Genomic DNA, 107,974 nt, shown 5'->3' with positions numbered 1-107,974 from the left:
GTATACTATAAACAGCAACTCCTTAATTCAATTCTCACGGATTTACCTTTTCCTTTTCCTCCTTTTGCAAATTGCGAAGATTTTCAGGTCAATGCGGATGAGTATCGGAGCTGCGGCGGAGGGAATTCATCTTCATATAATGAAGTTGCAGATTAATTATTCAGTGTAATTTTTCTATAGCTGTTGATTATTATTGGTAGAATAAGGCGTATGTAAATTGAAGTGTTACGCTATAGCTAAATTATTTGCCAAAAATAATATAATCACCAATAATTGTAAGACGTAGCTTTAATTTTGCAAAAAAGTAATGGTACTTTTCATCGTCATCAGCAATTCCAACTGTAATTACAATGACTATTTTCGTTGCGATGAAGATCTGTCATTTGTAGCTTTGTTTTTTCGAGTAATGTCATCTCTCTCTATTTGGGTGGATGATTCGTTTGTATTATCGTTTGCATGTGCTAAAGGGCTAAAAGTAGTAAAGTGATTCCAACTTATTTTTTGCTTTCAAGTTAGACAACCTAATATATTCATTTGTAGTATCTTGCAAAAAAAAAAATTATAGTTAGAGATTTAATACAATCATTAATGATTATAAAATAACATGCTCCACTATTCTATTTCAAAATTAATTTAAGAGAACGAATTGAGCAAACACTGCAATGCTCAACATTGATTCATCTTACTAACGAACTCTCCTCGAGGTCAATTCCAAATTGCAACATATAACTAAGAGCATCCGCAACGGTGCTCGCTGGGACGGACGGCGTCCGTGCCGCTGGCGCGGCTCACCGCTTGCACGGCGCTGCTCGATGCATCGAGCTCGTCCGTGCCGCTAAGCATGCGACGTGGCGCGTTTCTATTCGCCAACGGATTTTCCGTTGGAATTTTTTTAAAAAAAATTGAAAATAATACCTAAAATTAAAAAAAAATCATATTCCCAAAAATATAGCCGTTTTTACTGCTTTTTTAGATTTTTTTTTAATTTTTTTAAAACCCCAAAATCATCTTTAAATACACACATTTATCATCCATTTTTCACATTAAATTTATCTCTCATTCATCCTTTTTCATACAACTCATCTACATCTTCCTCTCTCACTCAAACTCTCTCTAAAAATGGATTTCACCGATATCATGGCTGAAGCGGAGCGCGAAAAACAAGAATACTATGAACAATATCGTGCCGCCTATGAAGCCTATGTCGTCGATATCATGTACACGTGTATTATCTTGCACAACATGATTATAGCTGACGAAGGACCAAGGGCAGCTAACTTTTACGACAAGGATGAAGCCGGAAGCCCAACCGCGAGGTCTCCCCCACGCCGAGGTGTGCATACGACAGTGGGCGAGAGGATCGAAACAAGACTCAAAATGCGCGATACCAGAACCCACACTGAGCTACAAGAAGGCCTAATCAAACACATTTGGGCGAAATTCGGCCACGAGTAGTGTGTTTTTTAATATTATAAATTTAATTATGTAATTTCTATTTTTTAGGATTTTAATTATGTAATTTTTAATTTTTTAGTAATTTGTAATGGTATCAGATATTTTTAATGCATTTTAATATTGTGGAAATGTTTTTAGTAATTGAAGTATTTAAATTAAATAATTGAATGGTGGGACCGTTGACCATGTCCTTGCGAAAGAGCATGGATGTGAGTGTTGTGCTATTGGGGAAGAGCAGGGAGTAAAAAACTAATAAAAGTGGGTCCGGACCCATATCCGTGCTCTTGCCAAAGAGTACGGATGTGGATGCTCTAATCCTAGAGGTCTCCAAACCGAACCGAACCGGCCCGGAACCGGCCCGAAACCGTCACCGGCAGTTCTGAACCGGAACCGGAACCGTCGGCGGCGGTTCGAACCGGGACCGGAACCGCCTGAACCGCTGGGCCGGTTCAGGTTTGCAGAATTTGAAGAACCGTAACCGGCGGTTCCGAACCGCTGGTCTCGCCGGAACCGCCGGTTCGGCGGTTCCCGACACCTCCCGACACCTTTTCAGGCCTACTTCCTAGCCTTTTCAGAAACCGCTCCCACGGCCGCCGGTTTGGTCAGAAACTATTGACGGAAACCGTCGGTTTCGGCCGAAAAAACCGGCGGTTCCAACGGCTTTTTTAAAAATTTGAATTTTGAATTTGACGAAAAACCGCCGGTTCCAACCGAAAACCGACGGTTTCGGCGGTTCGGCCGTTTTTTTTCAAAAATTAATTTTTTTTAATCACAATTTTCCCCTATAAATACCCCCCTCCTTTTCATTTCTACTCACCACATTCTTGTGTTAATAAGAATTTCTCTCTCAATCTCAATTTCTCTATTCTACATCCTCATTCTCTCAAGTTGTTTACGTTATTTGCGCTCATACTTTACTCTCACGTTGTTCACGTTATCATCTTCACACAATCACACTACTCTCTATTCTTCACTTTCAATTTCCATAAATATTTATATCATGTCTTCATCTCGTCGTGGTGGTGATCGGGGCAAGGGAATTGCCCAAGATCAAAGTCAAAGTGATACTCGTCGTCGACGTGCCCCTTCTAGAGCACAAGTTGCGGAGGAGGTGGGAAGGCTAGCCGCTCTTCGAGCTCAAGTAAGTTATAATATGTTTTAATTTTTTGTTAATTCATTTTTATTAAATTCATAATTTCATTTTTCAACATCTATGTGTCTATGTGTTTTATTTTTGTGTTAGTATTTTTACTTAGTTGTATAATTTTCGTAGGAGGAAGAAGATCGAAATGCATCCTTGTTACTTGCCCTCGCCGACGACGACCAACAAGGGGGGCATTCACATTCGGCTTCGTGTTTCGAGTACGACGTGAATCTATCGTCGGACGAAGGCGATGATGGATTGCATCAATTCCCCCCTTGTAGCACCGGCGAAGTTGGCGACAATGATGAGGAGGAGGCCGATCCTCCTCCTTCCGCAGGACGACAAAAGAAAAAGATGCCTCCCAAGTTGAAATCCGAGATTTTCACCAAACATTTCAAGAAGGCCCCGGTGGTAATTTCAAATCCTAATGATCCGACCACTACCGTGGAGACAAGTGAGTTCAAAGCATATTGCAACTATTGCGATAAAGTATATCCATTTGTTATCGGTGGGGGATATGGTACTCTCCATCGCCATTTGAAGTCAAAACACCCCGTGGAATATGGGCATACTAAGTCCCAAAGCCAAATAAACTTCCCCGCCGGCTCATCGTCTCAAACAGGTACGCCGCTATTTAAATATGATCCAAAAAATGTTACCGATGCTATGGTAAGATGGGCGGCAATGAAACATTTGCCGTTCAATTTTTTTAATGACAAAAAATATGAAGTTACTATGCAAACCGCTTTTAATGTTGCTACAAAGAGAATTCCCCCTTCTACTGCTCAAAGATCTAACAACCGTCAGTTTTTTGACGAAAAACGAGAGGTTGGAAAATTCCTCTCCACCTTGGGGCACAAAGTTAATATTTGCTCCGATGTGTGGACGGATTCTTTCCAACGAAATTCTTACATGGGAATTTCATGTCATTTTATCGACAATAGTTGGTCTTTAAATAAACGTTTAATTGGTTTTAGACAATTTCCTTCCCCACACACCGCACAAGCAATTGCATCTTTAATTATTCAAGTTTTGAATGAGTATGAGTTATGCAACAAGATATTTTCGGTTGGTTTTGCTAACGCAACCGCTAACACCGCAAGTATATCCGATTTAATTGCGACTTGCTCCCCGGTGATAAGTGGTAAGTATTTTCACCAACGATGTATTTGTCATATTTTGAACTTATGTGTACAAGATGCTTTGTCTTTATGGCGAAGACATATTCAACCTATTACTACAGCTGTATCCTTGATCCACTGGAAGCCTCAAATTGGCAAGGTGTGGAAGAAGTATTGCCACTCGAATAAAATAAGGTACACAACTTTTACTTTAGACGTGTCTACTAGATGGAACTCCACATATGATATGTTGCAATCTACATTGGAGCATATAGAATATTTAGTTGATTTTTATAGAACTTACCCTGTTGATGATTTATATCTAACATCTTCTTGTTGGGATCAAAGCATGAGTTTGTTTAAGTTATTCAAAGGTTTTCGAAATGCCACTATTGAGTTATCGGGTGTGTATTATTGCACATCCGTTCGTGTTTTAGAACATTGCATGATCATATCACTTGGTTTTAAAACTGCAATGAAAAATTCCACAAACAATCTTGAGTTAATGTGTGTTTTATATTATATGGTTGAAAAATGGCTCAAGTATTTCAACGAGATCCCCACGGTTTTTTTGCTTGCCAAAGTTTTGGATCCAAAGTGGAAACTAGTTGGTACTTTCAAAATTTTAGAATTTTATTACAACAATTTGGCTTCTATTGATCTTGAACCACTCCGAGCTTTGCAAACTGACGAGGACAACGACAACTACATAAACCTAGCCCAAACATTCCAAATAAACATCCCCCACCTCCCAAGCCTCCAAAGAAGTTTTGAGTTCGACTTGCGGGCTCTCTTTCACGATTACGAAGCCAAGTACAACCGTACCCACCAAGTGAGACCTAGACCCCCCGTCAAACACATAACTTTGGCTTCTTCCAAGTTGATGACCCCGACGCCCAATCCCAATTGGCGGACCTATACGGCTTCAGCAGCGGAGGAAGGACGGCAAATTCGACAAGTGAGTTAGACTTATATTTTGACTCACACTTTTCATTCAATGAGGAAGAAGGAGGTCTCGTTCCCCAACAAATCGACGTCCTAGATTGGTGGGGATCACACGAGAAAGATTTTCCCATCCTTGCATCAATGGCCAAGGAGATCTTTTCGGTTCCGGCTTCCACTGTCGCCGTCGAGTCCGCCTTTAGTGTTGGAGGCAACGTCTTGGACGATAGAAGAAGTAGACTCACCGGGCAAAACATGGAAGCCACCATGTTACTTGATGATTGGTGCTCCGCCGAAATTAGAGACCAAGAACCGGATTGGAACAATCAAGTAGTACAACCCGACCAAGACTACTTCCCCGACGAAGAAGAGTAGGCGCGCCGCCAATTCCTCCGATCAAGCCAAATAGGTAAGCAAGGTAAGAGAACTACGTGGACTTTGATTCCAAAATGCAATTGAGCATTGAGGATATGTAGGCATCTCAACTTAAGTTGAGCTCGAGTCCTTTTCCTTTATTTTTTTTTCTCCCCTTTGTTTCGAATATGTAATTTGTAAATTGTAATCAAGACTTTAGGTCTTTTGTAATTTAGAATTTTTAAGTTGTAATTTGTAAATTTTAAGTTGTAATTTGTAATTTTAAAGTTGTGATTTGTAAATTTTAAGTTGTAATTTGTAATTTTAAAGTTGTAATTTGTAATTTTTGAAATTGTAATGTGTATCAATAAAATTGCATTTGTACATCGTTTTATTCTAATTTTATTTATGCAAATATATTTACATTTTTTACTTGAATTTCAAATTTACAATTTAAAAAAAAAATCGAACCGCCGAACCGGACTAACCGGCGGGAAACCGGATTTGCACGGCGGTTCCGGCGGTTCACGGTTCACGAACCGGAACTGCCGAACCTTGACCGGGCCGATTCAGGTTCATCAAATTCAGTTGACATAAAAACGGGACAAACATTTGATAGACATCCATTAAATCGCTGTCAATTGGACTTTAATTTAATCATACGTATCATATGCAAAGTCGTTTCCATATATACATTTCATAATTCATATGTACCTATTTTATACAAATGTTTAGAATTGTTCACCAATTTATGTGTATTAAAAAACTTTCTCATTCTACGAGCTAATACTATAATAGCGGGACATAAATATTAAGAAAAGTCACATGTCACAATATATGTTTTCCTTTTAGACTATTACTACTACATATCAATATTATATTTGGCAGGATATACTTAATTATCTATAACTGGTAGTATTAGGTATAGATATGATATATCAAATTTGTAAGAGGCTAATAAAGGGTGTGAAAATTGCCATTTCCCACCTCCAAATATTATGAATATATAATGGGCTGTTGAGTATGATCCATTTCTGATTTATTTAGGCTATAGTTAAAGTCCAATGAAAATGGATCGAGCTGTGAAAATCGACCTAATAAAACCCGATAGTCATTGCGCTTGACAATTTTTTCTTTATTTGTTTATAATTTATTCATAACTGAAATCAATGCAAAGTTTATAATTTGTTTTTAATATCTACTTGTTTGATTGGAGGTGAAAGAGCACACATATTTTTATGTTTATTTTGATAGTAATTATAGAATAAGTTTTCAAATACATAAAGTTATTGGTTCCATTGCTAAGCTACTATTCCTTAGGTGCGCGGAACATCTTTTAAATAATTCTTAAATAGGATAAAATCATAACATAAGTATCAAATAATTTTAGAATATTTGATAGTAATTGCAACACCTCTCCTCGAATCTGTTAGTCTGGCATAAGATTTTGTTTTTACTCATAGACAGCATCAACTGAGTCAAGTTGAGCAATTGAATCAAATGTGTAGTAGTATTAATAATGCAAATGGGATGGATAGTGGAGAATTGTTTTTAGAATAAATAATGTTAGAATACCAATTTTTTATTGTATTTTGAAACATGTTAGCAACTAAAGTTCTATCTTCACAAAATCCAACCTTATAAAAAGTGTGATTAATGTTCCAATTAACATAATTTTACCCAGAGAAGCTTTTTTTTACTAGTAGCATATGTACATGTTAGGAAGAAAATTAAACCTGCAAATTTTGTTGGGCTCCTTTGAAGTTTTAATTTCTAAATTCAGTCTTCAATAGCGCAAAATCGCCTCTACGGTTATTTTTTAGTTTCTCATTAAGTGCAAATTCATCTTAATAAAAGAAACTATAATAAGATTTTTTAAAATTACAACAACTTAGTATTTTTTTTATAGTGTATCATGTTTTATAAAAGAACAATTTATTATTATTATTATTATTATTATATTAATATATCATACGGTGATATGGAATGCTCCAAAAAAGAGTGGAATGTTTATGAACGTAATAACCATTTTCCATTCAATTTAAAGTATAAATAAAGGGTAGGACAATCGTGTCTAAATTTAAAATGGGCTATTTGAAAAAAGTGAATTGAATTCAATATCTACGATCAAAATAATTGCACTAATTTCATAATTAAGAAAAGCAAGAAAATAAGAATAAATTGACTTTGATGTACAGATGTAAAATACTATAATTAAAAAAAAGTAAAAATGAAAAAGAATCCATCTTACATGCCGATTTTATATAATAGCCCCACACTTTCCCTACATTTCTTCGGTGACGCGCTCTCTCCCTCTCTCTCTCTACTCCCATCCACACTGATTTTGTAGAATCGCCTTACAGAAAAAAGCTTCGTGAGGAGAAGAGATGGCGGTTCAGCTCACCGACGAACAGATCTCCGAATTCAAGGAAGCCTTCTCTCTATTCGACAAGGATGGAGACGGTCAGTGCTCTAAATTCCATATCCTGATTTGCATTTTGATCCCTATTTCTTAATTTTATATGATTGCTGTGTTTCTGTTGTCGATCTGTTTCTGCGAAGTAGATCTATTTACTTGTTGAATGCTGTTAATTTCTCGGCGTATTTAGGTTTTTCGTCATCGCTTTATTTGTGAATGTTGCTGTGATCTGAGTGAGAAACATAGATCGCTATTTTTTCTTGCCGTGGTTCATCGTGGTTTACGGTCTATTGGTCTGTTATCTCCGTCATTGGTGGAGTTGCGTGTTTGTAATTTGTGTTGATTTGATATTTATGATAAGGAATTGGATTTTCCATGAACCTAGGGTTTTTTCTCTCTCGCTCTGTTTGTTGGAGATTTTATAGATTATTAGCGACGATTAGCTCAATAATTTATGCATTGTTTGTCTTCATTTATATCTTTCCTCATTTTAATGATGACCTTAACCGCTGTTTTTTTGCATTAAATCAAGCAAATCTAGTTGTGTTCTGCGCTAATTTGAGCTGAATTTTTAGTTGTGTTGTGTGGCGATATTCATGTCATTTATGGTACACAAATTTGGTAGCATTTTCAGATTGGATCGTTTGTTGCGGTTGTGTTAGGTGGAGAATCGGTCTGGCATTTCTTCCTGAGACCAATTTGGAAAGAAATAAAAATCCCCCGTCACAATTTTTATCTTACAAATGCTTTGTGCTACACACTAGCGTCATACTCTTATAAGATATCCATTGTCTTTTCCTGTTGTTGTTTAAAATGTAAAAAATTAAAATGAGAACGCTTTATAGTTATCAAATTTGTAGCATACATATACTTGGATCATACTAAAGATTTATTCGGCTAAGTTTAGAAAAGTTATTATCTTTGCCACACTTACATGTAGTCATGTACAGCTGCTGCTGTAATGCAATTTGTGACTTGCTACTTTCTTACACACTATGTTTCTGGAAAAAATGATTTATAGGTTGCATCACCACGAAGGAGTTGGGGACTGTGATGCGTTCTTTGGGACAGAACCCGACGGAGGCTGAGCTCCAGGATATGATCAACGAGGTTGATGCTGATGGTAATGGGACGATTGACTTCCCAGAGTTCCTCAACCTGATGGCTCGCAAGATGAAGGACACCGATTCTGAGGAGGAACTCAAGGAAGCTTTCAGGGTTTTTGACAAGGACCAGAATGGATTCATATCCGCAGCTGAGCTCCGCCACGTGATGACAAATCTCGGGGAGAAGCTAACTGACGAGGAAGTTGATGAGATGATCCGTGAGGCCGACGTGGATGGCGATGGCCAGATCAACTACGAGGAGTTCGTCAAGGTCATGATGGCCAAGTGAGGAAGGAACCAACTCCCATGTTGAATTTTTTAAGTATTTAAGATAGATCAAAAAATGAAACAGAGCGGATTAAGTTTGATGAGATATCTGTTTCTGCTAGATGTGCTTTTGACATTATTAGCTTTACCTGTTTGCATTGTTTCAAAGTGCTGTTTTTCAGTATATGCTTGTTTTTGGTGTCCCAGATTTTAGTATTTTGGGTTGTTAGTCTTTGCTTCTATTTCCCTTCAGTATTGTTTCTACAACATTTGGAGAACATTGTGCTTTGATTTTTAATCATCAGTTAAGATTTTTTTGATATTCCAATTTGTTAAGTATTTTCATTCTTTCTTTACTTCCATTCAACACTCCACGATTGAGACATTGTACGAGTGTTTGGTTTTATTTGTTGTCTTGTTAATCTTGAAATTTCTATAGGTTAGAGTAATTGTTTAGGTGTGATACCTATTTCTGTTTTTTCACACAATTATCAAATTTTGTCGAATTAATTCACAAATAAATGACTAGTTGATGTAGATGTTCAATATGAGTACACGATTGTTTAAGCTATACCAAACTTTTGCTTCAGTATTGGTTTGGAAAATTCAGGATAGTTGAAGATTCATAGAATTCATGTGCAAACTAGAATTTTGTGAAAATTTGTGTACCACGACTATACCATACCCTACCTTCAAATTTTGTTCATTTATCAATAAGAAAAATTAAAGGAGTTGTGTATAAGAAAAGATAAAGATAACAAAATGAGAATATAGTAGAAATCTATATTGTACAATAATTAACAAATATCTTCAAAACATATTCCGTGCTCTATATACAGTTAATTGCAATAAAATACTTGGAATAGGAACAAGATTTCAAATAATAAGACCATTGCAATAAGATTAGCAATTCTACAAACAAGATTATGTAGTTCCAATGCTCCCATGCAAATGCACATAATTCTAACACACAACAAATTACAAGTTACAAAAGTTTACAAATTTAAGGCGACTATGCTAATTACTAAACCATTATTATACTGAAACAACACTATAGAAACCGAAAACAGCTTAATTATCTACTCTCCAAAGTTGAAATCTCATCACTCTTTAATGAATATTAAATTAAGATGCCTAACACTCAACAATCCGTTGCAACTTTTTGGTTAGTAACATCAGCTTAAATTATGATTCCCTTCTTCATTGAAATATCACAATCTTGTAACAAATCCAGCTTTAGATTACAAAAAATCACAAAATAGATCTCACATGCTAGTCAATCCAGCCTCACTCAAATTGGCATTTTCACAAAAAAATTGATATAAGAAAAACAATGGAGCTTGAAATTCTTGGGAAGGAACTCGCTCCGAAGGGATGCCAGTCCACTCCGAAACTGCCCAGGTGGTCCAAAACGGGCAGAAGGACAAGGGCGGTGCGGGCTCACCACGACGAATTAGCGACTGAGAATCTCCCACCAAAGAAGAGAAAGTTGGAATCAAGTAGTGAAAGAAATGGGAAAATTTTGAGTTACAAGATGTCCACAAAGCACCATAGATGCAACATATGCAAGAGGTCTTTTAGTAGCTACCAAGCATTGGGTGGCCACAAGGCCCATCACAACAAGGCGGTGGCGGCGGCTGGGGGCAGAGGAGACGATGGAGTTCTGGAAGAAGCGGTGGCCGTGTGCGGCGGAGCAGTGCACCGGTGCATGTTTTGCTACAAAGAGTTCTCAAAAGGGCAGGCTCTTGGTGGGCATAGGCGGCATTGCCAAGGCCCCATTGTTAATGAAAATGAAGCTAAGGTGTTTAGTTTTGATCTCAATGAACTCCCACCTGAATGAAAGGTAAATTTATCAATCTATCCTGATTAAATCTAAATTGTGATTAATAAATTCTAAATGGAGATTGATGAATCTCAACTGGACTGGATGATGCATTGTACAAATTTTATGGAGTACTATAAAGATTGGTTTCGATGTATTGTCATATAAGTTGGACCATGTGATGTAAGTTAGAGAGCTCATACTTGTGTTTGACTCAAAAATTATTACTCCTATTTATCGTATTTTTTAAAAAAATTTATACATATACAAATTGTGATTGTGTATTTCTAAAGTTGTTCCTAAATTTCTATATGAATTACTCTTCAAGTTGAGAAATTTAGTTTGAACACTCGGATCTAAGTTGAAGCTTATAAGATTTTGGATGAGACTTACCCTTTTTATTGTCACAGCCGATAATTATATGTGACCACACTCATCTTTTCAACTATAGAATCAATGTAGTTCTAATTGTAACTTTAGTAGAGAATAATGACTTGACACCAAAAATTCACAGTAGCATTCTAGCAAAATTCTGATACCAATCCCACTTCCAAGTTTTAACAAATACATTCAACTCCCCCATGGCCACATCAATTAATGCATAATATAAAAGCATAATAATTCATGGAGGAAAAGAAGCAAAAATCTTTTTTTTAGATGGATAATTGAGTGACCAAAATCTACGTCAAAAGAGAGAAGAATGAGAATGTACTCTCCTAATATGCTTACTGATACACAATAATACTTTTACAGCAGCAGATCCCAAAATCAGACACTTAATAACATCATAAATTTTCTGTACTTTTTGTGTGGGACTGACTCAACATACTCGGTTCCCAACAGTTTGATACAGTGACTTCAGCTGTGTGTTCCATTTGTCAATTGCAGTGTACTTTTTCATTCCTTTTGACCTGCAACCATAACATATTGTCTTGATTTTATACATATGCTTTGGAGTCTGTGGATGATGAAATCGGTAAGTATTAGTATTAAGGTTGAGGTCAATTTTGAAGCTCAACCTGTCACCACGCTCCAACAGCCGATTCACTTGATCAATGTGCCCAGTAATCCGATTATCCAAAATGAGTGACACCAACAACTCTTCAACGTCCTTCTCTGGGACATTGAGCTCCTGCGTTGTTAATTTAAACGGTGGTTGGTAACAAAAAAAGGAAAAATTCAACTTGTGCCTATGAGAATCAGCTTCGCAAGAAATGTCTTGCTGCTCTCAGAAATAGCATACCAAATGGATTTTACTGTCTGTACCTTTCCCTATTATTTATAAATTCTATCAATGATGTGGAAACAAACCAAGCAAAATAGTATAGAGAGAGCCAGGGGGGAAAGGGTTCCTAGCTAAGCACATGAGACTTGTTTTTACCTTTGATATGAAGGGGATCCGAATCCGTGTGTAAGGCTTGATGAGTTTGAGCAGCACTTGAGTTCTCACATTCTTTAAGAGATCTTCAATGTAATTGCGAATAAACAGATCATCCATAATTGTCCTCCTGTTACTCTGCAACATTTCCAACAAATTATTACAGGGTTACACGCACAAGTTTATGAAGGGTCAAAACTGTTCAGAGCAATAACATGTTTTGGCAAAAGCATACCTTCAAAATTTTTTCAAACTCCAAAATCTCATTCCTTTGGTATGCTGCGATTAGGTTTGTCATTGCTAGAATCTCAGGATCATTTTTGTATCTGCTTAGCAAATGAGGCAAGTAGACAACTAAGTTTAGATTCAAAATATATGCTTGAATAACACTGAGATGCTAAAATTCACCAAACAACTTACGGCTTTGCCTCTTGACCGTCAAATGGATTGACTTCTGATTCCATCAGCATATTTGCCAGAACCAAGTACCTGACATGTAGCGATTGAATTCAATGGGCATTCTAAAATTTAATCAGGAAGGATATTCATGTTTTGCAATTTCAAAAAATACATCAACTGCATGACCCAAAGTCAATTAAATTAAATTAGGTCCAACCATTAATCTATGACATATCCAGCTAGAAGATAACTTGAGCATGCTAACTATCAAGATATACTGTACCAACCAGCCTATATACGCATGCTAACTATCAAGATATATCGTACCAACCAGCCTATATACGCATGCTATCATAGTTCACAATAGTTTCCACTTGAATTGGCATAGAGTTGCTGAAATAGCTCACCAGCCATTCTAATAACAACTCGGGGTGACAGCTTCTTGTACAGAACGTTCTCCAATCTTTTATGCTTAAAAACATAACAGCACATATAACTGACTTCAAAATAGAAAGCTTACATGTCAATTAGATAGGCAATCATTCGAGACAAAATACATAGAAATGTAAGTATACATTTGTGAAGACAATTCATCCACACACAACACAAACAACATAGACGCACATCTAACATAGCATTTAAACTGGAATCTGCATATTAGATATGCTGAAGAGGGCCAAGAGGTAAATAACAGTCAGTTTTAGATTATTTTCAACCAGATAGGTATTCTCAGAGTAACATGAATACAGTAAAGGAAAAAAATCAGTAGTATCATCCCTATCCCCTCCATCCCCGAAAGTGGTAAATGAAATAATTAAGTCAAGGCATACTTTAGGCATTGGATGCGCCTTTGATTCCCAGCTTCATCATAGTTTTTGAAAGCTTCAAAGAAATCAGTGGCTGCATCTGGCCATTGTCGCTCTGCCATATGCATTTTCCCACCACATTCACGAATAATACCCATGATTCTTGGATGAGGGATTGCAGATTTGACAGATAGTGCTTTTTGGTATAATTCCTGGAATAAATTCAGAGCAATATTTAAACAAGAAGGTCAAAATATTATATCATCATTCATCAGCATAACTTTTTTTAATCACAAAGTAGAAATATGCTACAGCACCTTCAGTTTTTTGTTGTTTTTAGTTTCAGTGTACATTTGGATTTCAATCGCATACACTTCCAACAATTGTGTGCCTTTCTTTTGATCATCAGTACCATCTTCTTTTTTACAAGATTTATGAAGCTCCTTCAAAATCTGAAAAAGAATTCTGAAATTTGAATAAAAATATTCTGAATCAAATTTATTAATTTGCAACCTTCAGAAATACCTTACTCATCCGCCCATATTCGCCAATATCAAACCATATTTTGCACAACTTTAGATTTGTCTTGAACCATAGCCTCTGTAGCAAATAAATAATAACATGAGAATTTTCCACTAATGAAAAAAAAAATCAAATTAATTAAATAATTAAAACTTAATTTAGACCAAAACAACTCTTCACCTCATTCTTTGCCTCTTCAAGGGCCTTCAGGGTGGTTTGGTAAAACTCTTGCAGCAGATTGAAGTTCTGACCGGCAGATCCAGAGATAAAATCCATGATATTGTTTATGCATTTTTCACTGTAATTTCGAGTGACTGCAGACTTGATGTAAGTTAACATGTCCCTGTAGGCATCCATCATTTCCTTGTACCTCCCAAGTTTATAGTAAAGCTTAACAGTTTGTTTCAAAGCTTTAAATCCCCTGAACATAAACAAGAAACCAACAGTCAAAGACTGCAAACCATTCAAGATGCATGGTGTCAGCAAGTATCGCATCTACCCGACCAGGTGCATGTAGCACCTATTATTTTGAATAATTTAACATCGCTTCAGGTAAGGAACTTCAAACTGTTCAAATTGAGAAAACTAGACTGTTATTCTTTTTAGCTCCCGTCATCCACAAAACAGTATGATCTGTACTCAAGTTTTAAGTACCTACTGCTGATAAAATTTTCCTCCCACAACAATGCTTGTTAGCAGAAAAACTTAAGGAACAAACAGACTCTGAAATTTTAGCAGGAAAATGAAGACACAGTTTTCTTCTCACAGGTGATAAAACAAAAGAAATAAACCAGATGGCTTGTGAATAGAGCTGTCTCCATAAAGATCGACATGAGCCCTCAAAACAGGAACGCTCATGATTAGAAGATGATTTCCGTAATGGCCGTTTAAACTCAGATAATGAATCAACATAAGAAATTAACTAATACTAAAACACATCCGAATTAATCAGAAAATTGGAAAAGAGAAAAAAAGATCTAAAAACACACTCCACAAAGATCTTTCACTTTCACTGTTACATACATATATCCATATGATATGACCATATTCTGAAACTTGAAAACCTTTATCAAAGCTAAATAAAGCAATGGATGAGACTTGAGGGAACATGCTGGTTTCCTTTATCAGCTTAAAAAACAGAGAGCATAAAAAAACTAAACGCCACACTATTAGCTGCAAGATAAATAAGAAACAAGTGATCAATTACCATTCAGCCTTTTCTGGTTCCATACGCACCACTTCTGCAAAACCTTCAAGCGCCCCTTCAGGGTCTGTTTCTACTAACCCTATACGAAAACAAAAACAGTCGCGCCAACATTAACAAATAGCAAAGCTAACAGCAACAGTGTATAAAAGCTAATGAATTTCACTCAGAAATAGCATAGCCAAGTCATTAACCCATTCATATTCCCAAATTCAAATAATGACTTGTACGCAAATATAGGGTATACAGAAATTGGCGAAACAAGTAATCAAAATGGTAAAAGAGGGTTAAATTCAGAAACCTAATTGTACCTTTAGAGTTGTAATACTGATTTTCGATATCAACATCCTGTTCCTCCGGCTCCTCGTCGGAGTACTCAAACCCATAATCCTCCATATCAGCATCTGCACCATATTATTATACGATTAAAACAAATGGCGTGATTGAGTAAAGAAAAGATCAAAACCTAGACTTTTCGCATTACCTGAACCCATCGCGATTTAGTATCCTTTTCAACTGAAGATTTCGTGTAAACCCACAGTGTGTAGAGGATTTCCAGTGGAGAGAGAGAGAGAGAGAGAGAGAGCTCAGTTTGATTGAATTGGGATTTTGAGATTATTAAAAATTGCTCTAATTGGGCTTTAGATCTTCAATTAATTCACGTACTGGGCCAAGCATTTTCAATCAAATTTGATATGCAGAATTTTAGTGGATGAATTTGGAGCTTTCAATTTACTACTACTATTATAGAACTGTGGGCCCATTATTCTCGAAAATAAATCTAATTGCAAGGGGATGGGTGAGTCAATTTAGAGCATCTCCAGTGGGCGGATGCCCCATTAGGACATCCACTAGGACATCCCAAAAACACCTCCTGCCACGTCACTAGGACTTCCCATCCCACTGCCACGTCACTAGGACATCCCCTGCACAATCCGCTCTTCCCATCGCCCTTCCCACTAGGACATCCCGCAATAAAAAAAATCATACATTTACAAATAAAACAATTTACATTTACGGAAATAAAATTTGACCGAGAATACGAATGAAATAAAATTCAACAAGCCGTATATATAGAGTTTTTAAAAAAAAAAAATTTAAAAACGGGACGTCCGACTGGACGCCACAATGGCGGACGTCCGCCCGCCCGTCGCGCCGACGTCCGAGGACACCCGACGTCCTCACGGGACGTCCGTATCCGACCTTCGACGCTCCAATGGCGGACGTCCCTAACGCCCTTCCGCACGTCCGACCCGACGTCCTACCGGAAGGCCGCCACTGGAGATGCTAGGGTAATGATGGATTATTCACTGATTTTTTTAATATAATCAATTATAGTTTTCATTTATCCATGATAACTCAGAATTTCTGATTATTGGATAGAGGAGACCGCTGAGTTTCTTCACTTCTCTTTTTTTTTTGTCTCAAACATTTACTTTTTTGTTTTTGTTTTTGTTTTTAATAGCATTGTAGTAGTATATCAAAAGCTGAAAGATAAACTATAAATTACACGTAATATATTTCAATATTACACATAGCATCCACTAAAGTTTGATAAGATCACAAAAGTCTTCACGCAAATCTCAAGGCATTTCAGTTAAATTAATAAATATACTGAGCTCACATATTTTTTTAAACCCATCTTGTAATTAAATAATAAGTGAGTATATTATATCGATGCAGGGTTATATTTCTAATATGCTTTATTTCTTGTCGTTTTACTTAATAAAGGTTGGCCAATGGAAGACGTTTCATGTTGTGATTCTAGAAAGTTAATATTTATTATGGTCACGCTAATCACACTCTCCAAAACTAATGTTTTTTTATCTACATCTTTCAATGATTCAATTCACATAATACTACATACAGTACTATATTAAGGGTATAAGTAGTGATAAAATGTAAACACATATATTGTATAAACTCCAAACTTTTCAACACAACTTCAGCACAATGTCATCACAGTGTAAAATTTCAAGATTTTGATGTCAACACAGCATCAACCATTGACATTTTTATTGCTATTATTTTATCATCTATTGATATTTTCTAACGGCTCAGATCATAGTTTGGAGTTTGTACAATATTTAGAGTTTGTATTTGATCACATTCCTTAAGGGTATTATATTTGTTACTTTTATCTAAATCTATACGCCACATCATATACATTATCAAACTTTGTGTGAGCACCTTGGAAAAAAAAAAGACTTTGTGTGAGCACCTAACTCTGGATCCATTGTTTGATTATTTTTTCTTGAAGAAAATGTGCGTGGTACTAATAATATTAATCATAAAAGTACGGGTTACGTTAAAGAACAGAGAATATTAGCATCGTTGTATATTAAGATATTCATAGCTGAATTGTTCTATATCAAAAATATAAAATAAAAAGAGATAAATATAGATAAATATAAATACTAAGTGAGTCATTCCTTTTATTGCTACTTATTTTTGGAATATAACATTATTAAAGTTTAATTGATCTCTCCATCGTTCAACTAGGCATGCCATATGCATCCAAATTTGATTAAAATAATTGTTTTATGAAAGCATGATTGTGAAGAGTTGAATTGTTGAGAGCAATAAGAATTGCGATTTTTTTGGATCCAATAAAAAATGACTAGGAAAATAATGTGGTTTAACCAAGATATCGATACATCGTATTCACAAACTAAAAAATAATAATAAAAACCTAGTAGAAACTAGTCAGGATATTTAATGGTTATTATGTAAAAGGAATATTCAATTGGCTACCTAACAAAAAATTAAATGCCAATATACTCGCCGTCAGTTTTACATGCAAGATATTTTATTACCACTATATATAGTGTCGCATTCACATTTTAATAGTACATATTTGGTGATTCATAAAATAAGTAACAATATGTTGTATGTAATGTAACGACATATATACATTGACGAATTTAGAAAATCAAGTTTGTAGGATCGGATACAAATACAATGAATAAGGTCATCGATGTTAAAAAAAAAAGGCAGTGAAACTATCATTGTTCAGTTATTACACTATGCAATGGTGTGTGGCATCTTCAAAAGGCAAATTTAATAAAGTTTAAATGGGCGTCTTGGATTGTGGCGGGTCAACATGGGTGATTATAATATCCAAAGTCCAAAAATTCGACGTGAAACAAGCTGAAATTTAAAATTCGATATGATTTTTTTGAATTTTCAGTTCTAAGTTTTTTTTAAATTTCAGATATTTAGATCGAATTGGACAAAAATCCGAATGCACAGTTGTAATATTTTTTTGTACTACTACTTAATAATGAAATCAGTGGAGAATGAAAGGATGATTAGAAGGGAATGGCAAATATATCGATACTAAAATCTAGGGTGGTAGACAGTATTTGTGGATATTACGATTTCATATGTATATATCAATACTTCTATGATGAATTTAATACAGAAACGAATTTCCATTATTTTGTTAGGTGAACATCATAATCATGAAATATTTTCATATCAATCTACATTGATGAAAATTAAAGAAAGTGATTATACTTTGCCAAAAACAAGTGCGAAAACTGAGGTGTATTCAGAGAGATAGGTGAGATAGTATATATATATATATATATATATCATTTTCCTATATTTCCTCTTTTTTCCTTCTTAATATCAGCCATTAGATTAGAGAAATGGACGATCAAGATCAACATTGGGTAATTAATCTCGTGTTGCATTATTTGTCCTATTCTGTGCATTATGAGGGTACAATAGTAATCTAATAATGGCTGGAAACCGCTACGAATAATGCACCAAATGGTCACGAGTAATGCATATAATTGACTATATAATGCACAATATGTTAACTGCAATGCATACGAATAAGATGTACCATGTTATGATGTTTGGACACACGTTTCTTGTTTCCCCTAAGGGTTTAATAAGCTTAGGGGCTAGGGGATAGTACGTAGACACGTATGTAATCTTCACATGGTAACGAGTAATGGATATAATTGACTATATAATGCACAATTTGTGAACTGCAATGCATACGAACAAGATGTGCTGTGTTATGATGTTTGACACACGTTTCTTGTTTCCCCTAAGGGTTTAATAAGCTTAGGGGCTAGGGTATAGTACGTACGCATTAATAACAAATTATAAAACGATACGAATAATTCACCAAATTGTCACGAGTAATGGATGTTATTAACTATATAATGCACAATATGTGAACTGCAATGCATACGAATAAGATGTACCATGTTATGATGTTTGACACACGTTTCTTGTTTCCCCTAAGAGTTTAATAAGCTTAGGGGCTAGGGTATAGTACGTAGACATTACTAACAAATTGTTGTTATTGGAATATACGTATGTGCATTATTTGGTTTAGGTAGTGCATTATGTAGCTGTTAATTGTCATTATCTCAGTATATTATGCATTATTAGAGGTATTGTGTATATGTGTTAATCAACGGATTGAAGATTACATACGTGCATTTAGTAATGTCTACGTACTATACCCTAGCCCCTAAGCTTATTAAACCCTTAGGGGAAACAAGAAACGTGTGTCAAACATCATAACATGGTACATCTTATTCGTATGCATCGCAGTTCACATATTGTGCATTATATAGTTAATAACATCCATTACTCGTGATAATTTGGTGAATTATTCGTATCGTTTTATAATTTGTTATTAATGCGTACGTACTATACCCTAGCCCCTAAGCTTATTAAACCCTTAGGGGAAACAAGAAACGTGTGTCAAACATCATAACACAACACATCTTGTTCGTATGCATTGCAGTTCACAAATTGTGCATTATATAGTCAAATATATCTATTACTCGTTACCATGTGAAGATTACATACATGTCTACGTACTATACCATAGCCCCTAAGCTTATTAAACCCTTAGGGGAAACAAGAAACGTGTGTCAAACATCATAACACAACACATCTTGTTCGTATGCATTGCAGTTCACATATTGTGCATTATATAGGCAATTATATGCATTACTCGTGACCATGTGGTGCATTATTCGTAGCGGTTTCCAGCCATTATTAGATTACTATTGTACCCTCATAATGCACAAAATAGGACAAATAATGCAACACGAGATTAATTACTCAATGTTGATCTTGACCGTCCATTTCTCTAATCTAATGGCTGATATTAAGAAGGAAAAAGGAGGAAATATAGGAAAAGGAAATGAATACATCCCTCTATATATATATATATATATATATATATATATATATATATATATATATATATATATTCTGCGTTTAAGAATGGTTCTATCTTGATCACAATCATATATATATATGACTTGTCACTTATCTGATCAAAATCATAACTAAAAAAATCATATTTCAACATTAATATCATTTTGCAATCAGAATAAATATCAATTAAATGCTTAAACTATAACTTGAGTCGCAAATATATATTCTAAACTATTGATACTACTATTAAATTTGTAAAATATAAAACCAATAGTATATTGTTAAAATATCATGATCGATGGATGATCAAAATTGTTTTCAAACGAAGTTGCGCTTTTTTACGTTTTTCTCAATTGTTAGTCTTTTTATAGAATAACGTTTATTTTCTATATTGTTGTAATCTCTTACGAATAAACTCATTCTTCTATATACTTAATGATATAATAGTTCTTCATGAATGATTTCACACATGACATCGAGTATTTGGATGAAACATATTCATTTTAGGATATCCTTATGTACACGATACACACTTTTCCACCACAAGCTCATACGTGAATATTAATATTATTATATTACTCCATCATCTATGTTTTGATTCATTTTGGAGAATAAATTCACACTTGCAAGAAAAAATCATTCGCTACTGCAATGGAAATTTTGTATAACTTGACAATAATTTGGAATGAAATAAAATGAGGATTTCATGGCCATCAAGGATTCAACGTAAATATGAAATGGAATGATAATTTATTTTTTTAATAAACATAAAAAACTATATAAAAAGATTAATTTATTTTTTATTAATTAATATCATTCTTATAGTTGACAACTATATAATATAAAGATTGAACGGAATATATTACATACACACAATAAAGGTTGGTGTGTTTGAATTAAAGTTTATCTTTCATTTAAATAAGAACACAATTATTTTGTAGCAATGTTTTTCTTGGTTTTCCATTTCTATTTGTGGTGTTTGAATTCATATTATCTATATTTCTTAATAACACATCTTTAGTTTGTTATTCAAAGTCATATTATAGTAGGAAATTCCAAAACAATCTTCTGACTTTTTCTAAAATTCCAAGATTGAGGGCTATATTAGTAATTTTAGGTAATCTAAGATTGAAATAGGGTTGCACATATTATTATTACTCAATTTTGCATGATAATAAGACAACCATTTTTAGTTTTAATTCAACGGGCCCTTGCCTATTTTGAATGTGTCACACATAAAATTTAACCAACATATCAAACACTAGATTGAGCCATTAAATGCACTCTAAATGTGTCTATCTACCAATTCAAACACTGAGGGACCGGCTACATGCACACACATATGTTGGAATGAGGAAATCCGAAACCAAGGAATCAATCAATAACAGTGGAGGAAATCAAATGAAAGATCGTTATAAACATGGAAAAATAAAATCTTTCTATTCATGTACTTTGAACACCCTCAAACTCAAAGCGGTGAGGAGGAAATAAATCTCAGTAAATCTCAATCTATTTCTTAAGAAAACAGTCATATTACCACCGTCGAGATTCAAACCTTAGAGTGTCCACTATAAGGCGGACACGCCCAATAGCCCCGCCCCAGTTTTTGTCCATAGCCCCAGTTTTGTTGTCCATACCCCCAAAATTCTATTTCCGCCACTATAGTGGACACCTCCAATAGCCCCCAAATTTTATTATTAAAATAATCGCAGTGTAAATAATAGAAGACCTCCACGGCTGTAAAGGTGGCGGCGTTGGAGAAGACCTCCACGGCTGAGATGGAGGAAGGGGTGGACTCGATGCCCACGGTGGGGGAGATTGATTCCAATTCCAATACTGGGACGGAGTCGTGCCATATCCGGCAAAACCCGACGGGTGTGATGTATTGGTGTCATATCCCGATTCCTGAGAGTCGGGTGAGTCGTCGTCTTCTCGATTCATTTTTTAGATAGTGGTTGTGTGGATAGTGAGTGGATGGATTTTGTGAAAATGATGAAAAATAAGTAGAGGGGTGTGGTATTTATAGAGGGAGTGTAAAAAAATTTCAAATTCCACGCAACCGGCTAATACGCCGCGGCTATGTCGTCCACTATAGGTGCCGCGCCTATAGGCGCAACTATAGCCCCCCGCCGCGTCCTCGCCCCGCACCCGGCTATCGCGCGTCCGCCGCCTCTCGCCCCCCTCGCCACGTCCGCCCCCGGGGCGGACAACCCCTAAAAGAGTGATTAATGTAACAGATTCAAAACATCAAAGCTTAAGAACAAACACATTAAAATTTACAAATCCAATCTTTTTATGATAAATCGCATAATTCAAGTTGAAAGGAGTACATATTTTATAAAAAAAATTGTAAACTTGAAAAATCAGTAAAGTGAAACAAAATGTCCCTGTCGGAAGAGAAAATAAATGAAAAAAGGTCAAAGAATTGATGTTGGCGGCCTACCAATTAAAAAAAGAGAAGATGCAGAAAATGGTGGTTGTTATCACTGCATACGTACCTCTCCTCTCCTCTCCTCTCCTCTCCTCCCATGCATTTCACGACCTTGCCCCCTGGAAATCCCGTCCCCACCTCCGCAGTTGCTGTGAGATTCACGTGCATATTCGCATCAATTTTTTATCCTCTCAATCCAGCTCAATTACCACTACTTTTTACTGCAAGATATCTTAGAAACCAATTTGATAATCAGCTAACAGCCGCTTTAATTTCTTGGAAGCTTCTGAAAAAGAGAATAAACAATTGCCAACTGTAAATAATCATTTTGGTGAAGCTTTTTAATTTCATCTTGATCATTTTAGGAACCCTTTCTTTTCCTGTGTGATGGCTGGTTTTGGTTTCTTGCCCTTTTCTCAATTGGGGGCCAGTGTTTATCTCTCCCTCTCTCTCACACACACAAAATCTTGAAAAAAGTTTTGAGCTTTATTTGACCCTTTGCATACTCCAAGAGCCGCACTGCTGCAGCTCCTGCTCTGATCAAATCATTGAGCTTCGATTAATATTTACAACTCACAATATTTGAGTCTATCCTTTTGGATTGTTGGGCCCTTGTTTCTCTTTCACACCCACAGTTTCTTTTCACAGGTATATATATACGTGTGTTGTAGAGAGATGTGCTTTACTAGTTGTTTTCCAACATTTTCCCCTAAAAAGGCGCTGTCTTGAAACTGGGTTTGGGAATTCTTGAGGGATTTCTTTGAGTTGGGATTTGGGAATTTGGGTTGAAAAGGGAGTGATTATTTCGAATTGGGATAGATTTGCGGCTGAGTTTTTTTGCTGCTTTGTTTGTGATTGTGATTCTTGCAATTTGCCAGCAGAGGTTTGGGATCTTTCAGTGGTCATGAATTTTTTTATTCCATTTTGTTTTGTTTAATGTTGTTGGGGTCCTTTTCTTGTCATTAGTTACTAAACCAAAGTCACCTTGAACTTTGAAATGCATGTTGTTGTTTAATTTTGTATAATACTAATATACGTGATTAACCATGATTAGTATTTTGTGATTCGCTTTGACCCTTTCTTTGCTTCGATTTAAATTCTCATTTTTTTTATTTGGTCAGTTTTTTTTTTGTTTTGTTATTTATTGATTTGTTGATTCCTCAAATGATACTCTCATTGCTTATTGTAGTTGATCAATATTAACTGCCTATACAATTTTGAAGAATTGGTAAAAAACAATGAAGAAAGTAAGAAACAGAGATAAATCAGATCATTTGGAGAGGGAAAAAAAAGTTTTGTTGGCTTTCAAATGTTATATAGTTAGTTGAAAGTGTTTATATGGTTGATTCTTTGCTTTTGAAATGAATCTTCATTGGGGCACTCTGTTTTCATGATCTCTGAGTTTGAATGGATGCACTTTTCAGTTTTTGCAGTCGAAGTAGGTGCCGTTGATCTGCAGAGATTTCTTTCTGAAAAAACGGAAGTGAGTGCGAATCAAGTTTGCAGAGATGAATCAACCGAAAAAAGTGAAGCGTATGATCGGGAAGTATGAGCTTGGAAGGACAATCGGGGAGGGCACATTTGCAAAAGTGAAATTCGCAAAGAACACTGAGACGGGGCAGCCTGTGGCGATCAAGATTCTTGACAAAGATAAAGTTCTTAAGCACAAAATGGCTGAGCAGGTTGTTGATCTTTGCTTTAACCTTCATAACTTACTAGTTTTCACTTTCTTCAGATTTGATTTTGAAGCCGAGTTGATTAACTTATTGCTTTATTGATTTTGCAGATCCGGAGAGAGATTGCTACAATGAAATTGATCAAACACCCTCACGTTGTTCAGCTATACGAGGTATCTTGCTTCTTCCCTCTCTGAATACATATTTGTATAAATGATTTTGACCGACTGTTTTCGTGTAAATGAATAGTGCATTAGCAATAAATGCAAGAATATTTACATTTGGTCGTCTAATCATCTCTTTTTTCTTTAGGTAATGGCCAGCAAGACCAAGATATTCATCGTTTTGGAATTTGTTACCGGAGGAGAGCTATTCGACAAAATAGTAAGACAAGAACTTTAACCCTTTCAATCCTCGACATTTTTATTATTCTTCATTTAAGCATTCATATTTGAAATCTGACGTATGTCGTCTAGCAGTACATTTCTATTATCTTATTAAAACTAAATTATGTTACTATAAAGGTAAATCATGGAAGGATGCGAGAAGATGAAGCTAGAAAGTATTTTCAGCAACTTATTCACGTTGTCGATTATTGCCACAGTAGGGGGGTTTTCCATAGAGATCTAAAGGTACTTGACCAGCCTTCTAAATATTCCACGAATGTTCGAAACTTTACTATTATGCTTGATTCTGTATACTTCTGTTGCAGCCGGAAAACTTGCTGTTAGATGCTGCTGGAAACCTCAAAGTTTCCGATTTTGGGTTGAGTGCTCTGTCCCAGCAAGTCAGGGTAAACTTCATAATGAAAAAAATTGGTTAATAAGTAGTACTTATACTGCCCATTTTGTTCAAATGCCAAAAAAAATTCTGTTAGTTTTGATATAAAGTGTAGAAATAGTTGCCATTTTGTAAATTCCAACTAGTGGAAAACGATTACTTATTGATATAATTTTGGCAGGATGACGGTTTGCTGCATACCGCATGTGGAACACCAAATTATGTCGCTCCGGAGGTATACATTTCGTCTCTCTTCGCCTCTCCATTTAAGTTGTGGTTTTTTGCTAATTTTGTTGAAATCTTCATAGGTACTTAATGATAGAGGATATGATGGAGCAAATGCAGACTTGTGGTCTTGTGGAGTCATACTTTTCGTATTGCTTGCGGGCTACTTGCCTTTCGATGATTCAAATATTATAAACCTGTATAAAAAGGTGAGCATTTTTTGTGATTTTTCGGACATTTTACTCGTTTTTAGTTCTGCTACAGTTTTAATCATTTGCTGTTGGACATGTCCAGATATCTTCTGCTGAGTTCACATGTCCTCCTTGGCTTTCCTTTGGTGCCATGAAGTTGATTACTCGAATCTTGGAGCCGAACCCTCTTAAAGTGAGAACATTAGTCGATCGCTATACAAACCTATTTGGTTTATGCTCTCACCATCATCTCTCTCAGAAATTTAAGTTATCAGCTTCTGCATTTTTGCAGCGAATTACAATCCCCGAAATATTGAAGGACGAGTGGTTTAAGAAAGATTACAAGCCAGCAGTGTTTGACGAGAAAGAAGATGCAAGTTTGGATGATGTGGAAGCTGTGTTCAAGGATTCTGAGGTACATATGCACAGTTAAATCTCCACATATTTCGATTTGCTAATAGTTTTGATTCGTAAAAAGCATCTCACTAATTTATTTACAACAGGAATTTCTCGTGACGGAGAAGAAAGAGCAACAGCCGGCTGCAATGAATGCCTTTGAGTTGATTTCGATGTCAAAAGGTCTCAATCTAGGGAATCTATTTGATGATGAACAGGTATGAACTTTTAATGCAAAAACTCTTTGCTTATATAATTAGAATTGGAGAAATCTTAGTATTGACTATTGAGATAAGATACTCAATCATAATGTATTTTATCAATCATGAAAAGTAAACGTCGCGTGAGATGATGTATGCAGTGATTTTCAGAATAAGCACGACAGTGACTAACCCGATTCTCATGTCTTCAATGACAGGGGTATAAGAAGGAAACTAGGTTCACGTCTAAATCTTCAGCAAAAGATATTATTCAAAAGATCGAACAAGCTGCAAAACCTCTTGGTTTCGATGTTCAAAAGAAAAACTACAAGGTAATGGTTAATTCTTTAGTTACAAACTAAACGAGCAACCTTGTTTCGTGCTTCCTTTTTGATAATCTTTTTCCAAACATTTCCAGATGAGGCTAGAAAATTCAAAAGTGGGAAGGAAAGGGTACCTCAATGTTGCAACTGAGGTATGTCGTTTGTATATTGCACGTTAACTGGGTATTATATGAAAATTTTTCGTACATTGTTTGCGCGGTATGTGATCTGAATTTACGTGCTTGAATTAGGTTTTTCAAGTCGCGCCTTCTTTGCACATGGTTGAGGTTAGGAAAGCAAAAGGAGATACTCTTGAATTCCATAAGGTAACATTATTTGGCCGAAAGTGTGGTTTATAGCATATGCTCCTTTCGTTCCACGAAATTAGTATTATATTCCTTATTTAGACGTCGTCCACATTCTTATTTTGAATTGTCTTATAAAAATTTTCTTTTACCAACTTAACCTTAGTTGATGTTTGTGAAGATAATATAAGCATTTAACCAAATACTAATTGCATATAGTTAATTACATTTGCCAAAGAACATTAAATGTAATTTCTTACTATGTGTAAAAATGATGAATGTGTTGATCTCAACTTAAAAATCTGTGATGTTCTTCATATGCAGTTCTATAAGAACCTCTCTACATGCCTTGAGGATGTAGTTTGGAAAACAGAAGAGGATATGCAACAAATGAAGTAAATCAAGCCGCGATCTCAAAGAGCGCGTTTTAGATTCACGTGTATAAATTGATGGATTTGTCATTCTTTCGTTGATTTGGATTCTCTCGCGGGACCTTTTTCTTCCGAGAGAGGAGCATTGGCTTCCGCAGTTTTGAGCTCAGTTCTTGGTGTGAAGACTGGAGATTATAGATAGTTTTCTTGTAAGGTGTGCTTTATTAATAGTTGTGTGTATAAGGAAGAACACACTATTCATTGTAGTGTATTGCATTTCAAAGATTGAACACATAATTGGGAAAATCTTGTTTTACTATTTGCCAATGATGAGAGACAAACAGTATTACTATTACTAATATAGACATATAGTATATGAAGTTTTTGGTGGATTGTGTCATCACATTACAAAATGTGCAAAATGATTATAAGCTTTCTCCTGCTGTCGAGTAGGAGTGGCTCTGCCCGATCGACCAGGCTCTCGTTAGCTCCTTTGGTGCTCGTGTCGTCTCCATTGGCTCGAGAAATTTAAAATCACTTGTGCAAAAGTCTTATATAATGAACATGTCACTTCAAACCACTCAATTATATTAAAGACAATAAAATTCTCCATGCATCGCTCGAGAAAAAAAATTGAAATCGAAGAAAAATATCGGTCGAACACGGGATAGCACTTCGTCGCAAGACACGAACTATAGTCATTACAACAATAGTCACAATCAGATATTTCTCTCAGTACTTCTGTATGATCTCTATCAGACAGTTGAAATGGAAATAAATCAATCAATAAAATAAAAATGGGACAAATAGGAACAAGGCAACCAAGCTGCTAAACACAACAAAGACAATAAACTTCAAATATATTCACTGGAAAAATGTGAACTGGTAAAAGTGACTCTAAAACAAGCTCAGCAACTTCCTTCACCAGTTCTGTCGTCTGGCCCAGCAAGCGCAATCTGTTTGAATAAGCATTGTGTGTTATGCTCATTTTTCGAGATAAGTTTTCGAACAAAGTGCATCATGTTGAAGAAAAAGTGACTAAAATGAACATAAGATTCTGCTTTCTCCTTCAAGATTATGATACTTACGTTGCAATCAAATGCGAATCTTCTTGCCAGCATGATGGCTGCGTTTCTTTCTCGTTCCGATTCAAATGCTAAGATGAAGGACAATCCCGTCTTCGCTTGCCAATATACTGACTGAGCTGCAGCGTTCCCACCACCTCTAATTCCACAAAGCTGATGTATATAAAAAAGGAATTGTAATTATATCCCAGGTAAAAGATAGCCTTGATGAGGGCATCTTCCACTTAATAATATTTGTGTTATCTTAGGTAAAAGATAGCCAGCGAAAACTCTCTTATTTTGCTCGAAAGTTGTGATTTGGGCAACAATGCAGACTATATCCGTAATACCTTTATATTCAGACTAAATAGTAGCCACATGGTCAAGTTTGGACTATAATTTAACACTAGTTTTTGCGACAGTCGGACGACTACCTGCATTGAATTGGAATAGTACTCCTTAGCTATAGTTGTTTGCCCTTTGCTGAGTTTTATTCTCATCTTTCCTATATGAAGCACATGGATTGACTGTGAAGGATGATCTTCTCCATTCATCTGGATAAGGAGAGCCTGCAAAGAAAGGTCTTTCCTTTATTACGATTTGGGAAACACGTAATGAAATGAGAACCAACCCAAAAACAGTTTGCACGCATGTAATAGGCCGGGGAAAATCTTACACAACAATGAATTCACAATCATATTATATATAAATAGCCACCTAAACAATTTATTTACCCTCTTTTAAGTGAATTTATGGAAGACATGTTGCTTTGTAGAATTTTATAAACTTAAAGAGTGAAATGTAAGCATGGCTATTTTTCATCTCTTTTATCTTCATGGCTGCTTTTTTGTCTTTACAATATTAAAATGGCCATTATTTTCTTGGCATCCTCCGATCAGTAATCAATGAGACAAGTCAAATTAATCCAGCAGATTATTTCAAAGAAACGTGAACTTTCTATCAGGGAAAGTAATGACACAAATATGAGGCGCATCTCCCACAAACACATGCATCATGAAAGCCAAATTTTCGATCAACAAGATGAATAAACATACAGTGAATTCGGTGTCATGCCTCCGCACCAATGCCTCTACGTAGTTTCCCAATCCTGCAGCTGTTGAGAAAATAGATTTAGTTATTTAGTGTTAGAATTAGTGAAATAAAAAAAAGAAAAGGAAAGGAAAATATTTTTACAGACCAGGATCAATAGGACCAGAAGTTGATAAAGTAATAGTCTGATCATCAGTCGAGATATTCGCCTGCAGTACTCTTCCAACGTCAAAAGGTTCCGGAGCATATACAGATTTGTTTGCCCCTGGCATAGTGCATAAGCCAGTAAATAACAAACACATTAAAGCTTTTGAGAGAATTAATTTTATGAGGGTATGGCATATGCTATTTCCTGCACGATTAAGTGAGAGACTCAAGGACCTCAATTTCAATAAGATATCAATAACTCATACAAAGAGCCAAACTTACAAAATACTAGTACACATTAAAAGGAGATGGGATTTTCTTCAAAGGGTAATGGCGTCTAAATACACAAATTTTCACCAGTCACCAAATGCTCGTTTTGCATATGAGCAAAAAAATTTGCCTCCAAAGACACAAACTATCAATTGTTCCAATTTTTTCAATGTTTGCCGCTTTCTGGTGAAGTAATGCCAATGTGGCTATCTGAAATGGTAAATTAATGATATCATGACAAGTTGAGCATTGACATCCAGATCTAACCACTTCATTTAGTGCATCAGCCTTTTAAAGCAATTGACAACTGTTTGAATACTTATATTAACTGAAAGTTGTGTATTCAGAAGGCAAATTTTCAATTAATGTGCAGAACCGGACTTCGATGAAAGTCTGTGTATCTAGGCGATGTTACCCCATTATTTATAGCCAGAAAGGTAATAACAATCTGCGAGCTTGTAAAATACCTCTGAATATTCTACGACTTGTATGATTATGGCATTGTCAGTCAAGATCATTAAATATTAACATACAGATACCTGATATAAGTTCTTTCTTGCCATCCTCAGAAGTAGTGCGAAACCACTGAATAGTGCATTCAGAAAGCTCCGGAGCACTATCAGAACAAGGATATATCCGCAGACATGAACCCAGTGCCTCAGTGCCATCTATATCGTACAAACGAAGCAAGTTTTCATTGCCCTTTTTGCTTGCAAGCTGCAAATTTCAATATCAAAGTGCATCTTAGCTATTGGTTTTACTTTCCAGGAGTAAAAAACCAATATCCTCATATTGCCACCACGAGCATTTGACTTCGTATAACAACCTGGGCTACGAACAGAAGGCGCCTAACATGACACTTTTAACATTTTCATTTGCCAAAACGGTTACATCATGTTACTTAAAAAGCCCCACCACCCCATTTTATAGGCATATAGCCTTTCCACTTACTATTCTATTTTGATGTGGCATATTAATTGAGATCTGTCATTGCTTTTTAAAAATGATTAACACTATGTTATCTCTATTTTTCAACTTCCATTCATAGTATTTTTAGCTTAGTTATGGTAAGTATTGTTAGACGACTAAAATGGAGAAGAGAGAATTTGTTCCATAGTAAATTAACGAGCATGTCGTATTAAGCAAAACATGTGATAATGACTGCATAATTGTAAGGGATGAAAAGTTGGAAACAGATGTAGAAGAAAAAAGAGAAACCTCTTTCTGGAGCTTTAGTGAATGCTTCGACTTTTCCACAAGTTGAGTCCTTAATGCACGCAATTCGTGTTCCATGTCCATGACCTGGAAAACAAATTTTCGTATCACTAGCAATAGGTATACAATACACAGTACAGAATCCAAAATTTTAAAAATTTAACTATTGTAGATGAATGAATGGTGTAACTGAAGGTAAGTGAAGTATATTTGTAGTAGCATCATAGTTTTCATATATTACTTTTATTTGATCAGTTTGTGCGTTCGATGAAAATAAAAAGCATCAAAATGAAATATCATATTGCGTACATATGTAATTACCTTACTAGGCTGATGCAGCATTTTGATCCGCCTAGCCTCTTGGACATCCTTCATCAACTCATCCAAGTCCTGATTCCAAAAACAGAATGCCACTTTATACATCAAAATATAAACTGTGCATTACTTTTCCATCGTTGTTTCAGGTTTGTTTGAGAAAACAAAGCATCACCACATAAATTTATTTTAAGTAAATGACCTGCTTTCCTGCAGCTCTAGACATTCGTTCGTGTTCCTGAAGAGCTTCTTCCACTCTCTGCACTGCGGCTTTAGCATTCTCGATTTCTGCCTTTGCAAAAGCTCGTTCTTCGTCAACAAGCTTCTTAGCCTCTTCAGAAGCCTGCAAGAGAAGGCATCTTCAGTAGAAGATGAAGAGATAACAAGAAAAAATTTGTACATGAAGAAGTCCTTAACCAATATCATAACATTTTTGCACAACAGCAATGAGTCTTACATTGTTAGTCGTTCATCCTGTTACTCCCTGGAAGATTAAGAAGAAATACTTACAGAGAAGAGAAGAAGCAAGGAAAGACGACGAACACAGTCTGATAATAAAAATTGTAAATGCGAAGAGGGCGATTACATCTGGTTACTAAACACATTCGGTAGTTTTACCTGCTTTAAAAAGGTAGCGAGCCTTTTGACTTCAGCCTTCTCTTGAATAAGCTCGCCTTCCCTCTGAGTCAACTGAAAGGCTAGGGATTCGACCTGAAAAAAACAAAAGAGAACATATGGGGAAAAGTGAGACACAAAGTAAGCAGATAAGTAGCACTGGCAGCCACTTTCAAAAGCATAGCTAATGGAATCGAGTAGCTATATTTTATTCACATAAATAGTTTCATTTTTTTTCGTATGATGCAAATATGAAGGTCTTTAAACAGACATATTGGATGCTTGTTCATGAAAAAATAACTGTTATTGGTCGAGCACGAATAATAGCCATGTTTTAAGCATAAATCGGAAAAAAATCTTGACATCTTGATAAGAACAAGCTTGAGAGGTATGTATAGAAAAAGGAGAACACGATAACTAACAATGGATATAGCATCTGCGACATCATCATTGTTCTTGCCACCAACTCGGCCTTTCAGAGCTTCGAGAGAATCCCTGAGTTTCTTCAGAATCACATGTTTCTCCAACGAAGCTGCCTCTTTAAGTCTCGCCTGCAACAATATTGCAATGTACGAAATTCAAATGCTTGTCGAGAACAACACATACGAACCCAAGCTCTCCATATAGTGGTTCCACATCTTTAAAATAATTCATTAATCAGCTAAGTTAACGATAGATAGACCTGATCAGATAGCTTTGCAGCGGCAGCCAAACCCTTCTCGAATTTGCTAGCAAGATCACGTACTGAGAGGCGTTGCTGCTGCTCCAGAAACAGTGCATTCTCTCGTGCAACCAAGTCCTTTGTAGACAGTGTGTTCAAATCTTCTTTGACCTCTACAATCTGATTGTTCGTTCCAATTGTGTATCTTGGAAAACGAGTAGAGGCAAAAACCACATCTGCTGACACCGGTGAGACGGCATCCTTTTGCACCGTGTAACTAAATCCCCGGGCAAACCTTGTCATTCCGAAATATTTCCTAAAAATCGGCCATAGAGTAACTTAAATTAGCATTGTTAACAAAATCTCTGTAGTGATTTTACTTGTTTCATATCAACATTTGGGCAAAGCACAAAATCAATGGCATATCTTTACATCTTTGATTATCATAGGAAACATACAAACTGAGAAATGTTGCTATCATTTGCGACCCTAACCTTCTCGTTTTGCTCAGATGCTTCTTTATTCAACCAAAATACCAAATTTATCAGAAGAAGAGTGAAAAAGTCTACGGTGAAAATGCAGACTATCAAAACAAAGAGGAATTAACCACCATCAAAATATCAACTAATTCTTGTTGCATAGCAGCAGCTTTTCTACCTAAGCACCCACCACACTCGGAGACCCTTAACCAAGCAAAAAATCCGAATTAGGCAGTAAATATAACACTTCTGTCCAAATTATAAATGCAAAAAAATCAAGAAAAAAAAGGAAGAATAGCATCATGAGCATACACGAAAAGATTGGATTTTTAGTCTTTCCACTATAGCATTGAACACATTTTTGACAAATAATGTTACATAAAACGCAATTATAATGACCAACACCACCAATTCACATAACCCTAATCCAAGAAAATTCCCAATTATCTGACAGCAAATGTAATACTCATGTCCGGATGAAAAATGCAAAAAAATCTAAGGAAAGGTAAAAAAGTATCATCGGCATACCACAAAAGAATGGATTTTTACCATTGCAATCACCAAAAATAAACGATTTGATTTTCAGTCCTTTCACTATAATCCCATTGAATACATTTTTTAACTAACAATGTTACAAAAACGCAAATGTAGTAATCAAAACCACCAAACGGTCTGGGAGGCTAACCAGCATCCCAAAGAAAATCAGCATAAACATCAAATATATGTCAAGCCAGAAAATCTTTTGGATGAATCAATTAATAAGGAAAAAATAAAAAACAACAAAAATAAAAAACTAACCCACACTAATTTTCCCAGATCATGCAATGTGAAGTGGAGGTAGACGTGGTTCTTGGAAATTAAAACTGAAGTGATAAACTGGAGCACAAGAAGTCTAGAAACAGTGCTTGAATGTAAGGGATGGAGAATACATGTGATTGCAGAGAGAAGGTAAAGTTAAATGAAGTCTGTTTGCTTTTAGAAAGCCAATGAAATGAAAGGGCAAAGGGGTATGTTTCCTTCATCCCTATAATTGCACATCAACTATTTACACTGCAACTGTTGCTGTGTTGTCACCATTTTTGTATTTTAACCAAAATTAAATAGAATATCCATTCTATACCACATTATTACAGTCACAATACACGTGTAATAACAAGATTTTCCTCAAGAAAATTATGAATAAATGAAAATGCCTAATAAAGCTATAAACTTGGAATGTACTATCTCTTTATATTTGAGATTGTCCTATGTTGATTTGAATTTGATAGATTCATGATTATAATATATAGATCTACTTTCTAATTAAAAGTTTTTGAGGTTTAACTAATAAAACTGAATTTGATTGTAATAAAAGAAATTATAGAGGATAGTATCATTATCATAGTAGTAATAAAAAAAAGAAAAGAATAACTAAAAAGGAGAGTGCAGTTGAGAAGTGAACTGTGTATTGGGCTCACCAATCATTATGTAGTGTTGTTTAGCTTAGACTTCAAATTTTCATCTTTTTTCCCTTTCTTTATTAAAATCACCTAGGTATCACCTATATCGATTCATGTAAAAAAAAACATGTTATCGATAGTTTTTTTCCAATCCCTATCAGTCATTTATGAAGCTTGTTTTTATTTGTAATTTATTTTTGTTTTATTGATAATGAAAGTCCAAAAGCATAGGATACCTTTTCATTATTTTTGTTTTGAATCCGACTCAAGGCATTTGGCTGAACTTATATAGGGTTGAATCAAGGTGGCTCATTAGAGCATCCGCAGCGGTGGCGAAAGACGCCACCGCCGTCCGCGCCGTTGGCAAGGCGCAGGACCGCCGCCGCTGCAGCCGCGCCGCTGGCACGGCGCTGCTCGATGTATCGAGCACGTCCGTGCCAGCGGACGCACACGTGGCGCGCTCCCATTCGTCAACGGCATAGCCGTTGTGTTTAAACTTTATTTTATTTTTTTTTTTAAAAATCGGTATTTAATTATAAATAATGCTAAAAAATAAAAAAAAATATTTTCCAAATCCCAAAAATATGGCCGTTTTTTTCCCGTTTTTTCTGAATTTTTTTGATTTTTTTTATTTTTTTTCCCCAAAATCATCTATAAATACACACATTCATCATCCATTTATCACATCAAATCATCTCTCATTCATCTCTCATTCATAATTCTCATACAAACTATCAACACATTCATCCCCCACTCAAAATCTCAAATGGATTTCACCCATATTATGGCGGAAGCGGAACGCGAAGAACAAGAATACTACGAACAACATCGTGCCGCTTACGAAGCATATGTAATTTTTAATTTTTAGGATTTTAATTATGTAATTTTTAATTTTTAGGATTTTAATTATACAATGTTTAATTTTATTTGTCATTTGTAATATTTATTGTGGGTTTTAAATGAATTTTAATATTATGGAAATGTTTTTGTGTAATTGAATTTTATATTAATTGTGCTCGTCCTTGCGGAAGAGCACAGTTGTGGGTGTTGTGCTCTTGCCAGAGAGCAGGCATGAATAGTACCGCCCGGGCCCACAACCGTGCCGCTGGCAAGAGCACGGTTGTGGATGCTCTTAATTCAAGAATTGAATGATATTTTCAAGAATAATCGTTTGTAATGATTGATGTATAATCGATAAGTGTTGTCAAATACTACTCCCACCGTCCCACTTTAGGAGTCTCGGTTTACTATTTTTGGGTATCCCACTTTAGGAGTCCCGGTTGGAATATTTCATAAATGGTATTAGGCCCCACATTCCACTCACATTTTATTATAAAACTAATATAAAAAAGTAGGATCCACATTCTACTATCTTTTTTCACCGATTTTTCTTTACATTTCTTAAAACTCGTGCCGAACTCAAGTGGGACGTAGGGATTACTAAAGTTTTTGTTAAAAAAATTGCAAATTGTTAGGCATAGAATAGAACCTCTTTTACCTTACTAGTCCTAGTCCACAATGAACATTTATTGATGTATTTATGGATTCTTTGAATATTCACTCTCATGCTAGACTTTGTAGCTAGAAATAATCAATGCTATTTATGAGGCTGTTTTTAGGTTATGCCATGAAAAATGAAAAAAATTAGTAGCTTCAAGTTTGGGTTTGTTTGATTCTTATTTTCTGAAATATTTAGGTAGAGACAGAAAAGTGGGATTCATGTTTGGGCCTATAAAGCCCATGTTTTCATAAAAAAAGTTCATTAGGTGTTTGGGCTTGCTAACTCAAATTCTCCTCGTATCTAAAAGAATATGCTTAATTATGATGAATGCATAGGCAGATATGAGTCAATGATATTAGATTAGATGAGTCAAGTAAGCAATACAAATCTCGAAGGTATTGAGTTTCCTGGAGAAGAAGATGAAGAAATAGATGGACTGTTGTGTATTCTACCTGTAAATTTAGAAAATGAAATTCGTAGGGTCGGACACAATGAAGAAAGTTGTCTCTAGTCTCTGAATTCAGATGCAATATGACGGTCATTGCTAGGCGATGAATAACGAACAAAAAACGAAAGTGAATCTCAATCCAAACGGTTGGGCCAGAATTGTCGTACAATGGAGTCGACGACAGTTCTAAATATCAAACTTAATTGAGTTTTCCGGACCTGCTTAGATATGCCAATATGTACCTACTTGCTAAGCTAGTCGAATTGCGCAATATCACATGAGATTCACAATGTGTCACTTATTTGCACAATCACTTAAAAGAAATGCAATCAACCACAATTATTCTCTTGAATTATTGGCATAGCATTTGTTTTACCTAACTTTCTATTTAATTTAATACCGCCACGCTAACCGACCTAATGGATCATCCGAATCTACTATTAGTCACGAGAATCACATTAGTTAGCTAATAAATTCTTATAAGGTTAGTTTTTATGGATTTGTAGGTTCTACTAAATCTTCTTATATTAGGATAATGATAATCAATTACTTCTTTTTAGGAACTAAAGAATAGATAATTACTTAATTATTGCATTATTTGGTTGGTGACCAAGATTTGGGACACCAAAACGCTGGTCCACGCGGATTACAATGGATAAGAAAGGAGAAGTTACTTGAAAACTGATTATGTTTTAAATTTCTATTAATAATTAAAACGATATTGCTTTGAATATTGAACTTTCCACCTCTTTATTCTACTGCAATATCATCAATTTTAAGTGATGTGCATTAATTTTAATTTGGCTGAAGTTAGAATTTGTAGGAAGATTCATAAAAGTTTATGTTTGATAAATTAGCGTAATATACTAATAATTGGCGGCCTTGCAACCAATTAACGATTTCATAATGGATATCATAGGTAGAATGATTTGTAGTATCAAATGATATAAATTGGAAGTGCACTTCTTAAACTGAGGTAACTCGAGAGTAGTACAAAGAATGAAACTCCCCTTTTGAGTTGCAGAGATTATAAAATTTTGAATATTTTGTACTCCATCCGTCCCCCCATATTTTGTCACAATTTGACCGGGCATGGATTGTAAGAAATATAATAGAAAGTTGGTTGAAAAAATTGGTAGGATATGAGTCCTATAGTCCTACTTTTAAAATATTAGTTTTATTTTATAATAAAATGCGAGTGGAAATAAGTTAATGGAATGTGGGGTCCACTACTAAAAATGGTAAAAAGTGAAATGTGACAAATTTTGTGCGACGAAAGGAAATAGAAAAATGTGACAAAATTTCAAGGATGGAGGGAGTAAATAATTGAAATTTAAACATGATATTAAAGTGATTATTAATACTCCAATAAACATAAATCCCAAATTTATTGTTTCAAAAAACATATTATACCAACTAGGTTACTCCTTACATCTATGAAGATTAAGATACAAAAGTAAGCTCACAAGTTTTAAAAAATAAGAGGCACTATGTGGACGAACAATAATATGTGGACGAACAGTAAGAGCATCCACATCCGTGCTCTTGCAAACGAGCACGGATGTGGGCCCGATCCCACTTTTACTCCCTGCTCTTAGGCAAGAGCACAAAACCCACATCTGTACTCTTCCGCAAGGACAAGCTCAAGGGTCCCACCATTCTATTATTCAATTTAAATAAAAATATTTCCACAAAATTAAAATGCATTAAAAATACCCGAAATAATATTACAAATTACATAATTAAAATACTAAAAATTAAAAATTACATAATTAAAATACTAAAAATTACATAATTACATAATTAAAATCCTAAAAATTAAAAATTACATAATTAAACACCTAAAAAATAAAAACTACCCCCGTGGATGACTATTCATCCGGCTCTACCCCCAATGTTCTTTGGAGACCCCGTATCATCGTCACATTCGATCAAAGTTGCTCGAGGGTCATAGTTGACCTATCGGCCAAATTGAGTTGGGCCAAAATCCCCCACAACGAGTTGGTGGGGGGTTAAGATGGCACATAGGGAGCGGGAGCGGGAGCGGGGGCGGATGGAGTCGCGGCGCGACGGCGGTTGGCCGCCGCCTTCTTCCTTCCTTGCGGCCGGAGTTGGGAACTGCTCGGGCCGGCATCGGGGCTACCCAAGTTAGCTCCGGCAAGTTGGCTAGCCACATTCTCGCAGCCGGCGTCGGATAGGGATACCGACCTCTACCGTCTGGAGGAGGAGCTAGAAGAGAATGATACGCCTCCCCTATACTTCGGATGCGCCTGCGTCTCCTGCCAAATATTGAGGTACTTGAACGGCTTGTAGTTCATAGATTGGTAGGTCGCCAAGGCAGAACTGATGATGTCAAGCTCGCTCCGGCTGCTCCCCGCCGACCGCTCTTCCTGGAGGTAATACCCCTGGAACTTTTGGATTTCTTCGTTGGCTCTGTATATGGCATTGCACACCATACTCTCGTTGCGCTCGATTGTTCCATCCGACCGGTTTTGATTGTACCGGCGACAGATGCGCCACCAATAATGGTCACCGGATTAGTTCGTGCCAACCTCCGGATCTTCGGAGATTGACAAGTACGCTTTGAATAATTGTTCCATCTCCCCCAGAGTGTACGGGGTGCGGACACCACGAGTAGGAAGATGAGGAGTTTGAGAGGGGTCGCACCCTCCCGCTCTAGGTACGGGTGGTTCGGGTGTCCACCCGTATTGCCCTTCAGGGGCATCTTGGTCGTCGATCGGGTAAGGCCGGTAGCCACCCGGAACTTGCGAACCTTGGGATTAAGGAGGGGCCGAATATTTCGTTTCCGGACTAGGAAATGGTTGTGAACCGAACCAATCGGGGTTCCAACGGTGGGAGCCGGAGGGGTGATCGCCGGAGCCGGAATTTTTTTTGTTGTGAGTGAAAGAAAGATTGAGAATTGTAAGAATATAAATGAGAGAATTTAGGTGAGAATTGTGTAGTGTGGTGTGAATTTTTGGTGTGGAAGTGGGGGTATTTATAGATGAAAATGTGTATTTTTGGGGAAAAAATTGAAAAATAAATTAAAAGTGGGTAGAAAACGGATATAATTTTTTAGGAAGTGGGAAAATATATTTTTTTAATTTTTAATCAGATTTTTTAATTAAAATCCAATTTTTTTTTAAAAAAAAAACAAATTGCCAACGGCAATGCCGTTGGCCAATGGACGGCTGACACGTGGGCTCCTCGCTGGCACAGACGTGCTCGATGCATCGAGCAGCGTCGTGCCAGCGGCGAGCAGCGGGTGTCGCGCCGCTGGCACGAACGGACGGACGACTGCGCTCAACCGCTGTGGATGCTCTAAATAGTGGAGTACTACTATTTTTTTTAAATTAACTCCTATATTAGGGAGGAAATTACAAATAAAATCCTATACTATAGATATGAGGAAATTACAACTGATGTTGTCAAGAGGGCTCGAACTCGGCACCTCATGCAATAATGTCTAAGCTCTTTACCGCTAAGACAAAGGCTCTGGACTAAATAGTGGAGTACTACTAAGTTTACCTGCATTTGTAGGGAATAGTAAGATACGGAAGTAAATGCATGAGTTTTAAAAAATTAAGAAAGTAGGAATACGTTTAAAGTGACAAAACCATATTTGAATGATTACCGCCTATTGTCCAATTTTGTCATTTTAGTCCGTCTGTGAAAAGTTATCCATTTTATTTTTTTCTATTTTTGGTAAATGGACCCCACTTTTTACTAACTCTTTATACTCACGTATTATTATAAAGAGTACAACTCCTTTTTGGTCCAAAACATATGGTCAAATTATGAATTTTGTCCGTTACATTCATTTTCAGGTTTTCGGGTCCATAACATATGAAAATCGCCCTCGGTTAGGTCCTTTTTGGACGGCTCCGTTAAAATACGCAAGTCAACCGTTACTTAGCAAAAGTTTGACTAAATTAAACAAAAAATACCAATGATCATTTTTATTAAAAAAACACTACCATTTATTTATTTTATTAAAAAATAAAATGTATTTATTTTCCCCACATTATTTCATTTGGATACGCTTCATCCTCTTGTATTACTCTTACTCTCTTTCTTCCCCACACAATCAGCGAAGAACCCTAATTCTTCGTCTGATTTCCCCATCCCTGCAACACATGACAAACCGTTTGAAATGCATCGGTCGACTTCCAGCGGAAATTACGGTGACAACGGTGGTTGACGCGACCTTCGATTTAGGACCTTGCGCTGCTTTTGTAAGAAGGTAGCGGCACTCCGAATCGTCAGTAGCGACACCAAGCCGTTAAAAGGGAAGCTTTACTTTACTTGTGAGAAGAACGAATGCAATTTCTTCAAGTGGTGTGAGCCAATTAATCAAGGCGAAGCCTTTTCTTCGTCAACCTCAGTTGTTGCTTCTGATTTAGGGTTGGTTTTAGCATAAATTAATGAAAGCATTGAGGCTGTACAGTTGATGTTGGACGAAATTAAAGCAGAAATGAAGGCAAAATTGGAGAAATTAGTGTATGTTGTTGTATATGCTCTATGTTTTGTAGTTATTGTTGGGTTATTTTGTATATTGAATTAATTTGATGAGAATCCTAGTTTTGTCTGAATTTTGTATTTTGAGTTCGATGCATTTGCGAGCTAGCTTGCTTGCTTCTTCTTCTTTGGCATTCGAACATGTTCTTGTTCGAAATTGGGTTTGGAATTTGGGGCATAAATATGCAAAAAATATACATGCGAAAGCCATCCTTCAATTCATAAAGTACTTCAAATTGGTCCTAAACTTACTTGCAGCTGGTTGCATCTTCACATACCGTTTTGTCTAAATTTTGTGTTTTGAGTTCGATGCATTTGCGAGCTAGCTTGCTTGCTTCTTCTTCTTTGGCATCCGAACCTCTTCTTGTTCGAAATTGGGTTTGGAATTTGAGGCATAAATATGCAAAAAATTTACATGCGAAAGTCATCCTTCATATTCATAAAGTACTTGTCAAAGGCATATTCAGTTGTCGCACGAGCGGCTTCCCAAATCTTGTCCTTCAACGTTGTCGAGGTGAACACCTTCCGGAAGTTATTATGCATATGCCAAACACAGAAGCGGTGCTCGGCCATATGGCAGCAACTCCGTACCGCATTGATCAACCCCTGCCAACATAGTAAATTATGCATAAGTCCATAATTAGCAACTGTGATTATGATAACTTTCAGAGTATATATACCTTTTGTCTATCCGATAGAAATGTCCACTTGCTTGAGTCATTGATTTCCAAATATTTGACTAAAAAATTCAGGAACCAGCTCCACGTCTCTGTACTCTCGACGGCTACAACGGCAAATGTAATGGGAAATATCTGATCGTTCGGGTCTAATCCAATGGCTGTCAACAGTATGCCCTTCCCTTGCCCCCTCAGGTGGCATCCATCCAGACCCACAATACGTCTACAATGTTGCTTGAATAACGTTTTGCACGCTTCATAGCAAACATAAATGCCAGAGAACTTCTCAGTCCCATCTGACAGCCGCCTCATAGGCATCTCTGGCCCCTCAGCAGCATCAATCACCATACCCCCAACCTGAACTGCATAAACATCCACGACTCCATAATAGACTCCTAAATTTGCCATGTCAATTGCGGACTGGTTGTCAAACAGCCGCACCAATCCATTCTCCAAGGTCATCCTTGGCCACAGGTAGAAGTACTCCAAACCACTGACATCTACCCCCCGTTTCTCCAGAGCATAATCAACCTCCAGTTTTGACCACTTGTCCATATCGGATTTATGAATGTAATCACACTCACCATTTATATAACGCTTTCCACTCCCTTCCAATGTCTCCATAACACCATTGTAGTGGATCCTTGTAGTGAATGTATCATCTGTAAGCAAAGGTGTCAACCATAAGTAAACAATAAAAACATAACAAAGTGGTCCAACATTTATACAGAACAATCCCTATTAGTCCAACACATATCAAGACAAAAACATTTATCCTTGTCGTCTGGTTTCCCTACAACCAGACCATCCATTTGGTTTCCCCACCACCAATTCAATCTATATTCGGTGGGACCACACTTACATACATATTCTATGGGACCACAATTCAATCTATTCCAGAAAAATTCATACATAACCAATTATTGCAAACCCTAGTTTTTTACATGAAACGAATAACTCATATGCTCAATTCGAAACTAACCTTCTCGAAGTGGATTTCGAGGGCGTGGAACTGGAATTTCAAATGGCGGCTTATCTTTGAGGATCTCAACTGGTGAACTCAAATTGGATTTCGAAGAAGAAGCAGCAGCCTTCTCCTTCGGAGGAAGTGGCGGCTTATGAGAAACCGAGCGGTCGAGTCTCATCTTCGTCCTCTTCTCTACTTTGGGGTCATCGGCGTCAGTCGGAGGTCGTCGGTCAGCCTTCGAAGAATTAGGATTTGACTTTGACCCGTCGTTACCGGAATGTAGCTCCACTTCGACTTCCGCGACGGGGCTAAGGTTCGACGAGGCCAACCCACCTTCGGGACTAGGGTTAGCTACAGACGAACCATGACCCTTCTCGCCTTCATTCTCAGGTTCAGGTGGGTTTCACGACGGCGATTCCCAACTCATGGCTGGAACACTGGTATATCGCCTCGAATCGCCGGAAGATCGCCTAAGAGTTGGAATTTATCGCCCTGAATCATCGGAAGACCCTAATGAAAATGAGAGTTGCGTATTTTTGAAAATGAGAGTTGAAGACCCTAATGAAAATAACAATATTTGGTATTTTATTAAAGAAAATAATTAGCAAATTATTTAGTCACTAATAATCTAGTTTTTTGTTTAATTTAGTCAAACTTTTGCTAAGTAATGGTTGACTTGCGTATTTTAACGGAGCCGTCCAAAAAAGACCTAACCGAGAGCGATTTTTGTATGTTATGGACCCAAAAACCTGAAAATTAATGTAACGGACAAAATTGGTAATTTGCTCATATGTTTTGGACCAAAAAGGAGTTGTACTCTATTATAAAACTAATACTACTATAAATATGAGACTCTCATTCCACTAACTTTTTCAACTCACTTTTCTTCACATTTATTAAAACCGTGCCCTTGGACAATATTTTATGGAATGAGGGAGTATAATATAGTACTAGTATAATACTTTTTCATATCAAATGTGCCTCTGTCCAATTTTTTCTTGCCACCACACTAATATTTTTTTACTTTAAAATGTTAAGAGCACCCACAACCGTGCTCTTGCCAGCGAGCACGGTTGTGGGCCCGACCCCACTTTTTCTGCCTGCTCTCTGGCAAGAGCACAACACCCACAGTTGTGCTCTTCCGCAAGGACGAGCACAATTCAATTTAAAATTCAATTAAACAAAAACATTTCCATAAAATCAAAATTCATTAAAAAACCACAATAAATATTATAAATTACAAATAAAATAAAAAGACATACTTAAAATCCCAAAATTACATAATTAAAATACTAAAAACTCCTAAAAATAAAAAATTACATAATTAAACTCCTAAAAATTAAAAATTACATAATTAAAAGCTAAAAATACCCCCGTGGACGACTACTCATCCGGCGGCATCACCCCTAATTGTCTTTGGAGGCCCAATATCATGGCCTCGTGCGATCGAAGTTGCGAGGGGGTCATAGTGGACCTATCGGCCATATTGAGTTGGGCCAAAAGCTGCCACAACGAGTTGGTGGTGGGTGGAGGTGGCGCATATGGAACGGGAACGGGAGCAGGAACTGGAGCATCGGCGGTTGCAGCCGCCGCCTTCTTCCTTCCTTGCGGTCGGCGTTGGGAACCGCTCGGGCCGGCTTCAGGGCTACCCAAGTTATCTCTGGCGAGTTGGCTAGCCACTTCTTCGGAGCTGGCGTCGGATAGGGATACCGACCTTGACCGTTTGGAGGAGCCGCTAGAGGAGGATGTTACGCCTCCCATATATTTCGGGTGCGTCCGCGTCTCCTGCCAAACGTTGAGGTACTTGAACGACTTGTAGTTCATGGATTGGTAGGTGCTCAACGCGGCAGTGATGATGTCGACCTCGCTCCGGCCTCTCCCCGCATTCCGCTCTTCCTGGAGGAAATAACCATTGAACTTTCCAATTTCATCGTTGGCTCGGTAGATGGCGTTGCGCACCATACTCTCGTTGTGCTCGATTGTTTCCGGCGGCCGGTTTTCATTGTACCGGCGAGCGATGCGCCACCAAAAGTGATCGCCGGATTGGTTCGTGCCAACCACCTGATCTTCGGAGATTTCCAAGTACGTCGTGAACAATTTATCCATCTCCGCCGGAGTGTACGGTGTGCGGACACCACGAGTAGGAGGAGTTGGAGTTTGGGAGGGAGCGGTCGGCCTAGGCTCCGGTGACCACCCGTATCGCCCTTCGGGGGCACCTTGGTCGTCGATTGGGTATGGCCGGTAGCCACCCGGAACGCCCGAACTTTGGGTTAGAGAAGGGGCCGAATATTCCGTTTCCGGACTAGGAAACGGTTGTGAACCGAACCATTCGGGGTTCCAACCGTGGGAGGGCGGGGGGTCATCGCCTTGGCCGGAGATTGTTATGTTGTAGCAGTGGAAGAAAGATTGAGAATGGATATGAGAGAATGAAGATGAGAATGAGAATGAGAATGAGAATGAGAATGGAAATTAGAGAGTGTAGATGAGAATTGTGTAGTGTGGGGTGAATTTTTGGGTGTGAAAGTGAGGTATTTATAGATGAAAATGTATATTTTTGGGGGAAAAATAAAAAAAAATTAAAAATGATGAAAAATGGTTAAAAAACGGATATTTTTTTTGGGAAGCGGAATTTTTTTTAATCGGTTTTTAAAGTAAAAATCGATTTTTAATTAAAAAATAATAATTCAAAGGCAATGGCTATGCCGTTGCCTAATCCCGTGCCGCCACATCAGCTGCTCGTTGGCACGGACGTGCTCGATGCATCGAGCAGCTCCGTGCCAGCGGCGCGAGCGTAGCGGCGGTGGAGCTCGTCCTTGCCAGCGGCACGGACGGACGGACGCGGTCCGTCCATCGTTGCAGATTCTCTAAGATCGTGTGAGTGTGTAACTATAAACGAAAATGAGCAAATTTCTAATTTCATCATCCAATCAATTCCGAATTCTTAATCAAATTAGCAAATTTCTAATGAATAATTTGAAAAGAAAATTATGTCCTTTTTTTGTGGACAGTATTCATTAAATCACAATTTATATATACATTAAAAAATTTGAATCTCAATCAATTTCGTCATCCAATCAATTCCGAATTCTTAAATATTTGATTCGAATCCAACTCAATATCAAGTTGGTCGACCTCGAATGCTACAATTCGGGTGTTCTTAGATTCCGTGCCTGCTTAAGGCAAAGATCATTTCGTAGAGAAAGGATCTTTATACGTGTCTGAAGATAATCCTATTTTATTACTAGAAAAAGATTTACTTGCTTCTTTGTTCATAGCCCCACAGTTTTTAGTTAGGTGGGCTTCTGCTAATCTCACTCTAATTGGCCAATTAAAAGCCACATCTCTTCAAGAATTTTCCCACTGTAAATTGACTCTACAATACACACGTATACTTGCGTGTGTGTGTGTGGGGGGGGGGGGGTGTTTTTTCTTCTTAATCTCTCTCTATATATATTCCTCAAGTTGAGCAAGATTGTGAAATGCTACACTCTCTCCTCTTCTTGATCACTTCCTTCTCATTATTCCTCACTTCAATAATGTCGCCCAAATCCAAGCCTTCGGCAGCAACGGCGATGTCGGTGCTGGAGTTGCCTGACCTGGTGCTGGAATGCATCCTCGAGAAGCTCCCCCCGGAGGGGCTGTGCAGGATGGCGAGCGTCTGCACCTCCTTGAGAGACGGCTGCGTGAGCGATCATCTGTGGCGGAAGCATATGGAGGGGAAATGGGGTGGGATTTTTGGGGCTGCTGCGGCGAGAGAATGGGAGTGTTTTATAGCTTCAAGAAAAGAGCTTTCTTTCTTGAATGGGGAGAAGCTGCAGAAGGGGGTGGTGGGGTATTTGTGGGGGTTGATTAGATCTGGCTTGAGCGGCGGCGGTGGGAGGAGGAGGAGCTCCTTCACGGCCGTTGATTCGGTTATGTCCAAGTATCTTGCTCTTGAGTCTGGAAAGTTCTGGTTTCCTGCTCAAGTTTATAACCGTGAGGTTTGTATTTTCAAGTTTGTGTTGATTTCTTGGATTTCTATCATAGACAAGTGTTGATTGATCTTGTTGTTGATGTGTGTGTGCAGAATGGTCATGTAGGATTTATGTTGTCTTGCTATGATGCTATGCTGAGCTATGATAGGAAAACTGACACCTTCAATGCCAGGTTACTATTACATAATTAGATATGATTGATTGAAGCTTAAGGATTTTGTGATGATGCGTAGTGTTAAAAGATGGTTGTTCTGATTTGTTGGTGTGTAGATATCCTGCTCATGGAGCAAGACCAAGTGCTATTGAGAGTGGTGTGACATGGGATAGGTTGAGGGCTCCCTTTGTCCACACTTCATCGCACGATCTTCACATTTCGGATTGCTTGCACGACCTCCACCCTGAGGATCACATCGAGATCCAATGGAGACGAAACAAAGAGTTCCCATATGGTATTAGTCATACTCTTTTACGCAGTTGTATGAGTTAGTTCTTTCATTTGCATCATATTTTAATGATTTCTCCCTCTTGACACACACGAGTTAGTGTTGGTAGCTTTTCTCATATGGTGTGTGTGAGTTAGTTCTTTCATTTGCATCACATGGTATGTGTGTGGTAGGTGTGAGTGGTATATCTACCAAGAAGCTTCATAAAAGGATTTGAAGTCCAGGCCAATAACTTATCCTTTCCTTTTCAACTCACACCATAATTGACTTCTTCAAACTTTTGGATATATTCAACCTTGTTTTCTTAAAAGAGGAAGGTGGCATGTCTTTTCATTCTTGCTTGGTGGGAAGTTCTTGTCAACTCTTAATGCATCTCATTTGTCGTTTGTTTGAAAATTCCTATCGAATAGGCTAGAAATTATCTCGAATAGATGATGCCACAAGTTGAATGGAAAATGTGTTGCAAATGTGTGCAGGTTGGTGGTATGGTGTTATAGGCCACTTGGAAACTTGCGATGGGAACGCCAGCTACTGCCGGTGTCATGATAGTGGTGAGTTTGCTGCCATATCTTCTACGTTGATAAAACGGTCAAACAAATTCACAATTAATCTATCGCTCAAAATAAACACCCCCTGATAGTAAGCTGGAGATGAAGTTTAGTCGAAACGTAGGAATACTTGGCAAGAGATACTGAGAGGTCGTGTGTGTCTAAATATCATTTGTGAGATCCCATTCTCATCACTCATAAAGCCATATTATATCTCTTTAAAGAAGGTGGTCATTAAATATCATTTGGCTCCCATTTTTCGTGCATTGTGGGGCTCCCCTTGTGCCTATCGTTGGACCATTAAAATAGCTCGTGACTTAGCCTGTCGTAATCTTGAGCAGCAAACTCATGAGTGCTGTCTCAATGTGATGCTTATGGCCAACCAATATGAAGGGGGCCTCTCTACTTTTCTTTATGTTTATTTTGTTTTTTGTTTGTGTCTTTTTGGTTCAAATATTTATTTGTTGTAATCGTGCTTTTCACTTATCTGCAACGCGTTGAGGCTGAGTCGCTGCTGTATGATGATGACTGGTGTAGTCTAAGATTATATAACTAAACTTAGAGATTCAATATGAACCTTAAAATTTGACAACAAGATTGAATTCTTGCTTGGTTTAACTGCCAGTAACTGCATAAACTGTCTGCAGATTTTGAATTTGTCACATTTATAAGCTCAGTTTGATTAACTTGTGGAGATTTGGTAACGGTGCAGACACGGTGGTGCTGGAGTTCAGGCAGTACACACCGGGATCCCTTTGGAGGGCAAAATTCATCAACCGGAGAGAGCACAGAGAAGAAGGAAACGAGACGGATGGATTTTACGGAGGGATTCGGAAACTGAGAGGGGAAGAAGAGATCTCTATGTGGAAGAAGCTGTGGCCTGCTCAAGTTTTACAGTAATAAAATGTTGAAGAAAAGTAGTTACATTATTTGTTGTAGGTAAATTATTTTGAGGTTGTATCATTATTATGTGATGCCTCCTTTAATTCTTAGATGTAAGATAAATCCCAAGTGGGAATATACAAATGTGTAATGTACTATTATGCATCCACTTTTGATCATATAATTGCAAGTATACCACTTTTGGATTCAGTGTCTCCACATTTTCTTTCTTACTGGTGACTAATTATCTAATTCTTTTTTAAAATAGAAAATTACTAGAAAAATATATACACCATACTTGTGGAAATATACTAATAACACTGAAGTTAAGTGCTAAGAATGATTGTATATCCTATCATTCTCTTTGGTAAGTTCCTCACAACTTGTGGAATATTCTCTTCTCTTTGCTATTCTTCTACTTTTGTGCAGGACTTTTGTTGCATTTTTTGATTTAATGAGCACTTTGTTCCAATATCTCTATAGACTGCATAAAATTAACATGCTGATAAATAAATCATAAATTGATTTGCTTATAGCAAAATCTGCTTCATTTCATCACTATACTCTTCCATCCATATTGGATTAGAGATATCAATCCAGTCTAAAACTGACATGTCCACTCAAATAAATCGGGTGAAAAGATTAGGGTAGAAAATTTCTAATCCGGAAAAAAATTTAACCCGATTCATTCAAAACGACTCTCAAGAGAACAAAAACTATCAAAATCGTCATGAACAGATATCAATCTCCATCAAATCGTGGATTCACTTCTCGTGAGTCATGGACAAGTAATTTCATAAATAACACCACCAAGATTTCTTATCTCAGCACGAGTTCCAGCAACTTCAGTTATACGCAGTCCATGTCGAGAGGCTTCTCCTATAACCATATCGTCCATTCTGCACAATACACAGTAAATCAAGCACGTTCATGATAACGTTGTTGAGAATATCCTAAATCCAGAGGAGTACTTACACTTTGGCTCGTGACACATAGCCCAGTATGAACCGACACTTCTTCTTGAGGCCGACATCGAGGAGCCTTTTCACAGTATGAAAGAGGAGAGGAACACTGGCTTGCTGAAAGCTTGAAAAACTGTTAAGGCAATAGCAAGAAGTCGAGGACTAGGTAAATGAACGACAAGATTTCACTTTTTTAGACTTGGTACATTTGATCTTGGGATAAAAGACTAGTTTTTAGAATATGCATTGAAGTATAGAAAGGAGTATAACAAGGATTGAAACTTTACGCGCTTTCACCTTCATTTGCTCTTAAAACAAGACCAGACGTCGCTTACGTTAGAAAAAGAGATAATTAACTAGGCAAAAAACCATATATAAACATGAAAATGTAACAAGTACTAATAGATAAATGTATAGAATAGGATATAAATATCAGCTCCAAGAACAAGATCAAATCCTTCCGGATGCCTCTGCAATATGTCATCGAGTTGCTCAGAATTTCCCCATTCTAGCTTTGCAGATTTCAATTCTGTAATAAAAACTGACAATTAATAGATATCAATCGACTCACAAGCATAGGACACGATCCTGAAGCAAGTTCACTTACTGGCAGAACAAGCTGAATTCTTTGAAGAGTCGTCTAACTCAATATTCCTTGTTAGGATCTGAACATTTCGACATAAGTGAGCATGTCAGCAAGAGATCTAAACTTCAAAGACACTCAAGCGATGAGAATATTGCATAACCTTGCCTTAAGAACCTCATCATTATGGTCAGTCATAACTACTTCCCCACAAAATCTGCTACAGAGTATCCCCGTAATGCCTGCACAATCGAGTTTAGTGAAAATAGTTCATTCTCGAGCAACAGCCTAATAAGGTCGGCCCAGAGTTTATGTGTGTAGCAGTTCATTCATTTTCTAGAACATGATTATTATAAACATCTGTTAATGTAAGGGTTAATTGCCTGTAAATACGCAAACCATGGCTGGATTTTCCAAATAAATAATCTTGGTTGAAAGATGGAAAAAAAATTGTAAATATTAGTACTCCACAATTCAGCATGAGAAAGCTCTCAATGGTATCTTTTTAATGGTACGAGTTAAAAAAAACTGAAGTACAGCAAACTTTCTGTGACTAAATCCAACAATATGGGTACCATTAGAAAACTATCATTGAGCACACAAAGTTCATGTAATTTTTTACCAAGATTATCTATTTGGTTAAAAGACGGATTTTGCTATAGTTTGTGAAGTTAATAATGGTATCCCCTATGAAAAGTATTTCATCACAATCTCTCTTGGAGAAGAGTTATCACCAATTTCCTTTTCTTTCTACGTTATAAGGTAGTCACATAGCTACACTCAAAGCTGCACTAGAAGTTCCAATATAATCGAGCACGTGACATGTAATGAATATGGAGATAACAACGGATTCGTTTTCCTATTCTTTGCCATTGGCAGCAGAAACAGAATGTTATAGGCTGATCCTTGAAATTTCAGCAACATATACTAACCAACACCAGAGCCAAGCTCGATAACAGAACACCCTCGCAGAATGTCAGAATTCTTCGAAAGATAATTATTCAAGAGCTCTGCTCCAGGCCATACCATCTGCCCTGTCAAATCAAAATCAGCTGCCACATAGATCGGTCAGACCTCAGTGTATTATATTATCCGATGATGTATAAAGCCACGAGATATCAATGCAGTAACATATCTTTTCCTAATATTTTACCCATCTATTTTCACCTCACTTATGCATTATGTAAAATACACATTGGCGCCAATTTGTGATCCTTCTCAGTTGAAGCTGTAATTTATCTATCCGGAAAATCCCGCACAAAAAAACATCGATATGATAAACTATACATTGAATCTGTAATTTTGACCCTTCACTTTCCAGTTTCTGCCCTCTTCTTGTTCAGTTGTTTGCAAAACACAAAGCAGATGAAGACTAAAGAGAAATCAGCCGTATATCTCAGAATCAAGCATTTTAAGCAACAGAAGCATAGGACACCACTAACACGTTCATGACATTTTATTATGTAAGAATTTTAAAATAATCGGCCATTTGGAGCAACAAACAGAACATCACGAAACAACACCAACAAGTTCACAACGTTTTATTGTTTAGAATTTTAAAAAATGAGCATTTTTTAGCAACAAACAACACGGGAAGCCACCAACAATTGGAGTACATAATGCATTATTATGCTAGAAACCAAATTTTCAAAAAAATCGAGCCTTTCGAGCAACAAACAGCACGGGACACCACTAACAAGGTAATAACATTGTATCTGTTAGAATTGTCAAAACAATTTAGCATTTTGAGCAACAAACTGAACGGGACTCCTACATTTACAATGAGCTACCACTAGAAATGCAGCAACAGCCTCCACCATCATAAGCACCATGGCCATTCCCATAAACCATTTCAACTTCTAAAAATTCTTAGCTGCCTCTTAAAATGCTCCAACTCCCCCAATCTCACAACAATTGTAATACATTGGACAGCATATTAAGGTTTTTAAGTTATATGCTACCTATTTCACAAGCTACAAGATCACAGATTATTCCCTTTTGCCACTTAAGCAGGCTTTTCACATAAGCATCAGTTCAAGCATCCGATTATTTTTCTGATAGCAAATGGAATAATAGGGAAACTCACTTGAGGCGGACTGGAGGCAGTAGAGTTCAAGAATTTGTGACCCAAATGTAAACCTTGCGATTTGGTAGCTGCAAACATAAAAAAAATTAAATCTTTAGGAAACAAAAACGTGTAGAAACAAGGATGTAAAATGTAGCGCATTTAAAAAAGAGGAATACTTGTCGTTGATGAAGAAAGATTCATCCAAGCAAACGATATCGTTCTCTTCTCCACTGTCCATCTCTCTCTCAACACTTCTTGATTTTCTAGTTTACAATTTACAGGCACCAGTCCTAGACTGCAGTTGACAGGTTTCAGAGATCACAAAAATTAGGGCTACAAATATCCAGAATCAAATTTATTCACAGATTTTTTTCAATTTTATCTTAAAATTTAGAATTTATTAATTTATCTTAATGTTTACCAACTGTATTACTAATTACTAGTAATAATTTCAACTTATGAATTTTACCTCCAATCTAGACAATTTGAAACAATTATATTCAGACAATTACTTCAAAATTATTAAAATCAAACTAAAGTATTAATATTTGTGTGCGAATTATCTTTTAAACAAAAATAAAATAAAGAAATCACCAAACTTTCTAAAAATAATAATTATTGGAGTGGAATTACAACGATGAGAATTCATAAATTTCAAAATTTGAAATATCATGAATTAATAAAAAAAATAGTAGTAATAATAATTAACCAAAATACATGTAGATTTTTGAATAAATTCCATTGACCGGACTTGAATATTCTTCAAACATGATGTACAAGCCTAGTACACATTTTATATTCATTATGTACATTATTTCTTTTCAAGTACCAAAGGTGTAGTACACCCAATTATTTGGGTTTGGGATTCCTATATATATAATGAAACAAATCACAGTGTAATTGGTATAAGTATTTTAGCGCAATGGATCCAAGATGGTGAAAAGGTTCGGCAGGGGTGTCATGAGAGTACATATATCGCAATTTCAGCTCAATCGAGGGCCGATGATTCATGTGTTCTCAGGTCGCCCCTGTGGGATTTTCTTTCACCAGTCAAGTTAGAGTTTCTTTTAAAATTTATTGTTATTGTAGGTACATAAATTTGAATATCTTTTTTATTTTAGTCTCTTTGACGTGTTATTCTTCACACCAAAATGAAGTTCATGTGAATTTCCTATAAATTTGAATTACTCGTCTTTTTTTTTCTTTCTAAATATGATTTATCTTCCGTATGATTTGCAGAATTGTGTGTGTGAATGTAAGGACGATGAGTCTTCACTGATTTTATATTCTATAGTTACTCATATTCATTAAATTTGTAAATTGAGTGGTTTACTATCATTGGCAAAATATTTGGTACTACTAGACACTAGTACTGTTTTTCTTGAGTATTTTTGAGCTAATGGGTACGTGTTTAGTGTCTCAGCATTCTTCCATCCCCAACTAAAAAAATAGACACAAAATAATAAATTAAATACTACTAGTACTACCTAGTTTTGAAACATGCACCCTTGTTTTTGACAAATAAGTCCACTATTTTTGGTAATCCCAACTTGTACATTCTTGTGTCTTGCTATTTTATTTAATATTTTGTTGAGCTTCATTGGTTGTGTAGAGCTTTAAGTTTGAGCCTTTTCCATTCTTTTAAAAATGATGACAAATGTGTGTTCTGTTCCACAGAGTTAATCTAAAATGAAGAAACGGTGGATTTATCACTTTGTTGAATTTATTCATAATTTGTAATTTTCATTTTCTTCAGCTCATCATCAACTTTTACAAAGAATTCGTAGACTTAATTTCAAATGGGCTAAATTTATAAATAGAGAATGAGCAGAAAAATACTCTTCAAATATTAAATGATAATGACTATTAGTCGTAAAGCTACACCACCGAGTTCACTCAGTCACTGAAAGGAACAGAAGAAGAAAACTCGTCCCTTTTCTTTTTCCCCTTTTAAATACATCAGTATACATGTTAAAAATGCTACAAATCTAAATATAGTTGTACATAAAAGCCTATCTCTTCCCTCCATCAAGGTGATAATATATTTTTATATATTTAAATATCATAAATTAGTCTTCGGGGACCTCAGTAAAAACACCACTTCTTCTTTTCTTGCTATTTACTGCCATATCTGGATTACTTTTCTTCATCATCGCTACAAATTCATCATAGTTGATCCGACCATCCTGCACATTTTTAAAACATCCAATTTGAATTTGTTTGAAAGATTGTCTAGAATTAATGAACTATGAAGAACAATGATAGTAGTATTTCTTACATTATCAGCATCAACTTCGGACACGATTTCCTTAATGTCCTTGTCATTACCCATGCCGAATTCTTTGAGAGCATGCTCTAGTTCTTCGATCGTAATGTACCTGATGATGCCAACAAAAGCAAACATGTAAAATACACGAACGGTGTATGTACTTTGATTTTGCACGTGAACTCTCGAAGTTGTGAATGAATACACGAATTTAATGTCATTTTTGGTCAGAATGGAGCGAAAGTTCGTGCATTTAGGTTCAAAAATAGGGTTGATCAAATGAGAATCACCCGCTGTTGTCTTTGTCAAAGTATTGAAATGCTGTGTAAAGATGCTCTTCTTTATCCATTCTGTTCATATGCATTGTTGCAGTGATGAATTCTTCATAGCTAATGGTGCCATTGCCATCAGCGTCGGCAGCTTCCATCAGCTGTTGGACTTCATACTCTGTTAGCTTTGATCCCGTTTCGGACAAACCTTGCTTCAGCTCTTCCAGCGTTATTGTTCCGCTGTTGTCTGTGTCCATTCCCTTGAACATTTCTTTCAGCCCCATGATTTCCTCCTCCGACAAGCAACCCGCGATAACCTTCGTTTTTCATCCATGTTTTAGTAGTAGTACCCATTTTGCTATCAAGAGTGTGTTAAAGTCATATACTTACACGCAATGCAGCTTTCTTGAACTTATTCATAGCTCTGAATTGTTTGAGTCTGTTGAAGACTGCGTTGTCGAGTGGCGTATCTGGTGCGTCTCCGTCCTCCTTAATCCAAGGATGATCTGTGTATATAGTATTAACATGAATCGGATAAATTATCATGCTATGCATTATAATATTTCGTAAATTGTGAGAGGTAGTAGATCATACTCAGCACTTGGGCGGCTGAGAGCCTCTGCTTGGGGTCTGAAGCTAGCATCTTCTTCACTAGCTCCTTCGCCCCGTTTGAAATGGACGGCCATGGGTCCGACGTGAAATCTACATGTCCTCGTAGAATCGCGTTGAATATGCCCGTCTCCGACTCTGCCCAAAAAGGAGGGACACCTGAGAGAAGAATGTAGAGCATGACACCAATACTCCAAACATCAGCTTCTGGTCCATAGTTTCTTTTCAACACCTCTGGTGCTATGTAATATGCACTTCCCACAATATCTTTGAATTCATCTCCTGCCAAATGCAACAACATTTCATCTCAATATTAATTCGTTCAATTATATAGACAATAATTCCATACCAAACATTGATGGTTATATTTTACCTTGTTTAAAGAAGACGGAGAGGCCGAAATCTGTGGCCTTGAGAGGCGAATCCTCTTCCTTATTCAAGAGCAAGAAGTTCTCGGGCTTGAGATCCCTATGAATGACCCCCATGGTATGGCAGGTGTGGACGATCTGCACAATGGTCCTCATGAGAGACGCGGCCGCCCTCTCGGTGTAGTAGCCTCGGGCGATGATGCGGTCGAAGAGCTCCCCGCCGGCGCAGAGCTCCATGACGAGATAGACGTTGTGCTTGTCCTCGTAGGCCCCCTTCAAGTCGACGATGTTGGCCTGCCCCGTGAGATGGTGCATGATCTGCACCTCCCTCCGAACATCCTCCATGTCCTCCTCGTTGGCCAGCTTCCGCTTCGCGATGGTCTTGCACGCAAACTGCTCCCCCGTGTGCTTGTCGATGCAGAGGTGGGTCACACCGAACTGCCCCTGCCCAAGCTCTTTCCCCACCGTGTAGTAGTCGCTGATGTCGACCATGGGCCGCCCCAGGACCGGACCAACCGGGGCCGCCGCTTTGGGGGAGGCCGGGGTGGTGATGGCGGTTTGGGGAGGGGTCATGGGGGAGGATTCATCGGCGGGGGCAGGGGCAGGGGCGGGGGCGGTGTCGTCGGTGGCAGGCTGGGCGTCTTCTGCGGCTTGGGAGAAGCAGTTGCCCATCGGAATTGGGGAGCCCTGGGGAAGAGGGCGGGCGGGGGGGCGTTTTTTTTGGAGGTGAGATCACAAGGGGAGGAGAGAGAAGTATGCATGGAGGAGAGTAATGAGGAAACAGGGGAGGGAGATGGATGTCGCTCCATTGGAGAGATTTTAGGAGGAGAAGATTAGGGAGCAAAATTAAATTTTGAATTTTTTTTATTAAATATACTATGTTGAATTTAAACTCTGAATAGTCTGTAGTTTGTGAAGATCTAGTGTGGATTTATTTCTTTGCTAAAGGAATTTGTGATCCTACCATGGGGTAAAATATGGAAATAATGTAATTGAAAGATCAGGCAAAGTCGTTCCTATGTTATAAAATAACAGCAAAAATATCTTATTTTTATTATTTAGTTTTAATTAATTATCATTACTATGATATCCAAAAAGAATTTAGTTAACTTATCTTTAAATTCATGTACAATGATTGACGGCGTAGATTAGTTGATAGGGCACATCAAAGAGGAAGTAGAGATAATGTTAAATTGCCAATAAACTAATTTCACTGAGCATTGATCAATCAAAGGGAATTAAGATTAATGGCATTGCTTTATGATAAAAACATGATTATTTTTCAGTAATGTAACTGGATCCAAAAGCTTTTAAAGAACGCATGGCAACGAGAAAGTCAGCAAGTTGAAGAAGTCATACAGCAGATGCAACTTGATGGCACCCTGCTCTTTCTACTTGAACTGTTTAGGATGGGCCTCGTCGTCGGCCTTCTCCAATTCTACCAGTGTTGAACAGTTATCATATTAGAGAGACGAACAAAACAAAACAAAACATAAGAAAGAGAGAATTATATTAGTTGGTTAAACTTTCAAAATTGTTAGCCAAATAGAATCTTTGCAGATTGCACGCATAGTGAACAACACAAAACCACAAAAGGATACGAAAAGATGATACAACGGTGATATTATTATCATATTAAAACTTCTATAATCAGCTAGGTCCAAACTTATTTTGTTCATCAGTCAAACACCAGATTTTCAATTTAACGACCAAAATGAGGAAGTTACGAGTTCAGTAACATTAATTCCTATAAGCTATGCTACATTCTGTCACAAAAATTTCCACTCTCTAATTCAAATTAAAGTGATTTCTTTGCAATGGTAAAATAACATTCATCATGGTTAAAACCAGCATCTTTAGGGGTTAATTTATTATCCTTAACTGGAAGATCAAATACAAAAAACAAGTCATGCAATGAGGACTATAATCTGAAGAGGCACAGAACGTACTTGGATGTCAATAATCTTAGGGACCCCTTTTATGATGAATAGCTGCAGCTGTTCCATCAAATACATATCTCCCCTACGATTCAAATGGACCATCAAACTCCAAATTGGCAGTACTGTTGAGCAACTCTGCAGAAACATTGAAGCTTTATCTCAATTCTGTAACCAACTCAGTTAGTTGGTCAGCTGATCACCATTGCATATTCAAATGTGTGACTATATATAATATAACAGAAATACATTCTAATCCTCCTCAAAATCCGTTACTGAATGGCCTTCATCACTGAAAAGATCATCTGGAGGATCATAAACAATCATGTCAGGGAATAACTCCACAAAGTCATCCTTCACCTTCTCCCTCAATTCAGGGTACGCGATTAGCCCTTTTAATATGACACGATAAGGCAATGATAGTGGGCGATCAGGTGAACTTCTCATCTCATCATATATCCACATAGCTTCATCTGGCAATGCATTGTCCAGAAAGGCTCTGATAAGATCTCCGAATGTATGCTGATCAAAATGGACTTCCTCCCCCTTTAAATCATTCCAAACCATCCTAGCTTCATCGACCTTTTTGTTTCTGGCAAGCATCATCAGCATATCGCGATAGAAAAACATATCTGGCCGATACCATATTTCCTTCCGCACCACATCATACAGCTGTCATAGATAAACCAAAGTGAAGCATTCATGTTACTCTAGGGGTTTTTGTTTTCTTTTTTTGGATGAAAGTAAATAAAAAAAGGAATTGCTCTATAACAAAAATCCACCAGATAAACTACACAGCAAACAATCAATGTATCCAAACAAATGCAGCAAATCACTAAATCAGTCATCGAATCACAGGCTACATACACCTCTCAAAAGATCATGTGAAATGATAATGCAAAGGAATCATAAAACTTCATTAGCATCCGATTCAATTAGTTAACTCAAAACGACAAACGAGGGGAAAAAGTATATAAAACCTTCAACGAGAGAGAAACGAGGTTTTGGCGCTGAAACTCAGCAAGCACGGCAATCAGGTCGGATTTGAGGAGGCGTGAGACATGAGTCTTCATGAAGCGCTCGAAGCGCATGGGGTGGCAATGGAGGCGCTTGAGCTCCTTCGCCACCATCAAACCCTCCTTCCCCATCTCCTTCCTCCGCCGCCATATCGACAGGCTAGGGCTAGACGCCGCCCCGCTCGCAGCGCGCCTTAAATCGACAGTGTTCAGATGCAATTGGGGCCGTAGCAGATTCCGCCCTTGACGCAACATTCTCTCGGATCCTTCGGCACCTGCAATCTAGAATTCTTCTTCTGTTTTCGTCGAATTTGGAGAGTGCATGAAATTGGGGATTTGTTGTTAGATGTTTTAGAACTGATTAACTGTTGTAGTAGGTAGTATTATACCTCAAAATCAAATAAATAAATAAAAAAAATCCAAATAGATTTTTGTATACTGTATTTAAAACTGAATTTATTAGTAGGAGTACAAAGTTTTTATTTCGATAAAAAAAATCATTGTCGGATTTCTCTAATTTTTTTACATTTTCAGATTTTTCAATTCTTGGGCAATCTATCCGTAAAAAAACATGGCCACAAATATAAGAACTCTAACCTTCAAATTAATCTGAAATCAATCATAATTTATTTTGTTTATTTAACTTATTAATATAATTCTATTTCATGTATTTTTAAAAATTTGAACTAATTTACTAAACCAAAATTTCTAAACAACAAATTACTTACCAGATTTCAATTTTTTAAGTACTACAATAGTTGTTGGTGCATAGTCGTGACTCATTTTTATAGTTCATCAACAATGTATTCCATACTATTTATTGTGGAGTGCTCATTAATCAACACTGTACCTTTGATCTTGTCTACTTTATCGGAGTACATTGCAAGTCGAGGATCTTCTTCGACTTTAGAGCTTGGACTATTCACCTTCTCTTGGCTAATATTGTTTCAAGGGGCGACTCTCTGACGTTGGAGATGTGGAAAAGTTGAGATTCTATATTATCGTCATACTCATATTGATCGGTTATGTGCCCTTGCTTGTAAGTGGGAGATGATCATAATCACGCCTTTGTATCCACAAGATTTCGACTCGTTGTACTTTAAGGCAAATTTATCCCAAAAGACTTTGATCTTTTGGTTGTTGACGAGAATTTGGTCCTTTGAGACATCGACGAAAATGAGTGTCAACAACTTAAATCCCTCAATGTAGTACTTTTTGTTGTTCCATTATGGCAATCACCTTATTTTCATTTCCACCCGGAGGTTTTGAAGGTTGTGTGTCGGAAACTTCGTAGTCTTCGATATTGACAATTGATATAAGCTATCGTTCGATCTTATCAACGGATAAGATGGGGTATTATCCATCTAGATAGAGTTCCAACCATAGGCGGACCTACATGGTGTCATGGGGTTCCTTGGAAGCCCCACCCATTTGTGTTTTCACTATACATCGTATAATTATGCAACAATATATATTACAGTTAGCTAGCGTAGTTGGCCAGCGTTGCAGACTTTTAGCAAGAAGGTCGTGGGAGCCAATCCCATTGCTGGCTTTTCTTGATTTCCTATTACAAATTGTTGATATCTAGTTTTTTTAAACTAGTTTAATTCTTTGTGTATTTTTCATAACTAATTTATTCCATTAGTGTTATTTTTTATTTTCTCATTACTAATTCACATTTGTCTTTCAATTTAATTCATTTTATAATTAATTCAATAACTAGATAGTAATTAATTAATATGTTTTATTTTCTTAAACTAAAATTTTTGTTTTTTTCTTTTCATTATTTGTATAGATATTGTTATTATAAGATCATAAAGTAGTGATCTTTATTTTTAATATTATATTCTTTAATTATTTCAACATCGACATTGTCATCATATATGTCTTTCGCAACTTTGTAATGTGTCGGGTTGTTTCTGGAGTCGTCAACACGCAATAATCGTTAATTATAACTTGGACCCCCGCTATAAAAATCCTGCGTCCGCCACTGGTTCCAACCCATTGGTCTAACAGTATTCCGAGTCTTTTACCAAACATAATTGTCAATATCTTGTCATGTGTTGGAGTCAAAATTAAAATCATGATGGTTGGGATTCATTTGTTATAAAAGGTTGGAAAATGAAGTTAGAGAGTATAATTTGAAATGAAATTAGAATTAGATTGTGTATGTATCCATTTATATATACATAGTTTTGGAATTATAGAAACAAATCGTGCTCTATCCCACCACACCCCCTCAATCGACCATGTTTTATTATTTTATCTGATATATTCCTAAATAACACTACATAAAATATCACAATAAAAAAAGAGTTTCAATTGGAATGAAATAGTGGAATATTTACATACTAAGTATAACACTTTTTTTGTTGGCAAGTTGCTTGTGGACACACTTTTTCTCTAAAACATTTTTCTGATTCCGATTAAGAATGTGAATTTATGGATTAGATGCTCTTTGATCCTTTTAACATAGCACTCTGCATATAAATATCCTTATTAATTTTTAAGCAAGTTACTTTTAATCCATATATCCTTACAGTAGTAAAATGGAATAAATTGACTAAAGAAAAAGAAGAAAGAAAAAGGTGAGCTGGATAGAGATGGTGTAGAAATAGAGAAGAAACAAGAAATTGACAAGGCATAAGAAAGCAAAAATATATTAATGCTATAAATTTATATGATGAGCTGGTCATTTTCCCATGGACCACTGATTTAATTACCCCCACTTGGCTGATTAATTTTTATTAATTATGGACGTATACCAAATAAGTTATCAGGTGGCACAAATCTTATTACACAATTAACAAGTGGAGCCTCACCCTTGCTTTAAAGATTTGTACATTCCCTTTATTTTTACAGTAATAACATTTGACGACACATTGCTATTGCTGATATATACTATATCATATATTCACCTCCATGACTCATTGAAATTAAATAGATTTATATTGTTTTAATTTAAAAAGTAGAATAGCTAGAGTTAATAAAGAAAACAAAAAATATTAAGAATAAGCAATATTCAAGATATTTAATTTAATAAAAACGCAAACCTTTATGTAGTGGTGGTGATAGATTTGACCAAACAAGAGCTAATAAATGGTAGTAATAAAAATAGTACTTCGAAATATAAAAATGATATAGAGACTATTTCCCCTACGACTTTGAACCTAAACTTTACGAAATAACTTTAAAAATAACATTTTACTATAACATTTCATTTTTATCTCTACACAAAAAAAAACATAAATAATAAGTCAATGTAGAAAATAGGTGGCAACGACCATGAGATACCTTCATTGCCACTTTCAACAATGATCATAAGAGTATTTTGTCATAGATGTATACTCCTTTTAGGGCATCCACAGTGGGACGCCCGATGGCAAAATTTTGTTGGACACTGCAACATCATCCACTGTCTTCAGTGCTCGACTACTTTGTCATAATTATGTATGTGTACCACTAAGATAACATGGTATACAAAATCACAAAAATATGTAAAAATTTCAAAACTTTACATATAAACAACAATTTAATTTATACTCACGAATCAACATACTATAATACTACTATACAATAATATACTGCTCCGTATATAGTGGTGTATATATACTGTTAATACTATTATACACTTGAGTCAATCCTTTCAAACTTAATTTCCATTCAAAGAGGGTCAGTATTAAAATTTCAGGAATCAGTGATAATAGAGTCAAAAAGATGTGGAAAAGCAACAACATATACATATTATAATACTCCCTCCGTCCCGCACTACTCGCACCTTTCCTTTTGGGCACGGAGATTAAGGAATGCATGATAGACAAAGTCAACAATTACGGCTGTAGGTATTAATTGTTACTAAAAATTGAAAGAGTGCAAATAACTTGGGACGCCCAGAAAGGAAATAAGTGCAAGTAGTGCGGGACGGAGGGAGTAATATTTAATACGTAAAAAAAGATGTAAATATATTTATAATATAACTGTAGCATTCATAACTTCTCACGACTATCATTAACCACCCACCCACCCACACACCCACCCACCCACCCACCTCTGCCCGCTTCACATAAACACAAACAAAAAACAAAGAAAGATGTGTGAGAGAGAGAGAGAGAGAGAGCTCTGGTTGGTTGCTGGTGGTGCCCCTGCTACATCTATCCATATTTTCCCCTTTCCAAAAGTTTGAAAAGAAAAATTAATAAATAAAGAAAAATAAATAAAAGGAGTAAAGCTCGGTTCTGGTCGTTCATCACAGATCTTCACCGATTGATTCGATCCGCGGCTGAGTTCCAGCTGAGATGCTAATTCATCTCTGAGATAGGGGCGGAAAATGTCGGCCACTCTTGCCGCATTTGAGCGCCCTCGTATCGGGAACTCGAATACGGTAACATCTTAACTTCTATTCCTCAATTCAATTGGCATTGTTTTTTTTGTTTTCCTTCGATTTTTTATTTACGAGGGTTTAAAATGGGGTGATATTCTTGTGGTCAATTGAGTCAAGTAATTGTTTATAAATTTGGACTAGGTTTGGTTGGAGATTGCCGTCACCTAATTTTAGTATGGATTGGGGTTTTTTGTCATTTGCCGTATTTTTGCGCATTGTTGGTTATTTCTGTATCTGATTGGATTTTTTCTGTGATTTGTAGATATTCAAGAGTGGGCATTTGCTTATATCCTCAAAAGGTTAGTTTTTTTTTGCTCTTAACAAGTGTTCGATTTACAAACTTGAATGTATGGATGGATGTTGAATGACCTTGTGCCAGCATTGCGGGAAATGCGCATGTGCTTGAGTTGCATTATGTTTGATTATTCATTGTTCAGTCGCATGAGACTCCGGATTTGTGTAAAATACACATTTGGTTAAGTGGATCTAATCTTTATTGTTTCAACTATTTGCGCTGTATTTTAATTGGATGTATATGGTATGTACTGCCAAGGTAAAAGTATTTGGCGTGCCGCTCCATTTAGTGAATTCTGTTGGCTACCTACCATCAGTCCTCTTTACTTTCTCAAATGTATAAATGTACCTCTGTTATTCTTTCTATAGTCTGTGTCATGCATCCTTTGATGCTTAGAATTCTTGCAGGGTTAGGATGGAAATCTTGGAAGAAGCGTTGGTTTATCCTTACTCGCACTTCTTTGGTCTTCTTCAAGAACGACCCAGTTAGTCCCTGTTTCATCTCCATTTCCTCATTCATTATTGATTTATCAAGCTGCATATATTCCATGTTGCTGAAAAACATAGTTTTTGGAGTAGTTTCATGGAACTTTATGTTACTGAAAAGCTTAGACTTCAATTTCATGTTATTATGGCCTTTAATGTACATAACTCACTTTCTCTAGAGTGCACTTCCGCAGCGTGGTGGTGAAGTAAATTTGACTTTGGGTGGCATTGATTTAAATAATTCAGGAAGGTATAGATAAATGGTCTCTCTTTCCCTTTGTCTACCACTCTACCTCTGTGTGTCTCCCTCAGTTTTTTGATGTCTTCTTGCATGCAGTGTCGTTGTTAGAGAAGACAAGAAGCTGTTAACTGTTCTATTTCCTGATGGGCGTGATGGGCGTGCATTCACACTTAAGGTGCACAAGCGATTAGTCAATCTTCTTCTATCTCTCTGTTGCCATTCATAGAGTGATTCTAAATGATTGTTATCCCATATCTCTCGTGTAACTGAAAGCTATTTGCTATATTCTATTTTCTTAACTTCAGGCTGAAACATCTGAGGACTTGTATGAGTGGAAGACTGCCCTTGAACATGCTCTTGCACAAGCGCCAAATGCTGCTCTTGTGATGGGACAAAATGGGATCTTCAGAAGTGATACTAATGATACTATTGAGGGTTCTTTCCATCAATGTTTGTACCTATTATCTTCCTGCTGCTCTTTAGGTACTCATATTAAATGCTGCGTTGGAGGGATCTTGACAGATTACCTTTTAATATAGGGAGAGACAAACGACCAGTGAAGTCTTTAGTTGTTGGACGCCCAATTTTGCTTGCACTAGAAGATATAGATGGAGGTCCATCCTTCCTGGAGAAAGCGCTCCGGTTTCTTGAGAAATACGGTATGCTTTTGTTTCGATGTCCAGTGCTCATCTTTGCAATGATCTCATTTCATAATTAAAATTAGAATGCTGCACGAGTCCATGATGTTAATCTTCCCAAATAATGATACAGAAGCTTTTTTGTATGGTGTATCCAGTATATGCTCTGACTGAACAACATTTAACAGGAATTAAAGTAGAAGGAATTCTGCGGCAGTCTGCAGATGTTGAAGAAGTGGACAGAAGAGTGCAAGAATATGAACAAGGTGATTGTTGCACATTTATTGGAGTGAATGAATCTCATCATGCTATTCTTTATTTGTTACTATGACTATGACTTATATTTTGTCACTGTTGGTCATGACACTAGCATAGGTTAAACAGTTGCAACTATGTTTGCTGTTAAGTTTATATAAAAATTGAACAACATTGTGGATAGACACCATACACACCTTTAGTTTTCATTTGGCTGTGATACTTCACCCAATGATTGCTTGTGAGAAATAAGATGATGACCAAGCTGGATGGGGATTCAATACTCTCCAGAGATCTACTTAATAGATTAAGGATATGAGGAACATCATATTCTGATTAAAAGCTTATATGCAATTGTGGCTCCAGAATTCCAGATGCATGAGTGTAACCACTGTTTTCGTTACACATTCCTTCACGACTTTTTCCCCTCTCATAACAAATTGTTGTCTCATCTTTAAATGCACTATTCAGCATGACCAATCTGTAAATTATTTGATTATAGGGAAGACTGAATTTGATCCAGAGGAGGATGCTCATGTTATTGGCGATTGTGTTAAGGTTTGACTGCAATCTGAGCGATTGGTTTGTTTGTTCTAGTTTTTTAAGTGATACCTATGTGAGCTACCCCTCTTTCAGCATGTTCTTCGGGAGCTACCTTCATCACCGGTTCCTGCTTCCTGCTGCACTGCCTTGTTGGAAGCCTACAGTAATGTTCTGCGCTGCACTCTAGATGTTTTTCCCAAGTTTCCAATTTGTTCATTTTCCTATAATTGTTAAGGTTAACTGAAAGTCTACATAATTTGGTTATTTGTGGCTGTCTTGAGAAGAAATTGACCGGATAGAAACTCGTATTAATGCAATGCGCTCTGCCATACTGGAAGCATTTCCTGAACCCAACAGACGCCTCTTACAGAGGTAATTGATGTATCATTCTATGAGCATGTATTGTTGTTTATTTTCCATTATTTTCCATAGAATTACCTTGATTTTTGTTCATAAGATTCAAAAATCCAAGAAGTAGTCAGACATGGAGGAGATGTCTTATTTTAAATTCTCGGATATGAACAGATACCATAGTTGATCTCTTTGAGACTTTGAAGTCTTTATGTTATGGTTTGATTTCGAAACTATCTGAATGCCACAATATAAATTTAAATGCTACTACATTAGAAGTAGGTCAATAAAAGTAAGATAATGATGCACATCCAATCGGCATATGCATTGGGTGATCAAATAAGAAGCTGGGACTGAAGTAAGGTGGTTAATTGTGCGGGAAATGAGTAAACAGTTTAAACGATACTACTTATCCCACTGATAACTCTCGGACTTTCTAGCAAGTTCTGATGTGATAGCAAATTCTCGAAGTCTCCTGTGAGAATTTGGGTAAATGTAATTCCGTGTCGAGGAAAAAGAAACTGGAATCTCAATAAACTCGACTCGGCCGCTATACTTAAGCTGCTGCTAAATTTTTATTAAGGGGATGTTGTTTTGTAATGCCTAAAACAAAATCTGATACTTAGCAAGTAACCCAGCTCTTCCCTCCCGGCTCCTACATTGTCCAATTCTTCAACAAATTTTTATTTTGGGGGGACATAATTTATTCTAGTAAAGGTGCAAAAGGAAATGATGTTGAGTGTTTTTAATCATTAGTAGCAAGTACAACAGCTATGCAGTTGTTGATAAATACGTTTCTTGACAAAATCTGTCGTTAAGCACACTGTTAGCATACTATATTAAATTTCTGCTTAGAAACGAGCTTCATTATGTACTTCTTCTTCTTCTCATCTTCATCATAACACTAACCGCTCTTTTTTTCTTTCTCATTTGTCCTCTTCATTTTTTAGAGTTCTCAAGATGATGCATACAGTTTCTTCTCATGCTTCTGAGAATCGGATGACACCTTCGGCAGTTGCTGCTTGTATGGCTCCATTGCTGTTGCGCCCTCTTTTAGCTGGTGAATGTGAACTAGAGGATGACTACGATACTAATGGAGATAGTTCTGCTCAGCTACTAGCTGCAGCCAATGCTGCTAATAATGCCCAAGCTATTGTCACAACACTTCTGGAGGAGTATGACAATATTTTCGATGTAAGTCACATTGTTAGCTTAGTTCCTAAAATAGATGAATCGCAGTTGTCATCTTCTGTGTTAATTTCTAAATTCCATTCCTATAATTTTATTTTTCCATTAAACCATGAAAGTATTGTAATTGCTCTTTGCTAACCACATTGGTCTACGAACAGGATGATAGTCTGCACAGATGCTCGATGTCTGTAGATTCTAAAACTGATAACAGTGGAAGTGAAGATACAAGTGACGATGACAATCCGGATATAAAAGTAAATGGTTATCATGATGCTGAAAATGAAGTTGACCCTGAAACAGATGTTGATTCTGATCGAAGACACAGTGGGAAGTTAAGTGAGAGCAGTGGCTCAGCTGCTAGTGATCTTTATGACTATAAGGTTCAATCTCTCCCCCACTTGTGTGATGGATTATGCATGTGATTTTAATGACTTCAAGTCTGAATTTAAATAGTGAGCATGTGTGACTATAAATGCATGCAAAAGCCTGCCTTTATAAATTATTTCCACTAATTTAAAAGTGATAATTCAGTTTTCTAGTGATTTATTTGGAGTAGACCTATCCCATTCCAAGGATTGAGTCAAGTGTGTATTTTAAAACTAAAATACTTACAGTGTCTATTTGACAATTGAAGGTAAATTTAATGCTGTATGCGAACCTTTTCCCTGAAATGTTAGGTTCAATGCAGTATCATGGATTATGTATTTCCGTGCTCTAAGTGATTGGTTAGTGGAAAGTTTATTGAAGTGTTCTTAATCTTTTTATTAAAGGCCATCAGTCATCTCTAACAAAATTAGACTAGTTGATATATAGATACTATCCCTTTTCTTGTATCAGAATCACATTTGATATTTTCCCATAGCATTTATCAAAGGTCTACTGACTACTTAAATTGCTGCTGCTTTTTTTTTCCTGAAACCAGGCAGTCGCAAATGATGATTCAGATGATGAGATGCCCATACACAATAATATTATGGGATCAAAACTAGATGTGGCTTTGGACGCTAGATCCAGTCGAGACTCTAAGACTTCATTAAATGACCAACTAGACCAATTGAAGGCACATGTGAATACGACAGATGTGTCTACTGAAAAACCTGCCAATGAGTCTCAGCGGTCTGTTGGAGAAATTTTATCATCTATGAATCAAGAACTGCAACAATCTTTTCCTGGACCCGAACTATTGGGTGAGAAGACGTTACCCAAAATTACCAATACCAGCACTGGTAGTGCAAAGAAGTCAACATTTTGGGGAAATAAAAATGTAAGTATTTTCTTTTACTTTTTCGCTTCCATTGGTTGCTGAGGGAAACCATGATATGCTTATACGAACTCGGAGAATCAAGCTAAGTGCTTGGGATCTGGAGGCTAAGCTTCTTAAAAGTGAATTTGAACACAGTATAAATTTCATAAAACTAGTATTCAACAACTGAAAGTGAACTTTTAAAGTGCTACTAATAGTAATAGCATATGTTGACTTATCAAATTCCCATCTCTGAATTTTGGCCAAATGATGCCAGTACTATCTGATGTTTGTTAATCATAAGTTATACTATGAAATGTTGGTTGATTCTTGCTAGTTGCTAGTATGCCGATATACTTGTTGATGTTAACACACACCTCACACATTACAAGATAGCTTATTACTTTATCTGGCATGTCTCTCACCTTTTTACTGCAATTGAATCAATAAATGAATAATTTAGAATCTTGCAGGGTGCCTCCTGTTCATGAATTAGGATGAGGGTAATTTTAGCTAATAAATGGCTGTACCTCAATTCTCCATTTTCAGAGAATTTGAAGTTTTGGATATGAACTTCAGATACTATGTGCTGATCTTATTATTGGCACATAATCCATTATTACCAGAAAGTAATTCAAATTGTTTGTTGGTGGTGAACCACCTTCTGGGATTGTTTAACCCACCCCTAGTGGGAAGGGGTAGGAATGTTTTTCATGTGATTTTTATTATTGGATAAATTGAACATTACACATTCTATATATCTTGTCTTAACAAATAACAAATTTAATATTTATGTTCTTGCAGGCAAGAAAAACACCTTCATCAGAATCCATAGATTCATCTGGAGAGGAAGAGTACGATCATTTTCAATCACATATAACTCCGATTTGTGTAATCTGCAAAAATGAGCCCATACCTATCTAAAATTAATTTGATTATAAAGGGTCACATACAATTAACATGTGGAGTAGTATATAACTGAGTCTCATTTTCAGAAGTACTGTCTTTTCTTTTTCTTCATTTATCAGTATTAATTTCCCATGCACAGATAGAATTGTTCTCTGAGCTTGGCTCAACTTGGACCAACTGAATTAGTTTGTTTTCTATGTTTCGACCTAAAATATCGATGGCCTAAGTGCCATTCTTAACACTCATATTCCTAATGAAGCTATTTCTAAGGTCTCCATGTCTTGAGAGTTCCTTTTTCCACTAAGTTTGTAGCATTTTTCTCATTAATACCTCTTCAGTGCACTTTTCTGCATAATCCCCAAAAGACTTCTCAAATAGTGACTATTCATCAAATGGTTTTCTGTGCACTTTTTGTTGTCCTTTTTTCCTTTCTGATTGACTGAAGCTCAATGGTGCATTTCCAGGCTTGCCATCCAGAGATTGGAGATCGCAAAGAATGATCTACGCCACAGAATTGCTAAGGAAGTAAGTACAGGGAGTTTTGAAGTGGCTATGGTATGGTGATTGAGTAATTAGATTTGACTTTTTATTATCTATATTAGGCGAGAGGAAATGCAATTTTGCAAGCTAGCTTGGAAAGAAGGAAGCAAGCTTTGCATGAGCGGCGCTTAGCTCTTGAGCAAGATGTGAGGCTTTACTCTTTAATATTACACAAATCATCAACATCTTCATAATCATGTTCATCATCTGCATGTGTGCTTGTGTCTGAAGTTCAGTTTAGATATTAAGAGCCTAATTTCTTAGCAAATTAAGATTCCTCTCTTATCCAATTCTTCTTGTCTAGATTGGCATACTGAGTTTGCAGTTTTTTCTTGGCAGGTAGCAAGACTGCAGGAACAGTTGCAAGCTGAGAGAGACTTACGAGCTGCTCTGGAAGTTGGCTTGAGCATGTCTTCTGGGCAATTTTCTGGCTCTCGTGGCATGGATTCTAAGGTTTGCATATTTTCTTTTATTTTTGTATACTAATCAGTAATTACTATTGATGCTGACATGTTACATTTATGCACAGACTAGAGCCGAGCTTGAGGAGATAGCTCTTGCCGAAGCAGATGTAGCCAGATTGAAGCAGAAAGTTGCTGAACTTCACCACCAGTTAAATCAGCAACGTCAGCACCACTATGGATCTATTTCTGATGCATGTGATAGATATCAACACACAGCAAGCCAAACACCTCAGCAGTGAGTCATTTTTTCCATGTCATCCAACCTTTACTTCCCTCTCATGCCCGTAGGATCATTCTCTTTGGTCTAGGATTGCATCTTATCATATTAGACCAAATTCTGCTATTACAAAAAACTATTGTCTACTTGAAATTGACCTGAAATCCAAATTGTAAAATGGTTAGACCATTGAGGCGAAAATCAAACCTTTATGTGGTTCTAGTGTAAAGTTTCTGACTTAGCTGAATTCCACTTGCAGGAATTTTTTCAAGCAGGATTTTGACACTACACTTGCTGTTTGTAACCATGAAAGAAGACAAAGGACAGAGGTGGTTGCCTTTCTTTTGTTTATTTTATTATTTTGTGACTTATTTGGTAAATGATTTTATTTCATTTTCAAGTCTCTTTTTATCTGAAAGGTTTGTTTCTTGCCTTTAATTTCTGTATTTTTCATGCGCATCTCAGTTTTAAGATTATTTGGCTGAATTTTTTCCTATTTAAGGTTTACATTTAGGTTCTGCTATTTTCGGGCTTGTTTAAACCTTTTCATGACTTGTATGAAGGTCTCAGGCTCTTTAATGAGATGGAATTTGACGGCGAAAAATAAAAAGAAACACATTTGAAACAGTTGATGCTTTTGATTTAACGAATTGAATTGTTCATCTTTTGTTGCTTGCTCTGACCTGTAAATGTTTCAGGAGTCGATGGGAGCGGATGGAAGAAATATTAAAGGACAACTGTTGGCACATGGCAGCAACGGTAGGTTGCCTTCTCGGAAGCAGTTTATTGAACCATCAAGCTTGAGTGATTCTAAAAGTACAGAGGCCTCCACAAGTCTATCCGTGGATGATTTTCCTGCTGTGGATTTGGGGGCTGTACCTTCTACTTCTCGGGTGGCTGAGGTTAGGCTCAATACACATTTATGCATACACAGATGCAAATGGTTGGAAAGAGATCCCAAACAATTTGCTTATTTGTATGACGCGACTTTATGATTGCATGAACCCTTGATCCCTTGTGAGCTGAACTTATGATGCCGTCCTTATACATACATCACTCCTTTAGTCGCCTCATCATGCTCTCATATTTTGATTAATTTATTATCTGCCGCACAAATCTATAAAGGGCCGTCTGTTTTGATATTATACACCCTAATCACACGTAACAAACAAGTCTTATGCGTCCTTGATACTAAAAATGCTTTATTTGGCTATAGGTGATGGATTATCATCGACCACCACTAGCAGCGTCGTCAGCTTTGGTAGAGCTGACAACCCGTCTCGACTTCTTCAAGGAAAGGAGGTCTCAGTTGATGGAGCAACTCCACAACCTTGATCTGAACTATGGTTCCACACCTCAAGATTTTGCATACAAACCGTCGTCTCCTCCGTGGCACTAGCGACGGGAGCTTCTGTTGTGTTTGAAAGGAGAAACCATGATTCCCTGTTGTATATTCTCTGTTGATTAGTATATAGATGTGTTTCATATTGCCATTCTCTTGGAATAACGATGATGTTCTTGTATTTTTCTTTCAGTTTTTTTTTTCTCTTTTTTGACATAAATATTTTAAAAGTATGTAATTAGTGGAGATATTAGCGCAGGATGCCCTACTCGGATGCTCATAAGCTGCTTGAGAATTTCAAAACCACGTTTGATTTATTATGACTGTAAAATTTGCCGAGAGTTGCTACTAAAGTAAGTAATTGACTCTTATTGTCACTATTCATTTGGTTGCTTACTACTTCATCAATTCACTTATGAGCAATTCCTATTTTATATCTTGGTGAATGAACATATAATTTTAAAGATCGTGTGACACACTCGTATCTGGCTTTGGACATTAATTACAACCACCTCTCTTGTTCACCTTGAAAATGCGTGAGGAAATGCAGTAGTTTAGCTGAATGGATTGACATGGTGTCCGATGTAGTTTGAATTTGATCACATTCACTCAAGTCCCACAATTTGATTTACTTTTGAATTTTCATGTTCTTATAAAACAACATACCACTACACACTCAGATTCTTAGCAAATCAAACAAATAAATACTCCATTCATTCCTTGTTAAATAAGTCATTTTTTCCATTTTCAAAAGTTTTAAGATAATTATGACATTTCTAATTTTAGTAAAAAGTAATACTCCATTCGTCCAAGTCATTTCCTTGTTTGATAAACACTATTTATCACTCATACTTTATTCTTTGTATGTCTCTCATAGTACTACATTTTTTTCACTCCCTCATAGTACTTTATTCTCTCTACTCTAATTTTTAACACATCAAATTCTTAAATATCTAGACAAAAGAATTGATTAGCCTAACAATATACCACTACAGTATATGTTTCGAAAGTAACCAATTCAACAGTATACATAAGCTTAAAATTAGAAAAAAAGTTCCAACTCCTCAGAAAATTCATTTAAAGCGTTTAAAGGAGGGTGTTAGAAAACGAAACAAACAAGTAAAACAAAGGCGACGTTACAAATTCCAGAAAGGGCCCCTTGATCCGGATTGAGGCCTCCCCCCCGGTGGAGCTTGTTTCCTCCATTGGTGCAATGTGAGTATAGATGATGATGATGATGATGATGATGATGATGATGGTGGTGGTGGATTGAGTATTGAGGTTGTTGATTTCACAGATGTGTGAGGCCCCCCAAAGGAGTTTCGTATCGTCGATCGACCACAATTATATTTAAATCGTCGTTTGCTGTTGACTGCACGCACCTTCGCGCTTCGGGGCCCTTTTCTACTCTGCCCGGCGAGATGGGGGCCACCACACCGCTACGAAACTCACGTTGCTCGCCGTGTTATCACGTTTACCCGACTCACTGCAATCCAAGGCTACAATTCTTAGTTTATGCTTTTCACCAGGGTAAGTGAGGGGTACATGCATTTACCCAAAAATATCTCTCTCCCATAATCCATTTAGTTAATCTTCATTACTCAGATTCATAAAGTATCATTACCGGGATAAAAATGTCTCCCATTTTTTTATAATAAAATTGACAATATCTATTGGTAGCATTCATTAGCACTGTGTAATTAAGTTTTCTTATTTTGATGTTTTTCATAAAATTGAACTATTTGCAAGAATACAAACACATCAAAATATATAGCGAAAATATGCTTTTAGTTCTTGAGATGTCCGGTGCATAGCTTAGCAAAAACTCACACATTAACACTTGTTCCCAGTAAAAAATAAAACGACTCAACTTATTGGTGTTTTGACACTTTAAACTAGTGTTTTGAAATGTTCCACGATAAGGAACAAAATGTAACCTCATCAACCAAACAAATGAATAACATTATCAACTAAACAAATTAATAACAAAAATATTCCACAATAAGGTAGTACAAAATTTAACATACACTTTAACGAATCATACTTGGACGTACATACACTCACAAAACACATTTGAGACAAAGCTTAGATGTTTTAAAAATCGAAGAAGTTGCAAAATGTTAGAATGTTTCAATTTACCCTTTAAAAAATACTCCTACTATATAATACTACTAGGTATATTTATAGATTAACAAATTTGAATTGTAAAGATACATTCGTCATCTTTTTTCTTATAAATTTTTTACAAAGAATAAATGTATTTTGGGGAAAAAATTGAAGAGAGAAATGTAGGAAAAAAGAGAAGCTGAGAGAAACGTATTTTGGGGAAAAATGAAGATGAGAGAGAGAGAGAGAGAGATGGGTAGGCTATGTCAGCATGTGAAACTAGGTCTTCAAGAACCTATACACCTACAAAACTAAAAAGTCATCATCTCTCTCTAAACACACACACACACACACACACACTTTTCCCTTCTTTAGTGCACCCTCTCTCCAATAATCACCACCCAAAATCCACCACAGCCAGAGCTCCAGCTGATTCAATTCTTCATTTTCTAGAAAAGAGATTGGGTATGGAATCCAATAGTTACAGATCAACTCTGTGTATACAACAAGTCTAGAATTGAGGGTTTCTTTCTTTAATCTTGAAATTTGCGGTGTCTCTCTAGCTAGGTTGGAAGCACTGGCATGTGAAGCAGCGAAAAGTTTTCAACTACAAAAGCCAAACTAAGCGACAGCTTCAGCAGTAAGTCTCAGTAATATCATGCTGTAGAAGCTGCGCCACAAACAACTTAAACAACCACCTCCTCTCCTCCTCCCCCCCCCTCTCTATCTTTATTTCTTCCTGTCTTTAAAATCTTCTCTTTCTTTCTGCTCTAAAGAATTTCAGTGACCCCACTCTCTCTAAATCACATCTCTCTCTCTCTCAGATCTTTTTCAACATTTACATACATCAAAAACCCCAATTTTGTACTAAAATAAACGTGGCTACGGCTCGGCGGCTGCAGTCGGATTCCGGCGCCTTCGCCGATTGGGTGGCGTCCTCCTCCGCCTCCGCCGGAGACCTTTCCCTAGGTTTCAATGCGGAGCCCGCCGCCCCTGCCGCCTCCGCCGGAATGTGGCCTGCCGCCGCCACGCGCCTCCCCCCGGAGTTCTTCTTCGTCGCCCCCGCTTCTTCCTTCCACCACCACCACAACACCGACGCCGCCGCCGCGATCAATTTCGACCCTCATTCGCTCAATCCCTCCAATGCCATCGGCGTCGGCGTGATCGCCGTCGGCAGCGCGGCGGATGAGGATTTGTTCAGCCGTAGCCGGGGAGGCGGCGGCGGTGGTATGCAATTGTGGCAGCATCATCAGCAGGGCCAGAATTCCTCAGCTTATTTGATCAAACCCATGGCTCTCGAGCACCCAAATCTCCTCCCAAGCAGCGGCGGCGGCGGTGCGTCTTCCTCCTCTTCCGCCTGCCAAGACTGCGGCAACCAAGCCAAGAAAGACTGCCAACATAGAAGGTGTCGAACCTGCTGCAAAAGTAGAGGCTACGACTGCACCACCCACTTCAAAAGCACCTGGGTCCCCGCCGCCCGCCGCCGCGAGCGCCAACTCCTCGCCACCGCCGGCTCCTCCCAGTCCACCTCCGGCACCAAGAAGCCCCGCCTCGGCGCCGCCTCCCAGACCACCACCGCCTCCCACACCTCCACCTCCAACACCAATCAGGCCAGGAGCTTCGACACCAGCTCCAGCCATCAAGGTAAGGACACAAAATTCGAGACGCAAAAAAACACCTTATCTCTTACTAGTAGTTTGTTTTCTAGGACATAAAATTAGAGATGCTTTTTTTAAGGACATAATTTTAGCAATATTTACAAAATTATTGTGCAGATGCGGGGTTGAAGGAGTCGCTGCCGGGGCAGGTGCGGGCGCCGGCGGTGTTCAAGTGCGTGAGAGTGACGGCGGTGGACGACGGCGAGGATGAATACGCTTATCAAGCAGTGGTGAAGATAGGCGGCCATGTTTTCAAAGGGTTTCTATATGATCAAGGGGTTGAAGGGAGAGAGGGGCTCCCAAATCTATCTGAATTGCATTTGGGAGGCGGCAATGGGGCTTCATCATCGCCGCCGGTGAATCTCGATCATGCTTCTAATATATACGGCGGCGCATCCTTTCTAGGTGGATCCAATTATGGTAATCCGATCAACTGATTTTCCTATGTTGGTAACTCAATAAAATGTAGGGTTATTAACTTATTAGTGTTTCAATACACAAATTTTAGGTGTAATACTACTATGATTTTGCATTATGAACTTTTGAGTGAAAGCTGTGAATAAGCAAAATATTGTTATTTTTCTTCTTTTAATTGAATACTCATATCTGTTGAAAATGAATCTACATATGAATGCTTGCAATATGTGAGGTTTAGACCAAAATGGGGAGATTAAACTTTTTATTTATTTTTAGTTTATTTAATATTTAATCACAATTTTTAAAGTAAAAATTGCTCTAGGTGTGAAGAACCCTAATATACCTACAAGTTATAGATATTATTCTTCCAAACATTTCACTTTCTCTAGCTGTTATTTACCTCTACAGCTAGCCTACATATGTTGGATCATTCTTGGCAGAGTATTACCAATTTCTAAAATAAAAGAAGATTCATTACTTTTCTTAGTAACCTGTTTGTGTATTTTCAAAGCACAATTCCAAGTCCTTTTGTTTTTTGTGTTTTTAGAAAAGTCAAGTCAAAATGTAAGAAATGTGTTGTGTGTGCAATAAGTTAAATGCATTTTGATACATGCATTGTGTTTTGATTTACATATTTTATTTTGAGTTACATATGCTGGGAACACTGTGACTCAAGTATTAGTATATTTCCTTATTCCATTATCCAGTTTAATTTGTTTTGCAAATTGTAATTGATGTCTGCTTTCAAATGATCATCTTCGCCGAATGTCCCCGTACGTTTGGATATTAATGATGCCAATAATAATTAATTATCAATGTGTTAATATAATCCATTAGTTAGGTGGTGGTGCATTAATGCATTTGGGCATGGAGCAATTATTGTTTTTACCAGTTTAAGGCTTCAATTTTTTACTATTACATTGCTTCACTTTCGGCTCTTTTTTTGGCGCTTCATGATTGCATTCAAGTGACATATTATTAAATTATGCATTGCATTGGACATATTATAAGTTAATATTAAGGTGTAGTAGTAATAGTAGCATTATAGTGTTTTCACAATGTCGGTATATAATTAATTATACACGGTGAGAATGCTTGCACATGCACACACCTATAAATTATTGTACTCCATCTCAGATTCAAATTTGGTGAAGTGCAAGTGACTTATGTATGAATAAGTTATTATTAGTAGTGGTAATTTATATATTGACTTGTGCTTGTAAACTTAATTGTTTTAATGGGTCTATATATGTCCGAAAAATATCTATAAAGGAAAAGTAGTGCAGGTTTTCTGTGGGTAAATATTGTTAGTGTAGCTACTATATACTGTAGTGTGCATATGTGTGTAGAATGCATATAATATAAGTAGTGAAAAGTGGAATTAAATTATTTAAATAAGATGGGGGAATTAATTAGATATGTTAATGCAGTATTAGTTAACTTTCCGCCGTCTCTTGTCATGTGCTGTCTGCTTAATTAATATAGATTTGATGAAAATAATGTGGTCTAGGATTCGTAGGTAGTCATTTATGTCGTTTGATTTGGAAACACTTGCTGGATCTCACTCACTTCTTATCTACTTCTCTTATCTCCATACTTCTTATCTTTCTCCATAAAATATCAACTATATATCCCCTCTTTATACACACACATTTATGTATACATCATATAACTACGATGGATTCCCTATATATACTATATGTTGAAGTGTTAGGATTAGGGTTTGATTGCAATTGTAATAAAATTACTAGTTGTTTTTCCTTGATCCATCATTTGACAATATTCATATAGTGAAATATGCAGCTTAACATCACCCTAGATGTAGAGGCAAATTAAACAAGCCTCTTGTTCTTTATTGCCTTTTGTAATTGTGTTATTTCCGAACACAATATCCGTTAAAAAATTTCTAATTATGGTGAGAATCGGGTAACCGATACGTTCAACACATTAAATTTGTACGTGTTGTGCAAAATTATTAACTAATTAAACATTTTATATTGCAAATTCACAGTTTTTGCCGAGTGCACGAAGTTAATGCTGCACTAGGGCAAGTGACATAAGTCTCCGCCACTTAATTTTTTTCTGTTATAAAGTGTTTAAATGTATCCAAATGTTATGCAAATTATTAAACAAAAATCCTTGTAAAATATGAATCACATTTAAAATATATTTTTGAATAAAATTTTGAAGCGTAGCACCTACCAATCTATTTTTTATGCTCCCTGAGTCCTGACACTAGATCATATAAGTTGATGTTGTTCTTACAACAATATATTTGAACGACACCCTAAATTTTTTATTTAATAATGCTTATTTTGTGATTACTCTCGTTTTGTATATATAAAAAGTAGGAGTACTTGTTCTTATAACAATTGTGAATCATATCAAAATTAATTGTGATCAAACAAATTAATGAAGGTCACATGTCTAAGTTTGAAATTCATAGGTATGCATGTGACTTGTAGGACTGCTTGTTAGACTTTTCACCCTTGAGCACATGTTAAGATGAATCTAAACGTCTGTATACACATCACAGCCTTAATTTGCAGGAAATGAAAAAGGTTGTGTGTAAAACCGACATTTAATTCTATGTCTGTATATATATGATCTTATATTCAAGAAGTGAAGGGTCTCGAGAATTGGTAATTATTCACTCAGGTAAAATGTCGTTTCTCATTGACTTCCTAAGTCTGGTCGATTTTGGAGTACGATTTTTTCTATTGTTTATCATTTTTATTCAAAAAGAAAATATGAAAAAGTGATAAATCGTGTACTTGCTTTGTTCTTTTATTACATTCTTAATTAGCCATTAATTAATTAACCAGTTTGCAGTTTTTTAAGTGATCATTTCTTTATTAGGGTTGTTTAGGGTTTGTAATCATACCATATAAAGAAATCCACATTTTCATGTGAGTGTGTATTGAGCAACCTATGACTCATAACACACTAGACTAGTTTGGAATTAACATGTGTTTTTATTGTAATCTACTACTATACATACATGATACATGCGACATTAATTATTCTGTGAATTAAAGTAAGTTTAAGTATAATTGTAATTTGATAGTAGAAAAAAAGATAGTATGTGGGTTTTTTTTCACTTTTATAATATGGTGAGGTGAAAAAAGTGGGAGTTTGAATGTTGTCTGCCATGATCGATGTTTGCCTACGCAACTTCAACTCCATTAAAAGCTAATTCCATCCTTGCGTTTTTCCGTAAACTTTGCAATCTTGTTTTCACTTTTCGTGAAGCATCTTAAATGAACCAACTTATTAACATCACTTTTTTCTTTATTCGTTTCGCTATTTTCTAGTTTTGTGTCTAGTTTTTAATCACCTATATATGTACTTATATCATATATCTATATATTCTCATTTGTATAAAAAAATTTCGATTTGACATTATATAACATATTCGCTTTCCCATCGAATGGTTGCCAGTAGGCAACGCTATAACGACTTTCTTTTTCTCATTTTCCTTCTTTTCATCTCTCTCGCTCTATGTCCGACCCATCTCGCCTCTCTCCTTTTTTGTTGTGACAATATTAATAAATGTTTAAATTGAAATTAAGAATGTAAAATTTAATGTATAATAAATACTAATAAATAATTAATAATTTTATAGTACTACTCGTATAAAAATAGATGCATGGTTGTATCTCTTATTCTAGTGTGGATACACTAATAAAGTGTATACACAAGATAATTCTAAAAAGAAAAAAAAAGTAGGCATTAGTTCAAAGAATAGTAGTAGTACTAGTATTTTTTAATTGCGATCAGTTTTTACACTGAATTTATAAAGTAATTACATTGAACCTATTCTGCCAAAATCTTCCTATATAGTTTAATGTGCATAATGTTATTAACTTTATTGATATAGTAATAAACAATTTGTTTAATAGGATGGAATTTTTTCAAAACATGTCTCTATCACACAATAGCTGCATACCCCCCACCACCCATATTGTTCTGCAAAGAGTTGACTATAAATATTGGCACAGAAAAATGGATTATGTTACAGCCTTATTCTTTATTTTCTTATTTTATTTCTCATAAATTGCAAATATAGAATGTTTTGGACATTTCTCTTTTATTCCTCTGCAAAAATCATGAAATTATTGAAGATTGAACGTGTTGTATACATAAATAAAAAATAGTTTAAAGTATATTTTATTCTGACAACGGAAATCATTTTCATTTTTTCATTCACAATAGACTATGATAACTTAGTAACATCCATTGGAAATCATTTTAATTTTTTCATTCACAAAAGACTACGATAACTTAGTAATATTGCTAGATGGATGTATTATTTGAGATCAAATTCGATGAGGGACGGATATTCCATTTTGTAGTGCAGTTAATTTTATGTCGAATGCATTTATTTCGTCCTTTTCGAAGAAGATCAATAATAGTCTCATTTGCTCATGACCAAGACTTAATCGATGATATTTGATGGAAAGAAGTGTGTTATCTACTAAGTTGCGCTCCATCGTCGAATGCGTTGGTTTGGTTAAGCGCAGTATTCTCATAGAAAATATTCTTATTAACCTCACAAATTCATGATATTTACTGAGCCCATCTACAAGCCCAAAGGCCCATGTTGAAGCCAGGGAACATATATGGCCCAAATCAAAAGCCATCTTTTTTTCTAACGGCTAATTGAAATCATGACGCGGCATAATGTTATTGGAAGAAGGCTATGTGGGTGTGTGCGTGAAATTTACACGCACTGAAGGTGTTCCGATCTAAGCGTTTTGCAACTTATCTCTGTTTGCAGGTGTGTGCTCCAATTCTGTATTGACTTTGATTTCTAATTATTTAATCTCTATGTAAACATGTGTGTGTTTGTCCATCCGCATTGATCTGCTTGCCCCTTGCATTTCCTGAGCATAATTTGATTTGTGATTTAAATATTTGGCGTTTGCGAATTCTGAATTAGTTATATAGCTCAGTTATTCAATAATTCAATATAATGTTGGAATTTATGAACTGATTGATCGGTAAAGCTTGTGGTTTGACGCAGGATAAAGGTTAGGCAAACCAAATTGCATGGTTTTAAGGTTGATTGTTTTCCTGATGTAAATGCGTCTCGTCTCTTGTTGTTCAGATCATACCTTTCTCCCTTTAGTGAATAATGTATTGTGGTTAGCATTTCATAAATGATCTTGGATACTTGGTTGATTTTTGTCTTATATGGAAACTCTAATGCGTTTGATGCGGTGTGGTCTTTCTAGTCAATTGAGGGAAAGTTCAAGAGTTCTGAAGATTCAGAATGAAGAACCATGAGCGACTTGCTAATTTGGCTCTGGCAGGTATATAATTTTCAGTCTCATTGAGTTTATGTGGTCTCAGGAAAGTGAAACTTGCTTTTTTTCTTTGGTTTATCTACTACTCAAATCAATCGAAGTTGTGAACTTATTTTGAGGTGAAGGGAATGTGATGATGAACTGCTTGCCTTAACCTCATACGGGCTGGTATTTTGTGGAAAGTTGATTGACAGTTATCACATGTTGCATGGTCACTGTATTGGGCTGATGTTCCTGGATTTTTATACTTAGATCTGTGCATATCAGTGCTCATTATTTATTTCACTTCATTAGTTCATTAGCCATGTCACGTTTTGTACTCTGACTTGATGCAGTGGATAGTCCTTAAATCATCACGGCCCTTTGTAATGTATTCCTTCGTCTTGGTTTCGACAACAACTTAGTCTCTTCTTTTGGCACATTCTTACCTCATGCTTTATTGTTACAGGTTTGACCATTGCCCCACTTGTGGTGAAGGTAGACCCAAATTTAAATGTCATTTTGACAGCTTGTCTAACTATCTAGGTGGGATGTTATCGCTCTGTCAAGCCTACTCCGCCATCAGTAAGTTGGATTCTATTACACATCCAGAGTAAGTTGGATTCTATTACATTTCCAGTTGATAAAACCTGTGCCCTGAGGAATTGTTACCAACTTTCCTTGGTTATGCAATTAAATATTTCAGGAAACGATGTCCAGCGAACATGCCATGCGGTTTCCATTGGTTAGGAGTGCAATGTTGCTGTCACTGTTTTTACTTTTAACATTTCTGTCGAAAGACTTGGTTAATGCTGTTGTGACGTGCTATTTTTTTGTACTTGGGATTGCTGCACTAGCGTAAGTTATTCACATGGACTACATTGTACTATTTAGCTTAGTTATCTCTTATGGGTTTATCTGGGCATTATTTCTATTGAACTTCATTTGTCTCAACTTTGTAGGGCAACAAGTTACCCGAAATTAAAGGATTCCTGCCCCAACCATGGAATCATAATGTTATTACATGGCGTTTCCCATATTTTCGGTGTATGAACTCGCCAAGCCCTCTGTGTATCTAATTATTTTTTCTATCATCTATAGCAATTTTATAGCTGCCTCTTGTCACAATTTTCTTTTGGGATTCGCCAGTTTTGATGCCCATTTATTTAATAATTGCAGATTTCCAACCAAGGATAATGGAGTATATTTTAGTTGACTTGTTACAGTTTAGGGTTGTCAATTTACTAATTTCGTTCTGAGTAGTAGTATTATAAAGAAAAAATATTCATCTGAGGTTGTGAATGTTATTTAGTTATGCCAAGCTATGCCAGCAAAAAATTGTAAACATTGGAATGCTATTATTCCAAAGTTTATGAGTTAGCATACTAATTATCTAACAGAACAGGATCCTTAGCAGGCAAATAGAAAAATAAAATTGTTTAGAAAGTTTGATTCTGTCATTCTTTGCATTATGGCTGGAGAACCTGTAATCTTAGAAATTGATAGTGGAATGGTTTTCAGAGGGTTTTATTTTGTATATGAATGCTTTTTGGGTAAGTCTGTCATAGATAAATGAAATTTTGGATTAATAGATGAAAGCTATATTCTTCACTGGAAGGGCATATGCTGCCCTGGTATTATAGCTACTAACTGCTTTCTGTTATTCGAAAACTTTGAGATAATTTTAGAAAGTTTGGCCTTCGTACTTCTTACTTAAATTAAGTTCTCTATCTCATACACCTTTTTCCGAAACATTCTGTTTAATGTGCTTGAAAATTTTGTTGCAGATATTCATGTTTATATATTTCTTCGCAGCTTTGGAGGTTGAGTTTACTAAATCACAGGTTTGGTCTTGATGAGTGTACCTTGTTCCTTGTTAAAATTCAGGATTTTCTATATGATCATGCTTTGCTTATTGCAGCTTTTGTTCCTTACATCAGATTCTGCTTGCCCGTTTCAATGTTAGCCTTAGGACTTGGTGATATAGTGATTCCTTGTTTTCTTAAAACCTTTCAAGTTATTTCAATTTTAATCCAACTGATTTGTGCAGTTGTTGGCATTCGATGAATCATATTCAAAGGCTGAAGAGACCGACGAAAACTCTAACAAGAAAGCAGACTGAGACTCGGTTGGTAGACCGCAGATGATGTGCAAACTTACAGAAAACGTCGAGGACATGTATGAAGCCTTTTTGTAGTCGAATAACTTGAAAACCGATATTAGATTTTCAGTCTGAGAAACAGACTCTGATGAATCCTTTTAGAAATGATCACAAGAAGTTGGGCACCAAAAAAACGAGAGGAGAGCATTATTATACTGCATGTGTATGTTTATTTGATTTACTTTCTGTCAATTTGTTGAAAGATGGTAGATTTGGTTGTTGCATATGGGAAGGGGAAAATTGTTGATTTAAGTATCACAGACCTCTTGGACTACTTCTAAACAATTTATGTATAAGTTGGGAAAACAAGTGCCAATTTCATTAAAAATTATTTTTATCTATATGTAAAATAAATATTCTGTCATGATTTTAAATGTAGCAACTAGCAAATTTAGTTACATTTATACCAACAGATGTCACAAAATTCAAAAGAATGTTAAATGTCACAAAATAAACATTTTTTGAATATTTTAGATCTAGCAAATTTAGTTCCAACTGATGAAATATGATGTGGCAAATAGAGATATTAACATGGATAGTCGAGTATGGAGAAAAATGATGTCGTACTATTTAAAGACTTGGAAATGGTGTTAAAAAGATTTCAAGCAGACTACATATAATATCCCATAAATTGAATATTTTTTTTTTCACAACAAAATTATGGAAACTATATAATGTATTTTTACAACTCTACAAGTATAGAAAATGAGACCATGTAAATATGAGAATATATTGTACTTGTAATATTGTTCTTTAGGGTAGTATTTACTTACAAGGTTTGTATGTTTTTGCATTGGTGTAACACTGCATAAATTATGGAATCCAAAATTAAGTAAATCATTCGCACGAGATTTTTTCTCAACAGTTTGTCTTATATATGATTTTTATTTGCACCTTAAGTCTGACTACTCCTACATTATGTGAACAAAAAAATAAAAGAAATTTTTTTAACAAAATGAAGAATGGGGAGTTGCAAACTGAGAAGTATTTTGCTTGGGTCAATTATAATGTTTCTCGATTAAAAACGATATGACTTATTTGGATTAAAAGGAAAAAAAAGGCCCTAACTTGGTTTATTGCTTTTATGATACTCCCAACGTCCACTACTACAAGGCCAAATTTGGTCGGACCCGAATTTTAAAAAATGTTGGTGGATTGTGAAAAAATAGTGAAGTAATGTTAATGATAAAATTATAAATGGAGCATTTATTGGTGGACAAATGAAAATGATAAAATTGGACGATTATTGACAGGCGAATAACGTATATAAAAAAACAAAAAATTAAGTAAGAAAGACTGGACAATGTCATTTTGTCTTAACCAATAGATGTCACAAAATTCAAAACAAAGTTAAATGTTACAAATAAATACTCTTAGATACCATATTAAAAAATGTTATATTAGATGAAAATTAATTCAAGAATTTTCTCTTTAAGAAATTAAAATTAAAAAGCTAACGGTAAATGTGCATGTGATACATGTGTGGAATCAACATTAATCGGTCATTTATTATCTATGTTATATACATTTATTATAATTTCTAATATACCTATTAATTTGTTTAGAGACACACCATAAATTACGCATTCAATACTTAAGAAAAAACAAAGTTGAAAGAGTTTTGCAATCCAATTCTTGTATAAAATCTATATAAAGTTGGTGGAGTTATATAACTCAATTTATGTATAGAAGCCATTAAAAGTAAAGCACAAAAATAGGGAAAATGGGTCTAACATTTTTACATTTGGCTGTGATTCATTTGAGCAACGAGCTGACCGATCCAACTCCCATATATGTTGGGTCTTTCTACTGATAGAGATGCCTTTGATTCGAGGCGTGCGATTTTGAAGCACGGCGGGCTGTACTATTTTACGCTAGAATCATCAGCTTCTGATTTTTTTTGGTGAATTTAACCAAATATATTCTTGCAACGCTTTATTCCAACAGATTTACGCCTTAAATCTGACTACAACTAAATTATGAGATGAAAAAAATGAAGTAGATTTTTCTATTAAAAATGAAGAAAGAGAAGTTGCAAACTGATGAATATTTCTCGATTAAAAGATACGACTAACTTTAGATTTAAAGCATAATATAAATGCGCAACTTGGTTTGTTGTTTTTATGATATAAAATATCAAAAAATTAAATAAAAAGACACAACAGTGTCATTTTGTCTTACACCAATAGACGTCACAAAATTCAAAACAACGTTAAATGTAATAAATAAATATTCTTAGATAACTTTAGATGTAGAGAGTTTTGTTCCAACCAACGAAATACGATGTGACAAATAGAGATATTAACATGGGTAGTCGAACATTGAGAAAACCGAAGGCGTACATAGAATATTTGAACTCTTGAAACGGTGTTATAACGATTTCAAGTAGACTACATATCAAAAGATGAAATATTTAATAGAACAATAAAACGTTAGGGAGAATTAAAACGTAGTAAAATATAGTAGTACTACTAGTTTGTTGCATATTTTGAATAGTGGAAGTTATAAGTATTGATGTGGGACAAAGTTTACTATCCATACAACATATTGCTATAATTTCAAGACTATTATATGCCATATTGTAAATGTTATACTAGTTTCATAAAAATAGAGACTTTTGCGATAGCATAAGTTTAATGCATAATTGGTGAAGTAGGAGAAAAGTAGAAAGAAAAAAATGATTAGAGTATTAATTTTTAATGGCGAATACGATCCACCTCATTATAGAGAAAAAGTTATCCAAAATAGAAGTGGACTATTTTTATGGAATAGACCAACATGGAAAAGTCTCTATTTTATGGGACGGATGGAGTATTGTACAAAATTAATTCAAGATTTTTCTCTTTAAGAAGTTAAAATTATAAAAGCTAACTATAAACACGCATGTGATACATGTATGGGCTCAACATTAATTGCTCATTTTATTTCATTACATGCATTTATTGCTCAACATTATTGCATATTTCTTTGTATGGAACAAAGTTTACTATCCAATCAATGCTCGTTTAATAGACTATCCTTGTTACGACAAATTAGGTTAATGGCCATGATATGTATCATAGTTTATGCTAGTTATATTTCTAAGTGATGTGTTTGATAGTTCAGTAAAAATTGAAGCTAGCTTTAACTTATGTTTGCTGCAAAGATATAATGCCATGTTAAATTTTATATGGACTAAAATAAACTCAATAATAGGTATGCTCAAATTGAGAGTGGGAAAGATGGAGGACACTTAGTACTCTCTCCATCCCGGCCTAAGCAAAAAGTTTTTAGTTTCACATAAGAATTTAGGTAGTACTTGTTTAGTAAATTAAATTATATAAGGTATAGTAAAGTAAGAGAGAAGAAAGTAACGAAGATAAAGAAAGAATAAAATATACAAGAGAACGAAGAATAAAATAAGAGAGATAAGAGCATAAAATAGATGAGATAATTATTATCAAAAAAGGAAACATTTCATTTAGGTTGAGACATCCCAAAAATGTATACGTCTCATTTAGGTTTGGACCGAGACAGTAATTTATTCCACTAATGTGGTTCAATTTCAAAAAATGTTAATGTAACCCACCAAAATTACTAAACACACAATTAAAGCTAGATAAGAATTTGTACTTCCTCTAATATAGCTACCAAACGTATTGCTGTAATTTCAAGACTATTATATTCCATATAAAAAATGTTACATTAAGGTAAATTAATTCAAGATTTTTCGCTTTAAGAAATTAAAATTGAAAAGGTAACGGTAAAGATGCATGTGATACATGCATGGACTCAACATTAGTTGGTAATTAATTATTACGTTATCTGCATTTATTGTATTCTCTCTTTTTTATTAATTTGTTTAGAGTTACACCATAAATACCCATTTATTACTTGAAGAAAAAATGAAGTTGAAACTGATGGAGTTATGTAATTTAATTCTTCTATAAAACCTATATAAAGTTGATGGAGTTTCGTAATTTAATTTATCTAGAAAAGTTAGTAAAACTAAAGCACAAAAATAGAGAAAATGGGTATAACATTTTTACATTTGGGGGATCCTTAATGTTAGCCAATGCTGTCCAAATCACATGCAATGATGTGACACATAAGGTTCATTTGATCAACGAGGTGACCGACCCATCTCTTATATATGTCGGTTTTTCTAATGAAAAATGTGCATTTTATTACGATTTGACGTTAGAATAACCAAGTCCTGATTTTTTGGTACATTTACCGGAGAAAAAGGAAAAGAGGCTCAATGTATTCTAGCAACTCTTTAAGCCAAGCTCGGCGATATTAAGAAAATTGATATTCAAACAAATATATATTGAAAGGTTGACGATGTTGGAGTTTCTTTGAGCTATAATAACATCAAATATGACACGAAGCATCCTTGGCTTGCAAGAACAAATAGGTATGTATGTGGTTTCTGATGTCCAACATAATATCCCATATACATTGAATAAAGTTTCTTTTTTACAAAAAAATGGATATCAATGAATATTTTTTAGTGCACATATTTTATACATCAGTGCGTATATTTTCTCCATTTAATTAGGGCAGTACATATATACAGGGAGATGATCCAAACAAGAATGTATCTAATCCAGAAATGCAGTCCAAATCTTGGCTCTATTTTGATGGTTAAATGAAGATAAATTCAAAGGTCGTGCCGCGGAGGACTAGAACCCGAGACTTTTGGCCTCGAACATTATTAACCTCTCTACCGCTTGGTCAACTCACACACACATATATACATTTATCATTTATCTATCTGTTAAACTACTTTGTTGTCTTTCACTTCACTTTTGTTAAATGTGTCCATAATGTAAGTTTTGCATTTTGTATATTTGACTATTTCTAATACATGTTTAGAGTTTATTTGATAAGTATTATGCTCACACTCTACCGTGATTATTTGCAGGCAGACTCGCATGAAGACGACTACTGGTTTTGGTTGTACAACATAGACGATATTGTCGACCGTTGTTGCAGCACTAGAGGCTTCATCCACTATGTATATTAGTACATACTCATATTTATATGTTAAATTACTTTGTTGTCTTTCACTTCACTTTGCTAAACGCATCTAAAAAATGTAAGATATGCGTTTGTATATTTGACTTTTAATGGTGCTTTCTGAGGGTTTATGGTTTATTTGATAACATGTAATAGGCTCACCTATACTCCGATTATTTGCAGGCAGACTCGTGTGAAGAGGACTACTGTTTTCGTTGTACAACAAAGACGACATGCCAACCGTCGTTTCAACACTAGAGGCTTCATCCACTATGTATGACATAATAGAAAGTGCTATCCGGAGGCTTCTATGGTGGATTTTCTCTCTGTCTATGCATTTCTGAGATACTTCAGGGTCACACTGCTCATAAGTCCCTTCCGGATTGACGACTCCATGCATTTCTAGAAGGGGCTTACGAGCAACGTGATACTGAACTATCTCATAAATGCGTAGACCGAGAGGAAATCCACCATAGAAGCCTCCGGATAGCACTTGCTATTATGTCATACACAGTGGATGAAACCTATAGTGCAGCAACAAAGGCGGGCATATCATCTTTGTTGTACAACAAAAACCAGTAGCCGTCTTCACACGAGTCTTCCCTGTAAATAATCACAATAGAGGTGAGCCTAATACATGTCATCAAATAAACCCTAAACAAGCATCAGAAATAGTCATATATATACAAACACATATCTTACATATTTGGACACATTTAACAAAGTGAAAGACATCAAAATAGTTTAACAAATAAATTTGAGTATGTACTAATATACACTGAATGGATAAAACATGTGCACTAAATGGATGAATATATGCACTAATTTGCACTAGATATAAAAAATATGTGCACTATATGGATAAATATATGCACTATATGATCATTTTGTATAAAATATGTGCACTATATGGATATAACATACTATGCACTAATATGACCCGAATGTAAAGGATATGTGCACTAAATGTTTAAGTTTTTTTAGTGTGTGGTATTAAGTTGTATTAGAGATTAAAAAAAAGAGATATACTTTGCGTATAGAGTTCTTGCAAGAAAAACAATTTTGATAATAACCAATCCTATATGCATATACATAGATATAGAGACAAAACAATTTGTATATATGTAACATATTAATAGAGGATTCATGTGTACTTTTTTTTACTTGGAGAATGCATGGGCTGTGTATAAGTGTTTTGTTGGCTTTATGTTTAGATAGAAACAAAGAGGAACGGGAAGTGTATTTGTCATGTTGATGGTATAACAAAAATATAAAAAGATGTGAAGACATGATGACGTTGTTTCAATTTCAATACCATTGTTGGGAAAAAAAATACCAGCAGAAATGGCCGTTGCAAAAATATCGATGGACTCACCTATGGAAATAGGCGTCAGTAAAACCCATCACAATATCAAACGAAAAGGCCATCGGAACTATCGACGAATTTACCGTATTCATAGTTGCCTATTTTGGGAGGTTTTATGGACGGAGGTATACTGTCGGTAATCCTAGCTTCATAATTACTCCCCCCGTCCCTCTGTAGTAGAGGCGTTTCATTTTGAGCATTCATTTTGGAAAAATTATAATAAATAGTTAGTTAAAGTGGAGAGGAAGTAAAGTAAAAAAGAGAATAATATAGTTAAGAGTCTTCACTATATTATTCTTTCTCTTATTTTACATTTTCTCTATTTTAATTATTTATTATAATTTTTTCAAAATGAGTGTTGAAAATGAAATGCCTCTACTACAGAGGGACGAAGGGAGTATGTTCTATTGTTTTGTTCGTTATTCTATCTAGATATAGCATCTTATATTTCAAGTTACCATCAAATCCATAAACAATAACCGACAAAATATAAATTATGATTGATAAGTCTTAAGAAGTACCACTTATGTCACACGTTACATGAATCGTTTCCTTTGGACACGAGATTTAAAGAAAGTGTTGTTTAAAGTTAAATTGATAAGGCGTAAAGTATGAGATAAAGGATGGAGTAACGTGAAACAATATGGAATAAAATACAAGTCAAGTAACATGGGACATAGAGATTAATGCTTAAAAACAAATAATCAAAGTATGAAGTTAAAAAGAAACATTCATAGTATCAAGTTTGTAGTTAGTTTGTGATACACAGGTCGATCATATCTATGCAGAATCGTGAAAGGTGTGGCTTGACTATTGGGATTGTTGGGTTATGATGGGTTTCTTCACCATCTCTTGTATCACCGCAAGATCATTTTCCATCTTCGTTTTTTGCTCATGCTCAAATGGAATTTTGATGCATTTCTTACCGCAATAAAGGAACCAAGTTGCCTAAGTCGTGCTTGAAATTTTGATGTGTTTCTTGCCGAAAGAAATGATCCGAATCACAAGCCGTACTTAGCAGTCACTCTTGTCAAGCTGCCACCCACAAGGCTTTGTGGCATGTGAAGAGATGCTATGCGGCTGAGCTTGATGTAGATGATTCCATAACATGGTTTCTATGAAAAAGGTCTGCAAATAAGTGCAAGTCACTTATAAGTATAGTGCAGTGTATTGCATGACTCGTTTATAAAAATATAGTACTATACACTAAAAATAAAAATGGTCGAAAATACCTGATGAGAACCCATTCAATGTCATGTTCACACGTCCGCCTTCCCAACCTCCTCTCGTTCGAAGACCCCTTCATTCTCCTCCTCCTCCTCATCCTCGTCAAGTAGTTCGCCTTCTTGGATACACGTGAAGGAACCTGCATCTACTAGTATTTCACCGCCTTCCTTGCTTATCTTTCTTGGGTTCAGGGTGAAGGTTGATGATGCCTACCGCGTTCCACTTGATGCTGGCGTCGAATAGCCTCACCTGGACAAGTTTGGTTGAGAGAGTTAAACATAACATGGAGTTATTTTTATGTTAAGTTACTAATTCATGAATATATATATCTTGTTTAATCAAATTATTTGCAATTTTGCATAGTAAAATTATTGGATTTTAATTACTAGTATATTCCATCCATCCCAAGGTAGTTGAGTCGTATTTCTTTCGGGTTGTCCCAAGATAGTTGAATCATTTCCTTATATGCAAAAGTTTTTCTCTCTCTAATATTTTACTCTCTCTTTCTTTCACTTACTTTATTCCATTTCTCACTTTATTATCTCTACTTTAACCTTTAATACATCAATTCAATTAATTCTCGTGCCAAAAAGAAATGTCTCTACTACACTGGGACAGGCGGATGGAGTATAAGACGTGTAGCATATCATCGATAAATAATAGTATAGAAATAAGAAACAAATGCCTGAAGGGCAAGCTGCTCCACTGTCTTGGATGCCTCCACAGCGGCCGACCAAGCGAGACCCTTCGTCCTCTTGGCGTAGTCTCCACCGTCTGGGTAGCTAACCCCATCAATCTTCTTACAACCACCTGCTATACCACAGGTCTGAAGTAATTATTAATGATAAAAGAAAATGAAGCAAAGATAGAAAAAATGAACACGCTCTAGACCTTTTTGGGCTGCGTTGCGAGCCAAAGCGCAAGGAAGGACCTTCCAGTTGAAGAGCTTGCGCGAAGCCTTTCCGCCTCTCCACCAAGACAAACTCACACCTTGTTCCTCTTTTGGAGTTCGGGCGAGTTTGCTCTTTGGGCACTTGCGTTTTCCCCGGCTATCTGCAGGTAGTCGGGACACTCGCGTTGTGAACTTCTTCATTGTGTGAGATGATGAGCCCATCGTGGCTGCGTTATCGACACTCTTTGTCCAATCTCCAGAGAGTACGCGACGAGGGAGATTCGATGCCAACTGTTGCCAAAAATAACAGAATAATTAGATAACCAATACAAGATGGTTTGATGCAACATCAAGAGAATTCAAATCGTTGAGTTATGATGATATACTTACCTATAATTCTAATCCCAATTATATTTCTAGGCACTAACATAGAAACAGTTGCTACTTTAATCCAAAATATTTCACCTACTGTCTCCATTAATTTCATGACATCTTTTCTTGCTTTGGAGGCATAATTTTTACATATAGGCCTAGGGAAATTTGTTCAATTAAGAACCTATTGAAATAAGAAATTTTGAACCATTTGCACCAAATCTATAATGTTTTTGCATTCACTAATATACACTAATGTGTGAAGTATATGCACCAAATGGATAAATAAATGGAAAATAACAAACGGTGTCGTTTTGGCCTTATAATTTAAAGAAAGGTTCAGGCATCGCCGCCTTTAGATGATATAAAAAGGAAAAAGAAAATAAATGGAAAGAGCAAATAGTGACATTTTAGCTTTAGGTTTTTAAATTAGGAGGCACGTATATAGTCTCACCATTTTGATTATATAACAAAAAAGGAGAAAAATTAAGAAGAACAAACGACGTCGGTTTGCCATACGTTTTAAAAAAAATAAAAGAGAACAAACGACGTCGTTTTGCCTTACGTTTCAAAAGAAAAGTTCAGTTAAGGTCGCCTCTAGAAGATATAAAAAGGAGCCACTAACAATGTGTCGCCATTTTAATTAAATAACAAAATAAAAGAAACATTAAAAAAAACAAACGACGTCGTTTTGGCCTTACATTTTAAAAAAAAATTAAAAAGAACAAACGACGTCGTTTTGGCCTTGTGTTTTAAAATAATAAAAGATAACAAACGACGTCATTTTGGCCTTACGTTTTAAAATAAAGTTCAGGAAAGGCCACCTTTAGAAGATACTATAAAAAGGAGGCACGAATAATGAGTCACCATTTTGATTGTATAACAAAATAGGAGAAAATTCAAAAAGAACAAACGACGTTGCTTTGGCCGTACATTTTTTAAAAAAAATTTAAAAGAACAAACGACGTCGCTTCGACCTTACATTTAAAAAAAATAAAAAAGATTCAGGCAACGCTGTTTTTAAAAGATAAAAAAAGGAAAAGGGAAATAAATGGAAAGAATAGTTAAATAAGAGAAAAATGAAATGACCAAACGACGTCGTTTCATCCCTATGTTTTGAAAAAAAAAATGGCCCGGGCAGCGCTGCAAGGCGCTTCCCGGGCCATAAATAAAGGTACAACTCTAGAAACTCTTTTAACACCACAATCTACTTTAATACAATTTGCCTATTATGAATACTAAAATACAAGAAAATTGATGAGTACACATTTAAGAAACTAGACCAACCTCAATGAGCAAATGCTTCAGGCTTCCAATATGGGCAGCCTCAACTGCATTGTTCCGCCAACGGCCGGAATAGCTTTGATCCAACCAGGGGCCGGATAGAAGGCTACGGAGGCATTCCTCGATCCAGATAAGATGGCATATGATATCAACCAGATGGATCTTCCTACTATCCGACCCTGGCATGATACCCAAAGCCTGGCTCGTGAAATTTTCAGATGCTTGAACATTATCACTGGCAATGAACAAGCAATCTTTTTCCAATTGGGGAACTTTGCAGCAGATGCACCATCCGCAGTTCTCTCTCCTGGTGGTGGCCAGACCCAGGTCTCTGAGATTCGGCCACGAAAATGCAGCATACTTGTTGGAGATCACCCTCATCTGCCTCCCAATGATCTCTCCTGCTGATTTCGTGGCTTGCTCTTCTTCGGACCATTTTGAGGCCAACTCCTTGGAGAACTTGTATGACATACGAGCAAACCCGTAGAGATTGGCGTAGTTTGCCAATTCCGAAGAGCTGGTTGATGCACCGGAACCAGCTCCTTCATCTCTAGGGTTTACCGTGTCCTCGGGAACTTCAGAACTGACTCCAAGAGTTAAGTTCCAGTTCCTCCGGATAGCACTTGCTATTACGTCATACACAGTGGATGATGTCTCTAGCGCTGCAACAACAGCTGGCATATCGTCTTTGTTGTACAACGAAAACCAGTAGTTGTCTTCACGCGAGTCCGCCCTGCAAATAATTAATCGCGGTAGAGTGTGAGCTTATCAAATAAACCCTAAATAAATAATTATGGTTTTCCAAAAGAAAAATGTAAGTTCGGACCATGTTGGGAAAAACACTGAAAGTTAGAGCATATTATATATATACGAATTTGTTGAAGTGACAACTTACACGAACAAGTAACCGCAGCAGTTGTAGTAGTGCCGGGCATAAGCATCAACCCCGAGCAGCTCCATTCCACGGATAGACTTACTCAGCTGGTAAGACGCATCCCTTTCTATGGTGCACTCAGGGCAAATCCAATCGCCAACGGGCAATTGGCTGGTGACGACCCCAACGCATCTAGCATGGAACGCAGCAGGGCAGCCGTCGCAGCAGATCAGGTTACCATCTGTTTTACACAGATAGCACTCGTCGCCATTCCCATCGGCTACGAAGTCGTTCAGAAACTCCCCTGCCAGATCATCACCATCTCCTCCGCTGCTTCTCCTCTTATTCTTCTTTCCTTTCCAGCTGAAGTAGCGAGAGTTCCAGCTCTGGGTCTCCGCCATGAGCGCCCTCTTGTCGGCCTCGGCCTTGAAAGCCTTCGATTCAAGGACGTCGTCGCAGAGATGGCGTAGGATGGCGACCTTTGCTGGGGCCGGCATTGCGTAGTACTCGCTCTGGAAGAGCTTGAACTCGCTGCGATCCAAACCAGGGATGTGCTTTGGACTGTGGAAGAGGAGGTACTCGATGAGGAATACCGGCCACGTTATCAAGTCCAGCAAATCCCAGTTTAGAGACCTGCATTGTCAAATGGATTAGAAAATTGTAGCCATAACTTATTAAACTTTGACCTAGATTCATAATTAGTATACAAAAATTGTTAGTAATAGTTTAGAGCCTTAAAATCATGATAAAAAAATTGTTAGTAATAGGTCTATTATTTGAATCATCAAAAGAATAAATCATCTTATTAAAAATAAAGTTTATATTATTTTTTTATAAAAAATAAAGATTTAAATAAAAACATCTTGATTTAAAATATATTGACTAAATTATTCAACTTAGACCAAGATTAAAAAATAATCGAAAAACAGTATCCTTAACATCATGATTAAAGAAAACCAAAGGAATAATAGCATTTAGTTACTAAATTCTGACTAAGTTAGTAAACTTTGACCAAGATTCTAGTAGAAACAGAAAAGTTAATTACAGTAGTAGATTAGAGTCTTAACACCAAGATTCGAAATTAATGGAAAACTAATGGCATTATAACCCTATAATTAATTAAACTTTGCAAATTCTGATGGGATGAACTCAAATTACTTTAGGCTTTTATTTTTATTTCATTTAAATTAATTAGACTTTTATAAAAGCCAAATCTGTCTACAGTACTTACCAAGCATGGACCAATGTTATTTACCAAAACATCGTCGTTTTTAACATGAAGGCAAATTTGACTGGAATCCGACCCAATTAGCCAAATCAGATGAAATTTAAAATTTTGGTATATTATCTTTTAATTTGTTCAAAACTAAAAATAATTTGATGTCATGCAACTTCTCTAGTATAAGAAATAATACCTTAGGCACGCAGATGCAGACGCGAATTCTCCATCAGCGAGGGATGTGAGATGTGATCTGAGCGCCGTCATGAGCGCCAGATGTACAGCGTCGAACAGCGGCGTCGAGTCATTGCTCATCAGAGCAGCGGCAAAGTCGCTGATTTGGAACGGGCTCACGAGTAGCGTGACACTGAAGTATCTCACAAATGCGTACACCGAGAGGAAATCCACCATAGAAGCTCCGCCGATATCCAAACTGGTGGAAGATTCTGGAAGATACGCCTTCGGAGGAGGAGGAGGAGCCGATGCTTGGAATTGCATGAGACGAGTGTTCGCCACATACAATTGATTATCCCTAGCTGGAAAAGAGGGCATGGCATTGAGTCTCCTCGATTCCGCATCTGGATTTGTTCGGTAATTCCTCCTCCATCTGCCTCGGCCGCCGCTGCTGCTGCCGCCTCCGACGTGGTGTGATGGAGCCGGTATGATTGCACAGTCGTCGTCATCGTCCTCGGCTGCGGCTTTCCCTCTGTCGTCGATCTCCATAGCCGACGCCTGCTCGTTCAAGTCGATCTTAGCGGAGGTGGTGCTGGATTCCTCCGCCTGCGCCGCTTCGTTTAAATCCAGATTCAGATCAGTTTCTCTGGATTTTGGTGTGGAATCGGTTTCTCCGTTGAGAATGTAGTTCACTCCTTCGTTCAAGTCCAGACCATGCAATCCAACACCGCCGCCGCCGTCGACGTCGACGTTCAAATCGATGTCTCCGGAAACATTCAGATCAAAATTCCGACCGGAATCACGAGGATTTTCTAGATCTGCTCCGATTCCGACGCTGCTCTCCTTCCCCAGCGGCATCTGGCCAAAACCAGGCGGTGGCGGCGTGAGGAAGAGCGGATAGAGCTCCGTCAGCTGCATCTCCTCGGATTCGTCGCCGCCATCGAAGGCAACTCTGAATAGACCGGTGGTGGTGGAAAAGGCCACCACTGTGCCGAAGCTAGCGGCGCGGCCTCCGAAATCCTTCCTCACCACCTTGAGTCCGACGTAGTCCATTTTTGCTCAATAATGAATTAAATTATTGGTGCTCAAACTCAAAACAACACAATCAAATGTAGTAATTGAAAATTAAATGAGTTCAATCAATAAACTCGAATTGCAGAAAAATTTTGAGAGAAAGAGAGAATACTGAAGAGGTGAAGAAGCGTTTTGAGTTATGAGATTTTGCTGATAGTGTGTGGCTATTTATAGCACTCGAATATGGCAATTTACAACACTCGATGCGCAAGGTACCACCACTTCTTTTTCTTTAATTTTAAATCGGGTGACAGATAAGAATCCATCTGTATGATTTGTTATTTCAGGGTATCAACAATAATACAATACATATTCTTTTTGTGGTAATAATAAAACATTTAGTTTGAAGAAAAAATATTTTATCAATAAAATTATGCTTTTTCGTCACAATTGTATGCCTTTTTTTGCCAATTTATTTATTTTTTCCTTTTTACTGTCTTTAATTTTATTTATAATATTGATTTTTCAAATTTTCAACTCTGGATTTTATTTTCAACGGACGGTTGTATTTCTTGGAAATTTACACCTTTTATTTGCCTTTTTGGTATATTTATTTAGTTTTACTCTCCATTTATCATAATTTTATCAATAAAATTATGCTTTTTCGTCATAATTGTATGCCTTTTTTGCCAATTTATTTATTTTTTCCTTTTTACAGTATTTAATTTTATTTATAATGTTGAATTTTCAAATTTTCAACTCTGGATTTTATTTTCAAAGGACGGTTGTATTTCTGGGGTTTTTACACCTTTTGATTTGCCTTTTTTTGGTATACTTATTTAATTTTAGTCTGCATTCGTCATATTAAGATAGGAACGTAGTTAATGCACAGTTGGAGTGCTTGAGTATATTAGCATATTCAGAGCTGGCATTGATATATTTCAGTTGAAAGTGTTAACAATAAAAATTAAATAAAAAAATACTATGATTAAAATTCACGAAATACAAATTAATTAAGGGGTGAAAACAAATCCTAATTCCATTAATTTTATTTTAACATTATGGTATTCCACTTCCATTTTGGATAGTTTCAATTAATTTACAAGCGATTATTAATTGTACATTGTAGAACATAATCAGTGGGGTTACAAATGCAAATTTTTAGTAGGAAAAATAGGAATCAATAAGACAAATATATCTCTAGAAGTCGTGGTTATTGCACCATCGTTTATTCGAGTTTCATGCTCTTATGAGTCGGAAAATTCAAATTTCATGGTTAGAAATGGGTTATAACTTATAAATAACATTTAATTAAGGTTCATCCGGGCTTATATAATATAGATAGTGGTTTTAACATAAGATTTTATCATTATATTTATGTTGATAGTATTAGTTAATTATATGGGAATAAATGTGTGATATTACAAATTTTTGGACGGCATTTATTCTATTATATGATTACGTTAATAAATATTTATAAAACATTAATTTTATTCTTTTTCTTATTTTGAAAATAATTTCCTTTTTTTATTTATCTCTCTTTTTCGTATTTTTTCGAGTTGTAACTGAAATTTTAAGTATATGTTGAGAATCAAATTCAATTTTCGGGCTGTATTCTTGGCTTTTTCACCTAATATTGTATAGTGAAATTTCGTTTTTTTCTTTGCTTTAAATTCTGTAGCTTAACTGACAGGTAAATTCATGCATGACTTCGAAGACTTTTTTAAAAAGAAAACTTTGATTTGCCTTTTTTTAGTATATTTATTTAATTTTAAATCTCCATTCATCATATTGAGATAACAACGTAGTTAATGCACAATTAAAGTGCATGAGAATATTATCATATATATTCAGAGCTGGCATTGATATTTTTCAATCTAAAGTGTTAAAATATAAATTAAATAAAAATATGATTACAATTCACAGATTACAAATTAATTAAGTGGTGAAATTTGCAAAACAAATCCTAATTCCCGTGCTTTTATTATAACATTAATAGGATATTCCACTTCCACTTTAGAGAGTTTCAATTAATTTACGTGGGATTATTAATTTTACACTTCGGAGAGTTTCATTCAATTTATATGCGATTTTTAATTTTACTGTGTAGAATATACCATAATTGGTTGAATTGCAACTGCAAATTTTTAGTGGAAAAATATAGGAATCAATAGGTCAAATAAATCTCTATAAGTCGTGGTTATTGCAGAACGTTTATTCGAGTTTCATGCTCTTTTTGGTTGGGAAATTCAAATTTCATATTTTAAAATGGGTTATAACCTATAAGTATCATTTCATTAAAGTTCATAAGGGCTTACGGAGAGTAGTTTTAACATAAGGTGTTATCATTATACTTATGCTAATATTAGTTAATATGGGAATAAATGTTTGATACAACAAATTTTTAAAAGACATTTAATCTATGAGTATATGATTATATGTTAACAAATATTTAAAACATTAATTTGTTTCCTAGTATACCCTATGATTCTCAAAATAAAGTATCTTCTATTTTTTTCATTTGGTGTATATTTGAATTTAAATACGTTGTGGGGGTTGATCCAACTTTTATACTGAAAGAAAAATTTTAAATTTTTATTCAGTTTTTATTTTGAAAATAGTTTCTTTTTATTTATTTTTTTCTCTTTTTTGTATTTTTTCGAGTTGTAACTGAAATTTTAAGTATTTGTTGGAAATCAAATTTGTAATTCAGGCTGTTTTCCTGGCTTTTTTCACCTAATATTGCGTGGTGAACTTTCGTCTTTTTCTTTAATTTAAGTTTTTAGGCATAACTGAAAAATAAGTTCATGCATGAGATAGAAGACTTTTTTAAAACAAATAAATGTAGGGAAAGCAAATTTGCCTTCTTTGATGAAAGGAAAAAATATTAAATGCACAATTTGCACATCATAAGCAACAAATGTGTAAGAATATACTCCCTCCGTCCCTTAAATTTTATCGCATTTTGACCGGGCACGAGTTTTAAGAAATGTAAATGGAAAGTGAATTGAAAAAGTTAGTGGAATGTGAGTCCTACTTTTGTATATTAGTTTTATAATAAAATATGAGTGAAAATGAGTTAGTGGAATATGAGGTCCACTACCAAAAATGGTAAAAAGTGAAATGTGACAAATTTTGTGGGATGAACGGAAATTGAAAAATGTGATAAATTTTTCAGGGACGGAGAGAGTAGCATTTTGATATTTTAGGTATGAGCCAAACATTTAGTTATTTATAAAAATAGGCTTTCCTTTAGTAGAAATTATAAAAATGACTCTAACTTATGAAAGTTGTATAATTGGCCTTAACTTCAAAATACAAAAAAATATATATTTAGATTTTATTACTTGTCCGAAAATAGTGACATGTTTCAACATGAAGTTTGCTTCGAAATTATCGGATCTTTGTTGCTCCATATATGAATTTTTATATACTATCTTCGTCTGCCATTAAGAATATCATTACTTTTCAGCACGTGTTTTGATAAATATTAAAAAATATAAAAATCATGGATTAAATATGCACGGACAATGGATTTTGACCAAATAATAAATGTGACGAGACATTTAATTTTGTGAAATTAAATGATATAGCTATATATCATTTAATTTCACAAAATTAAATGTCTCGTCACATTTATTATTTGGTCAAAATCCGATCTACATTTTACGTAGATAAATGTAGTATATTCACTTTCTCAAATCCGATTTCCAGTGAGTGAGAAATAGTGGATTAAAGTTGGGCATAATTAGCTTTTAATTAAAGCTTGGAGTTTGAGCTTAGAGAATAATTAACTAGTGTTAGTTATCCCTCACAGGAGAAGTAACACATATTTTAATGTGCTTAAATTAAGTGACTTTATATTACTTAATAATTATAGTGGACCAAGATGGGTGAAAGAGCCCACACGCGCGCGCCGCTGCCCGCTCGTGCTCGCGGCCGCGGGCCCGGTCCCGATCTCGATCTCGATCTCGGACTTGGACTTGGACTTGGCAATTGGTCTTTGGGCTTGGTGCTTGGCCAAAACTTAATCTTTTTAGACCACCGCTGAGTCAGCAATCCAAGTGGCTTGACACATCGTCAAACGTGGCACAGTCAAAGCCTACACGGCTGACACGTGAGAAATCCACACGCGAAAGGCACACTCCTTCCACAAGCTCTTGTAACGGTCGGCGGTTACACTCTCGCAATGATGACAGTCATCATGGCTGTTGACCCCAGCAGTGGACTGAGCCTATAAATAGGCTAGCCATTCCATGCATCTTTAGAATATACTGTAATACACAAGCATTATGCATCATAAGCTCTCCCTCTCCTGCATTGTTTTTCTGTCGAAAGCTCTGCCCTCTCCTCCATCCAGTTCGTCGGAGCTCTGCTGATAGCGGTGCTGCTTCACCAGAGACGTAGCCGTTTCATCTTTGGGGACGACACGCCAAACCGAGAGCACTACCGGGGCATATCTCGTCTTGCGGAAAGAGGCCTCCTCGACTCGGCTAACTACTGTTTCACGGTTTATCTGTTTCGAATTTTACATTGTAATTCAGTTTCAGTTTTCCATTTTGTATTCCTTCTTTTTGGGTTGTATTACGCCTGGCTTTTATCTCTTGTAATCCAGAAACCAACAAAAAAAAGTTGGTAGAAAAAATTAATCAATTAAAGATCCATTTTCTAGTTTTAAATGAAATATGAGTAGAATGAGTTATTAGAACGTGAAGTTTATATTGTTTATAGTAAAATGAATCAGGACTTCTATTCGCAAATGAATCGAAATGAAAAAATGAGACACTTAATCGCTGACCGAGAGAGTAATTTTCATAGTTCATGTTACTGCTATTTTACAACCTTCGTGAAAGTTAAGGCCATTTTTTGGATTATTTTATATTAGGGCTATTTTTTAATTTTTCTGAAAGTTTTTGCCAATATTTTACGACTCCAAAGCTCGAACGATATACTGCAACTAGTCCTCTCTTTTTCATCAGTGTGAATCTATGATTAATGTTCGAGGTTTCAAACAAGAACAACGTATTATGTAATGATTAACTTTGGCCGCTTTGATGATATTAAATTGTATACATGCCGCTTTGATGATATTAAATTGTATACATGTACTTAGGGATGTCAATGTAGCCCGCAACCCGTGGGCTGACCCGAATAGCCCGCCAAATTTATAGGGTTAGGGTTGGAAATTTCTAGCCCGATAAAATTAAAACCCGATTAGCCCGCACCCGATTAACCCGCGACCCGTTAGGGCTAGACCCGAAAACCCGATGGGCTGGCCCGAAAACCCGATAAAATTTCTATTATTCTATTTTTTACTCATAATTCGACATTTTATTGATTAATTTTATAATATAGATAACTAAAAAAATAACTTTCAATTTTATATTAAATATACAAATTATATATTGAATTTTTATTAATATAATAATTGATAAATAAATTAAAAACTTCAAATTCACTTAAAAAAATATTTAAATTTCTACAACATGCATTAAAATTTATCGAAATATCTCAAATATTAGTATTTGATCATGTTTATGATTGAGTTTGACCATATATCTCAAATGTATCATAATTAAATATTTTTCATTTTATGAATATAACTAATTTTCATCGTTATTTATTGGATTGATTGCATGTAAATCTTATCAGTAGCAACCCGATTAACCCGCTGGGCTAGCCCGAAACCCGAGCTTTTAGGGTTAGGGTTGAACTTTTACAACCCGAAAAAATTCACAACCCGATTAGCCCGCACCCGATTGACCCGCAACCCGAGTAGGGCCGGCCCGAAACCCGATGGGCCGACCCGATTGACATCCCTACATGTACTAATAATTCGGTGGAACAATATATATCCAGAAAAGAAATTAGATTAATGAAAACTACATTAAAATCAATGTGAACAGGGATGGAACTAGAAATTGAAATGAGCCGGTGCTAAAAATTAACGACAAATACGGCAAAACACGCGATGCTTTTGAATCTCTAGTAGTGACTAGCCTTCTCTAATGTACTAGTAGTCCACAATGGTGTATTTAGTATTTTTCGATTAAGAATCTGAAGAACATGATATCTTGATATCCTAAGAGCATCTCCAATAAGAATTGCCCAGTCATAGTTCAGCCACAAACTCCTTCTGCCACATCATCAGCACTAAAACTCCTCCTGCCACATCATCAGGACAAGCAATTGGACAAGCAATAGCCCAGCCATAGCCCAGCCACAATAAACAAAATTATTAAAAATAAATAATTAACAATCACACAAAATACGGAATTAAATTTACGACACATATACGGGAAAATTCAATAATAATATTACAATTTTAAAAAGTACATTAATTAAAAAAGTACATTAACAAAAAAATTACATTAATTTAAAAAAAAACTCCTACTCCACGCACGAGCCCCCCGCCTCCGCCTCACGCCTCGCCGTCGTCGCCGCTATCCGGGACCCCCAAATCTGCGGCATCTGAGCCCCCCACCTGTGAAAAAAAACTCTTCTCCTCAGGGTCAGTGGCATTCTTCCAGTCAGATATGACCATGTACATCTGAGCCCGCGTTTGTTGACGCGCCAAGAAGACGAGGTCGGTTGTCGGGCTGCCAACAGTGGGAGATGGCGACTGGACCTCCTCGGACCTCTGGCGAGCCCGTTGCGCCCGCCTTTGACCAACCGGGCGAGTGTGGCGAGTAAACGGGGGAGGGGACGGGGTCTCCTGAGCATCTTCGGGGAGGTCGTGGGAACCGCCACTGCTGCCGCCGGCGTAATCACCGGTATAGTTCAGGCGCTGCTTCTTCGGCCAACCATCATCGACTCTTGCCCGAAACTTCTCGGAGTCCATTAGCACCAGGTAGCAATTCTAGTAGGCGAACTCCTTGTAAAGCCAGGGCACGGGGAACTCTTTCTCCGCCATCCTCCTGCAGTCCTCGTCAGTTTGGCCACTGGACTGCATTCGGAGGGCGTTGGTGTACAAGCCCGAAAATTGGGAGACCCCTTGCCGGATTCGGTCCCACCCCTTCCGGCACTCCTCCCCACTGCGTGGCCTCCCCTCCGGGCAAAATGCCTTGTAGGTCGCTGCTATCTTAGCCCACAAGTTGACGATCATCTGATTGTTCGAGGCGAGGGGATCATCACAAACACTCACCCACGCCTTGGACAGCGCGACGTTCTCCGCGTCCGTCCACTTCCTCCATGTCGAGCTGTCGTCACCAGCTGGCTGCAACGACTCGCCGACCACCCTCTTCCCCTTCTTCTTCTTGGGCGCGCCCCGACCCCGCCCTACTCCCCCCGTTTGAACGGGAGTGTCCGCATCCCCGAGATCTAGTCCCAACTCCTCTAAGGAGAAGGTCTCAAACCCAGTGAACTGCGTCTCCGATGGGGTCGATGTGTGCGAAGCAGCAGTAGCAAAATCAAGACTGGGGCGATAGACGTTGTCCCCCTGCGGCGTCCCCGGGTACCCCGGCGTCCCCTGCATCCCCAGGCACCCTGGCGTCATCTGCATCCCGGGTGTCCACCCCTGCATCATCGGCGTAGGGGGTTGCATCCCCGGTCTCCCCTGCCCGCCCGGAACCGCCGGCCCACCGTGCATCGCCGGACCCCCCGACATCCCCCACCATCCCGGCATACCACCCCCGGATGCCACCCCGGGCATCATCTGCTGCCAAGGGTAGTAGTACCCGGGCATCGGACCCCATCCACCTCCCGCGGGTACTGTCGGAGTTTGAGACCCGCTCGTCCCTGGAGTAGGCTCGTTGTTGTGCTCCATTTTGCGTTGTTGCTCTTGTACAGAAATTAAGATAGAGAGAGTACTCGTTAAAACAAGTGATGCAAATGAAAATGGCGTCCAAATCGCGTATATATAGTGTTTCGAAAATTAAAAAAATCCCGCTCGCCGATCTGGAGCCTGCAATGGCGGCCACGAGATTGGCGAGCGCATCGCCGACCGCTCGGGAATCGGCGTGCGCTCGTCGTGTTTCTCGCCGATTTAGCGCTCGCCGGCTGCAATGGTTCGGCGAGCGCCAAGAATCGGCTAGCCGGTACGCTCGCAGCTATTGGAGATGCTCTAAGAGCCCGCAAATTGAGTTGTTATAGTATTAATTTAATATAAATATGGTACTTCATCCATTTGATAATACTTATCCCACTTTGGCTCATTTCGAATATTAAAAATGTAAAGAAAAAAGTTAATGGAATGTGCGTCATTTTATATGGAGTATAACTCATAATAAAATATAGGAGTGGAATGTGAAACCTATTTTAAAAATTAGTAAAAAATAAATGAATATGTATTAGTAGACAGACCGAAAATAAAATATGAGACGAATGCTTACAGAAAAAATTAATAAATCATTTGATTAATACAATAGATTATTATACAAATAAAATAATAAAACTTTAAATAGTACAGTTGGATTCTCAAAACGTTTTTATAGTAGAAAAACAAATTATTAATTTATTCCTAAAATAATAGACTATTAGTGACTTAAACGCACTCAAGCAGAAAAAATTAAGTCAATGTCTTCTTTATTAGTACTACTCATTTTCCACCATTAAATTATACTCAGTAGTACGTTTGGATTGACAATATATCCATGTAAATATATTGGATTTAATTTAACTAATCAAAAATTTGATAAAATAAAATTTATTGCTACCTAAAAAAGTGAGATCAACTATGTCAATTTATAATATTTTCCTAATCCCACGAAACAAAAGAATGGTGACAAATGGTGAACTCTATTCCCAAGGTCATGACTCATAATCATACTCCTCTCTCCTCTCCCCCACTCTTTCTCCATCATCTTCTTTCATCAATTCCTTCTATCTCTGTAAAATAAAGCATAAAAACACTCTAACCGAATCTACAAGGACGGCACCGGCCAAGCCTCTGCTAAAGCGGCGGCTTGGCCTAGGCTATCTCCGTCCCTGATTGTAAGCAATATATCTTTTTTTCCAAAACATAAGAGAGATTGTGTGATTTTTTTTTGAAAAGTTTAATATGTATCAACGAGGTTGATTGTAATTGTGATTCCAATGTTAATAATGTATAAAAAAAGTTTTTTCAAAACTTATGAACTAATATGTTATTGTCATTGTATAAATTTTTTATATCCACCGCACACTTAATTACTCATCTTTACATTTTAAAGTCTCCTTAGTATTGATGATTATTGTTGTGTATTAATTTTTTATATGTAAATGATATTCAAGTGTTTATGTTTCCATTAATAAAATATAAAATTATGATTGTTATTTTGTGATAGAGATAAAAAAAATTGGCCATTGGAACTTTGAATAATTTTATAAATAATGCAGATTCTATATGATTATCTTAAATATGTGTATGCACTTGGTTGATTTCTAAATTTGTTAAATTTACTGTTTTGAGGTTGTACATTTAAATTATTTATATATTTGTGAATTTTAATCCTTAGATAATATAGTTATATCAGATTTAAAAATAATTAATTTCAAATATAAATTTATTTTATGAAATTAAATTGATTCTTGCATCGCACGGGTGTGATACTAGTTATGATTATTGTTCGAGGTCTCAACCAAGAACAAGGTTTTGTGAGTAATCATTGATTCATTCATTATGGTTTAACTTTGGCCATTTTGATTATATCTATATTTCTATGTATACTAATAATTTGATTAAACAATATATATTCAGACAAGAAAGATAAATGAGAACTACATTAAAATCAATGTCAAGTCAAATTATATTGTTACTCCACTATTTAAGAAACGTTTATTGTTGGAATTTGGTTGAACAATTACTTATATGTTGCAGTGTTATGAAAATAATAATCATATTTAACTCAATCATACTTATTTTTAATTAAAGCTAAGTGATTATAAGACTGACATTATTAAAAGTGATATTGCATGGCATTGGCGGAATCCCAAAAATCTTCCAAAATGGGTCGCATTAATATCCATCAATGTTGGCCCAATCTTCTTGTAAATTTTGAATTAGGCCCAATATCAGCTACATAAATCTTGATGCTTTTTGAGTTCACATACACAATCAAGGTATTCGAAAAATTAGAAATTTGAGTTAATGGGCTAGGCTACATTACTGATTTATTGCATAACTAGATAGCCCAGTACTTTATAACATTATATAAGTATTTATTTTTTGACATAGGACAGGCTCACCCATACAAACATATCTTTTATATTTTCAATGGCATACGTGGTTTTGATTCTATTAGATTTTTTATTTTTTTTTATTTTTTGAATGCGAGCCATCAGTTCAGTAAAGTAACAAAAAATATAGAAAAATATCACCAACAAAAATAAAATAAAAATTCTAAAGAAACACTGTACACAATAGAAGTCTTCGCACTAAAACTAATCCATAGCAAACAATAGTCAAATGATTTAATAGCACTATGAATAAAATATGAGATATAAAATTAAAAAAAAGTTTTAAAATAATATTAGCAAATAATGAAACTCACGTCAACAATAGTGTTATATATGGTGAAAAACTTCCAAAATATAAAAGTAGACTTTGTTTTAGAGATGGAGATAGAATCATATTCAGTGCATGAACAACAGGCACCTCTACCATATACGGTACCATATTTAAATACTCAAATTTTAGTCTATCCCTCGACTTTTAAAAATAGTGAATTATATAAGAATTTGATAATTTTTCTCGATTGTCCCATAGCAAAAAAAATTATCATATTACGCTTCTGAACTTATCAACGTAATGCATACATATGTTAAAATTGACTAAATGTATTAAATGACGTCGTTTAAAAAGATGAATATTTTGTTCGCATGATATTTTTATTTATCAAAATCATACACATAATTTCCCCTAAATCATAGATAATAGGACAGTTGAGAAAAATCGCTTAAAAGTTATGATATGATTTGTCATTTTTAAAAGTTGCAAAATAAATATGAATTTGACCAAATTTCATGATTTTTTACTTTATATTTTTCACGAAAAATTCTTTCACATGAAATTTATGATTCATAGCTTCATTTCTAAGCGTGGATTTGTGACATAATACTTATTTCCCTATTCAAACTTAGGAAATCAGAAATCTGTTGAAATCATAGTAAAGTGAAAAGGCAAAGAATATGCCAAAATATGATACTATTGAGATGTCATAAAGATAAATTGCAGAGGTAGAAGATAGAGTTTGATAAATCCCTAATTTGTATTGTTGATAGATCGGGAACAAAAGGGCGACATACCTTTTGTTTTCATCTAGTAGTGGTCGTCGTCAACTATATCATTACTTTTCTTTTCCATTTTATTCATTGGATTGGACTTTATATTTTTGGCATATTGTACGAACTCATATGGTGTTTTAGGAAAATCACATTCATTATAATTGTTTTCTTTTGTCCTATCATTATTATTATATACTAAAGTGGCGTTCGGTTGCCATGACTAATATCATGAGACTATCTATCTAGGATTAAGTTGTGGGATTATTTTAGTTGGAGGGGGAGGCTATGACTAATTATCAT

General features: G+C 36.3%; 13 protein-coding genes and 1 pseudogene across 24 annotated transcripts in view; 8 read left to right on the top strand and 6 right to left on the bottom strand.

Moving 5' to 3' along the window:
* Positions 1-388, top strand: part of LOC121746942 (leucine-rich repeat extensin-like protein 6) — a 1,014-nt gene extending 626 nt beyond the window's left edge. The window contains exon 1 of the mRNA XM_042140904.1: positions 1-388. This exon is cut by the window's left edge and continues 626 nt beyond it. The gene's annotated coding sequence lies outside the window, so the exon portion shown is untranslated.
* A 6,910-nt stretch (positions 389-7,298) lies between these two features.
* LOC121748880 (calmodulin-like) lies at positions 7,299-9,130 on the top strand. The gene is made up of 2 exons (XM_042143434.1): positions 7,299-7,479; positions 8,457-9,130. The coding sequence occupies exons 1-2, from the start codon at positions 7,404-7,406 to the stop codon at positions 8,828-8,830; spliced, it is 450 nt and encodes a 149-aa protein (XP_041999368.1). The 5' UTR covers positions 7,299-7,403; the 3' UTR covers positions 8,831-9,130.
* Positions 9,131-10,141: 1,011 nt separating this feature from the next.
* Positions 10,142-10,648, top strand: LOC121749060 (zinc finger protein ZAT10-like). The gene has a single exon (XM_042143676.1). The coding sequence runs from the start codon at positions 10,142-10,144 to the stop codon at positions 10,646-10,648; it is 507 nt and encodes a 168-aa protein (XP_041999610.1).
* Positions 10,649-11,255: 607 nt separating this feature from the next.
* LOC121748879 (COP9 signalosome complex subunit 2-like) lies at positions 11,256-15,583 on the bottom strand. Its single transcript, XM_042143433.1, has 12 exons — positions 15,424-15,583; positions 15,251-15,343; positions 14,943-15,021; positions 13,916-14,156; positions 13,739-13,813; positions 13,531-13,665; positions 13,238-13,425; positions 12,429-12,497; positions 12,244-12,334; positions 12,012-12,146; positions 11,650-11,762; positions 11,256-11,541 (listed from the first exon to the last, which is right to left on the bottom strand). Exons 1-12 carry the CDS (start codon positions 15,431-15,433, stop codon positions 11,451-11,453), a joined length of 1,320 nt encoding a protein of 439 aa, XP_041999367.1. The 5' UTR covers positions 15,434-15,583; the 3' UTR covers positions 11,256-11,450.
* A 7,074-nt stretch (positions 15,584-22,657) lies between these two features.
* Positions 22,658-27,360, top strand: LOC121748722 (annotated as a pseudogene).
* Positions 27,361-27,685: 325 nt separating this feature from the next.
* Positions 27,686-33,867, bottom strand: LOC121747211 (stomatal closure-related actin-binding protein 1-like). 2 transcript variants are annotated; one of them, XM_042141210.1, is made up of 13 exons: positions 33,652-33,867; positions 32,392-32,686; positions 32,132-32,260; positions 31,713-31,805; positions 31,297-31,437; positions 31,101-31,169; positions 30,783-30,866; positions 30,104-30,281; positions 29,296-29,412; positions 29,153-29,211; positions 28,532-28,666; positions 28,122-28,271; positions 27,686-27,989 (listed from the first exon to the last, which is right to left on the bottom strand). In XM_042141210.1, the coding sequence occupies exons 2-13, from the start codon at positions 32,671-32,673 to the stop codon at positions 27,942-27,944; spliced, it is 1,485 nt and encodes a 494-aa protein (XP_041997144.1). In that variant the 5' UTR covers positions 32,674-32,686; positions 33,652-33,867; the 3' UTR covers positions 27,686-27,941. The 2 variants fall into 2 exon arrangements, with proteins under 2 accessions (XP_041997144.1, XP_041997143.1); XM_042141209.1 differs by having other exon boundaries at positions 33,648-33,866.
* Positions 33,868-45,802: 11,935 nt separating this feature from the next.
* Positions 45,803-48,456, top strand: LOC121746861 (F-box protein At2g32560-like). Its single transcript, XM_042140810.1, has 5 exons — positions 45,803-46,379; positions 46,466-46,545; positions 46,644-46,822; positions 47,293-47,367; positions 48,077-48,456. Exons 1-5 carry the CDS (start codon positions 45,879-45,881, stop codon positions 48,262-48,264), a joined length of 1,023 nt encoding a protein of 340 aa, XP_041996744.1. The 5' UTR covers positions 45,803-45,878; the 3' UTR covers positions 48,265-48,456.
* Positions 48,457-48,752: 296 nt separating this feature from the next.
* Positions 48,753-52,393, bottom strand: LOC121747303 (protein-lysine N-methyltransferase EFM3-like). Its single transcript, XM_042141317.1, has 8 exons — positions 52,036-52,393; positions 51,878-51,945; positions 50,724-50,843; positions 49,960-50,033; positions 49,816-49,873; positions 49,636-49,737; positions 49,222-49,333; positions 48,753-49,145 (listed from the first exon to the last, which is right to left on the bottom strand). The coding sequence occupies exons 1-8, from the start codon at positions 52,095-52,097 to the stop codon at positions 49,025-49,027; spliced, it is 717 nt and encodes a 238-aa protein (XP_041997251.1). The 5' UTR covers positions 52,098-52,393; the 3' UTR covers positions 48,753-49,024.
* Positions 52,394-53,683: 1,290 nt separating this feature from the next.
* On the bottom strand, positions 53,684-57,457 carry LOC121748018 (calcium-dependent protein kinase 2-like). The gene is made up of 8 exons (XM_042142225.1): positions 57,321-57,457; positions 56,731-56,809; positions 55,377-56,058; positions 54,989-55,285; positions 54,785-54,900; positions 54,416-54,711; positions 54,138-54,237; positions 53,684-54,045 (listed from the first exon to the last, which is right to left on the bottom strand). The coding sequence occupies exons 3-8, from the start codon at positions 56,041-56,043 to the stop codon at positions 53,929-53,931; spliced, it is 1,593 nt and encodes a 530-aa protein (XP_041998159.1). The 5' UTR covers positions 56,044-56,058; positions 56,731-56,809; positions 57,321-57,457; the 3' UTR covers positions 53,684-53,928.
* LOC121748019 (pentatricopeptide repeat-containing protein At1g62350-like) lies at positions 56,544-58,692 on the bottom strand. The gene is made up of 2 exons (XM_042142226.1): positions 58,289-58,692; positions 56,544-57,980 (listed from the first exon to the last, which is right to left on the bottom strand). The coding sequence occupies exons 1-2, from the start codon at positions 58,577-58,579 to the stop codon at positions 57,561-57,563; spliced, it is 711 nt and encodes a 236-aa protein (XP_041998160.1). The 5' UTR covers positions 58,580-58,692; the 3' UTR covers positions 56,544-57,560.
* Positions 58,693-62,417: 3,725 nt separating this feature from the next.
* On the top strand, positions 62,418-71,799 carry LOC121748017 (rho GTPase-activating protein 7-like). 2 transcript variants are annotated; one of them, XM_042142224.1, is made up of 22 exons: positions 62,418-62,705; positions 62,968-63,004; positions 63,408-63,484; positions 63,680-63,735; positions 63,823-63,901; positions 64,032-64,176; positions 64,266-64,385; positions 64,553-64,630; positions 65,122-65,177; positions 65,256-65,325; positions 65,447-65,534; positions 66,464-66,707; positions 66,863-67,084; positions 67,627-67,968; positions 68,752-68,801; positions 69,321-69,381; positions 69,459-69,542; positions 69,736-69,849; positions 69,926-70,095; positions 70,337-70,406; positions 70,776-70,979; positions 71,294-71,799. In XM_042142224.1, exons 1-22 carry the CDS (start codon positions 62,652-62,654, stop codon positions 71,474-71,476), a joined length of 2,604 nt encoding a protein of 867 aa, XP_041998158.1. In that variant the 5' UTR covers positions 62,418-62,651; the 3' UTR covers positions 71,477-71,799. The 2 variants fall into 2 exon arrangements, with proteins under 2 accessions (XP_041998158.1, XP_041998157.1); XM_042142223.1 differs by having other exon boundaries at positions 63,665-63,735.
* Positions 71,800-73,854: 2,055 nt separating this feature from the next.
* On the top strand, positions 73,855-75,775 carry LOC121749737 (protein LATERAL ROOT PRIMORDIUM 1-like). Of its 3 annotated transcripts, none has more exons than XM_042144355.1 (4): positions 73,855-73,990; positions 74,093-74,165; positions 74,350-75,169; positions 75,301-75,775. In XM_042144355.1, the coding sequence occupies exons 3-4, from the start codon at positions 74,536-74,538 to the stop codon at positions 75,618-75,620; spliced, it is 954 nt and encodes a 317-aa protein (XP_042000289.1). In that variant the 5' UTR covers positions 73,855-73,990; positions 74,093-74,165; positions 74,350-74,535; the 3' UTR covers positions 75,621-75,775. The 3 variants fall into 3 exon arrangements, with proteins under 3 accessions (XP_042000289.1, XP_042000287.1, XP_042000288.1); XM_042144354.1 differs by having other exon boundaries at positions 73,857-73,990; positions 74,089-74,165; XM_042144353.1 differs by having other exon boundaries at positions 74,093-75,169.
* Positions 75,776-80,278: 4,503 nt separating this feature from the next.
* LOC121746578 (signal peptide peptidase-like) lies at positions 80,279-83,228 on the top strand. Of its 8 annotated transcripts, none has more exons than XM_042140471.1 (7): positions 80,279-80,380; positions 80,838-80,915; positions 81,435-81,501; positions 81,595-81,746; positions 81,851-81,935; positions 82,676-82,732; positions 82,939-83,228. In XM_042140471.1, exons 4-7 carry the CDS (start codon positions 81,601-81,603, stop codon positions 83,008-83,010), a joined length of 360 nt encoding a protein of 119 aa, XP_041996405.1. In that variant the 5' UTR covers positions 80,279-80,380; positions 80,838-80,915; positions 81,435-81,501; positions 81,595-81,600; the 3' UTR covers positions 83,011-83,228. The 8 variants fall into 8 exon arrangements, with proteins under 8 accessions (XP_041996405.1, XP_041996399.1, XP_041996406.1 ...); XM_042140465.1 differs by having other exon boundaries at positions 81,358-81,501; XM_042140472.1 differs by lacking the exon at positions 80,279-80,380 and adding an exon at positions 80,389-80,633.
* Positions 83,229-90,799: 7,571 nt separating this feature from the next.
* Positions 90,800-96,511, bottom strand: LOC121749058 (DDT domain-containing protein PTM-like). Its single transcript, XM_042143675.1, has 6 exons — positions 95,481-96,511; positions 94,087-94,698; positions 93,195-93,924; positions 91,575-91,826; positions 91,329-91,469; positions 90,800-90,892 (listed from the first exon to the last, which is right to left on the bottom strand). The coding sequence occupies exons 1-6, from the start codon at positions 96,509-96,511 to the stop codon at positions 90,800-90,802; spliced, it is 2,859 nt and encodes a 952-aa protein (XP_041999609.1).
* Between the last annotated feature and the right edge of the window lie 11,463 nt (positions 96,512-107,974).

The sequence above is a fragment of the Salvia splendens genome, chromosome 9 (genome assembly GCF_004379255.2).
Source record: "Salvia splendens isolate huo1 chromosome 9, SspV2, whole genome shotgun sequence".
NCBI classification, from domain to species: domain Eukaryota; kingdom Viridiplantae; phylum Streptophyta; class Magnoliopsida; order Lamiales; family Lamiaceae; genus Salvia; species Salvia splendens.
The sequence above is the reverse complement of the archived record's forward strand: the minus strand, read 5'-3'. Positions and strand labels throughout refer to the sequence as shown.

What these genes read in the sequence shown, in the direction of transcription:
- LOC121748880 (XM_042143434.1), top strand. Translation starts at nt 7,404, where the DNA reads ATGGCGGTTCAGCTCACCGACGAACAGATCTCCGAATTCAAGGAAGCC. An exon ending in ATTCGACAAGGATGGAGACG is followed by an intron (nt 7,480 to 8,456) that starts GTCAGTGCTCTA and finishes AATGATTTATAG; the next exon opens with GTTGCATCACCACGAAGGAG.
- LOC121749060 (XM_042143676.1), top strand. Translation starts at nt 10,142, where the DNA reads ATGGAGCTTGAAATTCTTGGGAAGGAACTCGCTCCGAAGGGATGCCAG.
- LOC121748879 (XM_042143433.1), bottom strand. An exon ending in AAAACAACAAAAAACTGAAG is followed by an intron (nt 13,426 to 13,530) that starts GTGCTGTAGCAT and finishes AATTTATTCCAG; the next exon opens with GAATTATACCAAAAAGCACT. An exon ending in CTGTTGGAGCGTGGTGACAG is followed by an intron (nt 11,542 to 11,649) that starts GTTGAGCTTCAA and finishes TTATGGTTGCAG; the next exon opens with GTCAAAAGGAATGAAAAAGT.
- LOC121747211 (XM_042141210.1), bottom strand. Translation starts at nt 32,673, where the DNA reads ATGACAAGGTTTGCCCGGGGATTTAGTTACACGGTGCAAAAGGATGCC. An exon ending in CACTAAAGCTCCAGAAAGAG is followed by an intron (nt 30,282 to 30,782) that starts GTTTCTCTTTTT and finishes TGAAATTTGCAG; the next exon opens with CTTGCAAGCAAAAAGGGCAA. An exon ending in TTCTGGTCCTATTGATCCTG is followed by an intron (nt 29,212 to 29,295) that starts GTCTGTAAAAAT and finishes TTTTCTCAACAG; the next exon opens with CTGCAGGATTGGGAAACTAC.
- LOC121746861 (XM_042140810.1), top strand. Translation starts at nt 45,879, where the DNA reads ATGCTACACTCTCTCCTCTTCTTGATCACTTCCTTCTCATTATTCCTC. An exon ending in CTCAAGTTTATAACCGTGAG is followed by an intron (nt 46,380 to 46,465) that starts GTTTGTATTTTC and finishes GTGTGTGTGCAG; the next exon opens with AATGGTCATGTAGGATTTAT. An exon ending in AAACAAAGAGTTCCCATATG is followed by an intron (nt 46,823 to 47,292) that starts GTATTAGTCATA and finishes AAATGTGTGCAG; the next exon opens with GTTGGTGGTATGGTGTTATA.
- LOC121747303 (XM_042141317.1), bottom strand. Translation starts at nt 52,097, where the DNA reads ATGGACAGTGGAGAAGAGAACGATATCGTTTGCTTGGATGAATCTTTC. An exon ending in CTGCCTCCAGTCCGCCTCAA is followed by an intron (nt 50,844 to 51,877) that starts GTGAGTTTCCCT and finishes TCTATGTGGCAG; the next exon opens with CTGATTTTGATTTGACAGGG. An exon ending in TATGTGTCACGAGCCAAAGT is followed by an intron (nt 49,146 to 49,221) that starts GTAAGTACTCCT and finishes TGTATTGTGCAG; the next exon opens with AATGGACGATATGGTTATAG.
- LOC121748018 (XM_042142225.1), bottom strand. Translation starts at nt 56,043, where the DNA reads ATGGGCAACTGCTTCTCCCAAGCCGCAGAAGACGCCCAGCCTGCCACC. An exon ending in CTCCGTCTTCTTTAAACAAG is followed by an intron (nt 55,286 to 55,376) that starts GTAAAATATAAC and finishes TGCATTTGGCAG; the next exon opens with GAGATGAATTCAAAGATATT. An exon ending in CCGAAGTTGATGCTGATAAT is followed by an intron (nt 54,046 to 54,137) that starts GTAAGAAATACT and finishes AAAAATGTGCAG; the next exon opens with GATGGTCGGATCAACTATGA.
- LOC121748019 (XM_042142226.1), bottom strand. Translation starts at nt 58,579, where the DNA reads ATGTTGCGTCAAGGGCGGAATCTGCTACGGCCCCAATTGCATCTGAAC. An exon ending in TCGTTTCTCTCTCGTTGAAG is followed by an intron (nt 57,981 to 58,288) that starts GTTTTATATACT and finishes TATCTATGACAG; the next exon opens with CTGTATGATGTGGTGCGGAA.
- LOC121748017 (XM_042142223.1), top strand. Translation starts at nt 62,652, where the DNA reads ATGTCGGCCACTCTTGCCGCATTTGAGCGCCCTCGTATCGGGAACTCG. An exon ending in GATTTAAATAATTCAGGAAG is followed by an intron (nt 63,736 to 63,822) that starts GTATAGATAAAT and finishes TCTTGCATGCAG; the next exon opens with TGTCGTTGTTAGAGAAGACA. An exon ending in GCAAGCCAAACACCTCAGCA is followed by an intron (nt 70,096 to 70,336) that starts GTGAGTCATTTT and finishes TTCCACTTGCAG; the next exon opens with GAATTTTTTCAAGCAGGATT.
- LOC121749737 (XM_042144355.1), top strand. Translation starts at nt 74,536, where the DNA reads ATGTGGCCTGCCGCCGCCACGCGCCTCCCCCCGGAGTTCTTCTTCGTC. An exon ending in CACCAGCTCCAGCCATCAAG is followed by an intron (nt 75,170 to 75,300) that starts GTAAGGACACAA and finishes ATTATTGTGCAG; the next exon opens with ATGCGGGGTTGAAGGAGTCG.
- LOC121746578 (XM_042140471.1), top strand. Translation starts at nt 81,601, where the DNA reads ATGTCCAGCGAACATGCCATGCGGTTTCCATTGGTTAGGAGTGCAATG. An exon ending in GCGTTTCCCATATTTTCGGT is followed by an intron (nt 81,936 to 82,675) that starts GTATGAACTCGC and finishes ATTTTGTTGCAG; the next exon opens with ATATTCATGTTTATATATTT. An exon ending in TTGAGTTTACTAAATCACAG is followed by an intron (nt 82,733 to 82,938) that starts GTTTGGTCTTGA and finishes TGATTTGTGCAG; the next exon opens with TTGTTGGCATTCGATGAATC.
- LOC121749058 (XM_042143675.1), bottom strand. Translation starts at nt 96,511, where the DNA reads ATGGACTACGTCGGACTCAAGGTGGTGAGGAAGGATTTCGGAGGCCGC. An exon ending in TCTGCATCTGCGTGCCTAAG is followed by an intron (nt 94,699 to 95,480) that starts GTATTATTTCTT and finishes TTGACAATGCAG; the next exon opens with GTCTCTAAACTGGGATTTGC. An exon ending in TGAAGCATTTGCTCATTGAG is followed by an intron (nt 91,827 to 93,194) that starts GTTGGTCTAGTT and finishes TTTTGGCAACAG; the next exon opens with TTGGCATCGAATCTCCCTCG.